Source organism: Mesoplodon mirus (assembly GCF_964341445.2).
Source record: "Mesoplodon mirus genome assembly, chromosome: 1".
NCBI classification, from domain to species: Eukaryota; Metazoa; Chordata; class Mammalia; order Artiodactyla; family Ziphiidae; genus Mesoplodon; species Mesoplodon mirus.
This window is the reverse complement of record NC_138976.1, coordinates 1,616,484-1,754,022: the sequence shown is the minus strand read 5'-3', so window position 1 is coordinate 1,754,022 and position 137,539 is coordinate 1,616,484. Positions and strand designations below refer to the sequence as shown.

Genomic DNA, 137,539 nt, shown 5'->3' with positions numbered 1-137,539 from the left:
AGCTGCAGGCCCAGCACAGCCCGCGTGCCGAGGCCTCTTCCACCTGCCCCTCCCAGGGCTCCTCTCCATCTTGCTCCTAACCACCCGGTCCTTGCATCCCCGCTGCAGGCTTGTTCCTTCCCCGGCCCTGGCTCGTGCTGGGCACAGGGCCTTCTCCACAGCACCTCCTCCATGAAGCCTCCCCAGATTGCTCCTCCAGCATCACCTGGCCGAGGTGGACCTGACTTGTCCTTCCAGGGCTTAGGGGACAGGGCTCCCTCCCAGAGGCTCACCCTACCTGTGCTCACCATGACCCGCAGCAGCACTGCCAGGACAGAAGGTGGGCGTGGAGGTTGTGGTGTGGGCTTGTCTGAGGTCACCAGACCCTGGCTGGCAGAGCTGGGACCTGACCCAAGCCTTACTCAGGCCCTGAGTGTGGGGTCAGTCGGCCTGACCTCTGTAGGGAGGATTCAGGGGCCGGAGACTGGAGAGCCCCCGGCTGCAGCCAGCCAGGGGACCCGCAGGCGAGGGCTGCCGGGCCTCCTCATACTTGGGGTGGGCTGGGAGGCGAGGGTGCGGTGGCTGGACAGGAAGGGCCCAGGCGTTGGGGAGAACGGCTGCGACTCCGTCATGGCCCGCGAGCAGCAGGCAGCATCGCGGTCTCAGCACGAGTCCACTTGGCCTTCCCGCCCGGGCCGTTGAGCAGCCGCCTCATGACGTCCCCAGAGCCATTTGAACCCCCTTCCAGCCTGGGAGACTCTTGGAGTCCCCTCAGGCTCTGGCCCAGCCACCACCCCTCACAGACGCCACCCTGAGCTGGGACAGACCAAGAGCAGACACCCCTCAGGACCCCTAGGAAGGGTCCCTACCATTGTGCTCTTGTCAAAGCCTGAGCAGCCAGAAGCACAGCTGACCATCCCCCGGGGAGCGAGCAAGTCTTGGGGGGTGGACGGAGGACATGCGAGGTGGGGGCCGAGGGACCACCACCTCCTACAGCTTCCCAGCAAGGTGACCCTCCCGGCTCCGGCTGGGTCCACAGCAGAGGCTGGGAAAAAAACTTTCCAGCAAGAAATTGCCTGCATTGGTGACCCCAGCCAGTCCACTCTCACCCATGTCCCTCACCACGGTGGGAGGACAGGCAAGCTCAGCCTGGGCCAACCAGGAAGGGGGATCGGGCCGGAGCTGGCCCTCCGCTCCTGAGGGGCCCCACCCTGGCTGTCCCCAGCCCCGGGACCGGGGTCCCCTGCTACAGCTGACCCTTGGCCTGTCTTCCACCTCACGCCCAGGTGGCCTCCGTGGTCTCTTGGGCCCCAAACACTTGCTGGGAGCTGCCCGGGCCGACGCCTCTCCCGGAGCCCCTGAGACCCCCCCAGCTTCCTGTCGGCCCTCAGCATGGGCTGAAAGGGCCCTCCTGCCCCAGCTGACGCCTGCAAGTGACACCGGAGTAGTAATTCCCGATTAAATAGGCACAAAACTGAGGACTGCGGAGCGATTACCCAAACTGACTGGATATTGAAGAACAAATATCCTGTTAGCGCCACTTCTGCCAGGCACACATGGCCATAAACGGGGACAGAGGGGCGCTGGGCCATGAATATGGAAACCTGCTTCCTTGGGCTTGCAGGCTCTTAAACGAGGCTGTGTCTCAGAGAGCCAGCGGAGGGGAGATGACTGCTCCATGCCTGATTTATCGGCAGGAATGCTTTGCAGTCCTTCAGGTTAATAAAAATATTTAATAAAGAATCAAGATGGTTTATCTGTAATGCAAAGAGAATCACATTGCCTATATTTTTATTACTGAAAACTTGGAAGCAGGAAGAAATGATGATACAACCTACTGTATAAATGACAAAAATACCCATTCTGGTTATGGGCTTCGCTCCACAGTCTCCCTCTGCCCTATAAACATAATCTATTCGCTTGCCTCTTTCGGCTGATTCTAGAGTCTGCTCCACGTTGTAGAGTTTAATATCAGCCCTGCTCTCAACAGCACAGGGAAGTGATTAAATAAGAAATAAATTTGGCTGTCATTGCATTTAAAATCAAATCAAGGATCATTTGTTACCCCAAATGAACCAGTTCTCCTTCTCTGCCCATAAGTAGGCTGCCGTTTGCCGAACCATTTAGAAAAGTATATATAGTCAACTCGGCGCATAATGGCTTGTACTATAATACGATCTTTATGGGGCTGCCTTGCTGAGCTGCTGGGAGAACCCATAAACAGCACATGGCTTTTTTAATTTAAAGTTATAGGCACGAGACTTTGCAGGCTCACCTCAGATCCATCTGAGTCTTGTTGGGAGAAGCCCATGGCAAACCCTGGGGGCCCCCGGGAGCCCCCCTCCACCCATACCACCTGCCCTGGGAGGGAGGAGGGGCCGAAGCATGTCCTGGGTGTGCACAGCCTCACCGGAAGCCACCCTAGTGGGGAGGAGGGGCCTGGGTGCTGCTTCGGGAAGCAGGGCCCGGACGGGGGAGCTTGCCTCAGGGCTCCAGGCGGGAAGTGCCAGAGATGTGAGGCGAAGGGCCGGCCCACACCCGAGAGACTTTCTCAGGCTGAGTTAGGTCTCTGGCTTGGGCGCCCACCCATGGCTGAGGAACAGAGGGGGCTGCAGGACACAGATGGAGGGACCGAGGAGCTGGAACTTGGCCCTGCCCCATGGTGACCTGTCCATGGTGCTCAGCGGGCCCTCCTGCGCAGGCAGGGCACCAGGAGGCGGCTTTTAGAAGGGCCTCCAACAAAAACAGTTTCACAGGGTCTAGTATTTTAAGGGAGGGGCCACGTTTCAGGAAATGCACTAACCCCTAATGCTGGCCCCTCCAACCCGACGATGCCAGATTAAGAACTGCGTGAGGGTGGTTGCAGTACTCACCTCGGGTGGTGGGCATCCCTCCCACCTAGGCCCAGAGAACTTGTCCAAAGGCCAAGAAACCCGGCCAGGAGCAGGCCTGTCCCCCAGCCCAGACCACGAGCCCCGGGCTGCCCTCTTGGTTAAACTGTGCCTGATCCTCACGTCAAGGCCGCCTCCTGCTCAGGCGTCAGGGTCTGAGACACCATCACCGTGCGGCCATGAGACGCTCACTCACACCCCTTTTCCCGCCACCCCGGCCCCCTCCAGGCACAGAGCCTGCGGAGGGAGCACCGCGTGTACCTCTAGGAGTGGGGGCGAGGCTAGGGGAAGTCCCATGCGGCCCCCACCTTGGTCCCCGGGGCCCTCTGAGCTGTAGTTGGAGTAGCGTCCCTGCCCCGGCTGATGCCAGCAGCAGGTAAAGGTGGGAGAGGACCCCCAGGTCGGGGGGACTGAGGCCCAGAGACAGGCGGGAGTGCTGGCCCTGCCCCGTGACCTTGAGCCCAGCACAGCATCAGCACTGGGAAGGCGGGATGATGGGAGGAGGCATTCCAAGTGCTCCCCCCTCCCTCCTGCACCAGGACGTTAGCTATGCAGGTCCCAGGGCCAGGGCACTGCGGCTCCGGTCAACAGGTCAGCAACAGGGCCCTGGCAGGGGCCCGCCAGCCCGCCTCTGACCTCCTACCTGACTTCTGCCCCCTCCCCAGACTGAGCCCTGCATCCCACTGGACCCTCTCCTGTGTCTATCGAGCTGCCGGACGCGCAGTGACAGGAAGGTCTGGGCAGCCCACCCAACCCCGTCCTCTGCCTCCTGGGGCTCGGGGACCCGCAGGCCAGGCCAGGCGCCAGGTGGAGTCTGGTGCTGGGCCGTGTGGAGAGTGTCCGCGGCTGTCTGCCAAGTGCAGGGAGGTTAATGCCTCCACCTCGTTAATGGCTCGCTGCGCTGTAATGTTCAGCATAAACTTAAGAATTAATTGCCTCACCTTCCGAGGCACCTTTAACTGCTCCTGAAAGGAAGCACGGCTGATAACCATCACTTTAACGTCAGCTCTTGTTAGAAGACGACGTTGGACCGAATTCCTTCCGCTGGCTCATTATTCCACATTTTCCCCTCCCTCGCAAAAATCTCTGTACGCGCGTTTTGGCCTCATTTTTTTTTTTTTTTTTTTTTTTCTTTTTGCGGTATGCGGGCCTCTCACTGCCGTGGCCTCCCCCGTTGCGGAGCACAGGCTCCGGACGCGCAGGCCCAGCGGCCATGGCTCACGGGCCCAGCCGCTCCGCGGCATATGGGATCCTCCCAGACCGGGGCACGAACCCATATCCCCTGCATCGGCAGGCGGACTCTCAACCACTGCGCCACCAGGGAGGCCCTTGGCCTCATTTTTTAAATGCTCAAAGGAAAACAACCAAGCCCTGGGCCTGGGGCTGGATCTGCGGGTGTGGGACGGGCTGTGGGCTCAGACCCCTGCCGGCCTCGCCCAGGCGAGAGCATCGGGACTAAGGTCAGCCCCCAGGGATCTTCCTCCTTTCCAGGGCCCCTTGGAGTCCGTGAGGACGTTGAGGCGTGACCCCTAGGTCATGGGACGAGCAGCCGCATCCTCCGGCTTTGGCGCCCAGGCAGGGTCCGCCTGTCTCCCCCAGGACCTGAGCGCCTCGTCCAGCTCCTCTGGGCCTCACTGTCCTCCACCGACACTTGCAAAAAACTAACGGGCACATCCTCTCCTGGTTGGGAGCGGGGGGCTCTGCAATCGTCCTGTGCGGGACACACAGGAGGCGTGGGCCTCAGTGGGCCCTGCGGGGTGGCTCCCCAGTGACCTGGCTCACAAACCAGGGGCCCCAGGAGGCGGGCGTCCAGACACACTCAGGGAGGGACTGCAGGACCAGGCGAGGTGGCCCTGGCCCCGAGGGCCCGGCCAGTGGCTGGAAGTGTTACAAGGTCCACTGTGCGGGGGCGGGGCACATCGCTGGCTCCTCCCACCTTTGGGCAGAACCCCCTCTGTCCCTCCCACCCAGGAGACGGGATAGGGTGGAGATCGTCACCCCATTTCTGATGGTGGAGAAACTGAGACCCAAGTGGGGCTCCTGATGGAAGAGCCAAGACTAACAGACCCAAGACCCCCATCGTCACCCTACCTGCAGCACCTCCCCCAGCCCCAAAAGCCACCCTTCTGCCTTCTTTTTTTTTTTAATTTTTTAAATTATTTTTTGCACCGCGCGGCCTGTAGGATCTTAGCTCCCTGACCAGGGATTGAACCTGTGCCCCCTGCAGTGGAAGTGCGCAGTCCTAACCACTGGACCGCCAGGGAAGTCCCTGCCTTTCCGTCTTAATATGACCTGTTCCCACACATGGGCACAGTCAGGGGCACACCTGGAGCCACCCACACTCTCTCGCTGAACCCTGAGCCCCTGCAGTTCCCCACCCCCTGCCCCTCGCTCTGCCTGTCAGCCCCCAAATGTCACCTCGGAGCCAAGGCCGAGGGTCCCCCGGCCAGAGAGGTGGGCACCGGCCCCTCCTCTGGGCTCCTGGCTGCAGCTGGGGGCGGGGGTACTGGCTGCCCCCGACTCCTGCCTAAAGCAGGTTGATTTTTATTGCCCAGAGAGCAACAAATCACTCTCTGACAATAATCAGGATGAACAGACACTTAATTATGAGGCCACGAGACAGCACGATTATTAATTTTAAATTGTGCAACTCATTTCTGAAGACTGAGCCTGAGAGCTGCCGCGGGGCTCCTGGGGGCCTGGGAGCAGCTCGGAGGCTGGGGGCTCCAGTGGGGCCCCAAAGCTCCTGCCAGCAGAGGGTCTGGTGAGATGGGGTCTGCAGGACCAGGTGTGGTCTGGGCACCAGGGGAGCCAGTGGGGCCCGGGCTCTGGGCCCCCAGAGACTGCCCTACCAGCAAGCGCCTGGGTCCAACTCGGGCGTGAAGGCCGCACCTTTACCAAAAGGATGGGGAAAGCCCCTTCAGCACAGGAGTGGTCGGCCCAAGCTCCCGATGAGAAGAGTCCTGGGACTGCACCCCTTCCTCTGGCCAAAGTGGGTCCTGGTATCAGTGTCTGCACAGGGAAAGGGACACCCCAGAGAACCCCAGGTGCTTGTGACCCTGATCGGCCACCAGGGGCCAGTGGAGGGGACCCGAGAGCAGATCAGGGCTGCCGGAGGACCTGGGGCCCTGGCGCAGGGCTGACCTCAAGAGGCAGCCTGTCCCCAAGGCTCGGTGACACCTGCCCCTCAGTGCTTCCCAGATTTACCATCTCCCCAGAGCTCTGGAATTCCTCCTACAGTGTATCCCAGCGAGGGGGGTGGTCCCAGATTCCTCCTGGGCCTGTGGGGCCTTAGGGACTGCAGAGGCCCCTGGAGGGACACGGGGGGCTGGAGCTCCGTCATGAGGCTGTAGGGCCCCGAGTGCAGTGGGGACAGCCCTCCCCAGCCAGCCCCCCAGGGAGCCCGGCGGGAGCCCGGTGCCAGGCCGGGCAGCTTGCGTGAGCCGGCTGTGAGCCAAGCTGGCGGCTGGCGGCGCTTGGCAGGCGGCACGGAGGAGCGGGAAGGGATGTTTGCAGACTGCGGACGACAGTTTCCCAGCTGAAACCTCGCTGGTTAAACAGAAGAAGGGAGCAGTGCCCACAGCAGATCCCCAGCAGGCAGAGACAGAGGGCGGGGCCAGCCTGGGCTGCGGGGCTGGGCATCACCGTGGGCACCTGGGAGAGATCTGGGGGCCTTGGAGCCCTGTGACGGGGTTCCCCCAGGTGGGTTCCCTGGCGGGGGTGGGCTGACCACCCCGTCCTGGGAAGGAATTAGAGCCAACCCTCTGGGTCCCAGGATCTGCCTTCACCACTCTCCACCAAGGCCCCCATGGCACTGCACGGTGGGTGGGTGGGTGCCCGTTGACCCCCCCACCCTGCGCAGGGGGGTGCCTAGGGGTCTCAGTCTCTCTGAGTGTTCCAGCCCGTGTGTGTGTGTGTGTGTGTGTGTGTGTGTGTGTGTGTGTGTCCAGGTGTGGAGTGGCTCTGCTGCCCTCAGACTGCCTGGGATCCCGTCTGAGCACTAGCCTCCTCGGCAATGTTGGAGGGATGGGGGACCCCCTGAAGCTCCCTGGGGAGCCCGGAGGGTGTGGGACTCCAGTGTGGGGTGTGGGGTGGTGGGTGGAGTGTGGAGCAGAGGTGGAGGGAGAGAAAGACAGAAGGGGAGGCTGGGAGGCCGGACCACAGGGAGTGAAGGGCTAGCGGCACAGAGACGGCCGTTCCTGCCCCGGAGGAGGCAGATAAATACAGAAAACCCAGTCAAATCCGAATTTCAAATAAGCAATGAGTTTTTAAAGTATAAAGTATAGGAACGTCCCAAAACTGCATAGGACATACTTATACTAAAACAGTTATTTCTTGTGAGTGTGAAATTCAGTTTTAACAAGGTGTTGTGTATTTTCAGTTGATAAATCTGGCCACCCCAGCCAGGGGAGACATTCTCGGGGCGCCCACCTTGCTGCAGGGCAGACCCCCAGCCCACATCTTGCCCCTGCTCAGGGGTCCTGCTTGGTAGACACCAAGGGCAGCTGCCTCTCTCCTGGCTCTCTGGTTCCTTTACCCCACGGTCCTTTCTTGGAGGGACCGAGGGCGAGAGGCCAGCACCGAGCCAATCAGCCTCTTTCACAGAGGACACGCTGGACCTTACTCTGTCCCTGGAAGCCCCGCTCCAGGTGTCCGGTGACCAGCACTGGCGGACCCGCTGCAGGCCTCAGGTAGGTCCCACGTCCCCAGCCTCCCCTCCGGGCCACCCACAGAGGCCGCTCCTGTCCTCCTGAAGCAGGTGATAAATGTTCGCTTTTAGGGCCAAATGATAGATTATTACAGATTATTAACAGCGTGGCTGCCAGTTACAGGAAACGTGGCGCGGGGCGTTAGCCTGGTGGAGGTCAGAGATCTAGTATCCTCCAGTGTGGAGACAGGAGCGCCCTCCCCTCTGTCTCAGGAGGGATGAAGTGACCAGATTTATTGCGGCCACAAGAGATCGTCAGGCACTTAGCAGCTTCCAGCCCCTGGTGTGAGGGGCAGTGGGGGGCTCTGGGGGCTGAGGTGGGAGAGTACTCCCGGAATTGTCCCTTCCTCTCCCATGGGGCGGGCAGCACAGTGGGCAGGGGGAGGGAGAGCCAGGGGAGGTAGGTGCTGGGGGTGACCTGCTCCCCCCCAGTGGCCCGTGCTCAGCAAAGCTTTGCTCACCAGGCTCCGTGTCCACCCAGCCAACCCCCCGCAGGTCCCCTCCCAGGCCCATCTCCTCCTGGCCACTGCGTGTCCCTCCCCCAGCCAGCCAGCCACGCAGAGGGGCCTGAACCGAGTCCCTTTCCCTCTCTGAGCCCTCGGCCTCCTTTCCTGCAAAATGAACTAAGTGAGAACTGCTTCTGGAGGATTCCATGGCATCCGCCAGGCCCGCCCAAGGGTGGCAACTGCCGCTCGTGGGGCTCAAGCACGGGAGCTGTGCTCAGCTCTGGAGTGAGGACGGGGGACAGGGCTTCGGAAACTGAGGCCCATGCAAAGTGGGGGCCATGGGGTGCCCGGATGGGAAAGCCGCCCCTGGTCCCTACACGCCCTCCTGAGCATCCAGGCAATTAACGTGGTAAATGATTGGACATGGTACGGCCGCACCTCGATACTCTGAGAATAATCAATGGGTCTTTAATTTCCAAACAATAACTGTCTTATTAAATCTAAATTTAATGTGCTTCCGGAATCCTTAATTTAAAGTGTTGCTGCCCCACCGTCTGCTCCACTCTCAGGACAAACGCAGGGAACACGCGACTCAGAACAGCAACGTGCACCAAAGTGCTGGGGTTGACAGCACAGCTGCCCCTCCTGGGGGTGGCCCCTCCTCCCGCCCAGGCTGGCACGCGGGTGGCACGGCCCCCGAGCCAGATGAGGAGTCTGACAGGAGAAACGGATGTCGCAGGCCCAACATTCAAGGCCGCAGGGGCATCCCGTCCCTCCAGGGCTGAGGCTCACTCGGCCACCGACCCAGAGCGGCTGGATCTGGGCCCCATCTTTGTTGAGGCCGTGCCTTTGCCCTCACCTCCTTTGGAGCCGCTCTGGGGCACTGCCAGCAGGAAGCCTTTCCTGACCCACGGCCACTGTCCAGGTCGCCCACGGACCCTCTGACCCTCCCTCACAGGTGCCAGGGTGTCTCTGGGACTTGTTATGGGTGTCCGTGGGCGCTGGACTCAGAGCCCTGGGTCGGGTCTTGGCTTCTCCTCCAAACATCCATGTGGCTTAGACCCCTCTGTAAAGGGGACAAGACACTCACGTCCCGGGTGGCTGAGGGGCTTGTGGGGATGGGAGCAGCTTCCTCTCGCAGTCTGGGGGGCTGAGGCTCACGGGTGGACGTGGGCTTGGGGGTGGGCCCACTGCGGACTCTGCAGTCTCTCCTCCCCTTCCCCTGCTGCTTGGCTGCCTTGCCTCCACTTTGGTGGCCTGGCCTGCCCCTCAGGTTTCCAGAAGTTGCCCTGGAAGCCCCCCCACTGCATCCCGGTCACCCCTGGTCTGGAAGGGGGTCAGGTAGCCCCTCCTGGGATCGGAGCGCCCTGGGCCAGCCCCGGACTGCAGCACACGTCCCCTTCCTGCTCCTCCCGTGATAACGGTGTCCCCTGCGTGGGCCAGTCACCTTCAGCCCTTTGTTTTGACCCTGAAGCTCTGGCAGAGCAGACCTCTCATCAGACACGAGCTCAATTAGTGTAGAAGCACATCCCACCTCCACTGGGCTGCCCACCTGGGAGGCAAAGTAACCCATTGTCCCCCTGGTCACAGCATCCCCTGGGGTCGACAGGACCCCCACCTGCACTCGTGAGGCGCCCCACCTGCGAGGTGAGCCCCTATTCCGGGGAGTGTTGGGTGGAGGGTGATGCCCGGGCCAGCCTGACTCAGCTTCGCATCTCAGCTCCGTCACTCACTGACCGTGAGGAATTTTTTTTTAATTGTGATAAATAAAATACACAAGACATAAAATTTACCATTTTTAACCATCGTAACCTGAACAATTCAGTGGCATTAAGTACCTTCCTTATGATGTTGTGCAATCAACACCACTATCTAGTTTCAGAACTTCTCCCCCCCAGAATGAGACCCTGGACCCATCCAGCAGCCACTCGCATCCTCCCCTCCCTCCCTTGGCCCCTGGCAACCACTGATCCGCTCCGCCCCTCCTGGACATTTCATATAAATGGAATCATACAGTATTGTGCCCGGCTTCCTTGACTCAGCATCATGTGTTCAAGGCTCATCCACGGGGTAGCGTGAACCAGCCCTTCGTTCTTTTTTATGGCTGAATAATATTCCACCTGTGGGGGGACCACATTTTGTTTATCCTTCATCTGTTGATGGACAGGTGGCTTGTTTCTGCTTTTGGTTGCTGTGAACATGCTGCAGTGAACAACGGTGTGCAATTTTGTTTAAACATCTGTCTTCAAGTCTTTGGGGTGTAAGCCTTGGAGTGGAATTCCTGGGTCACATTGTGATTCTATGTTTGGCGTTTTGAGGAACTGCCAGGCTGTTTTCCACTTTGGCTGCACCGCTTCAGTGTCACCAGCCATGAGACTGGAGCCAGGCTCTGGCAGCCTTGGATCTTCCCAACTGTTACACGGAAACCATCACCTCTCTCTCTCGGGCATGTCAGGAAGAGTGAGGAGTGGGTGGTGTCCGCCGCGTGGAAGGCCCTCCGCACGGGGCCCCGACGCGGAGGCCACAGTCCCTGTGCGCCTGCAGAGAGCTAGCCTCCTGTTCTTGAATGCGCCGGGCTGGTGCTCCCAGTGGACCCTGCGTCCCCCTTGGCCAGCGAAACTGTGAACACTGGAGCTCCTGTCTGGGGGCAACTGCCGTGCACCAGCCACTGAGTTTGGTGCACCGAGTAGATGCTCTATAAATACTGAGTGGAGGGGTGATTTCTCATTTCCATGACACCGCAGCAAGATAGAAACTGTTCTATTTTACAAAACCTCACACAAGTGACTTAGAAAGTCCCCCAGCCAGAGGATGGAGCTGGGACCCTGTCACAGGCCCATCTGGCTCCTGAGTGCAGGGCCGAAGTGTACCTGCCTTCAGGTTGTTCACTGCACAAGGACATCCGGCCGGGGGGATGGACGGGGCAAGTCTCCTGTCCCCATTCTGTCCCCTCCATCGGGCACCTGGAGGTCAGCACAGAGGTACTGCAAGGTCTGGCGGAGGCCTGGGCAGGTCCTGGGGGGGCCCACACCTTGCCAGGCCTACCCAGGGAGCTCCGGGCCACCGCCTGACACAGGCACAGCTCATCTCTGACGCGGGAGTAAGTGGAGGCCAGACACAGGCCCGAGAGGGCCTGGGCCCCAGAATAGCCCAAACCCAGCCTCTGCGGGAGGCTGGCTTTCCCTGGATTCTTGGTACAGAATCACCAGCTGAAATCCCCCAGGGCTCTGAGTGTGTGTGTGCTGGGAGCTGAATTCCTGCTTTGCCCTCACAGAACCCCCCGGGCCAGCATTCAGTGCACATACACCGTGCACCAGGCACCAGTGTGCACCCTGTGAGCATGGCCCTTTGAGGCCCCCAAACCCTGAGAGGCGGCATCAGTATGATCCCATTTTACGGAGGAGAAAACCGAGCGCTTACCAAGGCCAAGCAGGGAATGAGCTCGGGACCCCTCCACCCCTCCCAGCCTGGGGTGCTGGGCGGGGCTGGGGTGCCCCCGAGGAGGCCAGCCCTGCCCCCACCCCGCACCCTCCCTCCTGGAGCGCCCCCTGCCCCGTGGACATTTCCTTGGAGAGTTTCCCATGTTTTGCAGAGCTGGATGGCAGCCTCGTCCTCACGGTAATTGACTGCTCTCTAATCAAATTGATTTCCATTCCAGGGAGGCCTGCCGGGCCCCTCCATTCCAGGAACAGTATTTTGAGCACCGATGTATAATCAAATAGCAAAAAGCAGAGGGCACCGCGGGCCTCGATGCCAATCGTATAAAAGCTAAATGGCCCGAGCTTTTAGGCCTAATCACTTCTGTGTTCCCACTCGGAGTGGGTCTGCAGCAACACCCCGGCCTATCCGGGTGGGGTCCGAGTGATCCACTTTCCCCGCCCCTCAGCCGGGCCGCCCTGCCGAGGCCAGTCCCCCCTCTACTCTGCCCACTGCTCGTGACTCCCTTCCCCTCCGGAGGGCTCTGCCACTCGGTCTTGGAGGAACCTCTGGGGCCCAGCACTGGGGAGGCCACAGAGCCGGGCGCAGAGTCAGCTCCAGCTCAGACTGCCTCTGGGTCTGCAGGAGGGGCAGGTGGAAGTCCTGACGCGAGTGAGTGCCCAGGGCCCGGCTGGAGACAGAGCCCAGCGCCGAGCTCCACGGCCCTCTGTAGCTCCCGGGAGCCCCGCAGCCAGTCCCTGAGCCCGGAGGGGCCCTTACCAGCCCCGACCTCTCATGCTGCTCCCTCACCCTGGCCCTCAGGGGGCTTCATCTCTCCCCAGCTGGGGTGGGCCAGTCCAAGGCCCGGAGCCCCTCCCGGAGGGTCAGAGTCTGTTTTGGCCCAGGGCCACCCTTCCCGCCCAGCTCCCCACCCCGTGTGTCTGTCGTCAGGGATGGGGTGCCTGGTGGCGCAGGTGCCCTGAGGCAGCCCCTTCGCTCGCCCCACCCTGCTATCAGACCTCGGGGTTGGGCGCCTGGTGTGGCCGGCAGGGGCTCTGTGGGCTTCCACGGGGCGGGGCAGGGGTCAAGGGCATGGGCCTCCTTCCCACACAGCTGGCCAACTGTGTGCTATGGCCACGCCCCTCTGCAGGCCTCAGGCTCCAGTCTGCTAGGTGTAACGGGGAGTGTGAGCATAGGTGATCGTTTCCTTGTCAGGAACAGGGTGACTTATGGATTTGGGGACCTCCTGGAACTGATGGGGGCCCTGGGGGCTGAGTGGCAGCCCTCAGGGCCCCCACCAGAGGGATTGCTCAGGGTCCAGAGTTCTGTAACAGATGCAGTGTTGCCCTCAGAGCATCCCTGCTGACCCTCAGCTGAGGCCCCAGGCTCCCTTCTGGGACTTCAGCTCCGATCCCAGAAACTGAAAGCAGAATGGGTGCAGGCATCTGTGCAGGGTCCCAGCTGAGACGGAGCTGCCCCACACCCTGGGGCAGAGGGGTGCCATGTCCCTCCGAGTCAAGGTCCAGACGCCCTCCCTGGCCCTCGGCCCTGACCCTGTGGTCTCGTCGGGCCTGTCCTGCAGGAGGAGACGGCTCATGCCTCCCGAGGTCCCTGCAAAGCCCCCACAGGTGGATCATCCTGTGGTGACACTAAGATGGGTCTGGGGCAGCCCCTCCCCGGGACCAGCCGGCTCTCCACCCGCCTCCGGCAGGCAGCTCCGGGTCTACGGAACCAGCTCTAGTGCAGCCACGTAAGTAAGGCGGTGGGGCCCCAGCCCTGCAGTAAATCCTGCTGCCGTAGTTGGCAGCCCAGTGGGGAGACCCTTCCCCGGATGATGGGCCTCGGGGTGCCTGGTCCTCCCTCCCACCTGAAGGGCCCGCAGCTCAGCAGACTGGGATGGCAGGAATCTGAGTCTGGGAGGAAGCCGCCCGGCACGTTTCTGCCGTCCTGGGTCGGGGAGGACCGCAAGGCGAGTGGATATAAAAGTTCAGAGCCTCTGTTTGGCCATCACCCGCCCCCCGCCCCCAAGAGAACACAGCCAGCTGGGGGCAGGCCAGCAAGCCTTTACACGAGGGCTCCTCGGATGCACAAGGACAAGGTAACCCCCCCTTCAGAAAATGGGCAGAGGGGTGGGAGACACCTCACCAAAGTCAGGGGTTGGTCGGTGGCCAACAGACGTGAACGGGGCCGACACCCTGAGATTTTTAGAGCGAGCAGAGTGGTTTGCAACCTAACTGATCTGGCGAAAGTTGAAACCCCCTGTCGAGCCCCGGTATTGGTGAGAGGGGTGTCCCCCACCCCTGCTGCGCACCCCGGGGGCTCCCGGGAGCCCAGCCTAGAGGAGCGGGCAAGGATGTGTGGCCTGCAGTAAAAGTCTGGGACCACTGCTGGGGACCCTGCCCCTCCCCTGCTCCACCAGCCCCAGGTGGGCGGGCGCCCAGGGCAGGGGGCTTCAGCTCTGGGCCCTCGCCCCCCACAGGTGTCCCGAGTGAGGCCGGCTGCGAGCTGGCTCCTGTCCCCATGGTGCCCCTCTTTCTCAAGAGCCCTTAGTCACCTCAGAGGGAGGGCCGAGGACCCCCCTTGTGGTGGGGACGAGGCTCGGGCCATGCACGCCACGGTCTGACTGGAGAGGCGGATGGACAGGTGGCACCCGGTGGTGGGAGGAGCCGGACCACCCTCTGCTGGTCCTGGCTGAGCCCATCCAACCTGCCGGCCTGGGGAAGCTCCCTCCCCTCAGCCAGGGAGTGCTGCCCAGGGGCATGGTCAGTGAGGTCAGCCCAGGCAGGGGCCTTGTTCAAACGCTGGCTTTTCCCCCTTCCAGCTATGTCCAGGTGACTTCATAAACTTCTCTGAGCCTCAGTTTCCCCATCTGAAAAATGGGGCTATAGTAGGGTCACTTCACAGGATTGTGGTGGGACTCCAATGAGGCCCTGCATGGGCAGTGGGCGGGCAGAGGTCAGCTGGGGTCAAGCTCCATCCATCCCAGAGAGGCCCAAGGCATGCTGGGCGGAGACAGCTCAGAAAGGAGACCCAGACCATAGGTCCCCTGGAGGTCAAGTTCCCCACTCCTGCCTCAGGGGCAGCCCCCAGGGGGGCTGCCTAGGTAATCCTGTCTGGAGGCCAGCTTTGAACACCTGCTGTTAGGAGTGACTTCCCCTCCCCCCTTCCCGAGTGCAGCCCCCAAGCTGGGCGCCATGACCTCTGCCCCTGCCCCTGCTCCAGGAGAAGGGAGGCCAAGGGCCTGAGTGGAGTGAGGGCCAGAGAGGGGGTGGCTTACCAGCAGCCGGGGCCTGTCTGGGGTACCGGTGCGGGGTGCCCTGGAACTTCCTGGGCCAGGAGAGCTGCCTGCTGGTGTGGCACCCTAGCCGCCCTGCGCAAGGGGCCCTGTGCTACCTGGAACCAGCCCAATCGCGGGGAGGCCACGGGGCAAACCTGGCTGGCTCCTCCCCGGGGCCACTCTGTCCTTACCTGATGGAACCTGGACAGAGCCACACACCTGGGCCAGCCCCACCCTCAGGCAGGAGGGGAAACTGAGGCCCGGAGCCCAGGGCAGGTGGGCTCTGCCCCCGCCTGGTCAAGGCCTCTCAGTTCCCTACCCCTGACCGCCCTCCCAGGAGAATCAGGCTGGCTTTCCTGGAAACTGGGGCTTCCGCGCCCCTCCCCTCGAGGCAATGCGCCATCCATCTCCCAGCCCCACTTGTCTTTCTGGAGCTGTTAGTAAATTCTGGTCCCAGGAGGCTGGGACCAGCTTCCCCTCGGCTGCTTCTCTGCTCAGCGAGGCCCGCTACCCGAGGGTGGGGTGGGCTTTGGGTCCGGATGAGGCCCCCAGCACCACCCCAGGACAGAGTCCTCAGGCCCCCTCCCAGCTCCAGGCCTGGCCACTGGCCACAGACACCCCAGGGAAGCCCAAGCAGCCGGGCCCAAGGGGGCAGATGGCCTCGTGGTCTGAACCCCCCACTCTGTCACAGCAGGAGTCCTGTTGACACAATGTCACCGAGTCCGCCTTCTGCATATCTCCCACGTCCCGTGTGCCCTGACCTGTGTGTGGGGGGCCCAGGTGGCCAAAAGGTCTCAGAGCTGGGTGCCCCGGGGCAGCACAGAGAGGCAGGCACCATCCCTCCTGCCCTGCGGGCTCAGGACCCCACCCCCACCGGGCTCTGACCCTTTGTTCCGGAGGACAAAGGGCTCCCGGCAGAGCCTCCGGGTCCTGCTGACTCCGCACCCCCTCCCAGAGCAGGACAAAGGGGTGGGATGCAAAGGTTCTGATGCCTCAGCCAGTTTCTGTGGAGGCTACAAGGGCAGGGAGGCCGGCTGAAGGACGGAGGCTGGCAGGGGCCCGAATCCCCTCCTCCTAGGACACCGGGAGCCTCGCCTGGGGAAAGGGGCTGGGCTGGGCTGGGCGGGCGGCTGGAGCCAGAAGAACCCGGCAGGACCCCTGGGTTCAGAGCGGAGCTCTTCCTCAACATACCCACCTCCCCAGCCCCACTCCGGGCCCCAGCTCTTCCCGCCGCCGGGGGCTCGGGGCCCGCCTGAGTGGGGGCATTTGGAGGCTTATGATGGCGTTTGGGGGCCTTCCAGGGGTGCAGCCTGTGGCCCCGAGTTTGGGTGTCTCCACCAGCCCAGGTGGGAGACCTGGAATCCACCGATTCAGGAGCTTTGAGGTCCCGGGCAGGAAGGGGAAGGGGCTTGTACAGGCCCAGCTGGCGGGTGAGCTGGGCTCCAGGCAGCAGGGCACAGCTCTGAAAACAGGACCTGAGGCGCTCAGCCATCGGGGCTGGGCACTGGGGTCGGCGGGCGCGCCTGGCTCTCCCCAAGCTTGCCCCTGTGTGTGATGTGGCCCCCACAGGAGGGGGAGGCTCAGGGCGGCCCCAAACCAGCAGACCCACTGCTGCAGGGGCCCATCTGGAAACCACGCCCACCCGTTTTAGACTCTGTGTCTGCTCCATGCTGGCCATGGCTCCAGGGGACCCCCTTCTGGGAAAGTCACACGAAGCAGACCTACAGACCCCTGCCCCTGGCGGAGGCAAGATGAACAAGTGAGCAAATAAATCCATCCCTAGCTTGGGCACAGCAGCTGCTACAAAGCCTGAGAAAGCGGGAGAGGCTGGGGGTACTTCTAGAAGCAGGTCAGAGGTAAGCCTTCTGGACAAGACCTCGCAGGACAGAGCAGATGAGGAGCCCACCACCCAGGTGTCCGAGCGTCAGAATCGCGCGTGAGGGCCCGAGACCTGACCCGTGTCTGTGGGACACACTGATGCAAGGCCTCGCCCACCGGGGCCCAGGGGAGCCCAGAAAGGTCCTGTGGGTACAGCAGAGGAGCGCAGGGGGGACAGAGCTGCCAGGCCTGAATCAGAGAACCCCAGCCCCGGGCTGGCCTGGAGGGACGGTTCCAGGGATGGTCAGGGGATGGAGTGGCCTCAGGGGCCCCAAGTCGAGCCAGGTGTCCTGCTCCGCCCATGTGCAATTCCCCGTCCATCCACCTGGGGGCAGACCTAGCCCAGGAGCAGCGGAGGGAAGGGGAGGGAGGCCCCTGCACACCTGGAGTGGCAGGCAGGTGAGCCAGGTGAGGTGGATGCCCGTTCGCAGACAAGAAAAAGAAAAGGAGAGCCTCGCCAGTTCACCCGGAGCTCAGGGCCCTCCCCCAGGCACTGGATCTGAAGGACACCCTACCCACCAGCCCCCTTCCCTTGTAAGATACTGGGGGGAGGGGGAGGTAAGTGGGCCAGGTGTGGACAGTGGGCAGCGAGCCTGGGGATGGCCCTTCCCCCGCCCAGGGCTCCTGGGTCTTGAGGGTGCCCTGGGATGGTTGACCACCCTGCTTCCAACAGCCCAGCCCCTCCCTGGCTTCTCAATGTCGCCCCCCAATGCCACTGGGCGAGCAAAGTGCAGGCAACCTGGGTTTGAACTGACTTTATTATTCTGTAAATGTGAATTTTACAAAGCGCTTTACAATGAATGATCACATCCTTTTGTTTGTTTGTAACGGATTTCACCTCCTGAAACGGCTCTGAGCACACTGCAAGCCCTCGGTTTCCTGGTCGCTGGCGGACATTGTGTCTTCTGAGTTAGGATACGGTGTCAGCCGTGGCGAAAAAGCAACAGTCTGGACTCTGCCAATTAGCAGCACGGAAGAGAGGGAGGCGCCGGAGGAGCAAACAGAGGTTTCCTCCTTCTTCTCCAAAAAACGAAAAGAAAAAAAAAGAAAAAAAAAAAAAAAAAAAAAAAAAAGCCAGCCTCTTCTGCGGCTGAAATGGAACTCAGTGTTACTGTGAAACAGGCCTCCTGTATACAGCACAGGACAAGTTATGGATTTATTTTTAACAGTCGTGAGTTACAGTACTACATAACCCCTCCATGGACTCTTTACAGCAACCGTCTCCTTTTCAAAAGTCTCTTTTTTCCCAAACATTCCGTCCAAAGGATGAATGGTCTATTTGCACCCAGTGCCATCCAAATGTTCAAGTCAAAAATATTTATACATTTTATATTTAGTTCTTTTATTTTTTTGTCTGCTAAAAATAGTATTGCAAGTTTTGGCTTCTTTTGACATAAAAATTACAATCATGTGCAAAACGCTAACAATGAAGCATTGATCAGAATTCAAGCAGGTTGTCCAATCTGAATGCTTTAGATGCTGCATCATTTTCCTTTCCGTTTTTCTCCAATAAACAAAACAAACAAACAAACAAAACCCAGAAACCCTTGCTTTGTTAGAAACACCTTGTACCGAGCCCCCCATGGTCTCCGGCCACCGGCGGGTGACACGCCCGGAGCTGGCTGGATGACATAATGACAGATTTATGCAGCAGCAACATTTGGAAACAGTAGTTAAAGCTCAAGACGGCTCTGAACTCTCAATTCTGTGTTTAGGATTTACTGCTGGCAGAGGCAAACAGAGGTTTTCTCTGAGTTTTCAGTTGGTTAATGGGCCATAGGCCTTTTTCTACTTACAGCAAGATATTTCCATAAAGATAACCCATTGGAGGGGCATCTAAGCCGTCAACGGCTAGGGTGGCATGCACGGGGCCAGTGCTGGCGGGTTCCGGCCGTCAAATGGGGACAGGTCCAGGCCGGGCACACAGCAGACCCCTCTCAGGCCGAGCCTCTCTCTGCCTTCCTCCTTCCTCTAAGGCCGCCGAGGAATGCATTTTCACGGAGGAGAAACAGGCCCGGCTCCGGGACAGCGGGCAGGGGCCAAGGGCTGCACCTCAGAGGCCTCTCCCCTCGCCTCTCGTCCACATTCAGGGGCAAGGAAAGCCGATCGAATCAAATGCAAGGTTAAGCAACCACAGAGGACTCTGGGCGAGACCAGACACGGTGCAGAAAGCAAGATGGGATTCAAGTACCGAGGCTGCCGGCCAGGCGGGCGGCCCCACCGAGCTCACAGTATGTCGCATCTCCCGGTCCCTTCTCCTGGACCTTTGCACTCGTCCCAGCTGCTTCCCCGGCACATCCCGGCCGCTGGAGCTCAGGCCAGCCGCCCACCACAGCCGCTGGGACTGGCCCAGTCCTCCTCTCCTCCAAAGGCGCTGATAGGACTTAGCTCTATATAATAGACTCTATGTAGTTATATGCGTATTGCTAATAGTCAAGCTTAGGGATAAAGGTGCAGACATCTCATAAATACTGAGTGGCTTGTCTCTCGGTCTACAGGATCTGGGTGAGTCAGGATCACGCTCACAGGACAGGAATTAGTCGTCTTGTAAACAGAGGAGGGGGAGGGTCCGGTTCTCTTAATTGGTTTTCCTTGGGAAAAATGATCAAAAGATGCTAAGGCACTCTGGAAGGCCCCTCCGAGCCCAGGCCCGCCGCCGCCCACCCCGAGGAACATTCAGGACGCAGAGGGAGCGCCCCGGCAGATACAATCATCAGCCACGCCCATCTGCAACGCTCCCGACCCACGTCCACCGCGGGACACATTAGTGCAAATCGCTCGGCCTGGCCCGCCCGGGGCACAGGGGGAGCTCAGAACCCATTCACATTTGATTATTATTAAAGTTTCACCTGTAGCTCTTGCCTTCCTTACCCAGAATAACAAAACAGACGGCGATCATAAACAATTAAAGGACAGAGATCACAGGACATTGTGCTAGCCTGAGCGGCGGTGAGGCCGCCTCTGGGAGGCCCCCGCCTCCCCCGCTGGACCAGCGGCACCCCTCCTTGTCCTGGCCTCGGGTGAGGGCTGTGCCCACCTTGGAGTGGAGGAGAGGGGAAGGGCGAGCCCTTCTGTCAACGGCCAGGACGGGCGGCCAGCCCCGAGAGGTCCCCAGGGGTGGTGGAATGGAAGTGCAAACGTGGGGCAGGGACAGGTGAAGGGACCTCCGTCTGCAGCGGGGACGGTGGGGTCTGCCTCACCCACCATGCCCCGCCCCGCAGCCTCCTGACAGTTTAGGGCGTGTGGCCTCCTCCCAACTCCAGGAGGACTTGGTCCTGGCCCCTGGTGGGCTGTGGGCCTGGCGGCGGGGGGCCCTGCCAGCTCCAGCCCCACCTGGGCCTGAGACAGAGGAGGTCCACCTCTGGGCCAGGTGATTGGTCCAAAGCCCCAGCAGGAAGGAGCTTCAGCCCCTTGGGCCGGGACCACAGGGCTCGGCCCTCCCTGCGTCAGTGCCCACCCAGGGTCCCCCGACCCCGGCCCGGAGCCATCAGTGCTCTCTGGAGGGCAGCCACCTGTCTGGCCTGGCTGGAAGGCGCACCCGCCCCCCACCCCACCCCACCCAAGGTCTCCCCCAAGGGCCCTCCACAATGGGGGGCTGCAGTCAGCAGGATGAGCCTAAGCCCCCTGCCCTGCCCCCCAGGCTGCCCTCTGCTGGGACTCACACCAGGGCGGCTCAACTTTGCGGGTCAGGGGGGTTGAGCCACACCTGCCTGACAGGGGGACGAGACGGGGGGTGGGGGGAAGCAGCAGGCCCGCTCAAGTCTGGGGGTGGGGCGTGCCTCTGGCCAGGCCTGGGGGCTACCTGGGACTCGAGGGGAAGGCAGCCCCTGGACGTCTGGACACGAGCACTTCGGACAGCCTGCGCCCCTCCCCGCAAACAGCAATTAAACTTCACAGTGAGCTTTCCAGCCTCAAACCAACACTTCCACGCCCCCGCCACCCCACATGCCATGCATTCCAGAACCCGTGCACCTGCAAACCGCCCCAGCTCAGGCCTGTGCCCACCACCCACCCACCCACCCACCCACAGCCTCAGAGGCGCGCATACCGCAGGGCTCGGAGCGCATCCGGGGAAGTCCAGCACCGAGGGGCCTGGCTTCAGCCCCAGCCCGGCCCCGGCTCCCTTCCTCCGGAACACACCCTGGCTGCACTTCGACAGGAGGTGAGTGGGACCTGGTCAGGGGGCAGGGGGACATGGTATCCAGGTGGACCCACCCCCAAGCTGTAGTGGGTTGGGGCAGGGACCCCAATCCTCCCAACTTTTTTTGCTCTTTTGGGTCTGAAAGTTTCCAAACCATACATGAAATAGATCTGAATTAAGACGAAAACAAACAAACATAAAACCCAACGTGGCTGCGGACTGCGTGGGCTGCCCCGGGGCAGAGGCCCCACCTCACAGGATGGTGGGCAGGTGGCCAGGCGGGTGGCCAGGCTGGAGCCAGCAGGTGCTGGGGCCGGCGGCCCAGGCCCTGGGTCCCAGGTGGACCAAGGGTCCATGGAGCCGCAGGGGTCGGGCAGACCCCACGGGCGCGGGGCAGGAGAGCAGACGCAGCCACGATCGCTTCCACTGCCCACAGTGACCAGCACGGCCCATCACTGTGTCGTCACCACCGCCCCCGCGTACGCTCACACACGCTCCGCACACACACCCACACCCCACACGCACGGCGGACCCGGCGGGCCTGAGCCCCGAGTCTCAGGAAGAAGGGAGAACAAGGAGTTTGGCCCCTGGGGGCCCAGCCCTGGCCCGTGGTCCCGGAGGAGTGGGGGGGTTCCCATGGGAAAGGAACGAGGGTCCCAAGACACGTGCTCCTGCCCTACAGGCCCCTGGCTTCGCCCCAGGCAGAGGGAGCTGTGGGGGCAGGAGGCCGGGCACCAGGGTCTGGCGGCCTCTCGCCCCCTCCCCGCACAGGGGGAGGGAAAGCTGCAACGTGGAGACTAACCTCTCGAATATCAAAACGGAGCCCCGGGACCTTCCTCGCAACTAGGTCGCCAGGGGCCTAATCGTTTACAGTATAACGAATGCATTTGTTTCCTTCATGAATTTTAAATACAAGCAGAATAAAAATCACATTTTTTTCAGGCGACAGTAGCAGTTCAGTAGGTAAGTGGCTTGATCACATTTGTCGGTATTAGTAACGCATGCAAGCAGCTTCAGTACCCGCCTTGGCGCCCGGTCCGGCCTCGGGCCCCTACAAGGGCCCTGCGTACGGGCCCTCCGGTCTCCTCCCTGCGGCCGGCGTCGCGGGCCGGCTGCTGCTGGCGCTGCCCTGCTCGAAGGGCTGCGGGGGGCTCTGGCCCTCGGCAGGCAGCGGCTCGGGCGCGGCCACCTCCTGGACGCCCGAGCCGGCCCCGTCGGCCTCCGAGCCGGCCTCGAAGGTGGGGTTGGTGGAGGCGGCCAGGTCGACGTTCACGGCGTCAGTTCTCAGGGCCACGATGGTGGCGGCATCGCCCCGCCGCTCGGCGTAGATGCGCTGCTCAAACACCTGCGCGGTGGCGGGCGGGAACTCGGGGTCCAGGGGTGCGCTGGCGGCCGAGGAGCCCATGACCGTGCGGTACATCTCCACGCCCTCGGGCAGCATGGACTTGATCTTGGGCAGCCAGCGCTTGCGGACGCGGCGGGCATTGGTGCACATGTCCGCGGCGATCACATTCATCTCGCTCTCCTTGAAGCTGGGGGCGAAGTTCTGACAGTACACTGCAAGGACAGGGCGCCGGGCGGCGGCGTGAGCAGCCACCCACCGCAGGAACCCCACGATGCCAGCCCTCCGCCTCCTGAGGGGCCGTGGGACTGAGATGCCCTGGACAAGCCAGCGGGCAGAGCGCTCTGGGCTGGAGAGGCCACCGCGGGGCCAGTGGGGCAGGCCAGGCACCTCCAGGGTCTCTTCCATCCTGCTCCTCTCTGGCAAGGGAGACCACAGGGCCACGAGGCCTCTCCTGGGTCAGCCTGAAGACCAGCGGTCACCCTTCTCACTGCTGGAGGCCCCGCCCTGCTCCTCTGGGACAGCCTGGGGGAACCTCCAGGGGAGGGGCAGTCACAGCAAACAGGACCCCAGCCTGCGGCTCTAGCAGGAGCACAGAGGGCCCAGGGGGCTCTGGCTCCTCCGGACCACTGGCTGGCAGTGCGGCCTTGGGTGGGCCCCCAGCTCTGGGCCTCATTTTCCCACCCTGTCCCACCCACCTTGCATCCTTGGTCAGACAAGCCTTTGGGAATCCCTGCCCTGGTGGAGTGGGAATCGGGGCAGGGCCTGGGCACCCACTCAGCTGTGAGGCTCGGGTCTCTCTGGGCCCGATCAAAGGGCTGGCAAGGAGTGAGGAGGGGGCCAGCTGACACCCGTCTTCAGCCCAGTCCCCGGCCCGGAGACCCCAGCCCAGCAGTGGCATCATCATCAGCAATAACGATACGCCCTCTGCCCCCTTCTCCTCTAGGAGCCTCAAGATCCAGCTCTCCGAACAGCACGGAACCCAGAGGCGGGTCCCCCAGGGTGAGCCCCCCCAACTGTGAGCCCTGCTCTGGGGCAGCACCAGCTGCACCCCCCCTCGGCATTTTCCCAGAGCCGCTGCCGGCGCCCCACCCATGCTTTGGGATGCGATTACTGGCTGCAAAGGCCCCTCTTTGCTCTAAAACAGAATTAGCCTCACAAGAGAGATTTTTTAAGCCAAAAAACTAAGACAGTGTTTCGTGCGCCGACAGCTACAGGAGGACGTGCTCCTGGCTGCACTGGCCCGTGCCGGGCACCAGTGGCTTCCTCCTCGTCTGGGGGGTGCGGGGGCGGCGGTCTGCCACCGAGATGGACCAGACTCCGCCCCCACGGGCCCAGCAGCGGGAGGCAGAAGCGGGCCGAGCAGATGGCAAAGGCTCAAAATAACCCCAAAATGTAAATAAGCGGTTTTGTTCCAAAAGGAAAATTAGATCTATTTCACATATTAAAATAGTTTCGCAGCTGAATTCATCACGCTTGGAAACCTACCAAGAATCTTAACACCTCGAGACCGGGCCCCCGCGAGCTGCTCTTTTCTCCCCTTCGACCCTGCGGCCCGGCTTGCTCCTGGGGAGAAGCCACCTTTCCCAGGCTGACATCCAAGGGCCTGGGGGCTCCTGGAGCTCCTTGAGACGCCTCCCCACCCCCGAGACCCCAGTCCTCCTCTTACATTTCACAGCGTTCAGGACGCGGCTGTCCAGCGGCTTGCGGCTCGGGTCGCTGGTGGACGAGCGGATGCCCGTGCCACAGCTGTTGGCCAGTGTGTTCCTGGCGGGAGGACAGGAAGGGGGGCAGCGTGAGGCCGCCGGCTGGAGGGGGACGCATGGGAACGGGGTCCCTGCCTGCATGCCCCACAGCCCCTTAGGGGAAGGAGCCCCCCCGCCCCAGTGGCGTGGAGCCGGTGTGGTTCTTCACTTTGGCGGGGGAGGTCCACAAGCCCTCCCCAGACCCAGGTCTGGCCGACGGCCTCGGGCTGACACCTGTGAGGTCGGGAAGGTGGGGGACCCTGGACGCATGGCCTTGTCTAGAGAAGATTCTAGAGACCGCAGGGCCCGCGGGGGACCTACCTGTCGAAGAAGGTGGCAAGGAGGCGCCGCAGCAGGACCTTGTGCTTCACCCCTGCGCAGAGGTGGCAGTTCATCAGCTGCCCGCGCGTGATGTAGACGCCAGAGCCTGCGGCCGACAGACACAAAAGGGAGGCCCTCAACCCCAGACCCAGGGCCATGGGCAGCCCAGGGGCTGCTGGGGCCAGGACGGGCGGACCACGGGTGAGGGGGTTGGTGGGGGAGGGTACGGGGCAGCCCCCCTCCAGGCCTGGCACCCTGAGGGGCTGGGGAACAACGCTCCAGGGCTTCCTCGCTGCACCGGGGCCCTGTCACCAGAAGCAGGCAGCCTTGGTCACACGCTTCAAAGGGCTGTCCCCAAACTGCCCTCCCAGCCTCGAGGGCATTGCCTGGAGCTGACCTGCATCTGGGTTTGGAAAACACTCATCTTGCCTCTCAGTTCCCCCTGAACACCAAGGAGCCGTGGGCAGTGATGGGAGCTGGAAGCATGGGGGTCGGGCTGCAGCTCCCCCCTGCCCAGCACTGACCTCTCCGGCTGCCGGGACGGAAGAGCCAGCCCAGGGCAGAGACGGGGCCAGTGAGCCCCGCAGTGCTCTCCACCCCGCAGTCTGGCCAGGCCGGGCCCCCACCAGGGCTCAGGCCAACTAAGGACAGGGACGACAGGAGCCTCGGGGAGGCCTCTGTTCACCCTGGACGCCGCCCGTGGAGAGAGGAGCTTCCGGCGTGAAGAACACCGAAGGGCAAGGGAATGCCGGCCCCGCTCGGGAGCCTGCAGGGCCTCATCTGGGCCTTTGTCTACGATCTGACTTTTTACAGGGCACGTACTGAATCTCCTCATTGGAAAACACGAACAAGGCAGTGTTCCCTTCTGGGCAGCGGGGTGGGCAGGGCAGAGATGCGAGGACCCCCTGTGAAAGCTGCCACTCCGGCTTCGGGGGGCCTTCCCCGGCTTAACGTTTTGTTCCCCACGAGCCAGGTCCCCAGAGAAGCTCACAGGCGCCGGTTAAGAAGCATGTGGCTGACTCTGGATGGAGACCATCGGGCGTCTCCGGCCACGACACACCAAGGGTCCCGCAGGGCCTCACCCCACCCAAGGTCTGCAGAGCCTCAAACCCAACAGCAGGGCAGGCCACCCTGAGCCACACGGGCCGGACAGCCCCCTCGCTGTGGGGAGATCTGTAAAGGGGGGCTTAGCAGGAGGCCTGGGGCCAGGTGGGGCCTGGCCAGGGAAGGCGGCCGGCCTGCGCCCTTCCCAACCCCAAACTGATAGACAGGCCTCCCTGGGGACCACGCCCATCCCCAGGGTCCTGAGAACCCGGCGCAGCCTGATGCTGGTGCTCCCTGAACAGAAGAGCTGGATGCTGCTTGGAACGATGCCAGCCAGCAGGGGCGGGGGGCTCGGGGCATGGCCGGGGGTGTCCCCACCCCACCCAGGTCCACCCAGACCAGCCAACACCGCCCAGCTGCCCTCCTGTCGGCTGAAAGGCGAGGCCACCTGCTGAGGCGTGGTTCCAGAAGTGGGGACGGCTCAGGCAGAAAGAACCCCATGATGTTGCCAGGGGGCGGCAGGCGGGTGCCGGTCGGAGTGGTGGCCCAGCAGCTCACAGAGGAAGAGGCAAGGCCCCATCAATTCTCAGCTTCCCGCCAGACAGCCTTAAAAGTCTACAAGGAGGGACTTCCCTGGTGGTCCAGCGGTTAGGACCCTGCACTCTCACTGCCGAGGGCCCGGGTTCAATCCCTGGTCGGGGATCTAAGATCCCACAAGCCTCACAACACAGACGAAAAAAAATCTACAAGGAGCTGTGAGGCCAAATGAATCCCAACACTGAGAAGATAAATATTTCCGACAGGCACGAGCCCTAAGGGGCTTTGGACCCCATCGTGTTGTTTGTTTTTACCGAAGAAACAAGTCCATTGCTGCCCGGGAGCTGCCGTTTGGAAGCTCTGGTCATTACCCCTCGAACGAGGCAATTGGACACTTGGGGAGCTGGCGGGGGGGACTTGTAAACAGTACGGGACTTGGTTTTATCTGCGACCTAAATTAAAACACAATCATGATTGCAGCCCCTGCCAATCAGAAGCCCGACCAGCCCAGGGGATTCAATTAAAATGCTAAATTAATTCAATTGAATAACTCCTCTTAATGACACATTCTTCTAAAAGGAAATTAGAGGAAATTTAAGATGTTCTTTTTTTTGACTGACTGGTGATGATCCATTGTTTATAGCTCGGAAGAAAAAATAAACGGCAGGGCAGCTGCATACAATAGACGCGGTGGGGGTGAGGCCTCACCTGCCACCAGCTCCAGCTTCTCGCCGGGGTCCCCCTCAGAGTAGAGCTTGGGGTGGCAGCGGTACCCGATCTGGCTGATGAGGCTGGCGGGCAGGGCCACCAGGTCGCGGCGGATGAGGACGCAGGAACGGCTCTCCAGTGGCACGGGCTCCGGCTTCTCTTGCACTGTGGACCCAGAGGCCACCCAGTCAGGGACACAGCAGATCTCCCCTCCTGCCCACCCAGGCCCGGGCCAGGCCTGCTGCATGCCTGCCCTCCCCGCCACCAGGCGCTGCCCCTGCCGGGAGGACCCGAGTGAACCGGAGAGCAGAGAAGGCAGGCGAGGGACTCCCAGCCGGCCTGGGAACAAGTCGCTGGGGGCCTGGGAGGCTCCCAGGGTGGGGGTGTCCAGCAGGCTGAGGCCTGCAGGGTGAGCGGGAATGAGGGCTCAGGGCTGGGGGTGGGGGCAGGGAGGGAACGGCCCTCGAAGGGGACCGGGCGGAGGGAGGGCACGCGGGGGAGGAGAACAGACCTGCCCGGTCAACCACTCCCCAGCCTGTCTCCTCACAGCAGCCCCGTTCTACAGGTGGGGGGGAAGCAGCCCCCCTGCGCATGGGCACCCCGCCCCCAGAGGCTGCACCATGCATTCCTGGCCAAGAGCAGCTCCATCAATATTCGCCAACAGTAAAGCCAGGCGGTGGCACAGCCGGGCAGTGCCGACACTGTCTCCACACTGGCTCCAGGCCTCCGGGCCGTCTGGGGATGTTCCTGACAAACCACTACTGGGGGTCATCCAGGGACCCCCAGGCGCGCCAGCACCTGCAGCTATGATGGGGCGGCGGGGGTGGGCAGTGGGGGAGGCACCCTCTGACGTCCCTGGGTCACACCCTGAGCCCAAGCACCACGCACAGGACACCAAGCAAAGGATGGCCTCGGCCCCGTCCCCCCCGCCCGGCCTCCTAACCACCCACCTACCCACAGGCCCTCTGGAGGGGCTCAAGGCTGGGCTGGGGGTTCCCTCTCAGGCTCATGGCGGGGGGCTAGTCTATCGGGCACTTGCTGGGCACCCAGCACACCCAGGTGCCTCCCCAGGTGCTGGGAGGCTGAGGGCCTGCCCCCTGCTCACAGGGAGTGCCCAGCCCAGAGGGTTCAGCAGGTGGCCAGGCCGGGTGAGGGCAGCGGCCACGTGGAGGCCCCCATGGTGGGCAGGACCCCACCTCACCAGGCTCGGCGCCCCAAGACCCTACAAGCAGGCCCCACTTCCTGTCCCGCGCCTGCCCCTCCGCCCCCTCCTCATTTTCCTGCCCGGCGCCAGCGGCCCGGGCAGCATCACATGCCCGGCTCCCACTGCAGGGTCAGCTGGAGGCCTGTACCTGGCCGGGCGCTACCGCAGGCCGGCCTCCCGTTCAGGCTCACACACGGCCATCCGTCCAACACTCCTCACCCTGCGGCCCGCACTCAAGCCATCCCGGCCAGACACAGGGCAGGGGCACGGCCTCCCTCCTCTGTGTCCCCAGCACGTGGCGACCCTGGGTCACTCCTGGGAGGGCCACCTGCTTGCCGGCAGCTGTCGTCTTGAGAAATCACAGCTGCTCCAGGGCGGGCCCACGCCACACACCTGGCTGAGCAGCAAGGCCTGCAGGTGAAGGCCCCAGGGCCCGTCCCCCGGCGGGCATCCAGGCAGGGTCTGCAGGTTGGAAAGGCTCCGGGCTGCTCTGATGGCCACCCGGGGTTGGGTTTTCCTTGCTGAGGATGGCGGCTCTCATTAGCAGCCTCAGTGACCACTGTGGGGGAGAGCACGGCTTGTAAAACCTCCCGGGGCTCATATACCCAGAGGGCAAGGCTGGGCTGGAAGCTCTCCTCCAGCAGGCTCAGGGCAGGGGCCGAGTGGCAGAGCCTGTTGCGGAGGTCCCGAGGCCACTCCAAGATGGTCAGAGGCAGCCCCTTGGGCTGGCCAGTGTCCCATCCCCTCTGCACTGTGACACCCCTTTGGGGTCACAGGGAAATTCAGCAGAGGCACCTAAGTCTGGGGGAGGCCAGGTGGGGCTGGGAGAAGGACCTGGAAGCCCTTCAGGAGGGGGAGGTTGGCAAGAAAGGGTGCCCAAGCCCCAGACCTGGCACAGTGTGAGCATGGATTAGCCCCTAGTTATCTCTGCACCAAGCTCTTGTGGGGGAAAGGTCAGGGCTGCCCGGTCCCTGAAGGGCCAGCACCCCCCAAACCACAGGGCGAGTCCCGCGGGAGAAGGCAGGATGGTCAGTTCCAGCCCCGAGGATGGGTTGGGGACCCACCTGTTGCTCTAGCCCACCCGGCCTGGGTCTGGAATCACCCGCTCTGGAGTCAGCCCCAGTCCCCACCAGGGGACCCCCAGGCCACCCATCCTCCTGTCCCCTCGGGGCTCAGCCGTTCCTGAGGAGACACCTGCCAGCATGCACAGGATGAGGGTGGCACGCAGTGCCTTCGGCCTGGCGGCGGCCAGTTCCAGCTCAAAGAAGGGAGTTTTCCTGAATCGGCCAAGCCCTGGGCGCGGCTGCAGCCCAGCTCAGGGCCGAGGTCAGAAGGGGGGCCACTCGGGGGGGTCGGGCAGCATTGCCCACCCGGCATGTTGGGGGAACGCCGGCAGTGGGTGGGGGCAGATGGGCAGAGAGCCGCCAGAATCTTCCAAACCCGGAATTACCCAGGGGCTCAGGGAGCACAGGAAAAACAACCCGGATGATATTTTAAAACGTAATTGCCCGCCCCCCCCCCCCACCAAGCCTGCTGTGATTACACTCGCAGACACAGACTCGGAGCAGGGCGCCAACGCTGGCGCCGTGGCATTTACATAAAGAGCGCTCACCAGCAGAAATAATCCCCATCTACAACTCCTCGGCCACGATGTTTCTCCAAACAGCAGAAGTTGTCTGCGCTCCGCACAACGCCGCCCCCCCAGCCCCAGCACGGCCCCCCAAGAGCCAGAGGCTGTCGGATCCAGAAGAACCAAAAGAGCCACTTCTATTTCTGCTTTGCCATGTGCCGGATACTGCACCGGCTAAAAATACCCTCAACAGAGTGGCGGCTCATCTGGAAAGGTGCTCCGAATTGCTTCACGTGCCCCCATCCCTCCCCAGTCCCAAATTACCCACCACGGCCCGAGCTTCCAGCAGCCTCCTTCTAGGGAGGGGTGCCGAGTTACAAACAGGTTCTGGAAACCCAGGAGAGTCTGTGCACCAGGGCATAGTGACAGGGCCCCTCCAGTCTCCCTGGTGGCCTCTGGCGGGGTCACTCCAGTGCCTGACGGCAAGGGTGATGGGAGAGCCCTCGGCGGGCTGTGGGCAGGGGTGTGGCAGCCTGCAGAGACCCCTCGGATCACACCCAGGTCTCCCCGAGCACAGGGGGACCCGGCGGCCTCCTGCTGCCCCAGGACCGGGGCGGCCGCCTGCATCATCAACGGCCCCGGTTATAACCCTTTATAATGTTGGTTTCTAGGATCTTGGGCTCTAAATATTTAGGCCCCATGAAATTTGGAGAGAAGCGCGTGAAAGCAATTAGCTGTTTGTATCGGGGGGTGAGCAATCGCTCTGTGTGTAGGGAAGGTGAGTCACGGTCGTAAAGGTCCCAATGGAACGATCTGGAACAGCAGCTAATCTGGGCAAACGGGCAGCAGGGACAGAGGCAGGCAGAAGCTTCCCTCAGACCACAAGGGCCGAAGAAAACACCAGTGTGTCCACAGGGTGCATGGTGGGCCCTGCAGGGTCTCTAACTAGAGAGGAAGAGGGGTCCAGGCTGTGCTTTCAGGGTCCGGCTGCCCCCACCATGACACCTGCCTGAACCCAAACAGGGGAGACATCACACAAGGGAGGTGAGCCCGACACGGACGGACACAGCCTGCAGGACCCACTCGTGTGAGGTCCCGGAAGGAGTCAAACCCATGGAGGCAGGAAGTGGACGGTGGGGCCTAGGGCTGGGGCGGGGGGAGGGGAGCAAGTGTCGAGCAGGGAAAGTTCAGGAAGATGAGAAACTTCTGGAGGTGATGGTGGCACAACGCGCATGTGCCTGATTCTGTGCACTCAGAAGTGGTCTTAACAGTAAATCTTACATTAGCTACACTCTACCACAATAAAAAAAATTTTTTTAGAAGAATGAATGGGGGACTTCCCTGGTGGTGCAGTGGTTAAGAATCCACCTGCTAACGCAGGGAACACAGGTTCAAGCCCTGGTCCGGGAAGATCCCACATGCCGCGGAGCAACTAAGCCCGTGCGCCACAACTACTGAAGCCCGTGCGCCTAGAGCCCGTGCTCTGCAACAAGAGAAGCCACCTCAATGAGAAGCCCGCGCACCACAACAAAGAGTAGCCCCCGCTCGCCACAACTAGAGAAAGCCCACGCGCAGCAACCACAACCCAACGCAGCCAAAAAAAAAAAAAAAAAAGAATGGAAGGAGGGAAACCGGGAGGGTCACGTTGACCTCAGTTCTGAAATTCCTCAACCTCCTGAGGGTCAAGGACTGGGAATCTGAAGAAATCACTGGACCCTCTCCTTGGGCAACACACACCAAGACACCCGACCACAGGATGCTGTCATGTCCAGGAAGCCCCAAAGGGCCCCTGTTCCCATCCCCAAATCCATAGTGTGTCCTAGGGAATCACCATCAGAGACAGCATAAGCAGTCCCCGCCCCTGGGAGCCCCAGCAATGTGGGTGACCACCGGCAGGTGCCCGAGCCACCCTGGTCCAGCCGCACTGTAGCTTTGCTGAGGTTGGGTGGGGTGGACAGGGGACAAAAAAGGTGATGCCCACTCCACAAAAGTGTATGCCATTTGTTCAGATGGCAGCATAAGAAACCGAACCCCTAGTTCTTAATTATATAGAAAAATACAACTGAAAACAAAATGGAAAGAAAAATGCTGCGCCACACCACCCAACACTGGCTGCCCACAGAGCACGGTGACCAGGCCTGCCAGACACACAGTGCACGGTCCAGAGACAGACCCACACAAGTCCGCTTGGCCGATCTGTGATAAAGATGTACACACACCCAAAGAAGGAAGTGACAGTCTGCCAACAAACGGTGCCAAGTCACAGGTCACACACAGGCACAAACCCATGAGCCGAACCTCACACCTTATGCGAAGATGAACACAAGTGGGTCACAGATCTAAACGTAAAACACAAAGCTACAAAACTTTCACCAGAAAATCTGTGATCTTGGGTTCAGCTAAAAGCCTAGACATGACTCCAAAAGCACAATCCCTAAAAGAAATTAAATGAGAAACTAAACTTCATCAAAATGAAAAACTCTTGTCTATAAAAGACGAGAAGACAAGCCAGCTACCACCGACCAAGGAAAGATCTGCAAACCACGTGTCTCCAGGGAGGCCTCTCAGAACTCAACAGAAGGAAAACGAAAAACCCAATTTTAAAAATGGGCAAGCAGAAACTAACACACCATTGTAAAGCAATTATACTCCAATAAAGGTGCTAAAAAAAAAAAATGGGCAAGAGATCTGAACAGACACTTTGCCAGAGAACACATAGATGGCAAATGAGCAGATGAAAAGATGCTCAACATCCTGAGCCGTTAGAAAAACGGAAATTAAAGCCACGCTGAGACACCACTGCTCGTGTTAGGACGGCTCAGTGGGACCTGAGCGCAGCACATGCCGGCAAGGACACGGAGCCACTGGAATGCTCGTCCCGGTGGTGAGGACACTGGAAACCAGGAGGCACTTTGTTATAAAGTTAACCGTATGCATAGCTGAGCCAGCAATTCCACTTTTAGGTATTTACCCAGGAGAAGAAAGAAATGAGGGATGGATGCAACGAACCCCGTACAGAAATGTCCACACCCGCTCTGCACACAGATGCCCCAAACTGGAAACACCCAATGTCCTGCGTCAGGGGAAGGGACAGCCAGGAAGCCATCCACATGACAGCCACCACAGGGCCACAAGAAGGAACAAATTATTGATGCGCAACTTGGATGGATCCCAGGTTCACTGCGCCCAGCAGAGGGGCCAGTGTCCAGGGTTATCTCCTGGGCAGGTCCATGTGTCGGACATGCTCCAAAGACAGAACCATGGGGACAGAGAACAGTGGCTGTCAGGGGATGGGGTTGGGGGGTGACTGTCGGAGCAGCACGGTGGAGTCTCGGGGCCCTGGGGGGTGGTTGACGGAGCTGTTCTGGGCGGTGGACACTCAGGACACACCACCCCATGCCCAGGCGGCCGCCCAGCCCTCCCCAGTCCCCTCCCGCTCAGCTCCGGGTGGCCTCCACTCATGACAAACGCACCACGGGTGGGCGATCTAGCCCATCTCTGCAGCTGCCGGCTCAGTGCCAACCAGACTGGCAGTTTTGAAAGGGCCACACCCGTGAAGGACATCTGTGCACTGGACACACCTGTATCAGCATCCCAGGAACAGGGCAGGTGGTGGTTCCTACAGATGCACTTGGGCCCAGGTGGCTGGGGGGGTCACCACAGGCATCACTCTGTATTTTACGTAACTGTGATACACCACCGACTGTAAGATGCATCCCATTTCTTGGATCTAAAACGGGGGCACGAAATGCATCCAAGAGCCAATGCAATTTGGCATGTGGGGTAAAAAATAGCAGAAGTCTGGCAGGGAAAGCCAGTCAGAAAGAAAAATAAAGGTGGCAACAGAAACACAAGGCCAAGAGTCGGGAGGACCTGTGTGTAAACCCCAGCTGCCAGGACACAAAGGGACACAGCGGGTCTCCAGGCCCTGTGCTCAGGAAGTTACAGGCATAGATGCTGGGGAAGACACAGGGCCGAGAGACCAGACCCTGGACGGTGCTCCAGCAGGGCTTTGCGGCCAGTGCAAGCCTGCACGGCGGCCACCCGACCTGGTGACCGGCCCCGCGGGCCGCAGCTCGGTACACTTGCAACTCCCTCTGGGCAGCTCCCGCTCCCCTGAATGAAAGCCCGTCCCAATGAAACCTGGTGCTGCCCCTCCCCAGGCCCAGGGTTCTGGCTTTTTTTGTCTCCTGCGCCCAAATCTGGCCCTAGGAGACCCCACTGGTCCCCTACCTGGTCTCCTCACCCCCACCACAGTGATGCCACAGCTCTTCTATCGCCAGTCTGACCACGTTCCTTTTCTGTTCTCCATCCTGTCCAGTGCTGACCTTGAGAAGCTTGCAGCCTCCCTGCCCACCCGTGGATGCCAGGCCGACTGTGGATGCTTCCGGGGACCAGAGTGGGAGGCGGAGGGGCCATGCGGGAGAACGGCTTTTCACTGTATGGTCGTTCTACGTTCTTTAAGATAACGAGCACACGTTAGCTACACAAAAATAAATGCACTGAACTTGTCAAATACCCCGGAGACGCCCACTGTGAGTAGGAGGCAGTAGCCAACAGTGGACCGAGCCCCTCGGCAAGAACAACTCTAAAAGCTGCAGTAAAAAGAGTTGCCCGGGGCTTCCCTGGTGGCGCAGTGGTTGGGAGTCTGCCTGCCGATGCAGGGGACGCGGGTTCGTGCCCCGGTCCGGGAAGATCCCACATGCCGCAGAGCAGCCTGTGCACCACAACTACTGAGCCTGCGCTCTAGAGCCCGTGAGCCACAACTACTGAGCCCATGTGCCACAACTACTGAGCCTGCGCTCTAGAGCCTGTGCACCACAACTACTGAAGCCCGCATGCCACAACTACTGAAGCCCGCATGCCACAACTACTGAGCCCGCGTGCCACAACTACTGAGCCTGCGCTCTAGAGCCTGTGAGCCACAACTATTGAGCCTGCACTCTAGAGCCCGTGAGCCACAACTACTGAGCCTGCGCTCTAGAGCCTGTGCACCACAACTACTGAAGCCCGCATGCCACAACTACTGAGCCCGCGTGCCACAACTACTGAGCCTGCGCTCTAGAGCCCGTGAGCCACAACTATTGAGCCTGCACTCTAGAGCCCGTGAGCCACAACTACTGAGCCTGCGCTCTAGAGCCTGTGCACCACAACTACTGAGCCTGCACTCTAGAGCCCGTGAGCCACAACTACTGAGCCTGCACTCTAGAGCCCGTGAGCCACAACTACTGAGCCTGCGCTCTAGAGCCTGTGAGCCACAACTACTGAGCCCGCGTGCCACAACTACTGAGCCTGCGCTCTAGAGCCCGTGAGCCACAACTACTGAGCCTGCGCTCTAGAGCCCGTGAGCCACAACTACTGAGCCCGCGTGCCACAACTACTGAGCCTGCGCTCTAGAGCCCGTGAGCCACAACTACTGAGCCTGCGCTCTAGAGCCCGTGAGCCACAACTACTGAGCCCATGTGCCACAGAAGCCCGTGCGCCTAGAGCCCGTGCTCTGCAACAAGGGAAGCCACCGCAATGAGAAGCCCACGAACTGCAACAAAGAGTAGCCCCCGCTCGCCGCAACTAGGGAAAGCCCGCGTGCAGCAACAAAGACCCAACACAGCCAAAAATAAAATAAATAAATTAAAGAAAGAATGTGGTGTCCCATGTATGGGCTGGACAAACACTGAGATTTGGGGCCTGCCGAGGAGGCGGTGCTCTGGGGAACACCCAGGCTTTCAGCCAAGACCTGGGAACAGCCAGGGCCCAGGAGGAGGGCAACCAGGAGCGCCCTGCCTGACTTACTCCAGGAGGTCACATCACTGCTTGATAAATCCGACGGCCGTTCAGGCAGACCTCTAACAGGTCCCAGACCCTCTTTGGAGCAGCTCTGCTTAGAGCTTCCAAAATGTCTTCACACACTGTGAAGCATTCAATAAAAAATTACCAGCAATACAAGAAAGCAGAGCCAAATGATTAAAAAAACAACCCAGAATTTACAAAGAGACATTAGATCAGACCCACGGGCGATCAGTAACAGGTTAAACAGGCAGACACTGCCTTTCAAATAACTACTCTTAATTTGTGCAAGAAATGTACAAGATGGAGAATTTCACCAGAAAACTAGAATCAATAAAAACCATCAAAGCCTAGAAATATGATTGGTTGAAAAGGAAATTAAACAGAGCAGATGAGAAGATTAGTGAACTGGAAAATAATTCAATCCCAAACTTCCAGGTTAAAGCAGCAGAAGAAAAAAGAAATAGAAAAGTCATAAAACAGAATAAAAGTCACCTGGAATTCCCAGGACGCGGTGAATGCACATCACGTGTGTCACGGGAGCCCGGGAAGGAGGGCGGGTGCGTGTGGGAAGCTATCATGACCCAGAACTCCAAACTGATTAAAGACATGAAGTCACATGAAGAAAGTGATCCCAGATAAGAGGGCGAGAGGGTAGGGAATTCCCTGGTGGTCTCCAATGGTTAGGACTCAGCGCTTTCAGTGCTAAGGGCGCAGGTTCAATCCCTGGTTGGGGAACTAAGATCCTGTAAGCTTCGTGGTGCGGCCCCTCCAAAAAAAGAGGCCGAGGGTAAAGCAGGAATATGTGGAAAAAATAAATGTGCAGCTAAGTACAAACACAACTATTTAAAATGACAACAACAAAAGGGCTGGTGCAGCTCAAAACATGCCAACAACCCCAAGCAGCGTGACAGGGGCACAAAGAGGCTGAAGTGATGGAGGCCTTTGTGAGGCTCCTTGAAGGAAGGCTATGAGTCAGGATGAATGCTGAAACCTCCAACCCTTAAGAGACCAGTGGACAAACTTACAACAGGCATGGAAAGGCAAATAAACAGAGTAAAATGCTTGATTAACCTGAAAGAAGGGGAAAAAAATGGAGAAACAACAGAAGATCAGAGGGGACAAAGGGAAAATAGTTAAGATGGTAGATGAAACCCAAAGATACCAGTAATTACATGAAATGTAAGTGGACTAAACACTCCAATGAAAAACTGTTAAGTCTGGATTAAAAAACCAAAACCCCGGGGCTTCCCTGTTGACGCAGTGGTTGAGGGTCCGCCTGCCGATGCAGGGGACGCGGGTTCGTGCCCCGGTCCGGGAAGATCCCACGTGCCGCGGAGCGGCTGGGCCCGTGAGCCATGGCCGCTGAGGCTGCGCATCCGGAGCCTGTGCTCCGCAACGGGAGAGGCCACAACAGTGAGAGGCCCGCGTACCGCAAAAAAAAAAAAAAAAAAAAAAAAAAAAAAACCCAAGAGACAATCTTAAACAAAAGAAAGTTTGAAAGCGAAAGATGGTGGAAAAGGTGCATCAGGTGAACACCGAAGAGAAGGGTGCCAGGGCAGCTCTGCTGATGTAAGACCACGCAGACTTTAAAGCAAGAAACTTTCCTGGTGCTACAGGATATTTCACAATGATAAGAGGACCAGTTCATCAGGAAGATGAAACAAGGCTGCAATTGACAGGCACCCAGATCAAAACTTCATCATAACAGGCAGAACTAAAAGGAGAGATGGCAAACCTATAAGCCTATCTGGAGATCTGAACACCCCACCTCTTGAGCCAACATAAGAAGATAAAAGCAAATCTGAAAGAGTGTGCAAGATTTGATTTAGTTATTGGTGCAACATAGTTTCTGTCTAGTGCATATGGAACATTTGCTGGGGCACAGTCTCAAAAGATGTCAGAGCAATGAAGTGGTCTGAATATATTCTGTGACCACAGGAAATTTAATTCAGAAATTACAACAAATAGATGACCGGAAAATCCAAAACATGTTTGAAAATTTAAGCAACACACCACTACATAACCCAAGGGTCAAGAAAAGAAAAATCACGAAAGCACTGGGAAATATTTTTGATTGAATGATAATGGAAATACAACATGTCAAAATGTGTTGGTTAGAATTAAGCCGTGCTGACCAGGAAATGGACAGCCCTAAAGGGCATATATTTTAAAAGGCTGAGAAGTCAATCGATCAAAAAACTAGGAAAAGGGCTTCCCTGGTGGCGCAGTGGTTGAGAGTCCGCCTGCCGATGCAGGGGACACGGGTTCGTGCCCCGGTCTGGGAAGATCCCACATGCCGCGGAGCGGCTTGGCCCGTGAGCCATGGCCGCTGAGCCTGCGTGTCTGGAGCCTGTGCTCCACAACGGGAGAGGCCACAACAGTGAGAGGCCCACATACCGAAAAAAAAAAAAAAAATATATATATATATATGTAAGTACAGTTGACCCTTAGACAATGTGAGGGTTGGTGCGCCGACCCCCCGAGCAGTCGAAAAGCTGCATATAACTTGTCTCCCCTCCAAACTTAACTACTAAGTGCTTACTGTTGACCAGAGCCTTACATATGCAGTCACTTCACACACATTTTGTATGTTATGTGTATTTGTACTGTATTCTTAGTCAGCTAGAGAAAAGAAAATGTTGTGAAGAAAATCATAAGGCAGAGAAAATACATTTACAGTACTAGACTGTATTCACCGAATATCGTAAGTTTACATCGTCTGTTTACAAGATGAATCATCTGTCTCTCAGTACCTGCATCAATACTGTCTTATGTGATACGGAACGCTGTACGTATTATACATGTTACCAGCACTAGACATCAAAACGGAAGTGTGAAAAAGAAATGCATATTTGTTTACAGGTACTGTATTTATTGCAAAAAATCCGTGTATAAGTGGACCCATGCAGTTCCAAGGTCAACTGTATACATAAGAGAGAAAAATCCAAAAGTTGGTTCTTTGAAAAGACTAATATGTTGGAAAATCTCTAGCAAGACTGAATGAAGGATAATGAGGCAAAAAGACACAAATTAACAATATTAATTGTTAATATTATATTAACATGACACAGCAGATTCTACAGAACAGGGGTTGGCAAACTTTTACTGTAAAGGGCCAGAGGGTCAATCTTTTAGGCTGGGTTCTGTTGAATGTCCTTCGTTTTTGCTTTTTTTCCTTTTACACATCTCTTTAAAAATATAAACAGCACCCTTAAGTTTGTGGGCTGTACCAAAACAGGCCATGGGGCAGATCTGCCCCATGTCACGGTTTGCCGCTTTCTTCAATAAACATTAGGAAGATTTTAAGAGGATATAAGTAGCAGATTCACGCCAATAAATCTAAAAATTAGATGAAACCTATAAGCTTGAAGAGAAACACAACTTACCAACACTGACACAAGAAGAAAAAGAAATTTGAACTTGGACCTAATAAAGACATGAATCTAATAAATACTGTCCTGCAAAACACTCCAGGCCTAAGTGGCTTCATGTGGGCATTACTTCAAATATTTAAGAAATGGACTAATGTTATACAAACTCTTCCAGGTCATTTTTAAAAGTGGGGGGAAGGGTGATAATTCTCGAATCATTTTATGAGGCCAGATAACCTTGCTGGTGAAAAAGGGAGAGATTACCTTAAAGGAAAATTAGAAGGCACCCTCTCTCGTCCACATAGTGGCAAAAATCCTAGAGAAAATATGAGGCAATATGAAAAGCACGGGCTTGTCCCACACAGCCGGTGGTCCAGGCACTGGGTCCAAACTCCCGCTCCTCTGATGTGGGTCTGGGGTACCTACACTGGCGCCCACACTGTGTGTGCCTTGTGTCAGTGGGGGGTATGCAGTTAACAGGTTTCCCTGTTTAGGCTGAAGCTCTGTGGGGGGCAGGGGGGCACCCCCAGCAGAGGCAGGGGCTCCACACTCAGGGTCTGGCCAGATGGGAGTGGCTCCCTCGATTCAGCAACTGCTGGACACCTGGCAACCCACCTGAGGCCTCCTTCTAGGAGATGAACACTGACTGGGAGTGATCACAGCTCCGGAGAGCCCCCCAAAAAGGGCAAAAAAATTAGGCAGTTGAATCCAGAGGTATGTAAAAAGGATACTACATCACAACTAGGTTGAGCTTATTCCAGAAACACAAGGTTTTTTAATATTTGAAAAAGCAACTTATAACATTAACAGAGCAGAAGAGGAAAACTATATGACCATTTCAATATTTAAAGAAAAGGCTGAGGCTTCCCTGGTGGTGCAGTGGTTGAGAATTCGCCTGCCAATGCAGGGGACACGGGTCAAGCCCTGGTCCGGGAAGATCCCACATGTCGTGGAGCGACTAAGCCCATGCGCCACAACTACTAAAGCCCGTGTGCCACAACTACTGAAGCCCGTGAGCCTAGAGCCCGTGCTCCGCAACGAGAGAAGCCACTGCAACCAGAAGCCCTCGCACTGCAACAAAGAGTAGCCCCCACTCACTGCAACTAGAGAAAGCCTGCGCACAGCAACGAAGACCCAATGCAGCCAAAAATAAACAAACAAACAAATAAATAAAAGGTCCCATTAAAAAAAAAAAGAATCCGCCACCTGCCAATGCAGGGGACACGGGTTCGAGCCCCGGTCCAGGAAGATCCCACACGTGCGAAGCAACTAAGCCCACGAGCCACAACTACTGAAGCCCGCGCACCTAGAGCCCATGCTCCGCAACAAGAGAAGCCACCACAATGAGAAGCTCACGTACCGCAACAAAGAGTAGCCCCCACTCGCCGCAACTAGGGAAAGCCGGCGTGCAGCAATGAAGACCCAACGCAGCAAAAAATAAATATAAATAAATTTTAAAAGGAAAAGAAAAAGCAAAGAGACTTATGGGACTTCCCTGATGGCACAGTGGTTAAGAATCTGCTTGGCAATGCAGGGGACACAGGTTCAAGTCCTGGTCCGGGAGGATCCCACATGCCACAGAGCGACTAAGTCCGTGCACCACAACTACTAAGCCTGTGCTCTAGAGCCCACGAGCCACAACTACTGACCCGCGTGCCACAGCTACTGAAGCCTGCATGCCTAGAGCCCATGCTCTGCAACAAGAGAAGCAACTGCAATGAGAAGCCCGCGCACCGCGACAAAGAGTAGCCCCCGCTTGCCACAACTAAAGAAACCCGCAGGCAGCAACAAAGACCCAATGCAGCCAAAAATAAATAAATAAATAAATAATTTTAAAATCCCCTTTAAAAAAAAAAAGTAAATCTTGAGCCCCATATCACACCACATTAAAAAACAAATCAATTCCAGATACACTACAGAGAGAAAATCCTTAATAAGAAAGCAGGAGAGTCTGAATCTTGACTGTTAGAGGGGAAAACAGACGTAAGGAAGAGAGGAGGCTGGGAGAAGCCTAGGACATTGAGTTAAATTTGGAGATACCAGTACAAACTCGTGATTTTTAAGTATATAAATCCCTAGCTCTGACTACTAAAAGGGTATAAAAACAGCACCCTAGTAGCAATAAGCAAATGTAGCACCCAGATCTTGGTTCCTAAATACCATTCCCCACTCAGAGGGAAAAGAGCTGACTCCAGGGCTGGGGAACAGAAAGCATACGATGAGCCTGGGATATTTTGCTGAAAAAGACAATATGAAAATGCTTAAAAAAAAGCGCAACTTTATACTAACACCAAATATACAACAACAATAAGTGAAGGAATAAAATAAATAAGCAGGGGGTCTGGAGAAGCTCTTCCCTACAAAAGACCACTAACTAATAGATGTAGGAGTTATGGAGTTCTGATCACCACTTTGCAACCATCAGAGTAGTGATCAATCCAGGCAAGAATCATCAATAAACACTAAAAGGGTTGGGTGAAAGGCTAATGACACACCTTCTCTTCTCACAGTGACTCCACCTGGCAGAGATCACCTTGACCAAATGACCTGAGGGGCCATCACCAACACTGAGCCAGACCAGGGTCGTGGCGGGAGAAGGACACAGCATTGCTCCTGTGGAATTTCAGCAGAAATGCACACCAGGCACCCAATCGTGAGACGAAACCCAGCAAACCCTAACAGAGGGACCTTCTGCAAAACAGCCAGCCCGTGCTCTTTCAGAAGGAAAGTCTCATGAAGGATAAAGGCTGAGAATCTATTCCAGAATAAGAGGACTAAAGAGAATAACCAGAAATGCAATGTGTGATTCTGAACTGAATACTGGATCAGAAAAACCCAACATGACCACAAAGGACAATATTGAGACAACTGGAGAAATTTAAGCATGGAAATTTAAGCATCGTTGATTATACAGTAGTGCTGGGTCAAAAGTGAATTTCCTGGGGACTTCCCTGGTGGTCCAGTGGGTAAGACTCCGTGCTCCCAATGCAGGGGGCCCGGGTGCGATCCCTGGTCAGGGACCTAGATCCTGCACACATACCGCAATGAAGATCCCACGTGCCGCAGCTAAAGACCCAGCACAGCCAAAGTAAAACAAACAAACAAACAAAAAACCCCTGAATTTCCTGAGTTTTGAACACTGTACTGTGTTTATGCAAGAGAATGTCCCGTTTGTAAGCAATGCTCAGTATTTTGGGGTAAAAGAGCATAATATCTGCAACTTGCCTTCAAATGGTTCCGAGAAAAAAAAAAACACCTATACATAAAAAAAAAAAAAATGGTAAAGCAAAATGTGGCAAATTCTTACCAGCTAGTGAGTCTGAGGGAAAGGTATACAGTAGTTCTTTGTGCTTATCTTGAAACATTTCTATAAATTTAAAATGATTTCAAACCAAAAAGACAACTTTAAGGTACACAGAAGAACATCACACTGATCTGGAGGTAAAGGAAGACTTCTTTAAACAAGATATAAGAATAGCTATTGATAAAGAGAAAAAAGTTAATAAACTTACTACCGCAAAATTCTATTAAGAAGATGACAGGGCTTCCCTGGTGGCGCAGTGGTTGAGAGTCTGCCTGCCAGTGCAGCGGACACGGGTTCGAGCCCTGGTCTGGGAAGATCCCACATGCCGCGGAGCGGGTAGGCCCGTGAGTCACAACTGCTGAGCCTGCACGTCTGGAGCCTGTGCTCCACGATGGGAGAGGCCGCGGCAGTGAGAGGCCCACACACTGCGATGAAGAGTAGCCCCCGCTTGCCACAACTAGAGAAGGCCCTCGCACAGAAACGAAGACCCAACACACCCAAAAATAAATAAATAAATAAATTAAAAAAAAAAAAGAAGATGACAAGTTGCAGAGTGGGAGAAGATATTTACGACACTTGTCTGACAGAAGAGGTCTATTCAGAGTACATAGAAGCTCACGAAAAGCTGTGAGAAAAGGACACACAACTCACTCTACAAAAGTGTGAGAAAGAAGATTTAAATGGGCACTTCCCAAAGGAAGACAGACACGCTGCCAAGAGTATGAAAAAGCACTCAAAATCATTACTCATTATGGAAATTCCACTTAACTCCACCATGAGAGACTCAGGACAAGACTGCTAGGGCTCAACATCCACGATGTCCAGCACCTGTTACAAAATTAATAAATACGTGAAGAACCACAAAAAGGTGATCCTAAAGAGGAGAAAAATCAGTAGGTAGAAACAGACCAAGAAATAACAAAGTGGACAGCATTAGCAGGCAAAGGCTTTAAAACCAGCTATAAAATACAATCAGAACTTTTAAAAAAATGTAAAAGCAGGAACTCAATGAGGGCAGAAATGGAACATACAAATACGAACAAAACGGAACTGCAGAAAAGATCAGCAACCATGAAGAAACAGCAATGGAAACCACTCCATCTAAAGCCTAAACAGAAAAAAAGGCTAAAAACGAATAAATAAACAGAGCCTTGGGACCTCAGGGACAAAAACATGTTTAATTGGAGTTGTGGGGGGAGGGGCACAAGATATTCGAAGGAATAATGGTATAAACGCACACGTCCAAAAAGCTCAACAAAATGTAAGCAGAAATAAAAGCTGCCTGAAAAGAAAAGACACAACTCATACAGAGAAACTCAGAGAAGAATGACTATGAGTTCCCGAGGAAAAAAAATGCATTTCAGAAGACAAGGGCTTCCCTGGTGGCGCAGTGGTTGAGAGTCCGCCTGCCAATGCAGGAGACATGGGTTCGTGCCCCGGCCCAGGAAGATCCCACATGCCGCAGAGCTGCTGGGCCCGTGAGCCATGGCCGCTGAGCCTGTGCGTCCAGAGCCTGTGCTCTGCAACGGGAGAGGCCATAACAGTGAGAGGCCCGCGTACCGCAAAAAAAAAAAAAAAATGTATATCAGAAGACAAGAGAACGTCTACTGAAAGCAGAAAGTAACAGTCAGCCTAGAATTCTACATCCAGCAAAAATACCCTTCAAGAATGAAGGTGACAACTGTACAATGAAAACTGACTAATTTTATTATACATAAATTATACTTCAATAAGGCAGATTTTTTAAAAGGTGATATAAAGACCTCTTTGTAATTTTTCAGAATTCACTACTAGTCCATCACTAGCTTGAAGGAAATTCTCTAAGCAGAAGAAAAATAACACCAGATAGAAACTCTAATCTATACGAGGTACGAAGAACTGGACAAGGTAAATATGTGGGTAAACATAATAGGCTTTTTTTCATATTTTAAATTTCTTTAAAAAAATTAGACATCCACATGGAAAAAAAAATCAGAACCTCGATCCATGTCTCACACCTTATACAAAAATTAACTCAAAATGGGCCACAGACTAAATGTAAAACCCAAAGCCATAAAACATCTAGAAGAACACATAGGTGAAACAATTCTTATAATCTTGTTCGGTAAAGAATCACATACAACAGCAAAAGCATCATCTGTAAGAGAAATTACGGACCATTTAAGCTTCGTCAGGGGACGTCCCTGCAGTCCAGTGGTTAAGAATCCGCCTCCCAACGCAGGGGACGTGGGTTCGATCTCCGGTCAGGGAACTAAGATCCCACATGCCGTGTGGCAACAAAGCCCGCGGACCACAACTACTGAGCCCGCACGCTGCAACTAGAGAGAAGCCTGCTTGCTGCAAAGAAGAGCCCATGTGCCACAACTAAGACCCGACGCAGCCAAAAATAAGACTTAAAAATTTTAAAAATAAACTTCAACAAAATGTTAAAATGTCTATGAAAGACACTAGTAAGAGAAAGAAAAGACAAACTGCAGTCTAGTAGAAAATGTTTACGAGTCACATACCCAACACAGGACTCTCACACCTAGAATGTATAAGGAGTACACCATATCAACAATACTCAATATTCAAACCACCCAATAAAAAGAGGGCAAAAGACTTGAAGAGACAACTTGACCAGAGCAGGTATACAGATGGCAAATAAATACACAAAGGGTGTTCCACATCATTAGACATTAGAGAAATACAAATTAACACTGCACTGTGACACCACTATAGACCATGAGAATGGCTTTTAAAAAAAAGACAAAACCAAGTGCTGACAAGATCATGAAATGACAGGAACTCTCCTGCTTTGCTGGTGGTGATATAAAGTGACAGAACTATTTTAGACAAGAGTTTGGGCAATTTCTTATAAAGTTAAATATGCACTTACCATATGACCCACTATCTCATTCCTAGGCCAATTTACCAAATAGAACTGACAATTCAAGTGTGCACAAAAACCTAGATGCCCCGTTTGTAGCAGCTCAATCCATTACCACTAAAAACTAGAAATAAACCAAAGGTGCTTCGACTGGCAACTAGATAAACCCATCATGGGAATACTATTCAGCAGTCAAAAAAAAAGAAAAGAACCACGAACTCACACAACACGAATGAACCTCAAATGCATTGAATCAAAAGGCCACACACTGTGTGATTCCACTGATGAGACAGAAAACAGACCAGTGGTCGCAGGAGTTGGGAGAGAGGAAGAAAAGACTACAAGGGGGCCGCAGGGGATGATAAAATGTGGGAGGTGACTGCTCTGTATCTTGATAATGGAGGTGATCACATGACTATATACGCTTGTTTAAACTCAGAGAACAATTTGCCCCAAAGAGTAAATTCTACTCTATTTAAATTTTAAAAGTGACTAAAAGTGGAAAAAAGACAACTGTCTGTTTCAAGTAAAAACAATAACATCATCATAAGGCTTATAGCCTATGAAGAAGTAAAATACATGACAACAATTTCATTAAGGACCGGAGTAGGGAAATGAAAACACACTGTTTTGAAAGTCTGAGTTCCAGAGGAGGGGGTGATATACCTGAGAAGGTTGATGGGATAAGTCAAAGATTCATGAGTCAGCTCCAGACAACCGAAGCATGGAGGGAGTGTGGGGGGGATGTCTAACCACTAGGTCAACAGCAGAGCTAAAGAGAAACTCTGGAAAAATTCAATCAGAAAGTGGTGGAAAAGAGGAAAAAAAGAAAACATGACTAATAAAAAACTAATAGTGAGATGACAGACCTGAACCTAACCCCCTTGAAAATTACACTAAATGTAAACGGTCAAAAGATTCCCAATAAAAGATGGTCAGACTGGATAAAAAAGCAGATCTCAATCATGTGCTACCTGTAAGAATTGAGCTTTAAGACACAGGTAGGTTAACAGTAAAAGGATGAAAACAGCCAACACCAGGTAAATAGTAAACATTAGAGAGCTGGCACGGCTATATTAATACCTGCATAGATCAGAAATGGATAAACTCCTTGAAAGACACAAATTACCATGGCTCGAGCAAGATGTGAGAGATATCTGAACAGTTCTACATCTAAACTAACAGAATGTATAACTGAAAACCTTCCCACGAGGAACAAAAACAACCACAAAACTGCAGGCCCAAGTGGCTTCACTGGTGAATGAATTCTATCAAATGCTTCAGAAAGAAGTAACATCAAACTTATACAAACTCACTCAGAAAATTAAGGAGAAGAGACATAAGGTTAGCATATCCTCCTACAAAACCAGGCAAAGATACTACAGGCAAACTATGGATAATTAACCTTCATGAACGTAGATGCAAAATTCCTTAAGAAAACATTAGCAAATTGAATCCAGCAATATATAAAACAACAAAACATAATGACCAAGTGGGACTTATCCCAGGAGTTCAAGGGTGGTTCAACATTTAAAAATTAACTGATGCAATACACCACATCAGTAAAATTCAGGAGAAACCCCACATAATAATTTCAGTAGATGAACAGAAAAGCAGTCCCACGTGTACGTGGATGTTCACAGCAGCACGATAACGGCCACACACGACTGCCACTGGTGGCATGTCCATGGCATGGGAGAATACCATCAACCACAAGGACCAAGGACCCACACTCAGAACCACACGGATGAATCGATCTCAAGATACAGTAAATGAAAGAAGTCAAAAATAAAAGACTCCGTTCTGTGAGATCCCACTTAAGGAAAAATGACAGTGATGGAAAGCAACGGGGGCTGCGGGGGTGGGGTGGGATGGGGAGGACGCGGGGAAACATGTGAGGGAAGTAAATTGTTGTGTATCTTGACCATGGTACTTGACTGATTACAGTGGCCAAACTCATCACCTGTACACTTGAAACTGGCATATTTTATTGTATGTAAACACTTTAATAAATAAAAAAGACAGGGAGAAAAAGGCGGGACTGCCCACCCAGCACAGGGAAGTCTCAAACTCATTCTGCTGACGAGACAGCCGGACCAGAGTGCAGACAGCCTGACTCTGTTTACGTGACGGACAAAAGTATCCAGAGGACAGAAAGCAGATCTGAGGCTGCCTGCGGCTGGGGGTGGGGATGCCAGCAAAGGGGCGCAAGGGCCCCCAGGGTGACGGACACATTCTCCATCTGACTGTGCTAATGGCACCACACCTGGATCTCAAATGGGTAATTTCACACCCGTGTCACCGAGGTATTTAAGTTACACCTCAATAAAACCGGTTTAAGAAGAAATCTCAGGATGTTTGGGGGTGCGAGGGTTAAACATGACACTGCATGGAAGCTGAAGCCAGGGAGCCAGGGGGGCCGCCCCTGGAGGCCCTCAGGGATGAGCCCCAGATGGTGCCTGGGGTGCCCGGCCAGCCCTCAGGGTAGCCTCCGGGGTATACAGTGGGACAGACACACTGGCGCAGGCACCTCCTTCGCCTGGCCTGAGCTGCCAAGATACTGCCTTAAAAGAGCAGGAACCCCCCGAGCCTGGGCAGGCCGTCCCCACCTGGGCACCACTGTAGCCAGGCCGGGGGTTGTGCTGGGCTCTAACGGTGCAGACGCTCCTGGCCCAGGGCAGGAGGCAGTGTGGGAGGCAGGGAGTGGGGCTTGCAGAACCCATCCTGACTGCTCCCACTCTGTGGGACCCCCAAGCGACAGCTCATGAGCTCTGAGCTGTGGGTGGGAGCAGCCGCCAACCAGGCTTCCCAGAGGCTCTGCTGGAGGGACGCCCTGCCGTGCAGAGGGGGAACGCTGCAGGCTTGGCCCGCCCCCCGTAAGATGGGACAGCAGCCGCGCTGACCTCACAGGCCATGCTGCGAAGGCCTGGCCCGGGGCAGGGCTCTATCTTCCCGCGTGCAGGAGCCACCTGCGGCCTCTGCTCAGAGCGGCGGAACCCGGGAACAGACGTGCTGCCGCATGCCAGGACCCCCTCCCGCGCACCACCAGGGTCCGTCCCACGTCCAGGCGTGGGGACAGTGGGCAGACCCGGAGGGGAAGGGAGAGCAGGGCCACACGGGGCCACCAGCTCACTGGCCACCAGCAGGGCACCCCGCAGCAGTCCCCTCCTGGGAAAGGGTGAAGGTGAAAGCTCGGGGCTGGTGCGTAAACACCTAGGCAGGCCTGTGGCTCAGAAGCCCGTAGGGAGCACGTCTGCCTGCGGGATTCAACATCTGCCCAGTGAGGGGGGCGGGCCTGGAGGCCAGAAGGGGGTCAGAACCGCAGAGAACAGGGGAGGGGGCTCCTCCCCGCACCCCTCAGCCTCACTCCCAGGCCGAGGGGCAGCCTGCCCTGACGGTGGCCCCCTGCCACGATGAAACACCACATCAGGGTCCGGTCTGTTGTCTCTCTGTGTCCACAGCGGGCGAGGGCAGGGACTACGCCCATCCTGGCCACCACTGCTCGCAGCCTGTGGGTACAGATGTGCCCAAAGAGTGTGAACAAGGAGAGACCGTGGGAGCAGACCCCTCACGGCGGGGTGCCTTTGTGCCCTGCCCGCCCCCGGAACCAACACCAAGGCCCCCAGACCCGCGCTGCCTTGACGGGGCGGCCCCTGGCTCCTGCCCCACTCCCGGCTAGAGGCCGATGTGCAGAGAGATGCCACTGGCTCTGGGCCCTGCGGAGCTGAAGCGCGAGCTGCCCTGAGCCCCGGGGTGGGGGGCTGAGCCCACTGAGATGTGGGGTGAGTCTGATCGGTCCCATCATTGTTAGGGCCTTCCCAGTGGCACCTCTCCTAACCTAACCAATTAGAAACCACCCACTATCCTCCAACAGGGAAGTGGATAAATCAACCACGGCATCTCCACGAACGGACGACGACACAGAACTTGGACAGAATGGAGGAACACACAGGACGGAAACGGGAAACCACGCGGGGGCTGCAGGGGGGAGGGATCAGGAGTCCATCCACTCATCTGTAATATTCAATTCCTCGATTTCCACAACAAGAGGCCCATCACATGGCAGCTGCTAACAGCTCTTCACGGGGATGAGGGTGGGGACGGGGTCTCCAGTGCAGGGCTCTGCGTCCTTCGCTTTCCTGCACACGGCCTGCTGGAGAGAAGACCCCTGAAGGTCACTCAGGCCAGCCCCTCGCCTGGCAGGTGGGAAAACCGAAAGGAAAGGGACTCCTGAGAACCCTCATGCGCCAGTTCACCTTAGAAACATTCCGATTCCACCAGCTCGAGAGCCCTGCCCAATCCTTGTCCAGGCCCCAGCACGGGGCACCTGGCTATTCAGCTGTCCATGCGGGGTGTGAGGATGCCCCCTGGCCAGACCAGGCCAGCACAGAGGGAGCCTGGGGTAAGGGAAGCCAGTGCCCAAGGAGCAGCCAGCCTTTCGGGACGGGCCCCCCTCTGCCTGCCCGGCCCCCATGGACCCTCCCCCCAACCCTCTTCCCAGCGCACCCGGTGCCCAGTGATGCCAGCAACGTCACTGCCGATAACCTAGATTTTAACCAAGAAATCACACCCCCCCTCCCTGCCCCACTTACGGGCTCAGGGAGGAGAAAACCCAGACCAGAGCCTCCAGAGTCCTGTTGGAGACAGGCTCCCAGGCCACCGCCCCCAGTCTCGCAGCTTCCCTCCACCCCGTCCCACCTCCAACGCTCCCAGGGATGTGGGATGAGGGGCTCACAGGCCTTGGCTGACCTGTGCCCGGCCCCAGGAGGACCCAGCAGCTGGTCTCAGTGCGGGAGGGGCTGGTGAGAAAGCGCAGTCACAGTCAAGGCAGTGGGGCAGCTCAGTCTCCCAAGCCGCACCCTGGACTGTCCTCGGCCACCTCCCGTGGCTCCTTGGAAAATCCAAGGGCGCAGATGGGCCACAACTGTCCAGGTGAGGAGAGGGTCCAGGCTCATGCAGCCAGAGGGGCAGGTGCCCTCAGACGGGCTACCGCCCTGCACCCACACCCAGCGATCCCAACACCTGTGGTGTCTCTCACCATCTCGTACACACCAAGGCCCGAGGCCACACTGGCGGGAAGGGGGCCATACAGGGAGGACCCGGGGGTGACACCTTAACTAGGGTCCTCTCCTGGTTCGGCACTGTACCACCAGGGACCACCAGTGGGCAGCCCCGCCCCTGGGCCCTCAGCAGATTCTGTCCTGACTCCTCCGTTGAGCCGTCCAGCTGCTGGCATTGGGGGGGGTGGGGCAGTCCTGCAGGGTTTGCCCTGAGCCCGTGTAGCCTGTTTTCCTGGGGAAGGGGCTTGGGAGCCACCCCAGCTCCCTCTGGCCCAGTCTGGGTGCCAACGGATCTTTCTACCCCTGGGGGCTGTCAGGGAGATGGCGGGGTCAGGCAGAGGAAACTGCACACAGGTGGTTCCCAGGGTCCCGGCCAGGCCTAACCCACACCAGAGCTGCGGGCTTCTTGGTGTCAGGAACACCAAGCCCTCCCCCCTACCACTAAGAGGAAAAAACCCAGTCCAGACGGAGGTGGTCTGTGTGCTAGTACCCTGCACAATTCATACAAATATGACAAAACGCATTCAAATAAAGTCATGAGCCCTGGGAAAACCAAGGCCCAGGGCCCCTGCGGGGGAGCTGCCCAGGGCAGTGCCTCCCCCGCAGCTCTGAGAGGGACCCTGAGAAGGGCCCACGTCAGCCAGACCAGAGACGGAAACCCAGCCGCCCAGTGCCACATGGGGACCAGCTGTCCCAGCAGCCCGAGCTGGCCAGTGCACCAGGCTCCCTCTGCTCCCGCCCCCCAGGACTGATAGACCAGCGCCCGCCTGGAGGCGGAGGGGTGGAGGGGGAGAGGGAGAAGGGGCAGCGTCGGCCCCATCAGGACGCGAGGACGTGGTGGGTCTCTGGGACAGAAAGAGTCCCCAGACTGCCCTCTGGGGCCCCAGCTCTGGGATGCCACTTCCCACTGGCAGCACGCATCCGGGCCAGTCACTGGACACGGGCCCCGCATGCAAATCAGGACAGGCAGCGGGCCCAGGCACACAGCCAGTTTTCGGGGAACACAGAAGGCAAGGGGACACCTGACCTGGGGCCTCAACTACGGGACCCTTCACGTAGCAAATCCTGAACCGTCTCTGGCGATCGTGATGCAGTTTACAGGCAACACCAGGCATCGCAAATCAGTGCGTGTTGGGTTTACAGATCCCAAATGCGGGAGTCCCCCCCAAAACAAGTTGAGGGGCAGCACGTTCAGTTCAAGAGGCACCCTCTGGCCGGCCACTTGGTGCTGGTCCCAGGGAGACAGCCGCGACTGCGAGGGGCCCAAGGGACTCTCTGGCCTCCCTGAGTCAGAGGGAAGGCAGAAGCACATGGGTGGGGAAAGGGCTGAGGTCAAAGGCAGCGAAGATGGGCCTGCCGGGGCAGGCACCTCAGCGACAGGGACACTGAGGCCTCAAGCAGGTGAGTGACCAGTCTGGGTCACACACTGCCCTGTGAGCCCTCAGGCAGGTCCCTGGTCCACTGAGGCCCTCAGTCTCTTCATCAGTCCGGTGCAAGCCAGGGATCTGTCCCACATGCTACACTGCGGCTGAACTTTCCCGTGGCCACTCATCTCACCCAGGATGAGTTTAAAGTCCTTAGCTAAGGCCCTGCAAGACGGACCTGGATCCTGCTCCTGCCTCGGGCGTCAGCTCCTGCCAGCTCATCCAATCTGGGCTGGGGACTGTCCCCGTACACCTGCAGCACAGCGGCCACCCCGAGCTGTGCCCCCGGGGTGCCCTGGCCCCCGGACGTGCCCGTCTCCCTGCCAGGCTGTGAATGCCACGGGGTAAGGCCAGGCTAGCCTCGGTGCCCACACAGGAGGCGCCGGGAGGTCCGCCCGTGCCCGCAGGCGGGCGGCCGCAGTGGCGGCGTGGGCACAGGCCCCCACCACGCGTTACCTGCGTAGCTGCCCGTGGCCTTGATGTACATCTGGCCGTACTGCTCCTCCACCATGGTGTCGTAGGCCTCGTCATCCTCCTCATCCTCCTCGTTGTGGTAGGAGGTGGGGCTGTCGGTGGTGGGCAGGCTGCTGGCGCCCGGGCTGGTCCGCTCCCCCTGGGAGTACTGCGCCTGCTGGATGCTGGGGATGAGGGTGGCCAGGCTGGGCACCCCGTAGTAGGAGACCCGGGGCAGCTTGAGAGGGGCCGTGCCTGCCGCCACCGCGGGGCCCGTCGCCACTGTCGCGCCGTCCCGGGCCCCCGTCTCCAGCGGGCGCTTGGGGGCCAGGCCTGGGCCCGCGGCCAGCGGCAGCTCCATGGCTTCGTGCTTGACGCGGGTTAGCAGCGGGATGGGCACGGAGGGGGACACGACGTAGGGGGGCGCGGCGGTGACCGGCTGCAGCTGGTTGCAGGGGCTCTGGGGCTCGGAGCTGGCGTCCTCAATCATAGCGGTCTGCGAGTCGCAGTGGGGTGAGCTCACCTTGAACATGAGGTCCGTGCCGCGCTCCACGATGTGCTGGATCTGCAGGAAGCCGGCCGTGTACATGACCACGAGCTGCTCGCTGGCCGCCATGGTCAGCCTGCCCGTGTAGCAGAAGGACAGGATCTGCTGGAAGCAGGCGGGCGGCACGGAGCCCGGCAGCTCGAAGGCGCTCTTGCTGTTCCCGCTGAACAGGTCGCGGAAGTAGAGGCTGCTGGCGGCCAGCACGGCCCGATGGGCCTTGAAGGCCTGGCCCTTGACCACGATGGACACATCGCAGTAGAGGCCCAGCAGACGCTGCTCGTTGAGGCAGCCGAGCACGGTGTTCCCGAAGTTGGGGATCTCGATGTGCAGCATCTGCGACATGGCGGGCGGGGGCGGCGGGCGGGCCTCAGACTCAGTGCGGGAGCGGCCGCGCAGGGCGCATCTGTGGGAGAGAGGGCGCCGCGGTCAGGCTCGGGCTCCCGGACGTCCAGCGGCCCACCGGCAGGGCCGGGCCCCGCACCACCCCGCTCTGCCCCAGTGCCCAGGCCCCCCTCCGGGGCACCCCAGACCCTCCAGCCGCCACGAGCCAGACCAGGTGTCGCCGCAGACCCGGCCGACGGTGGGACCCTGGCAGGGCCATCAGTGCCGCCCAGGATGCTACAAGCCCCAGCTGGGTTTCCAGCCGGGGTGGGGGTGGGGGCCCACACCACTCTGGGACGCTCCCAGAGTCCACCCAGCAGAGTGCGTAAGCCCTCGGGGCCGGGAGACACCCTGTCCTGGCAGAAGACGAGAACAGGCCTCCAGGCGGCAGACAGACAGGAGGACAGGAGGACAGGAGGACGGGGCGGTCCACCCACAGCACTGGAGGGGCGAGGGCGGCAGGCCCGCGTCCGCACAACTCTTCTCCCAGGAAAAAGTTAGCGGCAAAGGAGCCCCTTGCCGCCTGTCCCCTGGGAGGGGCCCGAACCCAGAGCGAGGGGCAGGGCACTGCGGTGTGTGTGACCGGGGTCTCGTGGTGGCGGGCTGTTTCTCGGAGGCTTTGCTTTCGGTTTGCTTTTCCCCTTTTCCCTAGAGCAGCTGTGCAGAGGGCCCGCCAGGGGGGGCATTCTGCCCCGCCGGCTGAGAAGCCGCCCCTTCGGCCCTCAGGAGAGGCGGGCAGGAGTGGCTGCCCAGGGAAGTGAGCTGAAGCTGGGAGAACTCAGCCTCTCCGCCACCTCTGCTTGCCCTCCAGGCAAAGGAGACCTCGGGCCAGAGGGGCTCCGAGCCGCGCCCGGCTCCCCCAGCCCGAGCTGCCTCGGGGACCCGACTGCCAGCCCAGGAGTTGGGAGCCTGTCGCAGCCCCACCTGCGCGCCCTCCCGGGCCCCCAGCTCCCGATGCCGGCCGATCCCTGCTGGCTCGCTCCCAGCCCAGGTGATTAAAGGGGTCGTGGGGAGACAGGGGAGGGCCGAGCAAGGGATTGGCCGTGGTCGGGATGCTGCCGGCCCGCCGGGTCTGGGGATGGGGCTCCCGGGCTGTGGATCTGGTGTCCGACTCAGAGAAGCGGGGCCGGGACGGACGGGCCGGAGAAGGCGCCGGCCCAACTCCGCGCAGCCGGCGCCCGTACAAAGGGCCGCTCGGTCCCGCGGGAGCAAAGTGCGGGCGGCCACAGAGGCGCCGGGCGGCCGGCGGGAGGAGGGCGGAGCGCCGGCCCGGCCGCCGACAGGAGTTGAGCAGGTGGGCGGCCGCCCGGGGGGAGGGCCCGCAGTGCCCCCGCTGCGGAGAAGTTGCCGGCCTGGCCGGTGGCACCGGCGGCAGGGGAGACCTACCTTTGGCCGCTGCCGCCGTGGCCCCGGCACTGCCCACTCAGCCTGGCAGGGGCAGGCTCGCCCGCACGCCGGCCGCCCGCAGCCGCCAGCTGCTCCGGGAATGCAGCAAACGGAGCGGGAGCCCTTGGGGTGGGGAGGGCGAGAGGAGCTGCGGGGGGAGGAGGAGGGGGAGGCGGGGGGGGGAGGAGGATGGGGGGAGGAGGGGGACAGAGAGTCTCGGCTGGGCTGGGCCGCGGCTCAGCTGCACCCAGCCCGGCTCTCCGGGGCAGCGCACAGCATCTAAATGAAGAGGCCGGATGCAGACGGACATTCAGGCAGCTCTGGGGAATGAATAGCCGCCTTTGATTTGGGAGCCGAAGTAAATGCCAGCTCCCAGCCCCGGCTTTAAAAACAGTGGAGTGTTGGTGCCAGAGGAATGCACGGCTCCGGGTGTTGGTACAAGACAGACTTTTGATGACTCACTGCAATGCAAACAAAGATGGCAGAAATACTGTACTGTACGTGGAGAGACGCTTCGTGGTGCCACGGCAACTGAGACAGCCTGGAAATTTATAGTGCAGTTTTGCATATGAATTACCCAGTAAACTGCCACCCTGCCATCCAGTACAGCCCGAGTGTCAAAGCATTTAAACTATGCCAAACAGTCTGCAGGGCTGGCAGAGCGGCCTAACTCCTGCAGTGCAAGGTGGGGGGGGGGTGCTGGGTGGGGGCCGGCGAGGGGGGCAGGGAGGCCAGGGGGTCGGGGCAGACAGGGCAGAAACTGGGTGACCAGGGGAGGAAAAGAAGGGAGATGAGAAAATGAGGCAGAAAGAGGTGAGAGCAAGGGGCCAGGGAGGAAGAGACCCAGCCCCACTTCCCCCAGCGCCCTGCGGGCCCCAGTGCCCCCCTTCTTGGGGTCCCAGAGCAGCAGACCCAGCTAGTCCGGCCCCAAAACCCCAGGTAATCACCCTGTCCCCCAACTCCCCAGCCGGGGCAGCTCTCTTAAAGAAGTACAACTTTGTGATTACAACCGGGGACCAGGCCCGTGGTGACCAGCAACCAGGAGCCCCAGAAGGACCTGCCTTAGTCCCTGATGGACCTGCCCCAGAGAGGTGGCAGCAAAGGCACTGCCCTCAGGTGACCCGTGTGGCCGGGCCACTGGTGCGGGGTCCACAGTGTCCGCCGTCTACTGAACCTTTCCTGGGCGGGGCGGCTGTGCGGTGCGCACTGCCTGTTTTGCTGCAGAGGACGGCACCTTGTTCTAGGCTCAAGCCCCCACCTGCTGGACAGCGTGGGCCCTGGGGCAAACCACTGGCCTGCCCAGCCTCAGTTTCCCTGCTTGCCACCAACTGTGGCAGCCTGCGAGAAGGGGCAGGGTTGAGAGTGGACATGGCCCAGAAAGGTCTGTGTCCTGCAGCGCCCAGCACGGCCACCATCAGGTGATGCTGGGGCAAGGCGGAGGGGCTACAGGCAGCACCCCCCCACCGTCCCTTCCGAGGCATCCGGAAAGAAAGAGCCATCTGGCGCCTGCCCATTCACACACCGTGGGCTCAGCTTCCGAGACCAGATAAAAAGCTGCTGAATGGAGAGAGGGAAGAAGTCCAGGTGTAGGGAAGCCGCCCAGCGAGCAGCAGCCAGCAGAGGCGGCTTGGTGCCTCCTGCATGGGGTTGCTGACGACTCGAGGGGTGATGGCAACACAGGCCCGCACGTGGAGCATTAACAGAAATGGTCCCCGCTCGGTGCTCTGGGGACCCGGGGGCTGTGTGGGGAGAGAGAGCGGGGCTTGGCCGGGCTTCCTCCTGCTCGAGGCCTATGTGGGGCGGCCACCATCTCAGCACCAGCCAGGTTTCACATGCTGGCTTGGCCTCGGCTACCAGGTGACGGACCGAGGGCCCTTACGTACTGCACTCTCAGGTCCACATGGATGCCCGGGTCTGCACACCTCCCCTCACCCCCACTGGGTAGCCTTGCCAGGCCCCCCAGACTGGGCTGTGTCATCCTGGTGGTCCCCCTTTCCTGGGGTCCAGGAGAAGTCCCCTAGCCCCAAGATGAGGGACTGGGGCCTCGGGGGGCGGTGGGGGGGGCGGTGCAGGCACAGCCCCATGTGCCTGCCCAGCCACAAAGGGGGGCAGACTGGGCACACATGGAGCCAGCGTGGAGAAACAGTGGGACACTCAGAGGCCCAAGGACAGTGGGGCCCGTGATGGGTAGGGAAGGGCAGGGGCCAGCCCTGGCCTGGGTGCAGGACACCACGCCTTCCACCGCCCTACACGAGCTCTCCCCTCTGCTGTGCTGCACCCAGGCCCTCCCTGGGTGGAGGAGAGCTGCCACCTTCAGGCCCCTACTTCACTGCCAGCTCCACAGGGAAGTCCCCCAGGTGCCACACGGGAGCTTGCTGAGGCTGGGAAAGTCTGTCCGATGCCTGACGGGCGTTTCACCCAATGCTGGGCTCAGCCAGGGAGAGCCGCAAGAGAGGGGCTGTGCGGCCCAGGGACACAGCACAGTGGGGCGGGCCGCCACGGGGCCCCGTCACCCACCACCGGGAGCCTCCCAGAGAGTGAGGTGGGGCCTCCTGAGCCAGATGGGGGCTCTCGTGCCGTGAGAGGGGAGGGGGTGACCAAGCCTGGCTGGGGTGGGTGGAAGCTGCAAAGGTGCAGTGTGCACTGGCCCCCAGAGGGTCCCAACTGCCCAGGGCTGGGCAGGGAGCAGCCAGGATCTGAACTGAGAGAGGCGGGGCACAGCGAGGTCTGCGGAGCCGACCCTTCCAAGAGCACCTCCTGGGTTCCGCTGGGAACCACCCCACATGACAGGCCCGGAGCCAGCCTCCTCAAATGCAGGTCCTATGTCCTCCAGCAGAGGACTCCACATCTGGGATGCCCGCCTGGGAGGGGGGTCACGTTCACCCTCCGGTGGTGACCACAGGGTCGAGGCAGACGATGTTATGAGGAAAGCGCTCGGCTGGAGACCGGCACATGGTTAGAGACCGGCACACGGCTAGAGACCGGCGCACGGCTAGAGACCGGCACACGGCTAGAGACCGGCGCACGGCTAGAGACCGGCGCCCGCCTAGGCCCCGTCTGTGCTTCATGGGTCTGCCCCCCGGGGCTGTGGCCAGACCGTTCACCCAGAGAGGGGACCATCCTCCCCCTGGAAGGTGACGGGGCTGTCTGGCCCCGGGGATGGGGACAACCAGCCCTGTTGTTGCCGTGTCCTCAAGCCACCTGTGCGGGTGAGGCCGCCGCCCCACGGCCCAGCCCAGGACAGCCCAGCACGAGCTGGTTTCAGGTTGCTTTCTTAGAAGCCTCGGCCGGAGCGAGAACAAAGCTGAACTTTAGGAGAAAAGAATAAAATAAAGGCTTGGCTTACACACCCAGGACTGTGAAAGCAGGACGTGCCGAGGGCCGACCCATGGGCAGTGGCCGGAGAGGAGAGGGGCCAGGGGCCTGAGCTGGCCTCCCCTGCCCAGCCCTACACGACCTCCTTCCCCTTCTGTGCCTCTGTTTCCTCACCCCCTGCTACCCAGGCAGCACCACCTCTTCTGTTTCCCTCCACAGCAAGACTCCTGTGCCGTCCACTCACGGAAGGTCCTGAAGAGCCGGAGGGAGCATCTGAGATCCTATCTTTGTTCATCCTGGCCATCCTCAAAGCCACTGCACCACGGAACCCTCCCCCTCATAATGCCCTTCAGAAGGGAACCCACTTTGGGACATAACAAAGCCAGAGTCCAGCCCCTGCAGTTGTGCTAGCCTCAGGGGAGGCCTGTTCCACACAGACTCTAGACCTCCCCAGGAACAGTGGTGGTGGGGGGTATCTCTTCTCTGTGGACCCTCCCTTAGGAACGGCTGGGATTATGGGCTGTCCACCAGAATGCCTCCCAGCCCCCGGCGGGCCATGCACCCACAGGTGGCCGAGAGAAGGATGTGGGGCTATGAGCCCCAAGAGCTGAAGACACGCATGCACACAGGGGCCAGGGGGCGTCAGAGTCCAGCCTCCCCCACCCACCCCCGATCCTAAAGGGCCTGCTACGGCAGGGGCACGGCGCCGCGCGGGAACGCAGCGTGTAATTTCTGCAGGAGCACCACCAGCGAGGGAAAAGGAGGCGAGACAAATTAAATTAAATTAAATTATTTGCAGGATTTAATTTTACCAATCTAATAAGCGGACTGGACCTCAGCAAACGCACAGCCATTAAACACAGCCACCGCAGGGGAAGAACGGGGCAGGTGTGCCCGGGAACATTCTGGCAGCAGAAAAAGGAGCCCCTCTCACCCCCCAGCACCTAGCCCCCAGCTGGGGGCCCATCCCCGTGGCAGCCCCGCTGCCCGGCCGCCAAGCCCTGCCATCTCAGGACCTCGGGAGAAGCCGGCCTGGCAGCAAGGCCACCTCCTAAAAGGCAGGGCGCTCCAGAGTTGGAGCCAGGCTCCAGCGGCCACATCCCCCAGGGCCGTGTCCTGCAGGGAGGTGGGCAGGTTACTGAGTCAGCACGAACACACGTGGGCTTGTCGGGGCATCAGGAATACCGCCCAGGCTGCCCCGCGGAGGCTGTCAAGAGAGCGTGGGCGGGGCGGGGTGTCGCTCTGGACAGCAGCCATCAGAGCGACGGCCTTGCTTTCCGATTCCGATTACGGCGCAGGCTCCAGTTACCAGGCTCTCTGGCACCCCCATCTGCAGTCCCCCGTTGATGCTCTGGCCCGGCTGTGAGCGCTGCTCCCCCGAGGGGCAAGGGGGAAGCGGTCTGGGGGCTGACCCTTCGGAGGTCCAGGTGGTTGTCTGAAGCAAGGCTGCCCGGCTCGGGTGTGCCAGGCCCCCTGAAAGCTGGGCGAGGCACCGGCCTGCTTGAGCCTCAGGTTTGCATTAAACTTTTAATACACCACAAAGCAGGGCTGGGCTGTCAGGGGGCCAGGCTGCTAATGGGAGGCCCTGGGCAGGGAACCAGGGCTCCAGGGTAGGGTCTCAGCTGCTCGGAGCCCCTCCCCACGGTCCCGATGTGTGTGCTTGCCTCCCAGCCCCACCCCCTCCAGGTGGGTGCAGAAGAGGAGGCTGAGGTACCCAGAGGATGAGCTTCCTGCCCAGGCACCCCCCTCCCCCGCTGCCTGCTTTCAACACCCATGATCCCGGGCACTCGAGGTCATCAAGAGGGTGGGGACTGACCCTGCTGGACAGAGGGACGCTGAGGCCTGGACTTGCCCCGGGCCTCCAGGACTCTGCTGCAGAGATGAGAATTCCACCTCAGCCTCTGCGCCTGGCTGTCCTGGAGTCCCCTGTGCCCGGGGCAGGGGGCGCACAGGCCTTCGAAACCTCAGGGCCACTCGGGTCCCGGGCTGTGGCCACACCTCCAATACACCCCGCCCCCCAGCTCACTGAGCCCCAGCCTGACAGGCAGAGGCAAGAGGCCTCCTGTGTTCAGCCAGGCACCTGGGCAGCCTCCACCCAGACCACAGCCTGGACCGGCATCAGGCATAAAAGCCGGTTTTAACTGCACTAACAAATGTTTGCCTAGAAGCTTTTTTTTTAAGGGCAGCCTGCCAGAATCTGCAAATTCAAAAATGTGCTTATCAGTCCGTCCCCTGCTGCCCCGGAGGGAGCCACAGATGCAGGGCTGGTCCTCAGAGAGACGGAGCACACATCTAAGTTCCCTGCCGGCCCTCCAGACAGCACCCCCAGCCCCCTGAGGGCCCAGGGCACTGGGTGCGGCACCCACAGCCAGGCCCCATCAGCCCCACTGGCCGCAGGACCACGGGGGCTGGGCGGGGGCTGGGTGGACGCCCTCCCAGATGGGACAGCGGGCCCTGCGTCACACAGCACGTGGCCCATGCGGTGGGCTCTGAAGAGGGTCCAGCCTAGGGGTCTGGGTGGCCCAGCCCATCCCATGTGCGGGGGGACAATGCAGCTGGGGCTCCTTCCGACATGCCACCGCCCACCAGGCATGACTGCTTGCCACCAACACGCCAGCCTCTGACCCTCCGCTCAGATATTTCGTGCAGAGAGGGGGTCGGGAGCCAAACAAACAGGGCGTGAACCTAAAGAAACAGTAGCGGCCGGCCCAGAGGGAGGGCAGTGGCCCCCATGAGCCCACCCGCCCACCCTGCACCCACCAAGTCCATGGACTAGCCATCAAATGGTTCCAGAAGGCTTGGGAAGAATTAAGCAGTGTTTTGAACAGAGCCGACAATCTCTCTCACCCGTCTTTGTAACTTAAATACCGTAAGCTTGAAGAGCGTGCCCCTCGGGCATCGTTTAGTAACTTAAAAAGCCAGATCCATGCCTGCAGACGGCACCCTACGCCTCCCTCGCAGGCTGAAGCTGGGTCTCCCCCCTGCACCCAGGCTGGGGGCACTGGGGGGCCGGCACTGAGGGGCCCCTGGAGCCAGACTCGCCCCCCTCAGCTTTATAGCACCTTGCTGTCCCCTCCGAGGGCTGACGGGGGTCCTGAAGGCGGCCAGGTCCCGGGTGGCAGGTGGAGGGGGCGCGTGCCAGGCCCAGCCGGTCACCCAACTCATTAAGGACGGCGCCTCCGCACACACTCCCATCTTTAATATTCATAGCTCCCCTCATCTGCATATCATGCCATAAATAGTCGAGGTAAGACACAAAGCTCCCCTGCATTTCTAATTATGCTTAAAAATCTAATGTAAATCAGACCGACACAGAAATACTAAATCAGCTGCTAGGGTGTGGGGTGGGGGGGGAAATAGGCTGAGACGGGGTCACGGCGCACCAGCTCCCACCTCCACGCTCCCGTCAAGGTGGTTGCTGGCGGGCGCTGGCCCAGGGCACCCCCACCCCACCCCACCCCCGGCCTGGAGCTGGGCGGCGGTGTCCCAGGCCACTCCGTAGCCAGCCTCACCCCTGCGGCCCTAAAGAGACAAGTGTGGGGCAGGGGATACGCCCGCGGCACCTCAGGAACCCCGCCGCTCCTCCCCTGGGGCCGGCCAGCCTGTCCCACCTTCTCCCGAGGGACTTCCGCCACCGTGCCTCCTTACCCTCCACACTGGGGGACACCCAGCAACCCACCCCACCCAGGGGCCCAGTTCCTGGGCTCCCCTGCATCCACATTTAACTGGCTCTCCAGATGGATCTGAGTCCACAGCAGAGGAGAATCAGAGCAGATGCGCCCCCAGCCCCAGGCAGTGCCCCACTCTGGGGATGGAATTTGGCAGGCAGGAGGCACAGCCAGAGCACCAAGCCACTGAAGGGCTTGGGGACAGGCCTGGACGTGAGAGTGGGCCCCCTGACCCCCGAGGGGGCTCCAGCCCTGCCCGGGCAGGAGAGGCCCGCGTGGGCCTCAGGTCTGCCCTCGGGGCCCAGTCCCCCTGTCTGCGGGGAGACACAGCGTAGGGGCTACAGAGCTGAAGGCTCCGGGCAACTCAGAGCCCAACACAGCACCAACCCTCACGGGGTGGGGCACCAGAGGGGCATCCGGGGCCCTGGTGGGCGGCACTGACACCAGATCTCAGGGTCCCTGAGGGCTGAGGTGCAGCTGGGGCAGTGGGGGCACCTGGGGGCAAAGCTGCTGCCCAGGGAGCCCAGGCGGTGCGGAGCCAACAACAGGTGACCCGGCCTGCCTCAGAGCACACGTCTGAGTCCGTTCCTGCAAACAGACCCCAGCACCCCGGCCCACATGTTCCCAGGCAGCCCCGAGCGCTAGCGCTCAGCACACACGCTGCCCAGCCCTGGCCCCGGCCCCCCCAAATGCAGCCTGGAGTCAGGGCCCCTGGGCTGGTGCACCTCTGCCTGTCCTGGGGTGCAGAGGCGGGGCCCCCAGAGGGACCCGCAGGACACACAGGCCCGAGTGACACGGGGGTTACCCCACTCTGCCTTTAGAGAGAGACGCAGAGATGCCTGCTGCCCGCATCTGCCTGGCATCACGCCCAGACCTATTTTTAAGCCCATTTACTAGAAATCCCACAAATTAAAGGAAATACGGATAATGCAGTAAGAATCCTGGGGGCCAAATAAAAGCTACACATAATTGTCCTCGTGCTCCAGAGTGAGAATCTCAACCACAAAACCAGATCTCCCCGAAGCACCCCTGCGATGCAGACACGTCCTGGGTGAGGAGGAAAGTCCAGCGCGCAGGCTGAGGCCGACAGCAGGGCCATAAAAGGCAGTTACCGGTATGAAAAACAAAGACCATAAATACAAACACCCGACTTTACAGCCGGGGAACACCTATCACCGGCAGCTACTGACAGCGTGTCGGGTGGCGTGTTCTTTCCTAGAGGTGCGTCCAGGCTGTGGGCAGGACCCCCGCTCCCGCTCCCGTGGAGGCAGCTCCTCTGTGGGGCAGGCTGGGGGGCGCCAGGCGGGGACCAGGGGACCGGGGGCCTCCCTCCCAGCACCTGGCCATGGCCACAGCTCTGTCGCTTCTGCCCCCCACCCCACCGAGTTTCACGTGGTTCCCAAGACAAGCCAGGAGGTGGGGGCTATGGAGACCCAGATCTCCAGAAACCGAGGCTCAGGGAGGGGACCAGCCAACTGGGTTTGCCCGGGAACGGGGTGGGGGCTCCGTGGGCACCCCAGGAAGGGCCAGGCCCCCCAGGACAAGCTGGTTGGCTGAGGTGAGAGGTTGAAATGCCTCTCATGTGGTCCCCCAGGGTCAGGCCCAGGCCTCCTGGCCTCCAAGGTCGAGGGCCGTCCTGTAGGCTCACAGGCTCGCCAAGGCCTCAAAGATGTGATCAGGACAGAGGACAAACAGCCAGGTCGCTCCTGGGTAAAAAGCCTCAAAGACGCGCCTGGGTGGGCACCAAGCCCCTGCAGACCCTCAGGAGCCCCGGGCGTGTCCTCCCCAGCCCTCCCCAGCTCGTTCCACCTGCCAGGTATCCAGGTATCCAGGTATCCAGCCACCCCTTCATCAGAACCTCCCCCGCTGCAGCCTGAAGCCCACCAGCCCCGGACACACCAGGCGCCCTGAGAGACTGTGGGTGTCGGGGGCTGTGCACAGGTGGAAGGGGAGCCCGGGACGGGGAGGTGGGTGTGTGCATCTGTGTGTGTGTGAGAGAGAGAGAGAGAGAGATGTCCCTGAACCCACACAGTTCATCCTGAGCTGTCACTGGGTGGGGATAAGGCCCACCGGTCCCATCACTTTCTAGAATGGAACAGACCCTCCCCTCGGGGGGCTCAGGAAGAGGAAGCAATGCCAGGTGGGTCAGCTCTGCCCCAGGCCTGCTCCCCTGACCGCCCTGGAGGTGCAGGAAGCCACAGCCACACACTCATATCCCCCCAGACGCTGGGTGGTCTCCTGCTGCCTGGGGGGGTGGGCGGTGCTCCCGATGCGCCAGGCACACTGAAGTGGGTCACGGGTCCCTCCAGCCACTGGGACCACAGCGAGGGCCCTGCAACCGACACCGCTGAGTACTGGGAACTCGCCTCACTCAGGTGCTTCCCCTGCTCCACAGAGCACACGGCTGATCCTCATGGGGACCTGGCCGTGGAGGCATCACCCGGGAGCCCAGCCTGCAGGAGAGGCTGGTGGCAGAAAGAAGGGTAGAGCCCCTGCAGCACCTGCTCCAGCAAGACCACCCCGGCCCCTGGCCCCGACGCCACCAGGTTGGGAAAGGCCAGACGGAGAGGCTCTACCTGCCCCGTGACGGGCAGGCAGCCGGGTGGGGGGCAAGCTCACGGGACACGCAAACGTCAGCTCCAGGTGGGTGGGCAACGGTTCACATATTAGAAACTTGGAAGTTAAGCAAAATATCGACTGCTCGACGCTTCACCATCCCAGGGGCTGCCCAGGGGCTTATCCGAGGACGAGGACCACTCTTCTGCCCGGGCTCCGCCCGGGCTCTGTCCAGCGACATGCACACGCATTCATTTCTTCGTCCAGGAAAGATGCAAAGATATCTCTCCATAGAAGAGACACCCCCAAAGGTTACGGGTTCTGCCCTGCAGGACATCAGCCAGTTTAGGGTCGGGCCTGGCAGGTCCAGGACATCCCGCCCCCTCCCCGGGGGGGCCCACCCTGCCGCTTCCTTCACGTCGACGTAGACACGGCCCTGACATGCACTCTCCCTGTATCTGTAGGAGGGTCCTGTTTACAACCTTTAAACAACTATACCTGACAGGTACCCAGGTGGACTCGCCTGCAGGAACAGTCCGAGCTGGTTGGTGGCAGTCTGTCAGTCCACCTGTATCCTAACGTGTGGTTTGGGCCATGTCCTTTTTCTGCGGTGAGGACCAGGGACGAGCTGTTACTGGGACCACTAGGCTGGTCTCACAGCCACGCTGTCCAGACCACCCCAAAGAGGCGGCAGCGAGTGGGGAGACTCTATAGGGAGGATGACGGGGTCCTGTCTGTCCCCACCGGTCATCTATTTGTCTATTTGTCAATCAAGGAAATAGCTCATGTCCCCTGCAAAGGAAAACATCTCTCGGAGACAGGGAGAAGAGACATTTTCCATGTTTATTTCTGACCCACGGCTGAAGCGGAGGGTCCCCTGTGTCTAGACTGGAGGGAAGCCCTACCTTCACACTGAGGGTGGAATTTTTTCCTCCCTCTGAAGAGTATCCAGGAATTACAGACTCTTAAGAGCTGCGTCCTCGCCGGCTAACAGATGAGCAGTTTTATACGCTAATCTTTTCAGAATTCCCGGAACATAAACGTAACTTCTAATATTTTAAATGAGCTAGCATGTAAAGGGGAGGGGACCCTTTTCAGAGAAACCACTAGACCAAAAAGCACTTCCACATAATACCCCAAATTCCTGCAATCAAGGGGAATCCTGGGCAAATCAGACTGCTTTGATAATGGGTTAAAAAGACAACACAATGTCTTTTCCCTGATTTGTAAATCCGGCGCATATTTTAGTTTCAAGATCTAGATGTGTTTTCTCATGAAGAAAGGAGTTAATCTGAATTTCCTAAACTCTATATACTGTTTCAACCAGAGAAGCTAGCATCTCTTTTACATGATGCTCAAGATCACGGAAACTATAAAATTATAAAGTCAACTATATTGAAGAACTCTGACATGCTGATATCAAAGTTAATTGTGACTATGTAATACTGGAATACTGCAGTGTTGCTTTAAAACCTCTGTCAGATAAACAACACAAAACAACAACAATACAAAACAAACAAGACAAAAAAAACCCTCTGTCAGACGATTCCAACATCTGTCATCTAAAAACGCACAGCACATAAATAACACATAAAAACACTCAGAACCTAAAAAATACTCAACCAGCTAGGAATGGGGGGAACTTCCTCAATCTGATAAAGGACATGTGTGGAAAACCCACAAGTAACATCGTAGCCCACGGTGAAAGACTGGATGCTGTCCCACTGACCTCAAGGACAAGGCAAGGAGGTCAACACTGTACAAGTTCTACATCTGAGTGAGGGAAATCAGGCAAGACAATAAAATAAAAGCATATAGTTGGAAAAGAAAAAGAAAAAAGAAAAACTATCTTGATTCACAGACGACATGATCTTGTACAAAGAAAGTTCTAAGGAATCAACCAAAAGACTATTAGAACTAAGAAACAAGTTCAGCAAGGTTGCAGGATATAAGATCAATAGACAAAAATCAAATGTATTTCTATACACTGACAATGAACAATCTGAAAATGAAATTGAATAAGAAATTCCATTTATAATGACAACAAAAAGCATACAAAACCTAAGAATAAATTTAACAAAAGTAGTGTAAAACTTATACTTTGAAAACTACAAAACTTTATTGAAAAGATCTAAAGATCTAAATAAATAGAAAGGCATCCATGTTCATGGATTAGATCTAATATTGCTAAGATGGGAATACTCCTCAAATTGATCTACAGAGCAAATGCAAACCTAATCAAAATCCCAGCTGACATCTTTGTAGAAATTGACAAGCCAGTTCTAAAATTCATATGGAAATGCAAGGGACCCAGAATAGCCAAAACAATACTGAAAAGGAAGAACAAAGTTAGAACACTAGTACCTCCCAATTTCAAAACTTACTACAAAGCTACAGTAATTAAGAGAGTGTGGTGTTGGTATGAGGATAGACATATAGATCAATGGAACAGAATTGAGAGTCTAGAAATAAATCCATGTGTCTATGGCCAACAAGGGTGCCAAGACCATCCAGCGGGGGAAAAACTGTGTTTCAACATATGGTGCTGGGACAACTGGATATTCACATGTTAAAGAATGAATTTGGGCCCTTACCTCACACCATACACAGAACTTAAAGTGAATCAAAGATCTTAATGTTAAGAGCTAAAACTGTAAAACACTAAATCTTTGTGACCTTAGACTAGGCAGTAGATTCTTAAACACCAAAAGCACAAGAAAAAAAAAAAGATAAATTAGAATTCACAAAAATTAAACACTTTTGTGGTTCAAAGAATACCACAAAGAAAGTGAAAAAACAAAAAATGGGAAGGAATATCTGTAAATCATATTTCTGACCAGAGACTTGTATGTAGAATATATTAAAAAACTCTGGGGCTTCCCTGGTGGTGCAGTGACTGAGAGTCTGCCTGCCGATGCAGGGGACAAGGGTTCATGCCCCGGTCCAGGAAGATCCCACATGCCGCGGAGCAGCTGGGCCCGTGAGCCATGGCCACTGAGCCTGCGTGTCCGTAGCCTGTGCTCCGCAACGGGAGAGGCCACAACAGTGAGAGGCCCGCATACCGCAAAAAAAAAAAAAAAAAAAAAAAAAACCTGACAACTCAACAGTAAGACAAATAACCCAATTTTAAAATGGGTAAGAGACATTTCTCCAAAGAAAATACATAAACGTCCAATATGCATATGAAAAGATACTGAACATCGTTAGCCATTAGGGAAATGCAAATTAAAACCACAATGAAATAGCATTTTACACTCACTAGAATGGCTATAATAAAAAACACATTAAAAATGCAGGTGAAGATCTGGCGGGATTGTAAAATGGTGTAGCCGTTTTTGGAAAACAGTCTACCAACTCTTCAAATGGTTAAACACAGAGTTACTACATGACCCAGCAATTCCACTCCTAGGTATCTACCCAGGAAAAGTGAATACATATATTCACGTAAAAACTTGTGTCTGAATGCTCATAGCACCGTTACTCATAACAGCCAAAAAGTAGAAACAACTCAAATGTCCATCAATGGAAGAATGGATAAAGAAAATGTGGTCTATCCATATAATGAAATATTGTTTAGCCCTGAAAAAGAATGAAGTACTGTCATGCTACAACATGGGTGAACCTCAAAAATATCATGCTAAGTGAAAAAAGCCAGACACAAAAGGTTACATGTTGTATGATTCGATTCATATGAAATGTCCAGAACAGTTTATGGAGACATAAAGTAGACCAGTGATTGCCTAAAACTAGGAGTAGTGAAGTTAGGGAGGGATGGAGGAAATGAGAGTGACTGATGAAAGATAGGGGGTTTCTTTCAGAGTGATGAAAATGTTCTAAAACTGATTGTGGCGATGGTTACACAACCCTGAATAGACTAAAAACTACTGACTTGTACACTGTACGGGTAAATTATATGGTATGGAATTATATCTCAATAGAGCTGTTACTTTTAAAAAACACACTCGTGCTTTGTGACCATCTAGAGGGGTGGGATAGGGAGGGTGGGAAGGAGACGCAAGAGAGAGGAGATATGGGGATATATGTATATGTATAGCTGATTCACTTTGTTATAAAGCAGAAACTAACACACCATTGTAAAGCAATTATACTCCAATAAAGATGTTTAAAAAAAATAATAATAAAATAAAAAACACAGACACAGGGCTTCCCTGGTGGCACAGTGGTTAAGGATCTGCTTGCCAATGCGGGGGACACAGGTTCGAGCCCTGGTCCGGGAAGATCCCACAAGCCGCAGAGGAACTAAACCCATGCGCCACAACTACTGAGCCTGCGCTCTACAGCCCACAAGCCACAGCTACTGAAGCCTGCACGTCTAGAGCCCATGCTCCGCAGCAAGAGAAGCCACAGCAATGAGAAGCCGGCACACCACAACAAAGAGTAGCCCCTGCTCTCCGCAACTAGAGGAAGCCCACATGCTGCAATGAAGACCCAATGCAGCCAAAAATAAACAAAATAAATATTTTTTTTTAAAAAAGGAGGACTTATACCCTTCTTAAAAAAAAATACAGATACATCAAAATAAAATTTTTTTAAGTCTTCAAGTGACCCACAGGAAGGCAAGGAAAAAAAAAAACAGAGAAACAATCAAGAAGAAAAAACAGAATCAAAAAATAAAATGGCAGGGCTTCCCTGGTGGCTCAGTGGTTGAGAGTCCACCTGCTGATGCAGGGGACACGGGTTCGTGCCCTGGTCCGGGAAGATCCCACATGCCGCGGAGCAGCTGGGCCCATGAGCCATGGCCACTGAGCCTGCGCGTCCGGAGCCTGTGCTCCGCAACAGGAGAGGCCACAACAGTGAGAGGCCTGCGTACCACAAAAAAATATAATAATAAAATAAAATGGCAGATTTAAGCCCTGACATATCAATATTTCCATTAAATGTAAATGGCCTAAATGGACCAATTAAAAGACAGAGATTGGCAGAATAGATTTTTTTTAAAGACTCAATTATATGCTATCAACAAGAAACTCACTTCGAACACAATGATAAAGGCAAGTTAAAAAAATATATATATATACATATATATATGGCTGAATCACTTTGCTGTACACCTGAAACTATGCACTTTGCTGTACACCTGAAACTAACTTGATTTAAATCAACTATATTTAATAAAACTTTGAAAAATTAAAAAATAAAAAGGGATAGAAAAAGATAAATCATGCAAACTTAAAAGAAAACAAGGGTTTCTATATTAATATCAAATAAAGCAGATTTCAGAGCAAAGAAAATTATCAGAGACAGAGAGGGACATTTCACAATGGTCAAGGGGTCAATCACCAAGAAGACATAGCAATTTTGTGTATGTACCAGACAACAGAACAGCAAAATATATGAAGCACAAACCAGTAGAAAGAGAAAAGAGAGTTGGGGACTTCAAAACCCTCTCTTGAACAACTGAAAGAACTAGAAAGTTAATCAACAAAGATACAGAGAACTAAACATCAACTAACAGGATCCAATCGACATTTACAGAACCATCCACCACAAAATAGCAGAATACACATTCTTCTCAAGTGCCTATGAAACTTACACCAACATCCTGGGCCAGGAAACAAACTTCAAGAAATTTAAAAGAACTGAAATCATACAGAATGTGTTCTCCAACCACAGTAGGATCAAACTGGAAACCAATAACAGAAAAGTAACAGGGAAATCTCCAAACACTTGGAAACAAGCAACATTCCTCTAACTCATCCATGTGTCAGAGAGGAAGTCTCAAGGAAATCAGATTAAAAGAAAATGAAAATACAATATATCAAAACTTGTGGGACACCACTTAAGAGCTGTGAGGAGAATTTACAGCACTAAGTACATGTACTAGAAAGAAGGAAAAGTTTCAGATCAATAACCTAAGCTCTCATCTCAAGAACCCAGAAAAAGAACAAAATGAACCCAAAATGAGCTGAAGGAAGAAAAATAATAAGAGCAGAAATCAGTAAGACTGAAAACAGAAAATCAGTAGAGGGGGAAATCAATGAAATGAAGAGCTGGTTCTCTGAGATCAATCAAATTGACAAGCCTCTAGCAAGACTGACAAAGAAAAAAGAGAAAAAAGACAAATTAATTACCAATATCAGAAAGGTAATGGGGGTATCACTACAGACCCTGCAGATGTCGAAAGAATAATAAGGCAATAATAGGGGCAACTTTAACACATAAACTTGACAATCTAAATTAAATGAACCAATTCCTAAGGGGGGGGGACTACCACAATGAACAGAGCATTCAAATAGTCTTATAACTATTTTAAAAGTTGAATTTTTAATTTCAAAATTCTCAAAAAAGAAATCTCTAAGCACAGATGGTTTCCCTGGAGAACGCTACCAAACATTTAAAGGAAAATCAGCACCACATATATACAATCTTTTCCAGAAAACAGAATAGAAAGGAACACTTTCCAATTCATTTTATGATTTATCCCAATACCAAAACCAAAGATGATACAAAGAAAGAAAACTACAGACTAGGGTCCTTCATGATACAGATGCAAAAATCCTGAACAAAATATTCACAAACAGATTTTAACAACATTTAAAAGGAATTATATACCATGACCAAGTGGGATTTATTCCAGGGATGCAAGCTGGTACAATATCTGAAAATCAGTGAAGCCACATGAAAATATCATTCAATGCATAAGAAGAATTTGACAATATTCAACATCCATCCATGATAAAAACTCTCAGAGAATTTCCTCAACTTGATATAGAGCATCTACAAAAATCTTACAGTTAACGCCTTCTCCTCAAGATGGGGAACACAGCAAGGATGTCTGCTCACCACTCGTACTCAACACAGTGTAATGAAGCAAGAAAATGCACACAGATTGGAAGGAAGAAATAAAGCTGTCCCCGTTTGCAGATGACAGGGTTGTCTTCGTAGACAACGTCACAGGATATAAGATAAACTGTATTTCTTTGTACTAGCAATTACTAAAATTAAGAATACAATACCATCTACAATCACTCAAAAAAAATATACCTACATGTAAATCTAACAAAACACGTACAGGACTTACATGCTGAAAACTACAAATTACTATTGAAAGAAATCTAGGTCTAACTAAATGGAGAGACATACCATGTTCATGGATTGAAAGACTCAACACAGTAAAGATGTCAGTTCTCCCTAAATTGATATACAGGTTTAACACAATTCCTTTCAAAATTCCAGCAAGATTTTTTTGTAACCACAGACAAGATTATTCTAAAATTTATATAGAAGGGCAACAAAACTAGAATAATTAAGACCATTTTGGAAAAGAATTACATGGGAGGAATCAGTCTACCTGATTTCAAGACTTACTATATAGTTACAGTAATCAAGACTGTAGTGGGGGGGACTTCCCTGGTGGTGCAGTGGTTAAGTGTCCGCCTGCCAATGCAGGGGACACGGGTTCAAGCCCTGGTCCAGGAAGATCCCACATGCCGTGGAGCAGCTAAGCCCGTGCGCCACAACTACTGAGCCTATGCTCTAGAGCCTGAGAGCCACAACTACTGAGCCTGCGAGACACAACTACTGAAGCCCACGTGCCTAGAGCCTGTGCTCCACAACAAGAGAAGCCACCGCAATGAGAAGCCCCCGCAATGAGAAGCCCGTGCACTGCAACAAAGAGTAGCCCCCACTTGCCGCAACTAGAGAAAGCCTGTGCACAGCACTGAAGACCCAACACAGCCATAAATAAATAAATAAATAAGAAATGGTAATTAAACAAACAAACAAAAAGACTGTATGGGGATAGACAGACAGGCTAATGAACAGAATAGATAACCCTAAAAAAGACCCACAAATATGCCTAACTGATGTTTTACAAAGATGCAGAGCAATCAGTGGAGGATTGCCTTTTCAACAAGTGGTGGTGGAACAACAGCACGTCCAGAGGCAAAAAAAGTGACCCTGAAGCTAAACCTCATGCTGATACAAAAATTAACCCAGAATGGAGAAGAGCCTAAATGTATAACTTAAAACTAGAAGAAAGTATAGGAGAATATTTTGGGGATCTAGGACTATGCAAAGAATTATTCCATAAGGAAAAACTGATAGACTTGATGACTTTATCCAAATTTAAAACCTCTGCTTGGAACCCCCCAAACGCAATAATGTTAAAAAAAAAAAAAAAACAGAATCTGGAACAAGACAAGAATGCTCACTCTCATCAATCCTATTCAACATAGTATTGGAAGTCCTAGCCACAGCAATCAGACAAGAAAAAGAAATGAAAGGCATCCAAATTGGAAGGAAAGAGGTAAAATTGTATGCAGATTACATGATACTATATATAGGTAACCCTAAAAACTCCGCACAAAACTACTAGAACTGATAAACAAATTCAGCAAGGTAGCAGGATACAAGATTAACATACAAAAATCTGTTGCATTTCTTTACAGTAAAAATGAAATATCAGAAAGGGAAAGTAAAAAAAAATCCCTTTGAAAATCACATCAAAAAAATAATATACTTAAGAATAAACCTGAAAGACTTATATGCTGAGAACTATAAAACACTGACAAAGGAAACTGAAGATGATTCAAAGAAATGGAAAGGTATCCCATGCTCTTGGATTGGAAGAATTAATATTGTTAAAATGGCCTTACTACCCAAAGCAATATACAGATTCAATGTAATCCCTAACAAATTACCCATGACATGATATTTTTCACAGAACTAGAACAAATAATCCTAAAATTTATATGGAACCACAAAAGACCCAGAATTGCCAAAGCAATCCTTAGGAAAAAGAACAAAGCTGGAGGCATAACCCTCCCAGACTGCAGACAATACTACAAAGCTACAGTAAGGTGTTGGCACAAAAAAACAGACATATGGATCAATGGAACAGAATAGAGAGCCCAAAAATAAACCCATACACCTACAGTCAATTAATCTTCAACAAAGGAAGCAAGAATATACTTCAGAGAAAAGACAGTCTCTTCAGCAAGTGGCATTGGAAAAGCTGGACAGTTGCATGTAAATCAATGAAGTTAGAACACTCCCTCACACCATACACACACACAAAAAAAACTCAAAATGGCTTAAAGACTTAAATATAAGACATGATACCATAAAACTCCTAAAAGAGGACATAGGCAAAACATTCTCCGACATAAATCATAGCAATATTTTCTTAGGTCAGTCTCCCAAAAAAAGGGTGTGGAGAGAAGGGAACCCTCCTACACTGTTGGTGGGAATATAAATTGGTGCAACCACTGTGGAAAACAGTAGGGAAGTTTCTTAAAAAGTTAAAAATAGAGTTGCCATATGATCCAGCAATCCCACTCCTGGGCAATATACCCAGACAAAACTATAATTCGAAAAGATACATGCACCCAATGTTCACAGCAGCACTATTCACAATAGCCAAGACATGGAAGCAACTTAATGTCCATCGACAGATGAATCGATAAAGAAGATGTGGTATATATACATACAATGGAATACTACTCAGCCAAAAAGAATGAAATAATTCTTCATTTGCAGCAACGTGGATGGACCTAGAAATTATCACACTAAGTGAAGTAAGTCAGACAAAGACAAATACCATATGATATCACTTATACATGGAATCTAAAATGTGATACAAATAAACTTATTTACAAAACAGAAACAGACTCACAGACATAGAAAACAAATTTATGGTTACCAAAGGAGAAAGTGGGTAGGGAGGGATAAATTAGGAGTTCAGGATTAGCAGATACAAACTACTATATATAAAATAGATAAACAAGATTCTACTATATAGCACAGGGAACTATATTCAGTATCTTGTAATAAACCATAATGGAAAAGAATATGAAAAAGAGTATTATAGTATCTTGTAATAAGCCATAATGGAAAATAATATATATATATATATATATCACTTTGCTGTACACCAGACACTAACATATCATAAATCAACTATACTTCAATTAAAGAAAAATCACAGGAGAATATTGATAACATGAAAAAAATTTGCAGTATGTTAACTGAAGACACCAAACTGTAAAACCGAATGTATGCTCAGAACCCAGTTTTTAAAATAAATAATATACATACACATGTGCTGGAAAAAAGAGAGAAAATTGGCTAAAGTCATGGAAACTTCTCATGAAAGAGGACACACAGATGACAAATTAGCACATGAAAGATGTCCACCACCTTTAGCCATCTAGGAAATGCAAATTACTACAAACAGATGCACTACAGACCTATCAGAATGCCTGAAACGAAAAACAGCAACACACCAAATGCTGGCAAGCGTAGGGGAGAAGGACCGCTTACAGAAGCAGAGACCCGGGCAGTTAATGACGGTCAGAGGGTAAAGGGCGGGAGAGGAGGTGGGGGACTACGAAAGGGCAGCCCCAGGGAGCTCCTGCAAAGGGTCCACTGCGTCTCTCAGTATTATCTTTCTTAATACCAGCTGTAATAAGATATAACCCATACATTATAAAATTCACCCATATCAAGGGTACTTCTCTCCTTTCTATGGTCAAACAATACTCCATCATAGGGATGGACCACTTCTGTTTATCCATCCATTCTGTACTATTCACAGCAGCACGTGAATCTATAATTATCTCAAAATACAAAGTTAAAAAAAAAGCAACTGTGTGGTATATCAACCTAAAATTCCCGAAATCCTCATTCACTTTAACACCCTATACTAATATTAAATTTAATTAACTACTAATGTTTAGATAGATGGATAATTTGTAAGTATAGGATCCAAACACTGGTCAGTAAGCCGAGCTTTAACACACACACACTCTGCTTCTTACGCGTGTTCTTCAGATTCCATGTCCAGGTTCCCGGCCACTTTAACAAGGTGTGAGAGGCACGTGTGTGTGTTGGGGGGATGCTGACAGGTGTGCTCTGGGTTTGCCTGATGTGCTAAGACGTTTACATAACACAAGCAGGTCCCTATCGTGTCCCTCCTATCACCTGCAGCCCTCTTGATCAGGGAGAAGTTAGTTACGGGAGTTCAAAGGCGCAACTAATAAAATGGGGTTCCTAGCAGCGCGGCTCACATCCAAGCACAGCGAAGGGTGTGTTTCCCTATCACGGGGAAAAGAGGCATTCTGCCCTAAAGTGAAATGTCTGGTTGCCCCAGCACGTGAAAGGGGATGGGGAAGATAAAAACTAGGACGGACACAGGGAGCACTGTGGGAGGTTCACAGAGAGGAATCTTTATTTCCTTGGGTTTATAAAACCCGGACATGACGGGTCTGAAAAGAAGCCACGAAACGTTAAAATTTGGGCCAAATTTGCTTGGTTTTGATGGGCTTATTCATAAGACAATTTTTTAAAGGTGCTTATGGATCCTTTACTGCCAAGCATTGTATTTTGTAAAACAAGAACCTGGTGTTGTGTGAAAATGGTGACTGGTGCTGGTGTGTAGAGCCTGCATCACCGCAGGACGAGGAGACCTGGGTGCCTCACCGCCACCCTGACCACTCAGCCGATTGCCCCAGAGTAATTTTCAGTACTTTGCACTAGTCACATCCTTGATATTTTTTTTAATTAACATTCTTCTCTCCCTAAGCAGTTAAGGTTCCTTAGAAAGGTGTTAAAGATTATTTTTTTTAATGTGTTGTCCCTTTGATTAATAGACAGCCAGGCTGAAACCATTCAGTGTTCTACTTGATGGAATACCCACATCTCTTCTGATAACGATACCGATTTCATCTTCCCCAAATCAGACCCTGAAATAAATGAAGTCAGACTTTACATCTGACTGTTCTCTGTAGTTTCCCAGAGTCAATCATAAACTACTGTTTTCAGCTGATGAATCTGGGGAATGCTGGATTTGATGTCCTGTAATTCTCAGCTCCATGGGAAGAACTGCCCAGGAAGAGGCGTCAAATCCAGAGCCAGCCTTCCGGGGCTCAGCTTGGCCCATCCAGTGCCGTCCATGGGAACAGAATCCTCACGTGTTCCCTTCCAGGAGCTCCACACTGGCTTCCATCCTCACTGTCCATTTATGATCTTACTCTGGGAAACAGCAAGCAAACCCTCATGCTATGGTTCTGCTCGATGCTCCTGCAGGATGTCCCTTCCTCCAGGCTGGCACTGCTCGCTGCCCTGTGAAAGGAGCCGATCCCATCTGGTCATCCACGGGTGGCTTCTGCTCCCTGGAAGCTGCAGGCCAGAAGGGGGCTGTCCACAAAGAGGGACATACTTGCCCACGTGCGCACCTCCCAAGGAGGCACCCTGCATGGGCTCGCCCTTAGACGGCTCTTACCCGACCACGGAAGGGGGCCGGGTCTCCAGATGTCTTTAGGTCCACGAAGTGATGGACTGCTGACCAAGGTCCATGCTGACCACAATGAGCAAGATCTAACTGTGGGGTTGGTCTTGGAATATTGGGTAAGAAAAGCCTCCTCTTCCATCCCAGTGCAGCTCGAGCCCTCCAGGCAGTAGATTCACTTCTGCAAACTAGACAAAACGTCCTGTACACTGTGTGCCTTCTCCCCAAGGCCTCAGAATTTAGAAACAAATACTTTTCCAGAGTCCCTTTACCTTTCATGGCAATGTAGCCATCTGCAGCAGTTCCATGGGAATCTGGTCTCTTTTATCCCCTGATGGAGCTGGACAAGCCGATCCTGCAGCCGAGCCTGAACCCAGGGCCACCGCCGGCAACACACATGGGCTCCCAGGCTCTGGGGGGGAGATCAGTAAGCGCAAAAACCCACCTCTGCAGTTAGCGAGCTTCTTGAAAACGGACCTGAGCCTCCTGGTGAAATGCAGAGAAACTGACCAACTTTAGCAGCTGCCCCGCGCCAGACAGCTCTGGTGTTGTTCTCCGCAGGGTGCCCTCTCACCACGGCGTGTGTTGGATCAGAACACAAAACCCGTTTCTAAAAACTATAAGTGGGGGGCTTCCCTGGTGGCGCAGTGGTTGAGAGTCCGCCTGCCGATGCAGGGGACACGGGTTCGTGCCCTGGTCCGGGAAGATCCCACATGCCGCGGAGCGGCTGGGCCCGTGAGCCGTGGCCGCTGAGCCTGCGCGTCCGGAGCCTGTGCTCCGCAACGGGAGAGGCCACGGCGGTGAGAGGCCTGCGTACAGCAAAAAAATAAATAAATAAAAATAAAATAAAATAAAAAATAAAAACTATACTTGGAAATTATGATCACAGAGGGATGCTGAACGATTATCAAAAACTTGAAAATACGGTAAAGAGGGACTGTGCCCTTTCCATGTCACAGGAGGGACCAGCCAACCAGGCCACCAGGACTGTTTCATTCTCCAGGGGACTGTAGGTACCTCTGCTTGGTTTGATCTCTGGTATTGATTATGTCCCAGACGCTGTGACCTGTTAACTCTTAAACAAGGCTGTGCCCAGAAGAGACGCAAATGATGATTTCTGCCCAGGAGCAAAGAGCGCTCACTGCCCAAGGGGGCTGGTGCTCTTGCCTGGGGGACACTCAGCAATTGTGTAACTAACTGAACAGTCTGAGTGCAACGTTCTTTCTTCAGTGACTATAAATATACTCAGTTCCTCAAACGCTCTTGGATCGAGCTTTCCTGCTCAGACCATGAAATATTACTCAGCCTTAAAAAAGAAGGGAATTCTGACATGGTGTACGACATGGATGACCCTGGAGAACATCATGTCCAGTGAAATAAGCCGGTCACCAGAAGACAAACCCTGTAGGATTCCACCCATGGGAGGACCTAGAGAAGTCAGCTTCATGGAGACAGTGGGGGCCAGGGGCTGGAGAAGAGGAGGGGGAGTGCGAGTTTTGTGGGGACAGAGTTGAAGTCTGAGAAGATGGGAAAATTCTGGAGTCGGATGTGGTGATGGTTGCACAACGATATGAATGTACTTAATGCCACCCTGAACCATACACTTAAAAATGGTTCTGATGGTAAACTTTATTTCATGTATACTTTACCACAATTAAAAAAAAACTTTTTAAAGTTATACTTCATCAGAGCTACATGTGAAAGGCATAAGAATCAAACTTCAAAAATAAAAGAGAAATGTGACCTTTGGTAGAAGGGTCCCCAAGAGGACACAAACAGCCCTAACCATAAAGGACATTGTTGATAAACTGTATTTCATTCAGATCAAGAATTCAAAGAGTCCACCATTAATAGTGAAAAGACCACAGGGATGCGATGCCTATAAAACAAAGGCGGTGTGGTCAGAATATTTAAAGAATTCTACAAGTCAGTCAAGGAAAGGGAGGCTCAGAAAGAGGGGAGGGAGGCAAAGACTTGAAAGCGGAGAGGAGGCTCACAAAAAGAATGCCACAGAAGGCAGGCAGGGCACCAGTCACCGGGGATGCAAACAGACTCCAGGCATGCCACACACCTGTCCTGGGCAGGGTCTGCGGGGCAGGGGTCAGCTGCACGCACCTGCACCCCGGATCCTCCTCGTCCCCCCAGGTGTTCACCCAGCATCTGCACCTGTAAGCTTCCGAGCAGAGGGTGTTCATAATAGCCCCAAAGCGGAAAGAACCCACAGCCCACAACAGATTAGATACTGAAATCGTGGAAGAGGCCCCGGGCAACACCACCCACCAGGGCCCCTCCAGATCCGTTCCACGGGACGCATCTGAAAGTCTCAGTTCTGAGCAGAAGCCAGGCCCACTTGTCTCCGGGAGATTCAAGAACAGTAAACTCTTCCAGCCACTAGAGGCTCAGGATTCGGGGCGTTGGGGGACTGGGAGCCGAGCCTTCACCTTCACCCTGGTCACACAGGTGTGTTGGCTGCATAAAAATACATCGAACTGGGGCTTCCCTGGTGGCACAGTGGTTAAGAGCCCGCCTGCCAATGCAGGGGACACGGGTTTGAGCCCTGGTCCGGGAAGATCCCACATGCCGTGGAGCAGCTAAGCCCGTGCGCCACAACTACTCAGTCTGCGCTCCAGAGCCCACGAGCCACAACTACTGAGCCCACGAGCCACAACGACTGAAGCCCGTGCACCTACTGCCCGTGCTCCGCAATAAGAGAAGCCACTGCAAGGAGAAGCCCGCACACCGCAACGAAGAGTAGCCCCCGCTCGCCGCAACCGGAGAAAGCCCGCGTGCAGCAACGAAGACCCAACGCAGCCAAAAATAAATTAAGAAAAAAAATACATCAAACTGTGCGCTTGAGATCTTTGCCCTTTTCTGTAGGCCACACAGCCGAGTGTGCTTAAGATATCCACTTACATGGTAATAAAAGGCAGGCGGAAGCAGTTTGAGAACCGAACAATGAATTTAAATATTAGTTTGTACTTCGTTACACAAAGGTGTGCTTTTTAAAGGAGAAAATCAGATAAATACGATCACTCTATTAATAATTTTTTGATCATAAAATTTTCAGTGCTGCATATAAAAAAATCCATGCACAAGTTTTTAAAAATATAGTGTCGAGGGCAGAGGGGGCAATGCCTACCCACAGACAGTGTGTCCACAGGCCCAAGGCCCAGGCATGTGCCCCATCCTGCGGTGGGGCAGCCCGGGTCTCCCCAGGACCCTCACTCCCCTAAGCCCTGAATCCAGAAAACCTCAGGTCCTTTGACCTCAGAATCCAGTTTCCTTGAGAAGAGCAGACACGTGTGTGGGGTGGGGCGGGGGAGGGGAGGCTCCCTAAATAACCCCAGGGCTGGTTTCAATGGCCTGAATTCCCAGGTCCTGTGTCCTCTTTTAATTCAAGCTCAGAATAAATACCATTACCCCATTTTACAGATGGGGAAACTGAGGCTCTGGGCGGGGAAGGAACTCGCTCACTGGCCTGAGAACTGGAGCCTGGATCTTGAGAGTGGACATGAGACCTGTTCATCCACAGACAGGACTCAGGACAAAATGCTCCTGGGCCAAAAGCAGACACCAGAGAGAGGAGGATGAAGGCCCTGGGCGCTGGCCACAAGGGCTGAGCAAAGCCCAGAGGAAAGAGCCACCAAGGTGGGTGGGGTCACGCGTCCTCAGGGCCACAGCACAGTCCCCTGCCTGGTTTCCTCTGCCTCATCCGGGGAGGAGGGCCCCGGGGCCCCTGCGAGCGTCAGGGGAGCTGCAGGGGAGGCTGGGGGTGAGCGCTCTTGAGGACCACCTGCCCGGGGGGCCTGGAGAGCCGGGTGCCACCCTCGCCAGCAGCCGGCACTGTCACTGCACGCGGCAGCTGCCGTTGCACCTCTGCGATTCCCTAACGGTTCCCCTGGGAGCACCAAAGGTAAATATGTAAATTTGACTTCAATCATGGCTTTTTAAAACAAAGCACACACTAAATTAATTTAGGGCACAGAACCCGAAAACTACTCGTGCGTGTGTCTGAGCCTCCCGTCCCGGGCAAGGGGGACCCCGAACGTGAGGGGGCCAAGGGGGCAGGGGGCCAAGAGGGAGGCCCACCCGCTGGATCCCCAAAGGCGAGCCGCAGCGGGGGCCTGAGCCTCGGAGGCTGAGCCCAGTGGCATCAGCCAGGGGTGTCGCCCCTCAGCTTCCAGGCAGAGGACGCTCCCTACCGGCAAGAGGCCCGACAGCCAGGGCCGGGCAGGCGGAGAGGGGTCTGCAGACCCCGGGCTGCCCAGGACCCCTGGGAGGGGTTCCTGGTTCTTTTCCTGGTTCCTCAGCCCGTGACCACATCAAGGCACAGCCTGGAAGCTGGACCCGGCCCATGGCCTGCGGGACCCCAGGCCCGCCCACCTCACCTCCGCCTCCAGCCCTGTGGGCTCTACAGCGGCCCACGGGTCAGCCCACCGAGTGGGGTCTCAGACAGTGTTGTTAAGGTCATGGTCGGTGCAGAAGTGGCCCGGCCCAGACGGCACGGAATCAGCTGACAAAGGACACTGGTGCCCTTGCTCGTCGTATTTTTCGGGAGGTGGCGCAGGTGGGGGCTCTCCTCTCCAGGCACCCGGGAGGGGGTGCCCTCCAAGACCCCAAAGCAGAAAGGGCTCGGGGAGAGGACGCCAGCCAGACGCCTGAGCCGGGAGGCCTGTGGGTGGCACAGTCTCTCCAGCATCCCCAGGACCCCCCAAGCACCCTACACACCTGGGGTGTCACTTGTTTCCAGACGGTGCACTTTGGGGCAAGGGGGCTGGAGGGCAGTGAGAGAAACAGACCAGTTCCCAGCACTAGCGTTAAGATGACTTTAAGGATAAGTAACTACACCTGTGCTGTTCATCACCATGACGACAGCACGTCTGGGAACGTCCGGCACTGGAGGTCCCACTGGTCCCTCTCCGTCACAAGCAGCTGTGACCGTGGCCCCAGGAAGGCCTCGTCTCCACGTGAGCCTGGGCAGGAGCCAGTGCACTGCTCCTCCAGCTGCATGGGGGCAGCGGGGCCGGCCTGGGGGCCAGGAGCCCCTCCAGGAGGCACGGGGATGAAGGGAGGTGCTGGAGAGGCTGACCTAGAAACACTGCAGCCCGGGGTCAAGGCTCTCCAATAGTCTCGGGGAAAATAAACAGTCTGTTCACACGTGTTCGTATGTTCTGGAACCAACGAGGGACACAGGAAAGAGTTCCCTAAAAAAGAGACCAAATCAAACTCAGAACTGGGATGGCCACCTCGGGACCCACCAGGCTCCCAGGCCACTGGAAACCCAGAGGGAAGGGCGGCCGGGTGGACACAGGCCGGCCAGCTCCCAAGGGACTACCTTGGCCCACCTTGTTAACCAACGCCCTGCAAGCATCACTCCCCTGGCCACCCAGGCCAGCCGAGGCCAGGGCAACAGGCCAGCACCAGCCCCTCCTCCTGCCCAGGCTGGGCAAGTGCTCCCCCTGCTACAAGCCATCCGGGAAGGCGGTGCCGGGCACCCGCGTCCACTGCGGCTATAACAAATTCCCTCGTGAGGTTTCTTGGAAATCAGTGGCTGCAATGTAATCACAGCTGCCGGGGCTCGGAACGAGCCCGCTCGGGGGCTCTGTGCAGTTATAGTTATTACGAAAGCTCAGTTAAGAAACACTGAGGAAGAACTGAAACCTTCAGGAATACCCGAGAGCCAGGGGAGGGGCGACCCCTCACCCCCACCCCACCTAGGACGAGGACACGCTGCCCCTTCCTGCTGGTCCCTCATGCGGCCATCCTCACCCAGGGCCAGTCTGTCCTGACCCAGCTCCGTCCACCCGGATGCACCTGGCCCAGGTAGCCGCTGCCGCCCGGGGGCTCTGGCTGTCTCTGCCCCACCACAGCCCACCAGGGCAGCGCCCAGGAACCCCAAGAAACCCACGAGTGGGCACAGCTATCACCACCCCCGGCTCTGCTCTGACTCACCCCTCGGGCCCCTGTTTCCTCCCATGACATGAGCGGGTACAAGACACTCTCCAAAGACGCTCAGCCCTGGCGTGGCCTGACAGCAGCTCCGGGCCAGCTCACCACCAAAGCAAGACCATGACCGCCTGGTATTCCCTGCAGAGGGCGGGGCCGTGGAGGGGCTTCTCCCAAAGGGCCGTGGGGGTCTGATGAAAGGGAGCAGCCAGCGGGGCCATCCCAAGCCTCCACCTTGTGGCCTTGTGCCCATGGCTGGACCCGCCTTCTCCCTGGTGCCCGTGGGGTGCCCTCACCCAAAAAGCATGGGGCAGGGCCCCCGGAGTCACGCCAAGCAACACACACAGGAGCCAAGGTGAGGCCTCGTGGGTGCTGCGGAGCAAGGCCCGCGCCGTGCGTGGAGGCCCCACCTGCCCCCAGGCAGTGCCTCCCCTCCTGGCACAAAACCCCACTCCTGGAACCCCCCGTAGGAGGAAGGCTGGGCCCTGCCCACACGCCTAGAGACAGGCCAGCGGGTGGAGGGGTCCCGGACTGCTATGCCCAACACCCGTCAGCGGCCAGCTGGCCACCGCAGAGCCCTGGTCCCACCATCCTCGTGCAGGTGAGGCTGGCTCGCAGCCAGAGCGGTCCCATCGGCCACTCCCAACCTCCAGGTGTTTCCTTCCGTCCTTCTCCCCGCAAGGAAAAACAGACATGTTTGCCAGAAGCAGCCAATTTTATCTTGCTAACTTCACCCTCACACACGGACCACTTCTGACCAGGGTTTCATGCCGACTGCCTCAACCCTGTCAAACCTCGGAGCCAGAGGGCTGATCCTGTGGGTTTTGAGGCTGCGAAACTCCTACCACTCCTAACTCCTACTCCATTAGACGTGCACGCTGACATGAAAGTCATCAGACCAAACCCCGCTCCACGCCCTCTTTCAGAGGGAGAACTCCATGTGGGCAAACAGCCTTTCTGGCACTGGGCTGGAAACCCACAACCCTCTGAGCTGCAGAAATGGGGCCATCCCACCAGACAGGAGGCCTGGGCACTCCAGCCATCCCCAAGAGAGCGGAGCCAGAGGCCAAACAGCCCGGCTGGGCGTTCTAGAGGAGCGGCACGGGAGGTCAGAGGGCAGGGGGCCCAACCTGAGATCAGGAGACACGGGGACAGTACGGCAGTTCCTTCCAAGATTGGGGAGGGGGGAGCAGCCATGGAGAAAAGGGAACGGGGGCAGGTAGACACTTTGGCCTTCACCCTTCTGCTCGGGTGAACAGGGTTCCCCAAATTCATGTCCGCCTGGAACCTCAGAATGGGACCATAAGTAAACCAAGGTCTCTGCAGGAGCAATTAGTTAAGATGAGGTCTTAGAGGATTTAGGGTGGGCCCTGAAGCCAACGACTGGTGTCCTAAGAAGAGGGAAATCTGGACACAGGAGAAGCCGTGTGGCCAGGGGCTGGGAGAGGCGGGAGGGAGCTCGGCCCTGCGCTGCCTTGATGGGGGGCTTCTGGCCTCGGAACGGGGGAGCGTACACCTCTGCTGGTTCAGTCGGCCCAGTCGGCAGGGCTGTGTCTCAGCAGTCCTAGGAAACTCACAACCCCCCGCCCGCTGACGCTGACCTTGACCCGGGATCTGAGGGAACGGGGACCTGCTGGTTTCTGACAGATCTGCTCAGACTCAGACAACATCTGCCAAGTACCAGGATGGCCCCGGTGCAGCCCCAGGTCGGGAGATGGAGGACACGCGGGAAGTGGTGCTAGGGAAGCCGCTTCTCCCCGACCCCGCTTCTCCCCAGGGCTCATCGTGGGCAGGAGGGGGCCAGGCTTGGGGACACCTCCTACTTCATCCTCGCAGAGCCCCACAGCCCAGAGGAAGAGTGGGCCGGGGGCCGGGGGCTGTGACAGAAGCAGCCCAGAGTCCAGCTCAGAGCTTCTCCATGGGGGACACTGGAGGGACGTGGCCACGGACAGCCAGGACGGGACCCACCTTTCTGGGAGCAGCCGGTGCTGAGGAGACCCGACACCCCTCACCACTCAAGAGCCTCCCGTTCCAGGGCCAAAGACCCAACCCTCCCCCGCACACAGGGTCCTGTGCGGCCCACTGCTCAGCCCTGCCCCACACCCCACATCCTGCCCTGCTCCCACGCACACCCCTGGCCATGACCCCCATGCTGGGGTTGCTTTAGAAACACACACACCAGACAAATTCCCCCAAGTGACTGGACAAAATCTACCACGGGCCACCTCCAGCCGGCAGGACAGTGGCATGGCCGCAGCACCGCTGTCCGAGACGTGCCCAGACCGGGGGCATTCTGCAAAACTGGCCTGGGCTCTGGGGGCAAGGTCACAAGAGCCAAGGAAAGACCTCAGATCTTGAAGGCTGAAAAAGCCTAACAGACACAACAAGACTTGGACAGACATGAGCACATCCGTGTCCACACAGCGCCATTCACAACAGCCAACCGTGGAAACAGCCACGCGTCCTCGGACAGAGGAAGGATAAACCCAACGGGGTCCATCCACACAGTGGACTAAACTCAGCCTTAAAAAGGAAGGAAATCCTGACACAGGCCACAGCAGGGACGAGCCTCACAGACATCATGCTGACAAAAAGCCAGACGCAGAGGACAAATTCTGTGTGATGCCACCCATGTGCGGCCCTAGCGGAGTCAAACCCACAGAGACACAAAGTGGACGGCGGGGCCCGGGGCTGGCAGGGGGGAGGGGAGTGAGCGTCTAATGGGGACAGAGTGTCAGTTTGGGAAGATGAAAGAGTCCTGGAGACGGATGTGGTGACGGTTGCACAACAATGTGAATGAACTCAATACCCCTGAACTGTGTGCTTGGAAGTGGTTAAGATGGTAGGTTTTACGTGTAAGTAACCAGAATTTTTTTTTAATTAAAAATTTAAAAGCAGACCTGACAGGTGCCTGGGACAGGAACACCACAGTGACCCTCTGGCTGTAAAGGGCCCAGGCGTGGCGTGGGAGCCACTGGGGCCGTTCAGTGACCGCTGGAGCTGCGGTGAGGCGGGCAGCGGGCAGCCCTTGTTTCAGTGGGTCACCCAGCAATAAGGGGCCACTACTCTCAAATGGTCTGGAAGAAGTTCTGTGTTCAGTACGCGCAGTTTCTCTGTAAGTTTAATATCGTGCATCTTTTAACTCTTTCCTCAGGCATCAGAACTAGCGTCCCCAGCTGCCAGCGCTGGGCAGAGGGTAGGGGCTCCTCTACCACACTCAAGACCTGTGACAATGACAGCGGGGCCAGGAGGCTGGAGGAAGCCAAGTCACCGTGCCCCCACCCCGGAGAAGGGGTGCCTACTCCTGGGGAACGCCCGCCCCCTGGGGTCCACCCCAACTCCTGGCCAGACGTCCTGAAAACCCTCAGAAATGAGTCTCTGAACGTGGCGGGGACCCTCCTTCTGAGCTTGGGCAGCAAATCACGTCCTGTCCTCCCAGGAGAGAAGCCCCATGCCAGGTGGCTGGTGGGGTGGGGGAAGGACAGAGGAGCCCCCCTAGCAGAGCTGGGGGCCAACTCCCAAGGAGGCCTGGTGGGGGGACTTCCCACTTTCCCTGGGTTACTGGGAATGTGAAGAAAGGCCCAGCGCAAAACTGCACGGCAGCCTCCCAGGCCCTCAGGCCCTCGCCCGGCCGGGCGGTCACCTGCACTGGGACCAAGCCGGGGCCGCTGGGCTGGCAGAGCTGGGCGGGAAGAGGAGTGAGGGGGACCCGAGGACCCTACTCTCCTCCAGGAGAGACCCTGAGGCCCATGCCACGAGCCCCCTGCCAACGTGCCCCCTCTCAGGCCTGCCACAGCTGCCTGAGGTCTCGGTCCAGGAATGGCAGGGCCCCCGGGGTCTAGAGGCACAACGCCTGGGTGCCCCGCCTCCCCGCCTGGACGCCGGGGCCTCCTCCAGACCCATCCTGGGCACCCACCTCCTCCCGAGGCATCTCTGCTCTTACTTTCTCTTTGCCTCCATTTCTTGGCCATTTCTTCTCACTTCATGCCCTTAGTTTTCTTCTGTGAGCCTCCACGGGGAGGAAGGACTTGGAGGGCCGCGGTGGCCCCAGTCTGCGCTGCAGTTTGGGGTCCAGCCCCAAGGACTCCACTGAGACCCACCTCCCTCTCCTTTCCAGGCTGCTTCCCAGGACAAGGATGGGCTGCTAAACTGGGTTATGACAATTAACACAAATTCTGCCTCCTGTCCCCAAACTTATGTAACCGCAGACACTCTTGTTTCAGGAAAATCCTTCTCTGTCAGTGGCCCCATTTCCCGCCCTCGACCCCAGCTTAGCTCCTGAGCCAAAGTTCCTTCCAGACTTCCCAGCCTGCGCTGGCCCTTCGTGCCCGCGGTCCAGGCGCTCGTCGGGGCAGTGGCTACTGTCCATGCGTCTGGCTGCCCACCCTCCTGGGCAAGCACAGGGCGGAGCCAGACGGCCAGCAAGGCCGCCCCTACTTCTGAGACTGCCCCTCGCCCCCAGGCACTAAAGGGTTTCTGCGCCCACCTGGCCACACCGGGTTGACTAGGGTCCCCCCAGAATTCATGTCCATCTGGAACCTCAGAATGTGACCTTATTTGCAAACAGGGTCTTTGCAGATGTAATTAGTTAAGATTTTGAGATGGGAGTGATGCGTCTACAGGCCAAGGAACGTCAAGGATTGCCAGCACCGTCAGATGCTGGAAGAGGCCAGGATTCTCCCCCACTACAGCCTCCAGACGGAACCAGCCCTGCCCACACGTTGATTCTGGACCTCTGGCCTCTAGACTGTGAGAGAGTAAATTTCTGTTGCTTTAAGCCTCCAGGTTTACGGTCATTTGTTAGCCAACCCCAGGAAACTGATCTCACCTCCACCCCGTTACACCCCAGGGTGACCGCAAGGCTCACGCCCCTTCCAGCCTGTCCTCTCCACCGGCACACAAACATCGCTGCCCTCCTGGAACTGAGGGACCCCACAGGGAACCCCCAGAGCAGCGTTCACAAAATAGGGGGGATGCACCACCCTTGGTAAGGGAGGGAGCCACCTTCAGACTCGAGGAGGGGGCAGGCGTGAGTGGGCAGTCAGGGCCACACGCCAATCTCACCACCGCTTTCCCACGTGTCTGCCAGGGCCCGACATGGCAACACTCAGTCAACAAACAGCACAGGGCCCAGTGGTGAGCCTGGGGGACGTGAGCCTCCAGCCCCTACCCTGCCCTGAAGCCTCCACTGGGTCCATCCTGCCCCACTGCTCTCCGTGTCCCACCCCCACCTCCTCCCAGCGCGGACAAGGGGTGAGGGCTGGTGTGGAGGAAGGGGACAGACTCGGCCCAGTGTCCTGAGACACGGCCAGGAACCGACGACGGCTGATGGGCCGGCGATGCAGGGGTGTCGCCCCGGGGGGACCCGCCTGTGCCCCACACCCCACGCACATCCCCATCCCAGCAGAAGGTTTCCCGGAGAAGCCAGCGGGCAATTTGCATAATATTCTTTGCAAGTTAATATCAGCCTCTGATAATGATCTCGGCATAGCTGGAGCGCTGAGGCGGCTGTTACAACACTAAGTAATCATATTTTAAATTATGTTTCCCTTTATAGAAAGGTGTTGCAAAAACACACAGACATGAAATCTGTTGCAGCCCCCTGCCAACCACCTGACCAGATTCCCAGCGCCACGGCTGTCACTGCAGCACGGGGGCTGGCGAGACCCGGGCCGCCCGGGCCAGCCCCGCGCCCTACACTGCCCGGGCCTCACCCGGGCCAGGGGTGCGTCCCAGCAGGGGCACCGCCCAGATCTGAACCACCACGGGCTCCGGCCATGGTCAAGGGTGAGTCCGTGCAGAGAAGTTAACGGAGCACCTAGGGCACGCTCTCATCGGGGGTCCCAACTCCCCTGGGGGTAGGCCAGGGGGGCGCTCCCCATCCCCACAGCCGCCAGCCCCTGCCTCGTGCTGGAGACTCCAGTGCCCACACCACCAGACTTCCAGGCGCGTGTCGTGTGGCGGACGCGAGATCCTGAAAACTCAAAACCAAAACCATCGGCGCTTCCAGAACTTCCCTGTTGCAGCCCCTCACCCAGCACCTGGACTCGGGGACCCAGCCCCAGAAGGCGAGCTCAGCCTTGACCCCTGCACACCCACAGCCGACTGCGGCCACGGCACACCCTCCCGCCACGGGTGAGCCGGTCCTGGCGTGGACGCAGGTCTGAGCACACGGCCACACTCGGTCCCCCTGGGGGGGCAGCAGGAGCAGGGCCTGCGTGGATGGAGCGGCCGGTCACCCACAGGGATGCAGAGAGGACCAAGGCCAGGACCTGGAGGAGGCAGGGGGCCCACGGCCGCCCCCAAGGGGAGCCCCTTCTCTCCTTTTCTCTTCATGCAGGAGCGGGGGCCACCACTCAATCTCTATTTTCTTAAAAGCTTTCTTTTCTTTTTTATTAAAAAAAAAATCCAATTATAGCTCAAATCTCTCAGCAGGGGTCAGTGTGGAATCAGAATAACCAAAGTTAATGGACACGACACAGGCAAGATTAATGCCTGAAGGGGTTCAAAAGTTGTAAGATGCAGATTTCATTAACATTTTAATTGTAATGTATCTTTTTAATCTTCTCTCACCCTAATGGCTTTACATGGCCAAAAGAAAAAAAAAACTGCTGACAACAACAAAAAGTATCAATATACAAAATTTAACAAAGGCGCTTAGCAGTGCAATGGAAACTAAATTAAAGGAGCAAAACTATGTTAACACTGTGATTTTTAACAGCATAAAAGTCGGAATGTAGTAGAGGCGGCTGCTTCTCCTTTCTTGGCGCAGAGACTGGGATGGGCGAGTTAGGAAGACAGGCGGATGCCCAGGGCTAGGGTGGGGAGGCCCCCCCACCCCCTGCGGGACCCAGGACAACCCGGGGGCACAGGGAGCAGACTTCCTGCAAAGACCACCAGCAGCGCGGCAGGCCCTGCCCCTTCCCCACTAGCTGGGCTCCAGGCAGTGTCCAGGAGGCGGAGGGAAGGAGGCCCTCCTCCAGAAAATGCCAGCCATCTCTGGGGATGGGGAGGGGCCATCTAGGGGTGTCACCATAATGAAGGGGGCATTTTGTGGGACAGGGCTGTGGGTGATGAGCAGGCATCCCACCCCCAGGCCACAGTGAGGGGCCCTCGGTGGCTCTGGCCTACAGGGCAAGCCACGTGTTACGGCCTCCAACTTTCAAAAATGGTGTCTCAAGAAATACACTTGGCCCGGACTACCAAGTACCCAGGAGATTTTTATTTTCAATCAACAAACACCCCTGGAGCACCAAAGCTGTGCCTGCTGCTATACCTGATGCTTCGCCCCAAATCCAGCTCCCCTCAGCACGCCCCTCACCCAGGGCCAGTCCGCCCTCGAGGACCTGGGGGCTGGGCCTGATGCTGGGCCTGGGGGCCAGCCAGCCCTGGGCCTGGGACACAGCCCCACGGCCGGCCGGGCTCACTGCTCACCCCAGTGACTATATATGGGCACTTTCAGGCCCCTGCGGTCCCCGCCCCCGGCCCTGCTGCTTCCCAGGCACACAGGCAGACACGGGGCGGGCCCCAGGAGCTCCCGGCCCATCCATGGCCATGTGCCCTCCTGGATGCCAGGGCCCAGGGCCAAGGGGGAGGGCGAAGATTCCTTCAGAGAGACCCAGAGCCAGCCTCTCCTTTCCGTGGGACCAGAGACCAACACCTCAGAGAAAAGTATGCCTCCATCCGCCCTGGAGACTGAGAAGCAGCCTCCCCTTAAAGGGGCATGAACCTCTCACTGGCTCTGGTCCACTTCCAGGGAGGGGGCATCTCCACAGGGCCCCCAGGCCAGGCCTGCTCACCTTCAGCCTCCAGCGGTAGCATCACAACACACAGGCCAGGGTGGGGCTCAGAGGGGTTAAGTTACCCACCCAAGGTCACAAAGCCTCCAGCTGGATGTGACCTGAGAGAGACCTCAGAGGTCCTGCTCCCAAGTGCCTCCTTGCCTGGACCCAGGTCCAGCCAGCGGAAGCTGGGGGCGGGGCAGGCCCCAGAGAGCCCAGCGTCGCATCAGATTCCAGCTCCATTCCTCCTGCTCGGACAGGCTCCCAGGCCCGGGCAGGGGTGAGTATCCCCCACTGTCCGTGTCCTCACGGGGGCTGCCCCACTCTGAGGATGCCAACCACAAAGGCGGCCACCAGGGAGCCCGGCTCCCAAGTTCATGTCCCAAACACCTCTGTGCCTGCCCCACCTGCTGAGACCCTCACCCACCGGGCGCCTTCTTCCAAAACCTGAACTTTAAATGACAAAGGCCAGAGGCCAGGGCAGAGGAAGGCCAGCTCCCAGTGAGCAAGCAGCTGCAGGTGACAGACACAATGAGGGAGCCGGGGCCAGCCGGGAAGCATACTTTGCAAATGATCTCATCGAGAGCCAGGCCTGGTGAGAGCAAGGATTTGCTAAAAGAGAAACAGAGGTCGCCAGGATCCCCGGCTCTCAGGAGGCAGGCTGGGTGGCAGTGGCGCCTCGGGCCTCAGCTTCGCTAAGGGGACTGCTCCGCCCCGCCAGCGGCCTGGGTCCCTGGAGCCAGGATGGCGGGTGGGGGGATGTAGCCTCCCAGGCACAACCTCGGTGGCTCGGGACACAAGGAAAGAGTGAGGGAACGTGGGTGTGGAGGGCAGGGGAGGACACACAGGCTTCGCCCGGGCCACAGTGTGAGGGGGTCACTCATCTCTGAATTGGGGTGAGGACACCAACGAAGATGTTGTCTCTGATCCTAAATTCTGGCCCCACCTGGAAGTACCCGAGGGCCAGACTTTTCACCTCGGGGAGGACTAAGGGGATGCCTGGGAAAGCGTGCTGGACGCAGATGAGGCATTCGGAGAGGCCTGGGCAGGGTCCAGAACGTGGACGGGCCGGGCAGCACTCTCTGCAGACCCGGCAGGCAGGCAGGCAGTGAGAGGCCCTGAAGCCCCTCACCAGCCCCCAGTCGGACCCCAGACCCAACCAGACTTTACAAGCTCCCGAAGTGGGGCTGCCCACAGCCAGGAACAGCTCTGGGTCCAGCCAGGGACCGGCGGCCCCTGTCCCTGTGGAGGGAGACACCCCTCCAACTGTACCGAAGACATTGCTCCCCATCAAAAGACCGGGCCTGAAGGCCAGGTTCCTTGGGCCGGGACACCCCTCGGGGACACCGGCCACGGGAAGGAGCCAGGCCCAGGCCAGCTAACACAATAGATCCTCAGCTGGAAGGCAGCTTGTCTTGTCCCAACAACCCAGCCCAGGTCAAGTTCCCCAAGTGCGCCTGTTACACGGGGGTCTGCAGGCTCTTGGGAGAAACACGCTGGAGTATCAGGAGCGAAGGGCCGTGATCTGGGCCGCAGTTCCTGCTCAAACGGCTCAGCAGACGTTCCCCACCCTGCCCCCAGCCAGGGCAGCTCATCTCACCCCCCACACCCCAGCAGGACAACAGAACCCAGGGAGGGACCAGGCCGGAGAAGAGCCAGGCGAGACGGGACAGGGTAACCTGGAAGGGGGCAGACTGGCCACGGGCTGCAGGGACAAGACTTGCCTCCCCGGGGCGGAGGGAACGAGACCTCAGGTGCCTCAGACTCCAACCCTACTGACGGTGGGTGCAGTGGATGGCGCCGGAAGGCCCAGGGCCTGGAGGGAGTCCGAGTCCGGTGCAGCCCATACCTGGCTCTGCATTCCTGGGAACACAGACCTCAGAGGAAGAGGCGTGGCGTGGAACCCTGGGAACATCCTTGAAAGGGTCAAAGCCACATTTCTTACTTTCTGTCCCAGGAGGGGTCCCAGGCCCACCCCAGCCCAGGCTGCAAGTCAAGCACGCTGAGCCCTAGAGGCAGAGGTGCCCGAGGAACCTAGACTGTAAATGCCAGCTCAGCACTTGTCATCACCACCGTCTCTCTTATATGAATAATGCATCTCACGTTTTAGTTGGAAAACAGAGAGAGGATTTAAGGGTTCTGTTAAAAGTCACCCACGAGCCCACCTCCCAAAGACAGCCTCTCTGAGTGTCCCAGCACATCCAGGACAAAGAACCCAGACGCACTCCGGGCAGCCAGGGTGGCCTGGTGTCCCCGTGTCAGAAAATGCACAAGCTTTTTCTCCGGGTCCAAGATTCTGCAGGAGGCTCGGAACGGCTGCAGAGCAGAGGCCGGCCGAAGCTGGCTCCGAGTCAGCGCGCTTTCAGACACCGCGTCCGGCGCCCACCCCGCCTGGGTGTGACCACCGAGAACCGATCTCTGCCACCGAGAGGGCACGAGGGATATCCTGTTCTACGGCTGTGCCCCTTCCAGCCAGCTCACCGAAACAGCAGGGGGCCAACCACCCTGGGTCTCGCCCCTCCCATCTCCTTCACTCAGGCTCCAGCCAAGGTACCAACAAACGGTGGCTTGTCCCACGGGAGAATGCCAACGGCCTCCTGGGAGGGGTGGACACCACAGAGGGCCACAGGGAGAAGGGGAAGGGGGTTTGTTGGAAGGGGGATGGCAGTGTCCGCTGCTTTGATCCTTCACCTAACTCCTTGTTTCCTCATCTCTAAAATGGAGCCAACACTTGAAGATACCTCTCCTGGGGTCTGTGGGGGGTTTAGACGACAACCCGCACGGAGTGCTGAGAAGCACCTGTGCTGAGACCAGGAGAACCGCATCCTTTGTCATCAGGGCAAACTGGGGGGGAGCGAGGGGAGAGGGGTCTAGAGCTCAAGAGGGAAGCGGAGGAGAAGGTGGGGGGATGGGAAGGGGAGACCTGGAGAGAGACCCGGACCGGACCAGACCAGACGGGTACAGGGGTGTGCGTGCAGGGTGCTCAGAAGACCAGCTCTACCAGATGGCCAGCCCACGCAGGGGGCTCTCCCCCCGCCCAGCCCCCCACCACACAGGACAGGCTCAGCTAGAACATACAGCCAGGGGACACATGGCTGGGTGCCCAACAGGTCCCTCCCTCGGACGGCCCGGGAGGGAGGGGCGTGTCCCCGGGGCCGTGTCCCCAGGCCGAGCCCGCGCGGGTTCCCCACCCCAGAGGGCTGGGCTCCGTCTGTCCGGTCGGAGGAGACCGAGTGTCCCGAGCGCCCCGAGAAACCCGGCAGGAGAGGAGACGCTCGGAGCCCGGGTGCCCGCTCGGCGGGGCGGGGCGCGGCCCGGCCCGGGCGAGCGCCTCCCCAGGCCCGGACGCCGCCGGCCAGCTCCGCGGGCGGCGCGCGGCGCGAACTTGGGCACTGCGGCAGGCGAGGGCGGGCGCGCCGCGGAGTTCGCGGGAAGTGCGGCGGTGGGACCCGCGGGCGGCGCGAAGTTGGGGTACCTGCGGGCGCCGGCCCGGTCCGGCCTGCAGCAGGAAGTGCTCCGGCGGCCCGGCGCTCCGGCTCACATGGACTTTCTCCGGCCGCGCCCAGCACCGGGCCGCACCGCGGCGGGCGGGGCGCGCGGGGGAGGCGCCGCGGGCCGTTTAAAGGGACAGCGCGCCGGCCGCGCGCGCGCACTCGCCGCCCTGGGGCGCGCCGCCCCGCCGCCAGGTGGGCGCCCTGGGAGGGGCAGGGGCGGGGGGATCCCCGGCCCTGGGGGTCCGGGGCGGGTGGGGGGCGGCCGCTCCGCGACTCCTCCGTGCGCCCCCTCCGCAAACTCCTGGCGTTCGACTCTGCGCCGGGCACTGAGCCGGGGCCGGACGCGGGAAGGGCAGGGGCGCCGACCCACACCCTCTCGAGGCGTGGAGCCCCCGGTCCTGGGGCGCCCCCTCCCAGCGGCGGCCTCGCTTGCACGGGACAGCCTCCGGGATGCTGGGCCAAGTGGGGCCGCCGGCAGGAGCGGGTGCGCGGCCTCGGCTGCACCGACGCTCCGGAGGCCGGAAAGCGGGGACGTGGGAGCGCCCTTGGGCGAACCGCGCGTCGCCGGCGCCTCCTGCGCGGATCCCGGTAACTGCGAGCTGCGTAGACGCGGCGGGGTCTGCTTTCAGGCCCGGCGTGGTCTGGGCTCACTGGCCGTTAGTGACTGCCACCCCCCGCGGCTCCCGGTTTGCTCGAGGTCACCCTCCTGTGGACAGAGGTGAGGTTTTAAAACAAGTGCGCAGAAATAAAATCAGCCACAAACCGGAAAGGACCCACAGAAGTCCCCCTCAGTCGCCCCACCCTAACCTGAGGCCTGGAGTCAGGACAGGCTGCAGTGGTCCTCCAAGACTAGAGACCTCCTGGCTCCCTCACCCCTACAGGGTCCGGGCAGGAAAATGGGGGGTGGCACCAGGACAGCGGTCCTGAGCGTAGCGTCACCAGGAGGACGGGGTTGATGTGAAGAGCAAGATGCCCACCCCCACTTCCACCCCCGCTGAGCATATTCTGAGCCCCTTGGGGGTCAGAGGCTGGGGCTAAAGCCCTGCAGGACAGTTGACCAAGGTCACTCCTAGGACAGTGGTCAGAAGCCCGGTCTAAGTACTTCTGTCCCCAGTCTCATGGTAGGTCCTTGACCTTGGTCGTGGACTGACCCCTGACCCCCAACTTGAGGGTCTGCACAGAAAGCTTCCCCCCACCAGCTCACTCCTGCCTTGCCCTCTGGGCGATGGGTATGAACCCTCGAAGACTCTCTGAGCACACCCCCAGAACCCCACTTAGATCTAAGCTTGTCCCAGGTCCCACCCCCCCCCCCAGCCCAGCGCATGCCCCAGCCTGCAGGGCAGTCTGACTGTCCTGAGGGGCCTCTACCGGTTGCCGGCACAGTCACGTGGATTGGCGTGTGGTCCCAGCCCAAGAGGTGCACGGAGAGAGTGACAGGTAACTGCCACCCGCTCAGCTTGGGGACCAGCTGAGGCCCTGGGCCAGGAGGGAGGCCATTCCTTGGCCTAGGGCAGCTCAGCAGCCCCAGGATTGCAGCTAGCTACTAAGCGGTATTTAGGATCTCGGGGCCCTGGGAAACCGGGGCTTCTGCAAACAACACCTGTGAGCAGAACGTCTGGCTGCTTCCAGGCAAGGGGTCAGGACTCAAGAAGCCCTCCACTAGGCACCAAGGTCCTCCCCTGCCCAGGGCTGGGGTTACCGTGTGGATGGGGTCTAGAGGTGAAGATGGGCAGGGGTGCTGGCTGTTGTACACGCTCCCGGTGGGAACACACACTCGCCCGGTGAGCTGGTCACAAATTTGCACATTCCAGTTGTTTTCCTCACGTGTATTTTCTAACTATTAAAGAGATTCTTTCTTCTTTAATGAGGGACATTTGGAAAGTGTTGATAAGTTTTTAGAAGACAACAGATAACCAGAAACCCGTCCCAAGAATAAGGGGCTTCGGTGCAGTTTCACTGTGCATGTGTGTGCGTGTAAACCACACTTGCACATTTTCAACGCTACCGCTGAATACCTACTAAAATCCAGGCCTGGGCTACATGTTCTGCGTGTTATCTAACACAACAGTTCTTTTTTTTTTTTAGATGTTGGGGGTAGGAGTTTATTGATTTATTTATTTATTTTTGCTGTATTGGGTCTTTGCCTCTGTGCGCGGGCTTTCTCCAGTTGTGGCAAGTGGGGGCCACTCTTCATCGCGGTGCGCGGGCCTCTCACCATTGCGGCCTCTCTTGTTGCGGAGCACAGGCTCCAGATGCGCAGGCTCAGTAGTTGTGGCTCACGGGCCCAGTTGCTCCGTGGCATGTGGGATCCTCCCAGACCAGGGCTCGAACCCGTGTCCCCTGCATTAGCAGGCCACTCAACCACTGCACCACCAGGGAAGCCCCTTCACAACAGTTCTATAAAGTTGGTTCTCTATTCCTATCTTACTTATGAGAAAAATGCAGCTTAGGAAGAAAATGCAGCTGGGTTGGGGGTCCCTCATTCCGGGCCCCCAGCCGGCAGGGTGGGGCGTGGTCCTGCGAAGCCCCATGCCTCCATCTGTTGGTCGTTAGGACTCTTAGACGCTACAAACGATTAGCCTGGGCTGGCTGATAATACAGGCCTGGCAGCGGCCCCAGTCCCCTCTTGAGGGATCTGATCAGCACCGCAACCCCCCTGAGATGCCAGCGAGGGTTTTCTCAGCTCAGGGAGGCCTGGCCTGGCCTCTGGTCCTGAGCTTTCATGGCCTGTAGCTTGATTTTCCCCCTTTTATCCAGAGAGCATCAGGCTGGGGAAAGAGGGTAGTCACAAGAGGTAAATCTGCAAACAAACTGATGAGCAGGGTCTCAGGGGCGGGGGCTCTGGGTGCACTTGGGAGCAAAGCCTGGTCACCTGTCTGTCCTTCCCTGGACAGTGGAAGTGTTTGGTAGCCGGCCAGGTGCTGCTTCGGCAGTCCTGCAGGTGGCTGAGTGCTCAGCGGAGGCCTGTTGGAGCAGCGGCTGGATGGAGCCGGGCTCCTGTGGAGGGAGGGACCTGAAGGGACGCCTTCCTCCTCCGGGCTCCCCGTGTCCACACCAGTCAGCTGAGACCACTGCGCCATGCACCCAGACTCTGCTCACTCTACTCTTGTCCTGGGCTCCATGTAGCACGGGGCTCCCACCCTGGGGGCTGTGGTCTTCAGGGATGCAGGGATCCCTGAAATCGAATGCAGACAGGCAGGTCTGCCCCAGTTGGCCTCACCAGTTCTGGGAAGAGGCTTGCTTCCTCCACCCAAGGCTCATCTCGAAGACGCATTAAGACCCATCAAACACACCAAGCCCAAGTCTCACTTAGCCAGGCGCTTCCCCGACCTGTCCACTTGGGTGGCTGATAGATGTCTCAGTGTGACATGGCTGAACAGACCCTGACTGTGCCCCAAAACTGCTCCCCCCCCCACGCCCTCCGCCTCAGCAAATGACAGCTCTTCCTTCTGGGAGCTCCATCCTTCAGCAGCTCAAGCCAACCTTGGATTCTCCTTCCCACTCTTCTCACACCCCAGTCCTGACAGCTCTGCCGCAAGGCTGTGTCAGGAATCCTACCCCTTCTTACCGCCCCCGCTGCTACCTTCCTGCTCCGGCCCCCCCCCCGTTCTCAGGTCACTGCAACAGCCCCATAACTGGCCTCCCCGTCTGCCCTCTCTTGCCCCTGCCTGGGTCTGTCACCACATGGCAGCACAGAGATGCTTCTAAACATGTCAGATCACGACCTTCCCCTGCTCAGGTCCCTCGGTGGCCCCCAGCTCACTTCTCACTCAGAACGCAAGCCCGAGTCCTTACAGTGGCCGGGACCTGGCTCCTCATCCTACACTCACCCCCGCTTGGTCGCTCTCCAGCTCTAGCCTCACTGGCTTCTGCATGGGTCCTCCACGTGCTGGCATCCTGCTGCCCCAGGGCCTTTGCACCTGCTGTTCCCACTGCCTATACCTTCTTCCCCAATGTCTTTGAGGCTTACCCTATCACTTCTTTTGGGTCTCTGCCCAGATGTCCCTGGACCGTGGGCCTTCCTGACCCTCCCATATGAAAGAGCCAGTTGGGCCATTGCCAGTCGGCTCTCCCTGACCCAACCCTGGTACTAATCCACTCTGACGTTCACAGCCCCCGTCTCCCCTTTGGGCACAGGCTCCCCGTCTCGTCCACTGCCCTGGCCTTGGGGGGTACCACGCACAGACAAGAGGCCCACGGACATCTGCAGAGTGTGAGAGCCTGAGGGGTGCTGTGTGTTCACTGACGAGGGGCCGGGACCACCCACCCACCTGCCTGAGTTCTTGGTGCCACTTTCCCTTCCTCAGAGTGTCCACGGTGCCCGGTCAGCAGGAGGGGAAGGAGCAGGCGGGGAACCCCAGGGTCAGACCCTCGGCCAGGACTGCGGGGCTGAGAACAGACTCCAGCATCAAAACCGGCAGAGCAAGAAAGCAGCGCTTCCCCACGAGGGTCCTGTCGGCTGCCCTGCGTGAGAGCCAGCAGCCGAGACAGCCCCTCGGCCCAGGCAGCCCAGAGAGCAAAGGGAGGCTTGTCTGCCTTCTGGCTTGACCTTTGCCAGTAGGACACGGAAAAGCCTGGGGTGGCATGGCCAGCGTTTACATTCTCAGGGGAAGCCTCTAGGTCTGGGGCAGAGGGGATACCTGACTTCAGGTCCAGTCCCTCCTTGGAAGCTGCCCCCAGGTGGGGTTTCCTGGGCCTTGGTCGGGAGGGGCTCGTGGAGGGTTTTCCTGCAAGCATCAGAGCATCTGTGTTCCCAGCTGAGGCACAGTCAGCAAAGACCCCCACCCCAGACCAGGCGACTGTCAGGAAAGCGGTGAGGCTCCCTTTCCGGCTCCGAGAGGGGCCCTGGCCACCCCATTAGTGGCCGCACGCCAGCAGCCCACAAAGCACCTCTTTGTTAGGACACTGCTCCGTGCCAACCAGGCCATCCACTCGCGGTTGGGCTTTGAGCAGGGCTCCCCCCTCCCCTAGACCCGCAGAAGTCAGGCCCTCCAGTTTAGCTGGGTTTCTGCCCACCCCGTCCCTGGCTCGGGGTTCATCGAGGCCACCCCCTCTTTTAATACCAACCCTTCGGCCGACCTGAGGAGTCCCCCAGGAAGTCTGCCAGGACCCCAAGGTGCCGACCACCCAGGCTTGGAGGGGAGCATGGGGCTGCTCGCCATCACAGCCTCTCAGGGCGATGACAAGCCGGGACAGCGGGCACGGACCTCCCCGGCCACCCAGGGCCCAGGCTACCCACCAGCCAAAGCCCAGCACAGGCCGGTCAGGCTGGGCACCTCTCCGAGGAAGGCCCCAGCTGCCCTCCCGAGGAAACTGTCTCTGCTTTTGTTCCTGGCGGAGCCTGGAGATCCCACTTGCCCGCAGGGGCACGTTGTGTGCAGATTCCAGCACAAGGGGCAGGACGTTGGGGAGGTGTTGGCTGGGGCTTGTGAGTCTGAAGGGCCCCCCCTCCCCGCAGATCCTCCGACAAAGCGGCTGGCAGCCTGGCCTCCTGGAGATAAGCACCCCTGGCTGCCCAGAGACCCCCCTGGTCCCTTGGCCACCACCTCCACTGCCACTGCTATTTTTCTGGCAGTTATTCTGGAGAACCAGTGAGACCCCCGGGGAAGGGCCACCCCTCCACCCCCCAGGTGTCCCTCCACTCCCCTCTGGGGTCATGCTGGGCCGCGGGCACCTGTGGGCACCCGTGGGCACTGTTGGCACTTTTCAGTGTCATTGCTGAGCTTACTCTGAAGCCTGGTGTGGCCTGCAGTGCCCAGCGGCACCTGGCTCTGCCTGCCAGGTGCCCGTCATCGCCTGCAAAGCCTACATTGGGGGGCATCCGCCTACATCAGAACTGGGACCAAGCTTGTCCTGCAGTGAATCTGGGAACAGACTCCCAGGGCTCCAGGCCCCCAGCCAGCCCATGTTCCCCTGTGGGTGGCAACTGGACCCCATGGGGGGGTGGTTCTTAAACTTCTGTGCATCCGATGGAAAAGTCCGGTTGTACTGCAGACATGGGAGCTGGGGACCAGGGTGATGCCCAAGGACAGAGTGCGGGGGGGGAGGGGGGTAGATGTCGTGGAGAGAACGGCTGGCGGGCCCCCACTTTGTGTCTCTTCTGTGATCAGTGGCGTCTCACCTGGCCACTCCGCAGCCTTGGTCCTCTCCCCGCCCACGCACACGGCCTTCGCAGGACCCAGGCTGCCTGACTGTACTGGCTGCTCCCCTGTGCCTGTGGCCGCAGGGCCTTTGCACCTGCAATTCCCCTGCCTGGGACATCTCCGCTCTGGCGTTGGCAAGTGAACTCCGGCTGGTTCATCCTTCAGGCCCGGGTAATTCACCTGGGCCCTCGGGGAAGTCATCCCGACCCCCCAGCTGGCTCTCACAGTTCTGGGCCCCCTCCTTGCGGCCCTACGTATGGCTGAACCGCTACGCTTGTGAGCAGATGGTTTAGTCAGGAAGAAGAGACAGGACTTGCTCAGAGGGAGGCTCCGGCAGCCTGGGTGGGCTGCAGGCGAGGCTCTCCCTGAGGCTGCAGGGGGGCGAGCAGGGAGCACACCTGTCTCCAGACATCAGGTCCTCCTGGAAGTCCTGCTCTGTGTCAGCCCTGGGACCCTGGAGAACGTGATGGGCCAGGGCTGCTCCCCTGGGGCTGCTGTCCTAGTCAGGGAGACAGACAGCTAAAAAACCCCAAAATATCACGGACTGAAAAGTGCCGTGCACACAGTGAGATACTACTTCATCCATTAGGATGGCTAGAAAAAACCCCAAAACCAAAAAACCCAGAAGATAACCAGTGCTGGGGAGGGTATGTCGGGAGACAAGGGTGCAAGGCTGGTGGAAATTTAAGCGGTGCCGCTGCCGTGGAGAACCGTGGGCCGTTCTTCAAAACATTAAACATGGAGCTACCGTATGATCTGGCAATTCCCCCTCCTGGGTGTGCACCCCGAAGCATTGAAAGCAGGGTCTACGAGAGATGTGTGCACCTGTTCACAACAGCCAAAATGTGAAAACAGCCTGGGTGTCCACAAAGGGATGAACAAAATGTAGTGTATATGATACTTTTGATGGAATATTGTTCAGCCTTAAAAAGGGGAGGAAATTCTGATACAGGCTGCAGCATGGATGAACCTTGAGGGCATGGTGCTGAGGGAAATGAGCCCAACACAGCAGGCCAGATCCTGTAGGATCCACTCAGAGGAAGCCCTAGAGGAGTCACATCCACAGAGACAGAAAGTAGATGCAGGGGGGTGCTGGCGGGGGCAGGTGGGCAGGGCCGAGGGAGCAGGGATCCAGGTATCACCAGAAGCAGGCTCTGAGGGGGCGGGGCCAGGTGGCGAGGGGCGGGGCCAGGACTCTGCCTTGTTCTGACCCGCCTGCAGATGAAGAGGTCTCCTGGCTGCTGGGCAAAGGAGAATGTTCTGCTAGACCCGCTGGGGCCTCTCCCGGGGTCCAGGGAGGGCTGAGGGGCATGGACTGGATCTGGAGGGGGAGCCAGAAGGACCGAGGGACCGGGGGTGCAGCGCTCAGACTGTTGCTGGGAAGGTGGCCCATGATGGCCATTTCCTCAGATGAGGAGGTGGGAGAACAGTTTGGGGGTTCAAGCCCCCCGTGGAAATGACAAGTGGCAGTTGTTGCTCCTGTGTCGAGGCCCTGGGGAGTCAGACCAGGCTCAGCTGGGGGTCAAAGGCTCGGGGACGGAGGCCCCGCTGTCACCGGTGGTCACATGGTCTGCCCTGACCTCTCGACATCTGGCCACAGGGCCGACCCTCCCTCCTCCTCCAAACACCTTCTAGTGGCTTCCTGAGCCACGCTGCTGTCCTGGGTCCCCTACTCGCTGGGCTTCCCCTCTGCCCTCCGCCCCAGGCCCCGATACACGAATCACAGCGTGCAGGGCCCCAGGTGACAGGTGTGCGCGTTAGGGTCGGAGGTGCGCTTGTCCACGCCGGGGTCTGTGGGGAGTGTCCTGGGGCTGGCCTGGCCTGCCCTCCCTGCTGCAGGACCCGAGCCCTTGCCTGGGACTCACGGGCCCTGCCAGCTGTGCGCCCAGGGTACGCGGGGGATGGATGGGAGGCTGGGCCGGGGAGATGCTCTGGCAGCTCAGACCCCAGGCAGAGACACAGAGTCTGGGGTCTGCACTTGAGACAGCCCCGGGACTTCTACGTGAGGCCGGCCCAGAGCGCTGGCCCCGGGGTCTGGAACCCGGTCTGGTCCTGTGAGGAAAACCAAGTGCCTGGGGTCTGAGGCACATGCGGCTAAAAATCATTCCTTCTCCGGGGTGGTGGGGTCCGCACAGGGAACTGAGGGGAGGCCCACAGGGCGCGGCCATGAGCAGAGCCTTCCCCGAAGGGCAGGGGCTGGACTCACCCCCGGGTGCCCAGGGGTCAGCTCTCACCCAGCCCGCTCCCCAAGGTGGTACTCAAGGGGCTGAATGCTGCCCCAGGCCCTGTGAATTGGGGCCTCCGCGGGGGGAGGAGGTGACATGTCCAGTTGACCCCGTTGGCCTCTGACCCCGCTGGACCATCATTCCCGTGCCCCTGGCTACAAGTGGGCCTGGCACCTCCTGGGCCTCTCCAAGGGCAGCCTCACCTGCTAGGTAGGGGGTCGTGAGGTTTGGGTAACAAATAAAGTCCACGTGGCCATCCCCTGGCCCTGGGAATCTTCCCCCAAAGTGGCGGCTTCACTGAACTCCTAACACCTCACCGTGGGCTGGGCTCATCCCTCGCCCTGGGCTGGGGGGTTCCCCACGGAGCCCTGCACTTCTGGGAATCGAGTGCCCAGCAGCAGTGCCCCCGTGATGACCGAGTCACCCTCTGAGCCCCCTCCAGCTCTGTCTGCTCCTGGGCCCACCACAGGCATGGCCTGACCCTGGGAGAGGGGCGTGGAGGGGCGGTGCTGCCCAAGCTGGCTCTGGGCCTCTGGGGATGGTGTGGGGCCTGGCCAAGGCCTGGTGGGCAGTGGGGAGCCCGAGAGACACTCCAGCACGGCTCCGCCCTGCCTGCCGCGCCTGCCGTCTGGCTCAGGGACGAGCTGAGGCCTCCCGCCTGTTTCCCAGGTCCCACGGAGGGGCCGGGACCCACTCTCTGCTCAGGGGTAGGCACAGAGAAGGGATGCACAGGGGCCTCTGCTCTCCGAGCCCAACCCAAGTGAGACCCTCCCACGCAGACCCTCAGGGAATCAGGGCAGAGAGGGGAGCCATGGCCCAAGGCCCACAGCAGGTCACCGACAAGCGTGGCCCTGAGCAGGCAGGAGGATGGATGGAGGTGAGGTCCCTGCACTTTGAGGCACTGACTGTCCGTACCCGGGGCGCTTGGGATGGCAGGGATGACCGAATCCAGCCCTGCCCTTCAGTTTCACGGCCCCAGTCCCTGCTGGCCATTGACATCACCGTGTCATCTTTCTTTTGCCCTGGGAAGTTCCGGGCAAGGACCCGGTAGCTCAGATCCAGGCTGCCAGAGCCGGGTGTCCAGCCTGGGGGAGGGGCGGGTAGGTCTTTTGGTCACCAGATACAGCCTTAGCTCAGGCCTGCGCTTTGTGCTAACAGCCAAGTCCCCATCTGTCCCTGGTCCCATTGCCGCTGGAGCCCGAGCCTCGCCAGGGAGCTCCCGCCTCATGGCCGTGGATCTGCCAGGGTCCAGGGAACGAAGCCCTATAGGCACTTCTGTGCAGGAAAAGCCGATCCAGAGAACTAGGTGCCTACAGAACCACAGGAAGGGGAGGCTTCCCTGGTGGTGCAGTGGTTAAGAATCCGCCTGCCAATGCAGGGGACACGGGTTTGAGCCCTGGTGCAGGAAGATCCCACATGCCGTGGAGCAACTAAGCCCGTGTGTCACAACTACTGAGCCTGCGCGCCTAGAGCCCTAGAGAAAGCCTGCTTGCGGCAACGAAGACCCAATGCAGCCATAAATAAATAAATTTATTTTAAAAACCCACAAAACACAGGAAGGGCCAGGAGGGAGGAGCCGGGCTGAGTATCGGCCACAAAGAGCGAGGAGGCTGAGGGTGCAGGGCGTGGCCACCTCGCCCTGTGTCCGTGGGGACCTGCCCTGCTCCTCTCGCCCCTGCCCCCGCCTGAGCAAGCCACTGGCTTCTCCTGGGGCGGGGGTCGCCTGGCCCCAGGCAGGCTGCAGGGGTGCCGACACCTGGAGATGGTGCCTCTCTCCTTGACAGCCTACCAAGCTCCCTCCTCTTTAGTCTCTACAGTGGGAGGGACCCCTGCCCCGGGCATTTTACTCACAGCTGAAGGACTGAGCAGGCACTAACTGGGTTGAGTACCGTTTATCACATAATCCACTGCCCTTCCAAACCCCAGGCAGAGCACGTTCATTTCCTTCTGTTAATTCCCTTTACGGACCAGGAAGGAATGCCCACCCCTTTCAGGTCCTACTTGTGGCTCCAGCATGGGTCTGTGATGGAGACACAGATTGGCTTCGGAGAACCGGGGATTCGTAAACACCCCTGGCAGGGACCCGGTATGCTGGGTTTTCCTGGCAGTGACTCGGTGTCAGCACACAGACCCCACTCCAGCCTGGTGGCTAAGTCAGGGCACAGCGGTGGGGGGTGGGGTGGGGGGGACAAAGCCAGCAGGTGTGAAGTCAAGCCTGCAGCTCAGGGCTGGGTCCCTGTTGGGGAGGGCGATCCAGAGGCCCACCTCCTGCCCTCTTCCTCTCTTACAGATCAACCCCCAGCAGCCGGGCCTAGCAGTTCCACTGAGGGTGGGGTCCTCATTTAGGGGCAGGAAGTTGCCAAAGGCTACTCTGGAGATTAAGGCTTGCTCACCTGGCCCCAGACTCCTCCCCGAAAGCCCTTCTCTGGGGTCAGCCTCTGCTTCCACTGGACCGTCTTCTCCAGCTGGGAGCCTCGTCCAAGAGCGCACCCATAGCTGGGGTGCAGGAGTCCGGGACTGCTAGGGTGAGGCACCGCCTCCCAGACCCCGTGTGGCCTTGGGCTGGAGCTGCAGCTGGGGGTGGGCCACCTGTCTGCGCAAGGGCCTCTGGCCCCTTCCCCATCCCCTCCAGGCCTCAACCTGGCCTGCACGGCAGGTGCACCTGCCAGAGTGAGGGGCTTGCGGTGCCCCGGGCCAGCTGAGGCTCCTTGGCAGGCGAGTTTGGATCCCTTGCACAGAAGGAAACTGGGTGGGTATTTTGGTTTCTTGTTGGAGGCTGCAAACCCGTGGCTCTCTCCGCACGTGAATTAGAGCAGCACCATTTTGGTTTCTGGATGCCTCCCCGCGGTTTAAATTGGACGCTCCAATCTTCTTCCTCTTTTGTCCTAAATTTCCCTCTAACATTTAGTGCAGCTGTTAAGCAGCTGCTGCTGCCTGCTCCCGAGAAGGCTGAGGGCCAGGCGGCTGCGGTGACTCACCCCCTCCCAGGAGGGACAGCAGGGTCTGGCGCAGAGTCATGCCAGGGTGGGCACGGCAGCTTGGGGGGCAGTCAGTGCCTCCACAGGATGCAGGTGAGAGCTGGGCACACGCTCCCCGGGGAGGAGGACAGGATACAGACAGGACTTGGGAAAGGCTTCAGCCGCTGCAGCTAGAAACACCCAGGTGAGACAAGCAGAAGGACTTCCGGGGGCCAGGTCCTAAACAGTGGGGCCACCTTTCCAGGAATAACTCAGCAAAATGCAAGCACCCATGCCCGTGGGCATTTCTGGAGGGAGACATCCCGCCCCTGAGACCCAGCTTACAGAGGCCTTGAGTGACCCTGGACACCGTCGTTGAGAAAGTAGAGGGCCTACTGAATGCGATCCCTGGGGATGCGGGGGCACCTATGGTCTGAGTGTGTGTGTGTCCCCCAGGTTCATATGTTAAATCCTAGTCCCCAGGTGACGGTATTAGGAGGTGAGCCCTTAGGGAGGTGACTAGGTCATGAGGGTCCCACCCTCAAGAACGGGGTTAGTGTAGTGACCTTACAAAAGAGGCCTCAGAGACTGTCGCCCCTTCCACCACGTGAGGGCTCAGGGAGGACGATGTCTGTGATCTGGGAAGCTGCCCTCATCAGACATCGACGCTGCCCACCCAGGACCTTGGACTTCCAGCCCCACAAGTGTGAGAACAGATGTTTGCTGTCTACGAGCCCCCAGGTCTGCAATATTCTGTCCCGAAAGGGCCGAGACGGGACAACGCCATTCACTCACTCGCTCATTCGTTCGACCACCGTGTGCAGAGTGCCAGGTCTCCTTGAGAAGGTCCTTCTACAGGCTGTCCCCTCGGGACGTGTCTCTGAGGTCAAGACCAGGGCCATCCAATCTGCACCCCCCAGCAGGGCCTGCAGTCCCCACCCCTGGCTTCCGGCACCTTCCTGGAGAAAGGAGCCAGGAGAGCTCGGCCACAGGCCAGTCTGGGTCGCAGGGGACATCAGAGCCCACTGCGCCCTCTTCTGCAGCCCCCGCCCCGGGAGGAAATGCTGGCCTTGGGCTGTACTCCCCAGAGCCCTCTCCCCGCCCCTCTGGGAAGAGCCGTGTCCAGCAGCTCCGTCCACTCCGGGCTGTGAGTCCAGACTCCCTTATCTCACAGGAGGAGCTGGTGGTGGAGAGAAGCAACCCCTCCCTCCCCAGGGGCAGGGCACAAGGCCCCTCCCCATGTGAATGGGCTCCGACGACAGTGACCAGCTGACCCCAAGCAGGAAAGGCAAACGGAGCCAGGACACTAGCCTCTCAGCTGAGTACAGCCCACTGTCTTCTGGGCAGGAGCACGTGGATAATGGCCATCAGGGGCCTCCCATTTCCAGCGGCCCGAGCCCCCCAGCGCTGTCCAACAGCACCTAGAGGGAGCCCTGGGCGCAGAGGGTGGCAGGGCCGGGACCCGTCCACCTGCCCTGCTCAGAGCCTGGGTGAACAGGGTAGGACTTGAAACTGAGGACACACACAGGCATGTACACGTGTACATATGCACACACAGGCACGCACTGGCCAGCTGCATGGCAAGAGGAGGGTGGTGGGTCAAAAAGGGCTGCAGCCGCTCCGAAGTGCACCTCGATGACCTGTCTGCTCGGGACACGGGTGGGTATCGAGCGCTGGCTGAGTCAGCCCAGGGTGTGGATTAGGAGGACAGTCATGTTCATGGGGCACTTTTATGCACTGAGGGAGCTGGAGAAACAGGGTCATGGCAGTACAGTTTGAAAAACGTACAAATAATTCGTGTTACCATTATGTCACGTGCTGTGGTAAATGACGAATTCCCACTTAAAAGCCAGATTTCTATCATCGAAGGGCTGCCCACACCCACAGGCGGCAGAGGCCTTCTTGGTTCTGCAAAGCAAACTCCACAGGCGGGCATCCGGGCAGCAGCCCAGGCCTGGAGGAGTCAGAGCTGAGCGGTGGGGCCAGAGGGCCCCTGGGCTCATGGGACAGAAGGGACAGGGGTGCTCCGGACCAGAGCGAGGCCCAGCGCCACCAGCCAAGGTGGCAGCACGGTCGGGGGCAGGGAGAGGGCGCTGGCACACACTGGAAGGACCCGGAAACCCGTTCTCTGGTCGGGTGAATCCCTTCACAAGAGCAGCCGGTGGTCAGAGTGGGCAGCAACATTCCTACCAGCAGGGCCCAGGTTGTATGTGGGAACTCCCTGCACACCTGGCTGTGCCCGGCCCTGGGCCAGACTGTCCGCCTCCCCATCTCCGGGTCAGCTGGGTCAGGGTGGCAGGTGACCACTGTTAGACCAGCCAGAGGTGGGGGAATTCTGCCCGACCTGGGCTCCTGGGAGCCTGCACACGGCCAGGCTGGTGTACTTGCCGTCTCTTAGGAGGACGAGCTGACTTCCTGGCTGTGGTGGCCGTGCCCGAGCACCCTCCCGTGGGCCTCTTCTGCATCGGACCGTGGATGTGCCTATACGGGGTCGCCTGGCACACCGCCCGCCCGCCCACACAGGCCCTCCCAGCATCAGTCTGCTACCCCCCACCCCGGGCGCTGTGCGGGCCACACAGCGAGAGCCACAGCAACCCTGCCTGAGGCCCCGTGTGACACAGCTGCCAGCCTGCCTGGGCACGTTGCCCGGCGGCGGCGGCTGGGGGAGGGGCGGGCCCACGAGCACTGAATCAGCTGCTCCCGCGTGGCCCCGTCCCCTCCAGGGCAAGGATGCTGGTGAGGTGGGGGGTGGGGGTGGGGGGGGTGGGCCCTCCATCTTTGGGGAGCTGTCAGGCTGCCGGGGATTTTCTGGAAAGCAGCCCCTGCAGGAGCCAGGCCTCCCGGGGGATGAGAGGAAGGACCTTCCCGGAAGAGGGCCTTTTCCAAACAACACCAAAAAGGGAGAAGGGAGAGGACCGGCCTGTGCCGAGGGAAGGAAGCGCTGAGTCAGCACCAAGCCCTGCCATCCTCCCTCATCCAATCAGGCACTAGAGCGGACAGGGACCTCTCAAGGTCAGGGAACATCAATATCCGCAGGCGAGTCCCGGTGGATGGTCCTTCCTCCGCAGCGGCCCTGGGGGTCAAGCTCTGGTCCAGAGGTGGGCTGTGCCCGCCCTGGCCACCCTCAGTGCAGGGCGCTGCGTCCCTCCCGCTGGGTCGTCCTCCCAGGCAGTCGGGGAGGTGGGACCACCCGGGGGTCCGACTACCATCCCCTCCCGGGGCTGCCAGCAGCAGCTGCAGGGACGAAGAGGGCGTCTTCGAGGGTACCTCGTCCACCCCGCCCGGGGCCTGGGCAGCACCTGGACTTTCTCAGATAACCACGTGGCTTCTAGAAAGTCCCCTTCCTGCCACTGGCTCCCTCCCACCGTTGGCTCACCTCCCACCGGCAGCCCCTCCCACCCTCCGGGCCGGCCCCACGGGCGGGCCACCTCGAGGCCCCCAACACCCGGTGCGAAGGAGGCCACCACGCGGCCCTGTTCTTTGTCCAAGGGAAGCCCCTCTCCCCTTCTCCCCGCCCCCACCCCACCGCTGCCGGCTTCTGCCCCAGCCTTGACCTCCTGTCTTGAACACCTGCTGCTCTTCAGAGGCTCTCCTGCCCGGGCTGGCCGCCCCCAGATCTGACCATCCTTTCCCCAGGCCGCCAGGCTCCCAGCGCCGCCCCCCCACCCCCAGCTCTCCCTGGGGCACTGCTCCTCCCCTCCCCTGGCCAGCTCCCTTCTCTGTGGTCACACTGCCTGCCCGCCCTCCCCCACCCTCCCCGACTCCCAAAATCAAGGCCCGGTGTCACCACCACCATCCAGGTGACGACTCCCCTCCAGCAGCGGTGCTGCTGCCAGGGTCCTTGGGCTGCGGTGCCCCGAGGGCCCAGGAGACCTCTCTCTGGATGGTGCCCAAACTGGTAACTAGGGCACAGTCGGGGCGGAATGAGGCTTGGCCGGCAAACCCCGCACGGCCCCTGCCTTCCTGCGGCGGCCGGCTCAGCGTGTGCTCTTTGAAAATGGTGGCTGTCCCCCCAGGGGGACATCGGGTTCGTTCAGCCCAGAGGACGGGCTGGTGGCCCCCGCACCAGACAGTGCAGACAGCATCCCCACCACACACAAGTCCTGCTGGACAACGCTGGTCTAGAGACCCGCTGAAGAAAACCCTCCAACTTGTGCAAAACAAGGGGAGGCCAGGCCAGGAGGCCTGTGGACGCCGCCGAAGGTGGGCAAACCTGAGGCTCCAGTGTGGTGAGAGGACCAATCTGGGACAGTGCTGCCCACTGCCACCGGCTCCCAGTGAAGCCAGCATGCCCGAGAGTGGTCTCCCGGCCGGGAAGCAGCATCCTCACCCGATCCTCGGCCAGGCTTTGTGCAGCAAACTGCACCTCCCAAGGGTCCTCTGCTACTGCTCCGGGGACCAAGGCTTTTGTGAGGATTTTACCAACTCTGCCACCACAGGTAAACCCCAAAAGGACTCGGATTGTTTTTTTCTGAAACGTCAAGTTCCACAGAATTCCAGAGATGGCAGCTAGGCCGCTCTGTCACGGACCCCCAGCTCCTCTTCCGGGGCCACATTTTCTGGCCACACTGGCTGCATGGAAGGGTATCACCCTCATCACCACGTGGGAAGAAGTCTTTGCAAGGGAGAAATGTGAGCGTCCCCTGCACAGAAGCCAGGGAAGCCTTTACACAATAGAGATACTAACTAATAACCTGTCACTCGTTTTTCCAATTGCTTTTTGGTTAAACAAGAATTCCTAACTTTGGTTTCCTTCCAGTTTTTCTCCTGTGGGTGTGTGTCTTCCCATCCTACTGCCATTCTGGCATTTAAGGGCATCATCTGCCTTATAAGGATGATACACACTCGCCTGTTGGTTGAACTCAGCCCTCCTGGACCTCACCAGGCGCCCCGCTTGGCCGGCGCCAACAAATTCTCGCTGCCACCCCAGCCAAGTTCCCAGGACAGGCTCCAGCGGTGGGGCCCCTGGACTCATGGCAGGGTGGCCCTACAGCCCGTCACACTCCTTCTCCAGCATGGCAGATGGCTGCTTTTCAAGGTTTGGATTTGACTCGTGAAAAACGGCATCTGTGGCATTTGGGGCTGGTTATATCCTTTAAAAAAGGTATAAACTTTTCGAGCTTTAAACAGTCACGCTATCAACGTGTTAAAAAAATAAGTTTAATGCAGGTGGCCCATTTCATAAAGAATTTCACAGGCACTCAAGACATCAAGCAGCTTTGTGTCCGCACCACCGTGACCCCCCTGCTGCCCCCGCCCCGTGGACACGTGCCCACCTCAGAGGGGGCCTCAGAGTAACGTGAGTCAACTAACACAAAACAAAGCTTTTAGGAAACAGCATGATTTGGTGCGAAACGTCCTTTGCAGCGCCGAGAAGTGGGGTCCGTGTGGGTCGGCTCCTTGCCTGCCGTCTGGGTAACTGGGACAGACTGACTCCCAATTCCCTCGGAGGAGCCGTCCACTGACCTTGAGTGGACAATCGTCTGACAGAAGCTGGCTACAAATTAAAGAGCACAGTTTACAGCCAAGTGTTTTTTGCCTTCTTTACCTGATTTGGCTTTTTTTTCCAGTGGCACTCAACTGCCCCGACAGCTCCCCCTGGCCACTGGGGGACCCGGCCAGGTAGGGTTGAAGGGGCTACCGCCCGTGCCTGCGGGTGTGGGGACAATTTGGGGTGAAGCAGCATCGGCCTCCCTGTCACCCTCAATATGGGGCCCTATGTCCCGCCTCTGGCTGTTGTCCCAGCTGAATTATTCAGAGTGTCCCTCGCCTGCCCACAAGGCCTGCGGCTACCCTGTCCCCATCTGATGGAGGCCAGGGTGAGGGGTCTGGGCAAAATGCTGGCCCTCTGGTATGTTCTCTCTGCAACCGAAAGCCCCCCTGGACCACTGGTTCTTTCCTGGCCCACATTCATTTTTGCTTTGTACTCCCAGCTGCTCTAACAACCGCCGAGACAGGGACAAAGGGGCCGCCGAGCCCCTCACTTGGAGGTCCAGCCCTGGTGCAACCCAGATTCCAAGAGGTGTTTCTTCCTACAGACACGTCTCGAACCTGGATGTTCCCTGAGGGGAAGAGACTGAAAGCCCCCCAAGGCCAGAAAGAAACTGAGCTGCCTCCCCAGAAATCCACACTTGAAGATATGACAACATCTGGCTGACATTCTCAACAGAGCTGCCCAGGAGGAAGGGAGCCGTGCCCTGGACCCGGCACTCCCCTGGGCTGGCCCCTCATCTAGGAGCTGCCAAGCAAACCAAGGTGCCACTGAAGCCCGGCCTGGGACTCAGGACCCCCACGCCTCGCAGGGTAGCAAATGGAGGAGAGTCCGCGGGCTGAGCGAGGACTCGGCGGCCTGGGGCGGAGTGAAGAGCTCAGTGGCAGTGTGGCGCACCAGCTGGTGGAGCCTGACGCTTCCCCAAGGCCGGGGCAGGGGCCGGCCGTGCGCTAGAGGGGGCTGTGCGGCCAGGAGGGTCTCCCCTCCAGATCCGCACCTGGGTAGTACACCCCTCCCGGGAACCTCCCACACCGCCGGTGACACCACTGCCCCGGAGAGGGGACAGGGACACAGACTCGCCAAGTACAGACTGGACCCATACCCCGCCCCGCCCCGGGAATAGCTTGGAAAGTGCAGGCTGGAACCACAAGCAGGTGGCGCAGGGGACAAGGCACCGAAACCACGCACAGCAAGGGTTCGAGCAAAGGCCAGCAGGAGGGAGGGCGCCAGTGTCCCCTTCACAGAAGTCTCAGCCCTTTCCGGAGCCAGAGATGCAGGCGCCGGGGGTGGATTATGCCTCTGACACAGGGCAGAAGGGGCCCTGACCTACCGCGTGGAGAAAAGCGCCCGCTGTAGGTGCGCCCACGGCCGGGCCACCAGAAAGCGTCCCCGGCAGAGCCCGCGGCGCCCTCACATGTCCACGAAGACCATGAAGCACCAGCCCAGGCCCCCGACCAGCAGCATGGTCACGTGGATGCCGTAGACCGGCAGCTCGTTGAGGAGGCGGAAGTCCACGCGCCGACGGCCCAGCAGCAGCGGCAGCGCCGACAGCTTGAGCCGGAAGCGCCGCAGGACGCGCACGCCCACGTACTGCGGGCAGAAGAGGGCGGCCAGCGCGCCCCACAGCGCGGCCGTGAAGAGGCTGCAGCTGAAGTAGAGCAGGAAGCGGATGAAGCCGCAGAGCCAGCGTGCCCGGGCGTACACGTCGAAGTTGTTGTACTTGGTGCGGGCCGGGCGGGAGGCGCGCGCCGGGCCGCAGGCGGCGTGCAGGCAGGTGGTGTGCGGGCCCTGGAAGGAGCGCACCCGCCGGGGGATGGGCATGACCGGCATCGGGCCGGGCGGCCGTCAGCATAGGTGTCGCGGGTGCCTGGGCCTGGGAGGCCGAGGCTGAGTCCCGGGGGAGGCGTGGGCCTGCAGGGAGAGCGACACGGAGAGCAGCCAGGTCAGCCGGGACATCAGCCAGCCCGGGGCCGCAGGGAGACCGAGTCTGGGACTTGGGGTCCGCTCACATCCCCCGGGGTTACTCTCTTCATAAATGCTACCGAGGACACTCCAAAGGGAGCCCCAATCACGTGGGAACCAAAATTCCACCAGCGACACCGGGAAGAAGGGTCAAGACAGTGGCCGCAGGCCCCCCGGCAGTCAATGCCAAAACCCACGAGGAAGGGCCGACAGAAACCCTGGTGAACCCCCCCCCCACCCAGGCTCGGCGAGTCCCCTTCACTGGACTCACCGTCCGGCTTTTATCCGGGATGCCCACGCCTGCCTGCGCTTCTGTGGCTGCTTTATCCAGGGCGAATAAGTCCCCGAGTGACAACCACAACAGGACAGGAGGAGGGAGAGGGTGTCCGCAGGGCAGACGGGGGCCGTTCTCTTCAGCAACTTGACAGGCCAAGTGCTGGGGACCAGGCACCGGGCTCTGGGCTCCCCTGCGGGGCCTGAACCCTCGTGCTGTCGTTCACCAGGAGTGACCTTGGCCAGGTCACCTCACCCTGAGACCGTCCCTGCTCTGCACAACGGGGATGTCGAGCGCTGGGCTCGCAGGGGTGCTGCGGTTAGGCAAATGGAACGGTACCGCTCAAGTGCTGCCCGTGCCTGGCAGAGGAGGACGGCCCCGGGCCAGTGGTGGTATCGCAGGGCGCGGGCCCGGTGGCTTGGGCCACCACAGGAGAGGAGAAACAGCGAGTGGCTCTCTAGTTTTGCCTGGTAATTGCCATTTATAGCTTGCCTGAATCGTGGCTGGAAACACAGAACTGGAATTTCAGGACGTGTAAAATCGGAGCAGCAAAGTTGGTTACAGGCTCTGGGGAGGCACTGCCGAGGGCATCTGCGACCCATCGCACGGCTTGTAGCCTGAGGGCCTGCAGGGGAAATTCTGCTAGCTCCCTCTCCGGCCGCCCACGTGGTGCTCTGGCCGGAGGCGTCCACCCTCCCCTGCCCACAGGCCCAGGCCTTCCCGCAGGCTTCGGCCAGAACACGGTCTGACAGCAGCTAATGGCACTCAGACGTCGGTGGTCCCTTCACGCGGCGGAGTCGCGACCCCGGGCGGGCCGCTAGCCATCCTCCCATCGCCACCTGGCCGCGGGCAACGCATCTGCGCCACGGGCTTCCAGGTCGGGGCCGGGGCGTCCGCGCGGCACCCACGCGCTCGCTTCTGGGGGGTGCCGGGACCCAGATCTCGGAGGCAGGGCCGACCCATGGCGCCCCCGGGAGCCGCCCCCGCCCCGTCCGGGCACCCCCGCCCGCTCACCGGGTGCCCTCTCAGCGCCGGCGTCCCGAGCCGCGCGGCCCCCTGTCCCTCGGGGCTCCGGGAGCAGGGAGGCCGCATGGTGCCGACGGCGCGGCCCGGACCCTCATGCGTCCCCGCCCGGGGCCGCCCCGAAGGGCCAGGGGCTCCCGCGCCCGGTGGCCGGCGGCGTTTGGCCTAGCGTGGGAGCCGTAGCGCCGTCCCTCTGCGGCCACCGTAGGACTTCCCTCACGCCCCTCCGCCCGAGCCGACACGGAGAGCGCCTCCCTTCCCCCAGCTCCGTGCCAACCCCGAGCGCCCGGAACTTGGCGCTTCCCCTGGGCGTACGTGCGTGCGTGCGTGCGTGCGTGGCGTGCGCGCGCGGCGCGGCGCGCGGCCCCTGACTTTGCCAGCCGACTCTACCACCCAGCCTACGCCGCCGGCGCCTCGGCCCGTCCTGCGCAGGCGCAGATAGCGGACCTGCGCCGCGGAGTCCCCGGGCAGCTCCTCTGCTCAAGCGCCGCTGCGCCCGAGGCGGTTGGCAGTGCGCAGGCGCGGGCCCTAAGGGCGCAGCTGTTCTTCCGGCCCCGGGAGAGCGATTGCCAATGGTCCCGAGATCGGCCGCGGTCCTGCGTGTCTGCCGCCCGGCGAGTCTGAAGCAGACTGCGTGACACCACCCATGGACGCACGTCCCCAAATGTAGGGAAGACTGGCCGGCTGACCACCCACGGACACCAAGGTCCCCAAATGTAGGGAGTCAGGGCGGGCTGGCTGACACCCACGGAGCCCTGGGGTTGCCCTTTGCCAGGAGAATGAGGATTTCGGTGTAGACGTGTTTAAACATTTTAATCCGATCGAGGTTAGGGTGGGCGAAACTTCACGCTCCTTGGATTTAGTCGGCAAGTTCCATTTGCCTGAATTCTATCAATTGTGGAGAAGCTGCTAGTTGCACACACGTGGGAACAGCTGGTTCTGTTCCCCAGTGCCTGCGGGTCCTGGTCTTGGTCGCTGTTTTGGATGCTGGACGTTCTGATAGAGGCCAGCTCCTGGGGCATCCTTTACAGAAGACGGCTGACCCTCCAGGGTGGAGAGCCTCCACCTGCAGGAGCCCCTACCTGCAAGCACATCACCTCGCTTTGCAAGTCCTGACCCCGAACCGCCCACGCCCCCTCCCTGTCGTGTGAGAAGGGGTCCGATGCCTGCCGGCACGTGTGGTCCTATCCCTTCAGTTTCAGCTTTGCTGGTGAGGAGAAACTGGCAGGGTCATGCTGGAGAGGGGAGGAAGGGACCCAGAGAGTTTTGAGAAGTTTCTAGATCAGGCGAAGTGGCAGCAGGAGAGGATGGGAGAGAAGAGGGATATTTTAAGAAGTGATTCTTAAAATGCATCTTCTCTGCTGCTGGGTTTCCACAGTGGCCCCCTGCTTTGCACCCTACCCCAGGGTGCTGGTTTTTTCCCCCAGTCCCTGGTCCAGCCCTGTCCCCTTGAGGTGCCCTATACAGGCCCCCCTCCCCCGCTCTGTGAGGAGGCCCCATTGCTCCTGTCCATGACTTGTCCCTTCACACTTCCTTTTTCTGTCCCTCTACCCGTCCTCCACCCAACGAGCTCCTACTCACCCTTTAAGACCCCGATCACTATCCCCACCTCTGAGAAGCTACCTCCAACTATGTGCCACCCCTTCCCTGCCCCACCCTTGGCGGGGGGGATTCCCACTCCTGCCTTTCTTACACCTCGAAAGCTACCTTTAAGGACCAGCCTCTCCCACTAGCTCAGTTTTCTTACCATGGCCCACACAGTCCGATGTATCTTTTCATTGTGATCTAGTCCACACACGCACATGTTTAAACAACTCCAGAAGCTTCACAAACAGTACTTCTCCTGACCATGCGCTCTGCTGTGTTCTGTTGCTACATTCAGTAGCCCCGAGGACGAGGACGAGGACAAGGCTTGTCCTCACAGCCAGCTCAGTCGCAGGGCCGGGGGAGCCCCGCCGAAGTGTGCCGTGTTTGTTCGCAGGCTCGGCCCGGTGTGGGGATTCAGTGGGGGTTTCCTTCATGCTCTATCGGCCCGGGCATCCCTCCCTTCCCCTCCTGTCCCCGGCCTTCCCGTGGGTGTCCAGGCTGTGGGCAGTGGCCTGGCGCCACCTGCTGGGACGGTGCATGTGGTGTCGCAGAGCCGGCCGCTGTGATTACCTCGTGAAGGGCCTGAGAAGCGCCTGAGTCCATCAGAGGCTTCGAGGCCCGGCTGTAAACCAGGGCACTCTGGGCCAAATCGCACCCGCTCCCTGGTTGTCTGTGGCTGCTTTGGAGTTACCGTGGAGCTGAGTAGCCTCCTACAGCAGGCTTGATGGCCCACAAACCCTCTAATCGCTGCCTTTGCAGAAACCTAGTTTAAACCTGGTTTTTTATATATATATATTTTTTGGCTTCACCACATGGCATTTGGGATCTTAGTTCCACAACTAGGGATCGAACCCAGGCCCCCTACATTAGAAGCTCGGAGTCTTAACCACTGGACCGCCAGGGAATTCCCTCACCCCGGTTTAAGCAATCATTTATCACAGGGCGCATAGGGAATGCTAAAGGTGCAGACTGCCAGGTTTGGGATGGCTTTAGCCACCCACACCCTCCACTGTCCCTGCACTTGCTAGGGAGTGAGGATCCAGTCACTTCAGGGGCCAGACAAGGAGTGGCTCTTGCTGCCCGGACAGTAGAGGCTGACTGACCCCAGACATCAGGCTGTCCTGCAGGTTTGGGTGTGGGGAGGGGCTGACCTCTCTGCGGTCATTTTTTTTTTAAAAACATTTATTTATTTGGTTGTGCTGGGTGGGCTCCTTAGTTGAGGCTTGCTGGCTCCTTAATTGTGGCATGTGATCTCTTAGTTGCAGCATGCATGTGGGATCTAGTTCCCTGACCAGCAATGGAACTCGGGCCCCCTGCATTGGGAGCGCGGAGTCTTAACCACTGTGCCACCAGGGAAGTCCCCGCAGTCATGTTTTAACTGTCCAGTCCTCGGGCAGGGCCAGTGTGACTTCCAGCCCCGTGACAGTGGGTTTAATCCTCACAAATGTCCCGACAACGGAGTCAGGCACATTAGCATTCAGCGACCACACAGTCCTTGTAAACGGCCCTGCAGTCACCTCGCCATCAAGAGACGGACTACCATGTGATCCAGCAGCCCCACTCCTGGGCATATACCCGGACAAAACCCTGATTCAAAAAGATACACACACCCCTATGTTCAAAGCAGCACTATTCACAACGGCCAAGACATGGAAACTGTAAATGTCCGTCGACAGATGAATGGATAAAGAAGATGTGGTACACATATAGAATGGAATACTACTCAGCCATAAAAAGACTGAAATAATGCCATTTGCAGTAACATGGATGCAGTTGGAGATTATCGTACTAAGTGAAGTAAGTCAGAAAAAGACAAGCACCATATGATATCACCTATATGTGGAATCTGAAATATGACACAAATGAACCTGTCTACGAAACAGAAACAGACTCAGGGACGTAGAGAACAGACTGGTGATTGCCAAGGGGGAGGGGCTTGGGGAAGGATGGAGTGGGAGTTTGGGGTTAGCAGATACAAACTATTAAATATAGGATGGATAAACAACAAGGCCCTACCGTATAGCACTGAGAACTATATTCAATATCATATGATAAACTGTAATGAAAAAATATTTTTAGAAGGATGTAAAAAAAAGAATGTAAAATGTGTGAAAATGATTATGTGCTCAAGGGAGTGAAATTGAAAACCACCACCAAAAAAAAAAAAGAGACGGACTTGAATTCCCTCCCCTTAGCTCTGGGCTGCCTTAGTGACCAGATCCTGAGGCCCAAGTGACACCTGTGATTCTGGGGCTGTGCAGCTTCGTGCTCAGCCTCCAGGATGCTCCATGGAAGCACCAGCTGCTGCGCTGTGAGATGCAGGCCCACGTGGGGGTATGTGGACAGCCTGTCATGGGCAGCCCAGCTGAGCCCAGCCTTTGGGTGTCCCTGGGCAGGTGTCAGACCTGTGAGTGAATGGCCCTCCAGGTGATTTTGGCTCCAGCCCTTTGGGTCACCCACCGACTTTTGAGTCTTCCCAGCTGAGCCCCCAGATGGCACAGAGCAGGGAAGCCCTGTCTGGGCCCTGTCCAAATCCCCGCCTCATGGACCCTGAGGTTACTGCTTTATGGTACCAGGTTTGGGGTGGTCTTGTTACATGCCCAAATGGTTTGAGCGAACGTATTTCACATCCTTATAACCACCTTCAAGGGAAATAGTCTTGCCTCCACTTTACAGACGAAGAAAGAGATTTTTGCTCAAGTCAGGCCTGACTCCCAAACTCCTCATCACCCATGGATGGCTAATATGTGGCATGCATACTGGGCCATCTCCTCCAGACTCGCTGCAGACATCACTAGTTGATTTGGCACTCTGGCAAAATCCCTAGTCATCTCACCAACGGCTGTTTCTTTGCTGGTCCTCGGTTACAGAATCCCAGCCTATCTTTGGGGGGCATCGTGCCTGGCTAACAGATCACAGCATCTCCCACTCCTGATGTGATTCCTCCTTTAGCCCTGTGAATCCAGAGAGGATGCCCTCTCCTCAAGGTGGATTCTGGGCCAGTGTGTCACAAGGGCCAGTCGGACCCCCAGAGGTCACCACAGAAGCAGTGGACAGCATTTACAGAAGGCAGTGCAGTGAAATGGCCGGAGCGTGTGCTCCAGACCCAGCCTACCTGGTTGGGCTCTGGCTCCACCACTTTCTAGCTGTGGGCACCCCACTCTCAACATGGTGGTGCCTGGCAGGGAGGCCTCCCGCTGTCCGCCCCCGACCCCATCCCACCCCCTGGAGCTGAAGCTCCAGCTGTAGCCCTGGTGCCTGGCCCACAGCCGGCCCAGTACTACCTGAGTTGTTGGTTGGTTGGTTGGTTGGTTGGTTGATTAAGTGCCTGCCCTGTGCCAGGCATCCAGAACTGGGGGCCCAGGCTTTGGAGGGAAACAAGCCTCAGCCTGGCATCACCCAGTGACATCCACGGGCATTAGCTCGCCTGGCTCCAGTCCGGGCACCCTGGGTGCACAGTGCAGGGGTAAAGGGCGTGGGAGGGAAAGCAGCTTGAGCTGCTTGCCGGGGAAGCACATAGATTCCCGGCTACAGGTCTGGGGGGTGACGCCGGGGGCTGGTCCAGGCAGCTGGACTTGCCCTGATTTCAGAGGTGTGTCCACCCTCCCTCCCCACTCCCCCCGGGCTCTGCAGTGTGTGGGCTAAGCTACATAACCTCCCTAAGTGTCCAGCCTCCATCCGTGAGCTGGATGTCGCATCCCCAGTGGCTGTTGGTGAGGGTTTCAGAGTGTGGAGCCCTCAGCCAGGGCCGGGGCAGGATGCGTGCGCATTAAATGCTGCCAGCGACTGAGCTCCCGGACTGGGACCCAGCCTCTCACCGTGGGAAGGAGACCACACGGCCGGTCTCCTTAGCGGCCCTGGCCTCCTCCCAGGTGGCAGGCCCACCATCGCATGGATGTGCTCTCCTGAAACCCAGACCCAGGCCGCGAAGCGGGCAGGGGAGGCTTGGCCCCTTTCCAGCGCCCACCGCCCCGGTCCCCTGCCCAGGTTGTATTTTCTCCTGTGCTAATTTCACAAAAGACACAACTCACACTCCTGTTGATTGAACAATTTTGTGCTGACAGGAGTGAAGATTTGTGGCAGAGTTATCATCACCCCGAGCGTGTGCGATTTGTCTAGCTCAGTGGAGACCGGCGGGGCGGATATGTTTTATGGCACGCTTGGAAGAAAAACATAGGCATTTATATGTCACTTGTTGCAATATAAATGCTAACCTGTACTTCTTTCAAAACTTTTAATGAATTGTATACATTCCGGAAGATTTATAAGGTGAACACAATGGCTCAAAATGTTACTTTTAACATATTTGTCAGTTTGGCAACAGCACCAAAAAAATCTGGAAGATATTACATTCAGAAATAAATCATAAATAGATGCATCTTAAAAGAGGTTTATTCTGGTCGTTAATGGTTGATGGGCCCCCCAGTGCAGGATTTAAAGGTAAATTATGCAAAATCAAAAACAAACCTTATAATACTTAATCAAACATGCATAAAACTGTCAGGACCAAATAAATTCTCTCAATTAACTTGCTTCAGATTGTGATTACATTCGCTAATTTAATCAGCCCCAGAATAATCTGGAGGCCTGGAAGTGATGGATGGCTGTGTGTGCACGCCCCCGGGAGCAGGGGCAGAGCTAGGCTGTAGCAGGACGGGGAGGTCAGGGCCCTACAGGGTGGCCCTTTCCCTCTCCCACTCGTGGAGTCTAGCCCATCACCAGGCACTTGGCTTGGATCCCCGTCAGCTGCTGCCCTGGGAATGCAGCAGCCTTCACATGTGTCACCTGGATGGCCGGGCCTGGAAGTCACCATCTGGCACCAGTCCCACTCCGGTTTTGCTTGGCTCCAGAAGCCCTGGCATTCACATCGGAACAACAGAACCGAAATGGACTGGGAATGGCTCCCTTGGCATCTGTCCGTTCCTCCCTCTGATTATTGATTAAATGAGGGTTTTGACTTAAACTGTGTTTTGTCCATTTTGCGGGGGTGGTGGTGGTGGGGTGGTGGTGACAGTCAGTCAGGCCAGGGTGAACCTGCGCCTGGGCCTGCACGGGGAGGAAGTGGTCTCCACTCAAGGCCTGGCCCGAGTTGGGCACGGAGCCGAGCTCGCCCAGTGTACCCTGTGGTGGGGACCCAGGCAGTCCTGTTGCCCCATCACTTTGCTTCCCTTCTGACCAAGGCTGTGTGCCCTTGTTTCCCTTGGTACCTGCCAAAGACCTCCCTGTCCAACATGACCACCCAGACCAGAGCAAATCACCAAGGAGAATTGCACGAGGCTTTGTGCTTTAAGAAGGGAACCGAAGCTTTGTGGAGTGTGTTTCTTTTTGTAAAATCTGGCAAGTGTATTTCAACCAGGACCAAATCTGCTTCTTGTGTAATTCTAGCAGATGAGAAAAGGAAAACACACACAAGGAGGGAGAGACAGAGAGAGGGAGAGGGGAGGCTCATGTACACCTGTTCGAGCTGATCAGGGACGGTTGGGTCTCTGTGCTTCAGTCTGAGCTCCTGACTGCTGCCTGGATCTCGGGACCCCACCTCAGGACCCGCATCTCACCCAGAGCCCCTCTTTACCCCTCTCCCTACGTTTTGGTGGATCTGGCCTCTGCTAAGCCATCAGCACACACCCTGCCTCCGCTGCCTCGCCAGCTGCCCCGTGGGGCCCCTTAGGGACAAGCCCGGCTTTGCCCTGGGACGCGGGGGGACAAGCTGTGTTCCTTGGTGCCTGCATTCCTCCGGCGAAGTGCTCTAGTATTGTATTTAATTGTCAAAGCGGGACCCTGTTGGGTGCCTGGGTTTGCACTCTGCTCTCTCCCACTTGGCCTTTTGTAAGGAACGTTTTCCATGTCAGTGGACACTCTTCATAAATCTGGCCTTTGGGGCCACCTATGTTCTGGTGCACAAGGTCCTGTCACCTCATCATTCCTCTCCAGCTGGACACGAGCCTTGGCGTCAGTGTTTTGTGAGCATATACAATTCTGTGATGCGCAGCCTGGTGCATAAACCTGGGTGCGCCCACCTTTCACCTTCCCTTGGGATGGATTGCTGACGCTGGCTAACTTTTTAAGGCCCCCGACAACTGCTGTGACTGGACCCCTGTTCTCTCTGCTGCAGACAATGACTGAGGCGTGAGGTTCCGGGCGGGGGGGCGGGGAGCTCCCCGCCTGCAGTTCTGCCTTCACCACCCCTTGCCTGCTCTCGCTGGTACAGACATAGCCTCCTGAGAACCGGCGGCCCCTCCTGCCAACGGGAATTGCTCCTCCTGTCATTTGCAAAACAAGCCGCAAAGAGTGTCCATGCCTCTGAGAAGGAGAGCTGCGACCTGATTATTCTGGGGGCTCTGGAGCCACAGGCTTCCATGGAAGCACAGAGGCTGGTGGTCCAGGACACGGCAAAGGGGGACACTTATTTGGAACACGGTGTCCATACTCAAGATGGTCTTAGCCAGCAAATGCACTGAGGGTCACGGGGGCCAAAGAACAGCCTGTCTGCTGGACTGTCAGCCCATAGGGGCACCAAGCTCCTTCAGTAAAAGGCAGTGAACCTGGAAAGCATCGTGCTCAGTGAAATAAGCCGACACGACAGACAAGTACTGTGCGGTCCCGACCATGTGAGGCCCTAGAGTAGTCAAACCCACAGACAGGAAGTAGATGGAGGGGCCGGGGCTGGGGGAGGGGAGGGGAGTGAGTGTTTAATGGGGACAGAGTTTCAGTTTGGGAAGATGTGAAAGTTCTGGAGAGGATGGTAGTGAGGGTTGCACAACAACGAGAATGTACTTAATGACCCTGAGCTATGCACTTAAAAATGGTTAAGATGGTTAAAAAAAAAAAAAAAAGGTTAAGATGGTAAATTTTGTGTTATGTATATTTTACCACAATAAAAAGAAAAAGAAATGGGGGCAATAAAAACATACATGCCTAAATACTTGAATTTGCATAAAAAGCACTGGAAGAGCAAGAAGGCTCGGGGTGGGGGAGCAGGTGAGAGGGGCTCTCCCTGTGTGGACGGCGGGATGTGGGCCTGATGTGCCAGCTGATGGGACCCAGGCCTCAGCCCTCACACACGCCGAGTGGGTGGCCTTGTGTGGATGTCCACTAAGGCGTGCATGCGTCCCTGCTATGTTCACACCTTTCCAGCTGACCTGTCCCCTCCCCGCCACACCCTATATCCTTCCAGATGCTTTCAGTGGTCCTCCTGCAGCTGCCTCCGCTGGGACTCTGAGCTCCTTTCTGCGCCCCTAGAAGCTCTCCAGCCCGGCCAAGGGTCCTAGGCCTTCCGGCCCCTCTGGGCTTTGAGGGTTTAGTGGAGGGAAATAAACTAAACTGAACCCGGGGAGGGGCAGAGAGCCGGTCAGCACGTGCCCCTGGAGGGAGGCCGGGGGTGGGGGACTCCGGCCCCATCCAGTTTCACCTGGCCGGTGTCCTCGTGGCGTCCCCGCTCCATGGAGACGCAAGGCCCCTGGACTCCAACATTCCAGCATGCAGGTGTCCTGAGCAGTAAAGGGATTCTGGGGGCTGGTCTGTTGACCCTCCGAGAAGGACAGCAGAATCTGTATGCCCCGGACACAGAAACTGCTCTTGTCCAGCAATAACCCAGGCCTCAGCTAGGCTCCTGTGTCCCAGGGACAGTGTCCCCCGTGAAAGAACGAGTGCGACCCCACTCACCAAGCACTGACCCTCTCAGGCAAGGGCGCTGGGGCCAGACTGTCCTCGGGGCCCCCAGGTCCTGGCTGCATCTCTGGGGTCTCACCACCCCTGGGGCCCAGCTTCTTCCACTGTGTGTGTGTGTGTTGGGGGCAGGGACAGGTGTGCATTAGCTCTCAACAGTGCTGGGTTGACATTAGGGCAGACCGAGGCCCCTCCCTCCATCACCTCTGACCCATGTCCTGGGGCCCTGAGAGCTGTGCTGCTGGCTTCTGGGAGTGCTAAGGGTCTCAGGCCCAGGACTCAGGTGCTGGATGGAGCCTGCCTTGAAGCTGACCCCAGACCGGCTCTTCTGCACCCACCTGGCGTGTTGCTGCTGCAGGGGCTGTTCCGTGGGGCTCCCCTTTCCCACCTGCAGGCCCTGGCCCTGTGGTCTGCGTCTGGAGGGAACAGCCTCCCGCAGCCCTCCCTGCCTGCTCCCAGGAGTGGTAAGGGCAGGTGGTGAGGCCCTTCCCTTATGGGCTGGTGGTCTCGGGGTAGGTTGTCTTCATTGAATGGGAACAATCACAGCATCCAGAACTCGCTTCGGGGCAGCGACCCACTGTCATACACCTAAGACTGCGTGAACCGCAGGCCCACCGTTGTTTTATACCCCCGGGAGGAAGAAAAAATATTGCCAAACACTCACCCTCCCGCCCTCATGGACAGGAGGAAGCTGCGCTTCGGGGGCATCCGCCTGCGCAGTGAGTCATCTCAGCACGCAAGGCTGTGGGTGATGGAGCCACAGCACTAGAAGACTCTCCCAGGACAGAGGCGCCCCAGCTCCGCGGCCCGGGCTCGGTCCGGCTGGTGCGCGCGGCGGCCGGCAGGGGGCACCCCCGGGCCGGGCCGCGCACTCGGGCCGCGGCCTCGGTCTCTCCAGGGCGGGGCCGTAGGTCTCCCGGACACCGCGCAGGCGCTAGGCGACTGGAGCCCGCCGGGCACCCCTGCTCACCCCCGCTCACCGCGGGGACCCAGGGGCACCCTTGCTCACCCGCACGCGCCCGGGGCACCCTGGCTCATCCCTGCTCACCCCGGGGCACCCCCGCTCACCTCCGCACACCCTGGCTCATCTTGGGGCACCCCTCCCTGCTCACCCCCGCGCACCCAGGGCGCCCTGGCGCATCCCGGGGCCGGGCTGGTCGCCCGCGCTCTCTGTGCCAGTGTCTTCCCCGGGTAGCTGGGCGTGAAACGGGGCGCGTTGCCCCCTGGCCCTGGCTCTGGGGAGTCCTCAAGATGAGGGGTGGGCTGCTGCGGGTCAGGGTGTAGCCGCGCCGGGAGCCCAGGCTTTTTTGGGTGAGCTGAGCGCTGATCCCAGGAGGAATTTGTACCCCCTGTACATGGGACCCCCGCAGCAGAGCAGGTGGGGAGCACCCGGGTATGGAGAGAGTGGACCGCGCCAAGAGGAGGGCTTTGTGTCCTGACCCGCCCACTCCGGGGTCCGCACCCGCCCACTTGACCGGCCGAGCGACCTCACCCGGCAGACCCCACCCCCTCGAGGGGCGTGTCTCCCTCCCGCCGTGGGCGGGGCGGCCCAGCGAGGGGCCTGGAGCCGCGCTCCTCCAACGGCGCTAGGGGGCGCCCGCTCCCTTTTCACCGGCTCCTGGGAACCCTGGTCCTCCTGCTCCGCGGGGGTGGGTGGGGCAGGCAGTGGCAGGACTCGCTCTGCAGCATCCCCCCCCACCCAGCAGCCTTCCTCCTGAAACAGGATAAGTCCTAATCAGGTGGGGCGTGGAGGGGCTGCAGGTTTTCTTGCAGGGACGCACCAGATGGGGGATGACCCGCAACCCAGGCCTGGGCTTGTGCGTAGAGAGAAGAGACAGAGAGAGACAAAGAGAGACAGAGAGAGATGCATACACAGGGGGAGGAGGTGGGTAAGAAAATGAAGGTGCGGAGGTTAAGAAGCCTGACTCTGGACAGAGGTCTAGAATGGGTGAGGCCGGCACCAGACACCGACCCAAGAAACCTGGCGGGGTCATGGGTCCAGCAGGACGACCGATCACTCAGGCTCCTGCTGCCCGGGTGGGGGCACCCCTAGGAGGTGGGCATTATGACCTCCCATTAAAGGAGGTGAGTGGGGCTGCTGGGCACTGGTTGGGCCCTCGGGGGGCCACTGTAGTGCTGCGGAGAATGTCAAGGGCCCCGAAGACAAGCCGCCAGCCTTGCAGGAGCCCGCCGCTGATTTCCTGGCCCAAGTGTCTGGTGGGTGGTCAGGGCTGCTGGGCAGGAGCGGACAGGAGTCTCGCAGCCCCGTGGAGTGGCTCCTGCTCTCATCTCCCCGGGGGTTTGAGGCACAGCCTGGGTCTGCCGCACCCCAGGGAGCGATGCCCCTGCCCACCGTGTCCAGACAGCTCCTCGGGTTTGAGACAGAAACATCTCTTGGGCAAAGGAGTCTTCCAGGCACAAGGGGGACACGTGGACCTGCGAGCCTGAGGAAGACAATTCCTTTAGGTCTGGGGGGACCACCCAGCAAGTTGAGAAAGTTTTCTTATAAGGAGTTGTGCTGAAAAACCGCTTAAGTAAAAATGGCAATGACCTCTGAGGGTGTCACTTTAAATATGTATGTATAGACCACTTTTTTAGAGCAGTTTTAGGTTCGCAGCAAAATTGAGAAGAAGGTACAGAGAGTTCCCCGTTTACCACGCCCCTCCCCGCACAAGCACAGGCTCCCCCATGACCATCCCCCACCAGAGCAGTCCATTTATTACAACTGATGAATCTATGTTGACACTCGTAATCACCCAAAGTCCACAGTTTCGTATTCACGTGCTTCAGATGGGGAGACTCAGGTTTGGGGGTGAAGGAACGCACACCCTCAGGACCGGCCAGCCAGGAGGAGGACGGACCGCCGGCCTCAGCACGCAGCTCCCAATGGCAGCGCCAGACTCCACTCAGAGGACAAACACCTGGGAAGCGCATCCTTCCGGTGGCCAGTCGGGCAGTGCAGTGGCGCCCCCCCCCCGTGGGCCGCTCATGCTTCTGGGCAGAATCACGGCCACACTGAGCTGTTTCGTTGTCACATGCTAAATGGGAGAGCCAGGGCAGCCAAAACTGTAGAGGCCACAGGGAGGCCAGGCACCTGACCAGCTCTCAGTCAAGGGCACAGGGAGAGTCTACGGGGGTGTGTCACTCAGCGCTGAGCGGGCGGCTTGGAGGTCGGCAATCTGCCCGTGTGTCCAGCAGCTCCCCCAGACGCGCCTGTCCGGCCCACCTCACTCACCGCTGTACCCCACATTCTTTTGTCGAATGTGTGAATGATTCCATGGATGAACAAGTGCCTTCTCCCATGAATCGGCTTGCTGCCCTGGGAGGAAGGACCAGAGGCCACACCACCTGACTGTCAGAGACGCAGGGAGACAGCGTGGCTCACCTGTGTCTACCCCGCCCGCCCCCAGGGTCATTTATCGGCAGACCGGATCCCCACGGCAGCCAGAGCTCAGCAAGGACCCCCATTTGACCAGCCACAGAACACTCACCCACCTCATGCCAGCTCCAGGTAACAGTTGGGGGACAATCACCCCTGCTGGGGCCATGCCTTGCCACTCTGGCCGGACACGGTCATAGGGGCGCCGCAGTGCATTAGCACTGAAGCAGTGTCCCACCACTGTTGATATCAGCACTTCAGGGTTATTTATGAATTCATCTATTTGCCGGGACAAGCTTTTCTGCATTCGGTTGCCATGGTTGCCTTAAAGCCGGTCTCTTATTAATTCTGCATGTTATGAAATAAATTTAGATCAGACAATCGCCGTGAAGGTTCTTTTTTTATTATTATGCCGTTTAGTTCTTGACGCCCGGGGTAGGAAGTTTCCAGCACAGAGAGTCACGTCGACACACATCCATCAGATTCTGGGCACCTGGGCGGGGTGCAGGGAGGATGGGGAGGAGGACGGAGAGCTGCAGCGGGGGAGGGGGAGGCCAGAAGGACCCAAGTGGCCTCAGCAGCTCCGGAAGGGATTGCACAGCTGGATGGACAGCGCCATCAGGGAGGGAGGCTGGGTTCCCTCTGTGGTGTTTCAGCTGGGATTGCAAGGCGTAAGTGAGTTGGAATCTCCCCAGACTGCTGGGTGCTGAGGGTACCAGGGTGAGGGGCCGCTCCCTGCCCTGGGGCTGCCTAGGACAGCTGGCAGAAATGCATCAGAAACAGCATGAGCTCCCAATGGGGTGAGTTCAGGCTGGCTTGGTAAGCCTGGCTGAAGCGTCCAGGAGGGGCCCTGCTGGGGTCTCTTTTGGTCAAACTGGCTGCATTTGATGTTACCTTCTGTTCATTACCTGCCCCGGATTGCCTTGAATCTGCCTGGCGGCTCAGGAAACACCACTGTTTGACCTCCAATTTACAGAAGAGGCAAGAGGTCACAAGCACCCAATTTTGTGATGGCCGGGACTGGATGCAAGTCCGTTTACTGCCCACATGGGGCCCTCGAGGGCCCCTCCGCAGCCTCTGAAGCAAGGCCTCCCCATGAACCCTGAAAAGCCCCCAGGCCTGTTCCCTGGCCCACTGCAGCCTGGGCAGCCACCGCATCCTGCTTGGCCACAGTGTCATCCCCGTGGAGCTCAGTGCGTGGGGCTGGGCAGCTGGTGGTCTGAGGGCCAGTGGGGCTGGTGCCCAGTGCCCAGGCCCCAGCACAGATGGCTTCTATGGAAGCACGACAGCTCTGACCAGGCCTAGCCTTTGCTTCCACTGACCGCTAAGGCCCTGGGCTCAGGGCCAAGAGGGCATGAGGAGCCCGTACGGGCAGGAAGAGGTAAGCGGGCAGAGGGGGTCCCAGCCCGGGGCTCTGCAGGCAGAGAGGACCAGCCTGGCCGTGGAGTCCGGGCTGGGAGCTGCCTTGGCCGCCACTGCTGCCTCTGCCCTAGGACACCGAGACCCCTGGAGCCAGGCCACCGCAAGAAGAGGGGGCTGGAGCTCGGCTGCCAGGTGCCCTAGGCCCAGTAGTGGGGAGGCCCGGCACCAGCTTGCTGTGTGACCTCAAGCTGTCGCTGGCTCTTGGGGGGCCTCAGTTCCCTCTGTCAAATGGCTGGGCGTCTCCAAGGTCTCCCCAGCTGAGCCAGGAGGCGCTGACCCTCTGCAGGGTGACTCCGTCACGTCACACCTGCCGTCCTGAAACACGCCAGCCCACCCCCGAGCCCTGCGGATGCGGCCCATCAATCCCCCTCCCACCAGCACCGTGTGGTCTCCTCGAACGCTCCGAGCCCCCCAGGGCCTGATCAGGGCATCGACAAAGCTGCACTCACCATTTAATTAAGCTCAGTTTAATTAAAAACCTGGGGTTCGTTATTAGACTTGGTAATTGATTTAATTTTCTGTGGAATCCAAGTGCCCAAATCCTCTATTCCGTGAACTCCCCAATTCTGGGGGGTGGAGTTGGACGGACCAAAAGGAAAAGCTTCCTGAAGTGGGAGGTTTGCTCCCACCCTCGGGTCCGCAAGGTCCCTGTGGCCGCCCCTCCCCCCCACCGCCCCTGCCCCCACTGCCTCGCCTCCCACCCCCTTTCCCAGCCCCCCCACACATACCTTAGGTTTTGTGAGTTGAAGATTCCCACCTGGAGCTGGGGGCTCCCCTCAACCAGGCAGGTCCCCCAACAGGAAAGGTGGGCAGGGCCATGACCTTGCTGCCCGGCAGGGTTTCTGGAAGCCCCGCAGCACAAGTGCCTACGGCGGCTCAGGCCTCCGCTGGTGCCCCCAGCCTGGGGGATGGGCAGGGGTCTCCTCGAGAGGTCCCAGCAGACAGTGACATGTGCTCTGGCTCGGAGGGGCTCGGGATTGGGGGAAGGGGGCTGCCCCACGCTTTCTCCCAGTGTATGAGGGGCGAGCGTGCCTGCCCTCCGGAGACCCCTACTGCGGCAATCACGCCAGAGAACAGAGTGCCAGGCGGCGGCTGCACTGGGGCCTGCTGGCCTAGGGGAGAAGGGGGGGCAAGAGAACCAGCGATGCTTGTAGCGGGAAAGCCTCTACTCATCCTCCGAGAGAGAGGACAGGAGTTGTGGACCCTGAGGTCACCTGTGAGGTTAAACGCCTGGACCGTCTAGGGCAGGGCACGGGGCAGCGATCTTTCATTATCAAACGCCTCGGGGGGACTGGACACCCTCCTGCCTGATATGCGACGGCGACCTTTGACCCTCGGGTCCTCCCTGGGCTGAGAACATCTTCTGTAAAGGGAGATATCTCCTCCCTAATCATGGTGGATCCCGAAACCACCTTTAAAAAATAGAGGCTGGGAACAGCCTGGTGGTCCCTCCAGCACTTGAACCTGGAGTGAACGTTTGCCCCAGCAATTCCACTCCTGGGTCCACACCGAGAGGACTGCAAACACGCGTCCATGCGGGAGATCGTGCACGTGTGACCCAAGCGGCTTTATGCCTAAAGGTCAAAGGGGAAACAACCCAGATGTCCATCACTTGCTGAATGGATAAACAAAACACGCTCCATCCACTGGATGGCATGTTATTGGGTGATAAAAAGGGATGAAGCACCGACACGTACAACACGGACGGACCTCAGAGACACGGTGCTGAGTGGGAGGAACCAGACACAAAAGCCCTCTTGTGTGGGGCCCCAATTATGCGAAGTGTGCAACGGACAGACTGCGGACCAGCGATTGCCAGGGGCTGGGATGAGGGGTTTGTGGTGAGAACTCATGGGTACGAGACTGCTTTCCTTCTTTTATCTTTTAAGTTGCAAAATACACACGACACAAAATCCACCATCTTAACCACTTTTTTTTTTTTTTTTTTTTTTTTGCCGAACAGGGGCCTCTCACTGTTGTGGCCTCTCCCGCTGCGGAGCACAGGCTCCGGACGCACAGGCTCAGCGGCCATGGCTCACGGGCCCAGCCGCTCCGCGGCACGTGGGATCTTCCCGGACCGGGGCACGAACCCGTGTCCCCTGCATCGGCAGGCGGACTCTCAACCACTGCGCCCCCAGGGAAGCCCCATCTTAACTACTTTTAAGTGCACAGTTCAAGGGCATCAAGCACATTCACATTGCTGTGGCACCATCACCACATCCGTTTCCAGATGTTTCTCATCTTCCCAAACTGAAACTCTGTCCCCACTAGACACTCACTTCCCCGCTCCCCCGGCCCCTGACCACCCCCCCACCCCCCCACCCCCATCTACTTCCTGTCTCTGTGGGTTTGACTCTCCTAGGCCCTCCCATGAATGGACACCGTAGGACTGGTCCTTTTACATCTGGCTTTTTCACTCAGCACAGCGTCCTCCAGGTTTATCCTTCTTGGAGCCCGTGTCGGGATTTCCCAGGGCCTCTTTCCGAGATGATGAAAATGTTTGAAAATTGACCTTGGTGATGGCTGCACACATCTGTGAATATATTAAGAGCCGCTGAACTGTACACTCCACCTGGGTGAACTGTATGGTGTGTGAATTATAAATAGAGGTTGGATCCAGGCTGCCTGCCCGCCTTCCCTTCTCCTGTCCTGCAAGGGGCTGAGCTGTAGAAGCCAGAGGTGGTGGGCTTTGCAGCCACTTCCTAGTGACAGGGGCACGTATGTGGCTCCCTGGTGGTGAGAGGCTTCTGGAAACTCTTGGACTGAGGGACTCAGCCAGCTTTCTTCCTGCTGGGACCTGTCCCACCCTGACACAGCCCCTCCATCCACCCCACCTGGAGCCTGAGGACCTCAGCCCCTGCTGGGCTCTGGCCACCCCAACAGCATGGGGAGCGTTCCAGGGCAGCAACTGTGTTGTCAGCGTTGTCACTGCCACTCTCTGCAGCTTAATCCTGCCCTCACCTGGTCCCAGTCAAATGCCTGGTGCAGCTGTGCCCAGTGCCCGCCCCAAGATGCTCAGCCCAGTGGGTGCCCTCTTCCCAGGGCTGTGACGGAAGACGCCTGAGTGGATAAAGCCCTGGCGTGTGGTGCCCAGTGAAAGGTGGGTCAGACCAGCGTGCAGCGGGGTCTCCGCTGGCCAAGTCCCCGCCGGGCCTTCGGCTGGCACCGAGGCAGGGGGGGCTTGTGCAGTTGGCACCATCTGCAAAGCTTGGCACACTTCCTGGGCTGAGTCACACACTCACCTTCCCCAGACGCACATCCGCTGCTAGGATTAAAGAACTTTCACCGAGCAGAGTGTTCGATGGACAGCAGGAGGCCCTAGGACACCCGGCCTGCGGTTCCGCCCGGGCGCCTGGCCAACCCTGCCAGCTCCCCAGTTCCCCTTTGAGGTCAGGGAGGGTCCTCCAGGATGCCCACCATCCACCCGTGTGCCCAGGGCCCTTCCCCCAGCCTGAACCCGGGCAGCAATTTATTCTGCCTGTTTTACATCGTAATACGGACTGGCTGTGCTGTGTCCTACAGGTATTGATTTTGCTCTATTTTACTGGTTTTAACTTAATGACTAGAAACCCCAAACAAATAAAATTTGCTTTAAAAACTCAGGGAGATCAATGATTGAGGGCTGGAATCACTATTCTATGAGTCGAAGGGACGGTCCCCCAGGCCTCCTGGCATCATCGCTCATGGCCAGAGGTTCCCCAGGGAGAGAGTCCTGGGGTGACGACGGGGCGTGCGTGCCTGGGGCCTCCCCGCTTCCCTCATAAAGCCAGACCCCCACCTCTCTGCACAGTGCGGCTGTTTGAAAACCTGTCTCCAGGTTGTAAAACTGGAAAAATCTAAACTTGTTATTCATGTTTCCATGAGTCCCAGGTGGCCTCCACCCTCGGTGACCTTGGAGGCTGGCCAAGGATAGAGATGGCCCAGGCCAGGCCAGGCCAGGTCGCAGAACCCCCGGGGAGGAGAGGGCTCCTTCTGAGTTTGGTTCGCTTGGGCAGCTGCTGGGCCAGGTCTGGGGAAGGGGCTGCTGGCAGCCCAGGAAGGGGGGCCCTGGTGATGTTTCCCTTGGGGGCAAGCAGGGTGGGAACCTGTGTTTGCCTCGGCTGGTCCCCAGTGCCACGCACCCCTGGCCCTGTGCGTGGGTGCAGGGGTGGGAGGCCTCCTGGAAACGCCCAGCCAGAGGGTTCCACCCTCCCTTATTGATGGGCTGGGGACGAGGGGAGTGATGGTCCTGCAGCTCAGGGATGGGGCCCCTCCAACTGCTCCCCTTACCTGGACTGGAGGCCGCCCCTGTGGCCCGGCTGCCTTTCTGACCCCAGGGTCTCCAGTCCATCTTGGGAAGGGGAAGCTGAGGGGGGACCCTGGACAGGGAGTCCCGGCTACACACCCTCCCTTGAGGCCTGGAGCAAGGCCCCCCACCCAGGGCCCCAGGCTTGTGGGCGTTCACTTCCACAGATCCGTGTCCTCTGTGTTGACGTGTGGGCGGCCCAGCCGCAGGGACCCACAGGGACCCACATGGGGCAGCAGAGGAGAAGGCCCCGCCTCCCCTCTGCTTCCCCATCTGCCCCAACCCTGCGGGAGGGGGAATGGCAGAACTCCCCCTGTGCACCAAGGTCACCCAGCCTGGCCTGGCCCAAGTCTGGGGCCCAGGAAGGCACCTCCTCGTCCCTCCCCACCAGGGGTCTGGGTCAAGGACTGGGGGGCTTTCTTGGGACAGGCTTCCACCTCCACCACCCATGAGCATCACTTGGGAAGGTTTTGGACCAGCTGGGACTAGTTACCGGGAAATCAGAGTCCCTGAGCCTGGTGAGGCTGGCGGGGATGTGCAGAGCCGGGTGGGACGCCCCTCCCCCAGGGCAGCCCCCCAACCCCTTCCCAGGTGCAGGGCCAGGGGTTCATCTATCCTTTGCCCACCGACCCCAGCCCATCCCCTGATTGCCCTGGCGGGGGGGTGAGTTCAGACAAAAAAGTCAGTTTCCATCTGGGGACTCAAGAGCATTTCTGAGCAGAGGCTCTTTCCCAGCCTTTGGCGGGTGCCCTGCCCCACCGAGCTCTGCGCGTTGCTGCGGCCCACCCATCCCACTTCTCCATGGCGGGTGGTTCCCAGGTGCCCCGGGTCACAGGTCCCGTCTGGGGCAGGCTCACGGAGGGAGTTTCTGGACCCACAGGGATGCTGCTCTCACACCCCGCCCAGCTCCAGTCTAGGGGCCTCTGCTTTGAGGGAGGTGGGGAGCAGGGCCACGTGGACACAGAATGCGCCCCCCTCCCGGGCAGGGTCAAGGTTGGCAGAAACATCGACCGGAAGACGCCCTCGGAAGTCCAGTAACTTAGGGACAACTAAGGAACGCTTCTGTAACGAGGAAATCATTCACTTGGGTGGGGCTGGGAAAGTGGGGCACACTTCCCCGGTGCCGGGGGCCGGTGGGCGGGGCTGCTCCTGCTGGGCGGGTCCTGCAGGGCCCAGAGTGTCAGGTGGCCCATGGCTGGGGCCCAGCTTGGGGGGCGGGGAAGGCAGGCGAGCAGTCCGAGGCCCTCACTTGGCGTTGGCTTGCTTATCCCGGCCACCCATCCAGGGCCCCTGGGCTGGGGATGCAAGCCTACTCCCCGCATCCAGCTCCTCCTCAACCCTAAACAAGGGGTATGGCTGGCTTTGGGAGCTCTTCCATTTCCTCTCCCCAGACCTAGTACCTGAGTCCAGAAAGTTCCGGAGCTGGCCGCCCCTTCGCCAACCCCCACCAGCCCACAGGTGCCCCCTGCCCTTTGGGCCTCCAGGCAGAGTGCAAGCGGGCTTTACACCAGCTCAGGAGGAGGATGGTGCCATCGACCGGGTGGGCATGGACAAGGAGCCCCCTGCCCGCCGAGCCAGCCATCCGGGCTGCCAGGAGCCCACGTGACCTGGGAGGGGGGCGGTGCAGTGGGAGGTAAGAGTGAGGACTCGGGCACCAGGTTTGGAGCTGGGCAGCACTGGGCAAGTCCTTCTCCGCCCCAGGCCTCAGTTTCCTCAGCTGCAAAATGGGATGATGCTGTTGAGTTGTGAGGACTAAACTGAGTGTAATGAGCAAAGGGGCGGGGGGCAGCTCATTCTGTCCCGAGAGCAGCCGATTCAGGGTGAAGGGATTCCTGTGCATCCCTCTGTTGGACTCTGATGGGTCTGACAGAGCAAAGCCCTCCCTGGGGACCAGTGGTCAGCACACCGCCCCCCGCCAGGCCCCAGGGGTCTGGCTGCCTCTCTGGCCCCTTGCCACCAATCGCCACATCACCCTGCAAGCAGCCTGCAGTCACCGGCCCACACCTCCACCCCCCTGGCTCCTCGCACCCAGGCCTGCGTCCTAAGGCTCCCGCCCACTCCGGTGTGGTCAGGCCTCAGCAGGAAAGACGCTGCCCAGTAGGTCTGCCAGTTGCTGCTTCTACAACCAGGGTGCAGGCCCCAGACAGGACTGCCCGTTCTTCCTTCCCACCTCCAGGGTGGGGCAAGGAAGGAACTTCCCAACCTGGGCTGGAAGAGGTCCCTGCCGTCCCCAGAGCCAGCCGAGATGGCAGGTGGCCCTCACAAAAGGGACTGTGCACATGTATGTGGTGTGTGCATCAGTGTAAGTGCACGCACGTGTGCAAGCAAGCACGTGCACGCACAACCTGCCGTGTGCTCATGAAGTGTGCACGCCCAGGCATTCAAGCGCGCATGTGTGTGTCGTGCACGGTGCATGAGTGTACATGTGACATGTTTGCACGTGTGTGTGCAGGGTTGTGTACATGTGTGGTGTGTGTGACTGGTGTGTCTGTACGTGCTTGGGGGGTGTGAGAGTGTGTACTCGTGAGCGCCTGCCCCAGCCCAGGCACCCGGCAGCCCCCTTTGCAGAGGGACACCCCTGCCCCGGCAAACCCCATGTTGCAGAGGGGGTGCCCTGGTCGCGGGGGCCAGACGGGGGCAGGGAGTGGGCACAGCTCAGGGCCCTGCCCCCCACCCAGCCAGCACCCCTCCTTCTGCAGAGTCAGTTGAACCTGATGCTGCCGCCTGGGTGAAAAGCCCTCCACCTGCCAGATGTTCTGCAGGGTCAATTGTTAATGCCTTTCATCAATTATTTAAGGAGAGGGAGCCCTCTTTTCTTAAAAAAGCAGCAGCAGCAGAGGAGCGGGCTCAGGTGACCTGGTCTGCAGGTGCCCACGCGAGAGGAGAGGTGGGGGTGCCTAACCCTGGGCCACGATGGGCAGGGGCAGCGCTCCAGGAGCTGGCCGGCCTGGGAGGGGTTCCTAGGGGCCTGGGTGAGCCCGCCTGGCCTCTCGCCTGTTTTGATCCTCACAACACCTTTCCAAGCGGGACCCCTGGACCAAGAAGGAGACGGCAGAGGCCCTGGCGGTGGCCACACCACAGAGGATCCCTTCTCTCTGCTCAGCTTGGCCACGCTCCCCTGAGGCCAGGTGTCTGGGGGCAATGAGGTTAGGGCAGCTTTGTGGTCCTGGAGGTTGGTTCCTCTGTGCCTGGGTGTCCTGAGAGTATGTGGCCAGGCCGAGGTCCTGCTGGAATCAGCCAGCAGCAGATGGGGGCATGCAGAGCAAGCATGCCCCACCCCCCATTCTCTGTCCAGGCTGAGAACTCTTTGTGGTGATCATACCTGAGATTCAGGCCAGGAAGTCCTGTGAAGGGTCAGCCCCTGCCCGGTATCCTCCCTGGAGAGGGGGCCAGTGAGCTATCCCATCACCCAGTGGCCCGTGGCAAGGCCGGGATGAAGAGCCCCGAAGCCCGGACCTCCAGGGAAACCCACAAGCCTCAGGACAGAGATGCGGTGGCTGCAGCAGTGGGCCCCTTGGAGCTGCTCTGTGGCCCCCTTGGGGATGGCTGGGCGTTCTGGGTGCTGCAGACCGAGGTCTGAGATCTCATTTTAGAGTCAGACGTGAGAGGCCAGAGCCACCTCTCCAGTTTCATCAAGCGAGAGGGCATGGCCTGGGGAGGGGAGGTGGTGCTCTCAGGACCAGAGCAGCCGCCCAGGCTCAAGCCCGGGTCTCCAGGACTCCAGCCTGGAGCTGACCAGGCTGCTGGGCCTCCAGAGGCCACGGCTGGCCGTGCCTTGGGGCAGCCCTCACCGGTGGTCATCCTCATGCCTTTCCAACCCTGAGTGGCAGGGCTTGCCCTGGGTCCATTTCACAGACGAGGAGATTGTGGCCTGAGGGCTGGGGTGTGGTCACCCAATCAAGCCACCAGCAGGAGAGGGGTGGGGCTGGGGTCCGAGCCAACCGCTGCCCACAGCCCACTGGAGCAGCCCAGCCCCTGGATGTGTCTGGGGCACCTGCAGCCAACAGAGCCCCCCACACCCGGGAGACCACCCACACTGCTCCCTGCCCACTGTCACCAAAGCCCAGACGGGGCAAAAGGACACCCGTCCTGCTCATCGCGTGTCCGATGTCACGACATCCGATCAGGCTCGTCGGGCCTCGTCAATACTCGTTTGCTGGGGCCTCTCCAAGACACCTGAATTATGCACAAGGCCCAGCCACGCGGGTGGCAGATGGAGATGCATGCAGTAACCAGAGCCGGGGTGGGGGGGCAGGCGGGCTGTCCAGGGGGAGGCAGGCAGGCCGCTCCTGCCCCCGGGACTTGTCGTGAGGGAGGGAGCCGGTGGTCTGGTCCCGGGCATGTCGTCTTTGAGCCCCCGGCTCTTGCTGTGTGGAGTCTGGCAGCCGGGGGCCTGGTCCTCCCGGAGCTCCAAAGGGGACGCGGGCACCAAAAGGACAGGCTCCTGGTCCAGCCTGGGGAAACGTTTGGGAGGCAGAGTGCACGGGCCAAGGTTGGGGGTCTCGGGAGAGGTGCCAGCAAGAGCTGGGCAGCCAGGGTTGGGCTGCAGCGGGGGATGCAGGGCCCAGAGGAGCCTGGGGCGGGGGGCTCACAGCCGGCGGTGCCTGGAGCCTGGCAAGGCCCGTCTTTCATTGAAACACCAAGGTCGTGGAAGTTCGTCTGGTTACAGGAGTGGAGGCGTTGCCCAGGGGACCCAGAGGGGAGGTGGGCGTGCCGGAGGGGTGATACCCGAGGGCAGCAGGGGCACCCTTGTCCCCAGGGTCTGGGGCCAGAGCCCACCATGAGGGCGTGGGACAGAGATGTGGAGAGAGTCTTGCCGAGGATGGGGCCTCCCGGGTCATGGGGCTCAGACCTTCCCCACGAGGCCTATTCCTCCCCATCCCAAGGTAGTCCTTCTGGTTCTCACGTCTGTTGAAATGGCAGCCTTGAGATTTCTCGAGGAGTCACGGGGTATCCCTCAGCCTCCCCCTCAGCCCCTGCCCCCGGCCCCAGGACTGCCCCTCTCACTCACCTCCCAGCGCCAGGAAGGACTTCCAGACCGAATACGCCCTCGGAATTGCCCCTCGTTCCAGCCCCAGGGCCGGCTATGCCCGAGCCCTTCCCCGAGTGCCCCTGGTCCCCTGGGTGGGGTGGGCTGTGTGAGTGTCTCTCCAAACAATGATTTATTTCAGAATTAAGTGTATTACACCGAGAACCTGCCAGTTCCGTCCCGCCAATATGCGTAGGAAATCTGGCTAATTAAATATATTATGCAGTGTAGCTTTGATTGTTGGGAATGAATCAGTTTAATTACGGTTGGAATCACGCATCATAATTAACGTTATAGCTCTAAATCAGAGATGGGGCGCTTTCCTGCTCCCCACCCTGGCATGAGAGACATAGAGGGGCTCCCGTGAGACCCAGGATGCCCGGCACCCCCCTCCTGGTCTGCCCGCATGTTCCCTTTTGGGGAGACGGGGCCTCAGGCAGCCAGATGCCTTAGTCCACCCTCTGGGCTGGCGAGCAGGGCTCTGGGTCCAGTTCTGCCCTTATTAGAGGGGAGTGGCCTGTAAAATGGGGAAACAAGCCCCCGGGGCTGGTGGGAGGGTCAGGGAGACACACGGGCAGGTTCCAGGACAGTGTCTACCGGGGGCTGAGTCCAGGGAGCCCAGCTCTGCTCTCCACAAGGTCCTGGCCTCAGAGCCAGATCAAGCAAAACACGTACTGGGAAAGTCCAGGATGTCGTGACGGAGGCACCCGGCCAGGGTGCTGATCCCTTCAGCCGCCTGGGAAGTGGCCTGTGAGCTGATTCCTGAGTGGCAGGAAGAAACAGGCCACACGAGGCCCCGGGGGAGGGAAGTGGCAGGTGCAAAGGCCCTGAGGTGGGGACAGGAGGCACCCAGGGAGGCTGGGCTGAGAGCCTGGCCGCGCTGGGCCCTGTGCTGTGGGTCACCTGTAATCCTGCTCACCACCCCACCCCCACCCCCCAGCTAGCACAGGCTCACCCCGCCTCTACCCTCTGCCCCTCATCATCATGATATATTTAACTACCCAGATTTCCTATGCACGTTGGCAGGACAGCACTGGCACCTGGACCTGGTGGCCTTGCTGCTGTGGGCCCCCAGGGTAGGTATGGGCCTGAACTGTCCAGTTCCCAGGTGGCTTGAGTGGGGACAGGGCACCAAGAGTGGCTCGGGAAACGTTGACCAAGTACTTAGAAGCCACCCTCGTCCCAGGCATGTCCCAGATCCTTCCTGCCTCTGGACACAGCTGCATCCTGGCTTGAGGGCCATACAGGGAGGCACGAGGTCACGACCCAGGTGAGCCCCCCAGGGCCTGCTCTGGCT

General features: G+C 58.1%; 3 protein-coding genes across 7 annotated transcripts; 1 reads left to right on the top strand and 2 right to left on the bottom strand.

Moving 5' to 3' along the window:
• Positions 1-20,622: 20,622 nt before the first annotated feature.
• NACC2 (NACC family member 2) lies at positions 20,623-92,875 on the bottom strand. Of its 3 annotated transcripts, none has more exons than XM_082619193.1 (6): positions 92,782-92,875; positions 51,480-52,426; positions 26,435-26,599; positions 24,146-24,251; positions 23,749-23,846; positions 20,623-22,294 (listed from the first exon to the last, which is right to left on the bottom strand). In XM_082619193.1, exons 2-6 carry the CDS (start codon positions 52,363-52,365, stop codon positions 21,789-21,791), a joined length of 1,761 nt encoding a protein of 586 aa, XP_082475319.1. In that variant the 5' UTR covers positions 52,366-52,426; positions 92,782-92,875; the 3' UTR covers positions 20,623-21,788. The 3 variants fall into 3 exon arrangements, with proteins under 3 accessions (XP_082475319.1, XP_082475320.1, XP_082475321.1); XM_082619194.1 differs by lacking the exon at positions 92,782-92,875 and adding an exon at positions 53,791-53,884; XM_082619195.1 differs by lacking the exon at positions 92,782-92,875 and adding an exon at positions 53,329-53,648.
• On the top strand, positions 92,848-103,545 carry LOC309803234 (uncharacterized protein; the record flags this gene model as incomplete). The annotated part of the gene is made up of 2 exons (XM_082619226.1): positions 92,848-93,518; positions 103,459-103,545. The coding sequence occupies 2 exons, from the start codon at positions 92,848-92,850 to the stop codon at positions 103,481-103,483; spliced, it is 696 nt and encodes a 231-aa protein (XP_082475352.1). The 3' UTR covers positions 103,484-103,545.
• Positions 103,546-109,265: 5,720 nt separating this feature from the next.
• TMEM250 (transmembrane protein 250) lies at positions 109,266-113,270 on the bottom strand. Of its 3 annotated transcripts, none has more exons than XR_014295668.1 (2): positions 110,947-111,522; positions 109,266-109,622 (listed from the first exon to the last, which is right to left on the bottom strand). XR_014295668.1 is itself a non-coding variant. In XM_082639968.1 (2 exons), the coding sequence occupies exon 2, from the start codon at positions 111,444-111,446 to the stop codon at positions 111,027-111,029; it is 420 nt and encodes a 139-aa protein (XP_082496094.1). In that variant the 5' UTR covers positions 111,447-111,527; positions 112,867-113,270; the 3' UTR covers positions 109,266-111,026. The 3 variants fall into 3 exon arrangements, 2 of the variants coding, with proteins under 2 accessions (XP_082496094.1, XP_082496093.1); XM_082639968.1 differs by adding an exon at positions 112,867-113,270 and having other exon boundaries at positions 109,266-111,527; XM_082639967.1 differs by adding an exon at positions 111,850-112,857 and having other exon boundaries at positions 109,266-111,527.
• Positions 113,271-137,539: the final 24,269 nt, after the last annotated feature.

Excerpts from the sequence above, each read along its gene's own strand:
- NACC2 (XM_082619193.1), bottom strand. The coding sequence starts at position 52,365 with ATGTCGCAGATGCTGCACATCGAGATCCCCAACTTCGGGAACACCGTG. Across the intron at positions 24,252-26,434 it reads GAAGCTGGAGCTGGTGGCAG|GCTCTGGCGTCTACATCACG; the intron begins GTGAGGCCTCAC and ends TGTCGGCCGCAG. Across the intron at positions 23,847-24,145 it reads CTTGCCACCTTCTTCGACAG|GAACACACTGGCCAACAGCT; the intron begins GTAGGTCCCCCG and ends TCCTCCCGCCAG.
- TMEM250 (XM_082639968.1), bottom strand. The coding sequence starts at position 111,446 with ATGCCGGTCATGCCCATCCCCCGGCGGGTGCGCTCCTTCCAGGGCCCG.